The sequence below is a fragment of the Atractosteus spatula genome, chromosome 1 (genome assembly GCF_055471065.1).
Source record: "Atractosteus spatula isolate fAtrSpa1 chromosome 1, fAtrSpa1.hap1, whole genome shotgun sequence".
NCBI lineage: Eukaryota > Metazoa > Chordata > Actinopteri > Semionotiformes > Lepisosteidae > Atractosteus > Atractosteus spatula.
This window is the reverse complement of record NC_142706.1, coordinates 69,295,813-69,439,991: the sequence shown is the minus strand read 5'-3', so window position 1 is coordinate 69,439,991 and position 144,179 is coordinate 69,295,813. Positions and strand designations below refer to the sequence as shown.

General features: G+C 35.9%; 6 protein-coding genes across 9 annotated transcripts; 2 read left to right on the top strand and 4 right to left on the bottom strand.

Annotated features, from left to right (window-relative positions):
* Positions 1-33,165: 33,165 nt before the first annotated feature.
* suclg1 (succinate-CoA ligase GDP/ADP-forming subunit alph) lies at positions 33,166-64,233 on the bottom strand. The gene is made up of 9 exons (XM_088918020.1): positions 64,153-64,233; positions 59,379-59,479; positions 53,710-53,826; positions 49,203-49,415; positions 45,874-45,931; positions 42,527-42,610; positions 39,693-39,844; positions 35,645-35,833; positions 33,166-33,353 (listed from the first exon to the last, which is right to left on the bottom strand). The coding sequence occupies exons 1-9, from the start codon at positions 64,184-64,186 to the stop codon at positions 33,327-33,329; spliced, it is 975 nt and encodes a 324-aa protein (XP_088774146.1). The 5' UTR covers positions 64,187-64,233; the 3' UTR covers positions 33,166-33,326.
* Positions 64,234-68,215: 3,982 nt separating this feature from the next.
* Positions 68,216-73,985, bottom strand: arl9 (ARF like GTPase 9). The gene is made up of 4 exons (XM_088918019.1): positions 73,519-73,985; positions 69,839-70,007; positions 69,137-69,312; positions 68,216-68,768 (listed from the first exon to the last, which is right to left on the bottom strand). The coding sequence occupies exons 1-4, from the start codon at positions 73,666-73,668 to the stop codon at positions 68,589-68,591; spliced, it is 675 nt and encodes a 224-aa protein (XP_088774145.1). The 5' UTR covers positions 73,669-73,985; the 3' UTR covers positions 68,216-68,588.
* An 832-nt stretch (positions 73,986-74,817) lies between these two features.
* On the bottom strand, positions 74,818-92,450 carry srp72 (signal recognition particle 72). Of its 2 annotated transcripts, none has more exons than XM_088918017.1 (19): positions 92,309-92,450; positions 90,866-90,986; positions 90,503-90,629; positions 89,645-89,788; positions 89,073-89,184; positions 88,303-88,334; positions 87,178-87,302; positions 86,923-86,980; positions 86,675-86,806; positions 86,136-86,264; positions 85,563-85,635; positions 84,196-84,260; positions 82,579-82,674; positions 82,189-82,292; positions 81,045-81,122; positions 77,841-77,978; positions 77,657-77,694; positions 76,971-77,130; positions 74,818-75,872 (listed from the first exon to the last, which is right to left on the bottom strand). In XM_088918017.1, exons 1-19 carry the CDS (start codon positions 92,427-92,429, stop codon positions 75,704-75,706), a joined length of 2,022 nt encoding a protein of 673 aa, XP_088774143.1. In that variant the 5' UTR covers positions 92,430-92,450; the 3' UTR covers positions 74,818-75,703. The 2 variants fall into 2 exon arrangements, with proteins under 2 accessions (XP_088774143.1, XP_088774144.1); XM_088918018.1 differs by having other exon boundaries at positions 90,503-90,626; positions 92,309-92,447.
* A 1,710-nt stretch (positions 92,451-94,160) lies between these two features.
* leprotl1 (leptin receptor overlapping transcript like 1) lies at positions 94,161-103,907 on the bottom strand. Of its 2 annotated transcripts, XM_088918016.1 has the most exons (5): positions 103,806-103,907; positions 100,898-100,973; positions 99,511-99,697; positions 98,931-99,043; positions 94,161-95,882 (listed from the first exon to the last, which is right to left on the bottom strand). In XM_088918016.1, coding segments are annotated over exons 1-5 (393 nt in total). In that variant the 5' UTR covers positions 103,822-103,907; the 3' UTR covers positions 94,161-95,881. The 2 variants fall into 2 exon arrangements, with proteins under 2 accessions (XP_088774142.1, XP_088774141.1); XM_088918015.1 differs by lacking the exon at positions 94,161-95,882 and having other exon boundaries at positions 98,802-99,043.
* Positions 103,908-104,546: 639 nt separating this feature from the next.
* On the top strand, positions 104,547-110,792 carry saraf (store-operated calcium entry-associated regulatory factor). The gene is made up of 6 exons (XM_088918011.1): positions 104,547-104,928; positions 105,503-105,681; positions 106,843-107,272; positions 107,778-107,925; positions 108,784-108,869; positions 109,233-110,792. Exons 1-6 carry the CDS (start codon positions 104,859-104,861, stop codon positions 109,256-109,258), a joined length of 939 nt encoding a protein of 312 aa, XP_088774137.1. The 5' UTR covers positions 104,547-104,858; the 3' UTR covers positions 109,259-110,792.
* Positions 110,793-112,518: 1,726 nt separating this feature from the next.
* LOC148841647 (uncharacterized) lies at positions 112,519-128,610 on the top strand. 2 transcript variants are annotated; one of them, XM_088918012.1, is made up of 7 exons: positions 112,519-114,225; positions 115,647-115,804; positions 117,799-118,013; positions 120,729-120,887; positions 123,284-123,442; positions 126,068-126,167; positions 127,005-128,610. In XM_088918012.1, exons 1-7 carry the CDS (start codon positions 114,132-114,134, stop codon positions 127,041-127,043), a joined length of 924 nt encoding a protein of 307 aa, XP_088774138.1. In that variant the 5' UTR covers positions 112,519-114,131; the 3' UTR covers positions 127,044-128,610. The 2 variants fall into 2 exon arrangements, with proteins under 2 accessions (XP_088774138.1, XP_088774139.1); XM_088918013.1 differs by having other exon boundaries at positions 112,520-114,225; positions 126,068-126,196; positions 127,005-127,049.
* The last annotated feature ends 15,569 nt before the right edge of the window (positions 128,611-144,179 follow it).

Below are 144,179 nucleotides of genomic sequence, written 5' to 3'. Positions count from 1 at the left end.
TAAAACAATCATGTTATAATATTCCGTCTACATTATACTTATAGTGAATATGTACTGTATGAACTTCATTCATAGACATTGGGATTTTATCAAGTGATACCCGTACATTTCATGAATTTTAAATCTGCAAATTGGACAAAAAAAGTCAGATTATCAATTTTTTAAAACATTCAAAACATTTGCATTATTTTCTTAAATAATAAACCTATTGTGTTCGTGGTCAAAATGTCTTTTTATTTTTAAGCACCCACCTTTTACAAATTTTAGATAATGAATCAAACAGAATAGTAGGATATAGCATGATATATACAAGTAGTTAAAAGTGTAAAATTTATATCAAGAAATGGTCCTGTAAAATTGTACAATGCATTAATAAGACCTCGTTTAGAATATCATGTATAATGTATTCTACCATGTATTCTGTATTCATTTGGTCACTATATAACAAAAAAGGTAAGGGACCTGATCGAAGAAATAAATATTTTCAAAGACATTGACAAAGTAAGTCCAGTGTACTTTTTCAATATCAACCGTGAAACAAGAGGTCACTGAGAGGAAATTTTGTGGAAGTGTATTTAAATCTGAGAACAAGAAGTAGTTCTTTACAAAAAAGTTTATGAGAGTGTGAAACAATCTACCCAACCAAACTGTTGAATATATTGATGAGGTCCTTGGATCAATTAGCTACTAGCTACCAATTGAGCTAAAGGGGCTGACTGTATCTGCTTAACTTATTCTAATTTCTTGCTGGTACATCTGTGCATAATAAATTAAATTGCTTTTCAAAAATTGCTGTAATCCTAAAGTACTTATAAGATCTATACCTGCTGCATGTGATTGTAAATAGGGAAAAAATAAACTTTATCTTTAATTATATACAGAAATGTTTGTCTTGAAGCAGGTAAGAGTGCCAAAAATAGCTAAACAAATTATTTTTTATATTAAATTATTGTTACTGTGCTGTTAATCATGTTACCTCACTTTAATTTTTTAAATAAAATGACATTTAAAATGAAGCATTTGTCATTGTTTTTAAGTCCAAATGTAGAGCCACTGTCTTAGTCTGTTTCTTTGCCTTACAGATCCATTTTCCTTGTCTCTGTAAGTAAATAGTAGATTTAACATTTCAGGATCAGATTTAAGGACCTTTAGAAAAAGATAAAGTCACAGTTAACTTGCTCTAAATGAATACCTCAAATATAGTTTTAAGTATTTTTATTATTAAACAGTTTGCCTCATTTTTCTAACACTGTGAAAATGGATTTTTAAGATAGCCATGAAAAGTGATAGCACTTTTTAATTCATGTCTCCTAATTTACAATCAATTTTCTTTGCAGTTTTTGTAACTATAGCAAGACATACAACTTGTCTCCCTAGGTCTGTCAAGTGATAAATCATACATTTTAAATACAAATCTTGAAGATTACAGTTTGAAAATAAGCAATATAACCTAGATTAAAATGTAAATTCATTAACATAAATTGATTAATGGTCCAAGTTTCTTCTCTTGAGGTTCGTAGTGAAATATTGCAGTGAAGCTGTATGCACCTGCCCATGGTATAACCCATTAGCATAGTGCATGAAAGCTAATAATGACAGATGGCCTGTAAAGTTCTGTTGCAAATTGGTCTTGATAAGCATGAGATTAATTCGGTTTCAGAAGTGACTAAGCATAAATATATCACAGAAAATACTGGAATAATGAAGCCATATAAAAACTATATTTAGGTGTTACAAATTATACATTTTGACTTTCCTAAGTGAATATTTCAAAATCACTCCATCTGTTGCATCAACTGTTATAAAACATTTTTAAAAGTTTTAAAAAGCTGCATTAAACCTTTTCTTGCAGTATAAATTGTAAGAGAATCATGTCTCCTGAATACTGCTGCCAAAGCCAGGGAGAATAGAATATACCCCTACTTCAATTAAAATGGGATTTGTAGGTCTTTATTGGAATTCTCTCTTTATTGGAACAAAATTAAGCAGTAATAATGTGTTTGTCTTTCAAACAGTTTTATATAAAATTGAATATATCATTACAATCTTTAATTTTGGTGAGCAAACCATGCATCAGGCTAGAAAGAGTAACACTGTTTGACTGGCATTTTAAAATTAAGTTTTGATTCCACATTCCAAACAATAGTAACGATTGGATGTGATTTCTGATGAACCACCATAGCAGATCTTGAGGTAAGATTCTTTATCTTAGTATACATCTTAAAAAAAAGGGGGCAGAGCGGTGGCACTGTGGCTAAGGATCTGTGTCTGTGGCCGGAAGGTTGCTGGTTCAAATCCCGTGGCCAGCAGAGGAATCCTATTCCATTGGGCCCCTAAGCAAGGCCCTTAACCCCAACTGCTCCAGGGGCACTGTACAATGGCTGACCCTGTGCTCTGACCCCAAACTTCTCTCCCTGTCTGTGTCTCATAGAGAGCAAGTTGGGGTACGCAAAAAGACAAATTCCTAATGCAAGAAATTGTATATGGCTAAGTAATCTTGTCTTATCTTTATAAGTATGGGTATTCATAAAATAACACCTCATCTATTTTATATTTCCCACTATTCAGTAACTTACCCATACTACTTGATGTTGATTTTCAATGCACTGGACTACACTGCATAAGGATCTCTAAAACTGACTAACATCTCTAAACGGAAATTAAACCAGACTTCATAATTTCTGTAGATAATTAATGCACAAATGAGCTACTATGTAAAAGAATTAAAGTATCCTTTGCTACGCTGTAGCACCACTGAGAGCAGATTCTATATGCTCCCTACATGCACAACAATGAAGTTGAATAGGAAAGCACTGCAGTATGTTACTGTCTCCCAGTTCTGTGTTTCCTAACAACCTTGGGCTTCAATCTGTGTGGATGTTCTTGTCTGTTTCTATGGGTTTTCACCATGTGTTCCATTTTTCTCCTGGGTCCCAAAAACATTCTGACCACATTTGATAGGCCATCTTAGATTATTCCTTTCTTAGTGGCCTTGTAACGAACTGCCCCTGAGGAGAATGGCTATTTCACTCAGTCCTACTCATGCCTTAAAGCAGGGGGTCTCAAACACATGGCCCCCGGCCTGTGAAGTATTTAATGAAAATAGTAGTTAATTGTTTACTCCTGTTTTGTCCCTTGTCTTGTAACTACCCTAAACCTGCGTACATATCATATTTACTGCCCTTGTGAGTGTGTTTAACCTGAGGAGTTGGTGTATATGTCTCTGTTGCCTGATTGCCGGTTGATGGAGTGCTGTCAACAAAGAAATTAGATAGACAGAAAGGTTTCCGTGGTTAGTCTCTACGTCTGCTAGAATCATAGCAATGTTTGGCAATGCGTACGTATGCGAACAGTTTTTCTCATTAATGAAGATCAACAAATCTGTTTTACGGTCAACACTCACAGATGAACATTTACGAGCAACATTGGAATTGGCTTCTTCACGTGATATCAAGCCTAATGTTGACGTTTGGTCTCTGCAAAAAGCTATCAATGAAGCAGCCAGAATGAGGAACTTCCGAAATAACCTCACATGACATTGAGTACATGAGTAAAGTTAACAAACATGTTTCAAATAAAAATTTCAGTTTCAATTAATTTTTTAAATATTTGATGTATTTTGTATGTGTATGAATGCGGCCTGCCGATTAGCACATTTTATCTAATGCAGCCCCCATATTCATTTGAGTTTCAGACCCCTGCCCTAAAGGTTCACTGATGATGGATTAGGTCATAGTGTGTAGTAACATGTACCTTAAATATCCTGCTACTGTATATAAGATTACACTATTTTTTATTATTGAATACTGGTACATAAGCCTACTACAGTCTAGTACAGTATATACAGTATATAATACTGTTGAAAGAGAAAAATACAGGAATTAATACACATACTTCTACTACAGGTTAAAATGGGTTCTGCGTGAAAGCCCAATAAACAGATGTTAACTATATGTTGAAAAGAAAAAGATAATAAAAATACTATGTTTCTTCAGGGCAGTGGAGGAGGGGTGGAGAAACAGGAAATATGAGGGATGGATTTGTTTCTGTTTCTCCTAAAACACACCTGCAAAAAAGCTCAAAAGTGAAAATGTTGTTTTTTTATTTTTGGAATCAACTTCTTCCATAGAATGGAAGAAACATTTTCTACATCAATGTCTTCAACTTGCTGTGGTTATTAACCACTTGCTGTGGTTATTTTGGGCATGTGTTGATGTTCTCCTTTAACTACATCTGTTGTAATGGAATATGAAAAGTGAAACAGAGTGATGCATTGGTGGATCAGTGGTAGAATTCTGTGCTGTCACATAATAGGGTCAAGTTTCAGTCCCATCTAAATCTCAAGTTATCCTTTTAACAAATTGTCCCTTGAGTATAATAAAGTTTTGCTCTAATAATCAAATAATATGCAAACTATATTTCACATTTCTGTTATTTTCATTTATCACAGTATGTCAAATATTAAAATAATATTAATGATAAAGTAATAACATGAATGAACCTACAGACCAACAATCTCCCAGATCTTTAGGAAGAGCAGGATGTCCTTAAACAGAAATTGAGTGATAAAGAGTTTTTACATGTATACTGTATTTACCACGTATTTAAAACCACTGCATATTTTAATTTTTAAATTAGAAAATTTAAATACAATTTTTAGTCTTTTATATATAATCTAATTTTTAGTTTTATAAATGTTTTTGCTGACTTTTTTCTTCTTAGTGGTTGGTTTTTACAATCTTTTAGTTTCATCAAAGTTGTTAAAAATACACAAGAACAAAGTTGCACTGGTGGTGCATAGCACCTATTTTAGCTTAACTTTTCTGATATAGCACTGAAGGGAGTGTTTTGTGCCTTGGTGGTACATTGTGTTAGATACGCCACATTAATCATTCACTGCACCACCTGGAGGTTTTACAAAGTAGTGCAGTCCTGCATCTGATTATTTGAAAAAAAGAGGGGGAAGGGCATTATAACGCGATGTAAAGACGCATGTTATTTGCAGTACGACACATTTATGATTTGAACATTTTAAATGTTCAGTATCTGTACACCGGCACGTCACAAGGAACCTCATGTTACTGGTAACATGAGATAACATTTTATGAACCTTAAATATCAAATAATATTGTATAATGACAATAAAGGAAAACCATATCTTATCAGAGTTTTAACAGAGGAAAAAAATAATGGTTTTCGTAGTATTTTTTTTATTAGAGAAAACTTCAAAATCTGAAAGTTTTACATGGTCGACAGCATGTGCCATTTCCTATCATTTTTGTCAATCTAAAAAATGACCAGTCTTCCCAGTCTCAATCTAAAATGTTAGAAAGTATTTTGTTAAATACTTCAATCAGTCATTGTAAAACATGATAACCAATTTTCAGAACTGAAAAATACACTTAATGCTTCTGATCAAAAAGTATATTTCTCTGCTGGTTCAAGTATAAATTATGCAAGGATGACTGAACATAAAAAGGAAGTGTACTGCCTTTCAAATATGTACAATTCAGCATATTGTAAAAAAATCAGTATTAATGTTACCTTAAAATCAAAGCACACACTAGAGCTTAATACCATGTGTAAGCAAGAACAAAATTCCTTTCATGGGAGATCGGGTTATGGCACGGAGCTGAGCAGACGTTAGTCAGAGCCACGCTATAATATTTTGAGTTAATTCTCTGAATAAAACCACTTCATGACATTCAAACTTATATATCAGTTTATATCATGGACTTAAGACCACATGGCACCGAAAATTATCAAACAAGTTTAAAAACAGCTGAAACTGGACTCACAGAGAGAGGCTAAAGGGAATGCCAACTAGGAGGGAGTAATGGTGAAGAGTCCAAAGCAAGAGCAAGAATCAAATGAAATTCTGAACACCATTCGCTCTATGAAAGAGGACTTCACTGCAAGGTTTGATGGCATCCTAAATGCTATCCAAGGAATCCAAGGAGAGCTGAAAATTCGCACTACATGGATAACAGAAGCAGAGGAACAAATTAGCACCAACGAGGATGACATCAATGCTTTGCAGAGCCAGGCAGCACAGCTGGACAAGACTGTTAAGGCAGTTACTATAAAGATGGATGATTTGGAAAATCGTTGTCGCCCATCGAACCTGCAAATTGTAGGCCTACCAGAAAAGAAAAAGGATAAAAACATGTGTGCCTTTCTACAAAAGTGGCTTCCTGAGGTGCTGAGCGACAGTGTCTTTTCTGACCCCCTGGTCATTGAGAGGGCACATAGAATTGGCCGAATCAACTAAGACCCGCCAAGGCCCTTTCCAAGGGCTGTTATAAAAAATTGTTTTAACTACAGAGACAAGGTTGGGGTCATGAAAGCAGCAAGAGACAAGGGGACAATAATGGTTGAAAATAATGTTCTTCCAGGACATTTCAGCAGAGCTTCACCAAAAACGTATGAGGTTTGACACAGTGAAGAAGGAACTTTGGGCTCTTAATATCCCTGGTCTCTGCAATAGTTTGTGTGACATACAAGAAAAAGCGCAGCACCTTTGATAGCCCGTTGGATGCACAGAAATTCATTCAGAAGTTAAAAAAGGAAAATCGGGAAATGACAGATGAGGGATGAGTATGGCTTTGTAGTTTCTTTTATAGCCTTTTAATGTACAGTGCTTAGCTACTGTAAAGAAAGGTTATTTGTTGATCTCAGTTCAGTCAGACTGACGAAAGTATTTGCTTTCTTGTTAAATTTATTTATTATTAAGCTGTATATTTTAAAATTCTTTTTATTTCTGTGTGATGTTCAAGATAACTGGTGTTGAACTGGTTTTCATTAAGATATTGCACCGAATTATTGATCTGTTTCATTTAGTGTTTTTTTACTAAATGTGATTTATAGGGGCTCGGCCTGGACTGTTTAAACAGGCTAGGGCTGTTCCTTAAGAACAAGGACCAGACAGGACCAGACAGGCTCCATAGCCAGGTCTTGCTGAAAAGGGAATGGGCAGGGGAGAAGCATTGCTTAGCTCGATTGGGGATGTTTTTTTTTCGATTGATCCAATGTTTTTTCTGTTTGGTTGTGTTTTTCTTTCTAAGGGTATTTGCATGGTTTATCTTGTTCTTCGTTCTGAATGTGAATACAACTTAAAATGTGGGATTACTATTATCAACAGTGAGCATAACCCGGATGGTACAATTCTAATAATAAATTATTTATGTTGCTGCAATGGCAGTACCTTTTTAAATACAGTTTACATCTAGGAATGTTAGAGGCTTAAATAAACTTATTTATTTAAAGCAAGTTATGAATAGAATAAGACAATTAAAATCTAAAATAGTTTTTCTCCAGGAAACCCATTTTATGTCTGAGGATATAGATAAAGTACGCAAGAGATGGTCCGGACAGTTGTATTTTGCCTAGTGTAATTCTCGAGAAAGAGGCTATTAGCACTGCTCAGCCCTTTTTCCTTATTTATACCCTTTCACTCCTCTCAGTCCTCGCTCACTGTTGAGATCGACTTTAGCTTTTCTCTTGTGCGTGTACCTTACTGACCTGACTTCTGGATTCCGACCCTGTTTTGTCTTCAGCTTCGTCTTCGTTTCTGTCTAGCAGCTATTGGATTTGGATACCTTTCTGACCTGACTTCTGGATACCCGACCCAGCTCTGTCTCCAGCTTCGACTTCGTCTCTGCCTAGCATCTTTTGGATTTGTTTACTCTCGACCAGACTCTCCAGAAACCCAACCAAGCCTGCCTACCCCGACCTCGTATACTGTCTTTCGCTCCTAGGATTTTGGACACCTACTCTCACAGCACCGCATAGGGTCTGACCCCCTTTTCTCACAAGTCCCTAGTGACTTTACTGACAGAACAGTGAGCCTTAAGATGGACCCGCGGGCTCTAATTTTCCTTTGGCGCTGCTGGTGCAGCACTCTCAGGCACTGGATTAGCTTAACTCTACCATTCAGCAACTGGTTAACTTTGTCTCCAGATCTGCTCCCCAGCCTCTCATTTCCAACCCACCTCAGAACCCCATGCAGCCTCCTGTTTCAGCTGCCTCCTACAGTCCCCTGCCTCCTCCCACCCTGGATTGATTAGATAGCAGTCAGAATATGTGTCGGGTTTACCTGACACAGTGCTGGATGGCCTATAATCTCCATCCAGACTGCTTTCCCATGGATCTAGAATGGATCGCTTTTATGGTAGCCTACCTCTCTGGCCGGGTCCTGGAATGGGCTGTGGGTCTCCTCGCCAGGAATGCTCCGGAAGCCTCGGACACAGTTCCAAGCACTGTTGACTGCCACCTTCGGACAGTCCCAGGACAGTCCTCCTACTTCACCACCTTTCGCCTTTTGGTCCTATCACAAGGTGCAAGGCCTCTCCAGGAATATGTCATGGACTTTCGGGTTCTGGCCTCCCAGCTTGCTTGGAACCAGGAAGCCCTCATTCATCAATTTTGCAGGGGCCTGTCCGAAGAGCTGAAAGATCACCTGGCTCACCTCCACACACCTTCCACACACCTACGCTGCAGAGTTTTGTTTCGTTGGTCATGGAGATAGACGTCCGCCTGCAGCCCGCTCCGCCCTGCCTCTAGCTGAACTCCTCCCATTCCCACTCTGGCTACTCCCCCATCCCCCTTCCCCTCTGGTCTTACTCCAGAAGAATGGAGCTGCCGACTCTCTCAGGGATGCTGTCTTTATTGTGGGGCTCCCGATCACCTCAGAGCCTCCTTTCCAGTCTGACCCCCTCACACAGCCCATCCCCCTGCTAAGGTCAGTATCCTTTCTCTCAATCCTTCTGAGTCCAGGCTCTCCCTCCCTGCTACTCTTTCCTGGAGGGGTTCTCAGGAATCTCTCCTAGCTTTCGTTGATTCAGGTGCCGCGGGCAACTTTCTAGACTCCGGACTCACTACCTCTCTGAGGATTCCCGTGCTGCCAGTCTCCCCTCCCATCCGCATGTCCATCGACGGCTCCTCCCTCTCTCCAGGATTGGTGGAATGGCAGACGATCCCCCTCTCTCTGCATATTGGTATTACTCACCAAGAACAGATCCAGCTCCTCCTCATCCAGTCCCCGTCATTTTCGCTTATCCTTGGTTCCTCTGGTTACAAGTACACAATCCTCGTATATCCTGGTCTGGCCATGATATTACTGCCTGGAGCCCTTGCTGCATTACCTGTTGTTGTCAACTTCCCCAGAAACTTTCTATCGCCCTCATCTCTCAAGATATCTCATCCACTATACCCCCTGCTTACTCAGATCTTCACTTGGCATTTTGTAAACAGAAAGCACTGTCTCTCCCCCCGCATCGCCCTTACGACTGCCTATCAAGTTAATTCCGGGTACTTTACCTCTCAGGGGACGCATCTACCCTCTCTCTGTACAGGAATCCAAAGCCTTAGAAACCTACATCCAGGACTCTCTGAAATCTGGATTTATTCGCCCCCCTCCTCCCCTGCCTGAGTTTTTTTTCATTGGTAAGAAAGATGGCTCCATAAAATCATGCGTGGATTACCGTGGTCTTAATGCTATTACTATGAAAAACTGCTACCCTCTGCCCCTTATTCCCGCAGCCATAGAATTTGTCTGAGGCGCCACTATCTTCTCAAAATTTGATCTACATGGTGCCTACAATCTCAGAGTGGAGACACTAGCTGGAGGGGGCCCTGCATCCCTTCACCGTCCTCACCGATCACAAGAATCTAGCCTACCTCCAGTCGGCAAGGGGACTCAATTCCCGACAAGCAAGGTGGTCCCTATTCTTCGCCCGATTCAATTTTTTCATCACTTACACCCCTGGCTCTAAGAATGTCAAGGCTGATGCCCTTTCCTGCCTGCATGATCCTCCTGACTCTGAGAAACCCTTTGAACCCATTATCCCTCCCCATAAGATTATCGCCATTCGCTGCGACATTGAGGACCTTGTGAGAAGTTCACCGTCCAACCGGCCCGTACCCCCCCAGTGTCCTCCGGATAAGCTTTTCATTGCTGACCACGTCCACTCCGACGTTCTCCGCTGGGGCCATGACTCCCGCTTCGCCGGACATCCCGGGGTTAGACGCACCAGCGAGTTCATTTCCTCTCACTTCTGGTGGCCCTCCCTCAAGACCGACGTCACCGACAATGTTAAGACTTGTTCAACTTGTGCCAGGATCAAGACACCTTGTCTCAAAAGAGTTGGTCTCCTTAAACCTCTCCCTGTACCCAAGTGTTCCAGGTCTCACATCACCGTGGATTTCCTTACTGATCTCCCATTAAGTCAAGGCAAGTCTGTCATTCTGGTTGTTGTTGATAGATTTTCCAAGGCCACCCATTTTGTTCCCCTTACCTCGTTACCCACTGCCCAGGAAATGGCTGACGTTTTCGTTCATCAGGTCTTCAGACTCCACGGCATACCGGAGTCTTTTTGGAAGAAGTATTACAAATAGTTTCACAGATTATTGGTAAGAAATTGCCTCATTACCCTAAATTATGCATTCTTAATATATACCCAGAAGAGTTTAGGATGACTAAAAAGGAGTGTTCATTGGTAACCATCTGTCTGTATTTGGAGACAGGAAGAAAGTCCTTGTGTGTCACAATAGTTGAAGGGGATAACTTCATGTATTGCATTGGAAAAGATTACATATCTTCTAAAATAAAAAATGGAGGAATTCAGAGAGAGATGGGATTCATTTCTAAATTTTCTAGAGAATTATATGGGTAACATCTAGAGATAAGGGGAGTAAAGGCTTACATTAGGGGAACTACTTTATAAAAGGTAATACATTAAAAAATAAACACCTACTGTATGTGACTTGTGTTTTAAATCACTGCCATTGTATGAGCTATTTGTAAATATGCAAACTGTCTGGATGTTTTATCACATTCTTCCTTTTTATTGTTGTTTTCTTTTTTGTTGTTGTTTGTACATAGTTCATATTTCTCATTTCATATTTAATATGGAAAAACCAATAAAGATATTGTTTAAATATTCTTTATTATTTAATTCAATCAAAAGATTATGATTGTGATTACATATTAAACCATGTAGAAGTAAATAAATCAAGAGTCATTATCTAACCTTGTAATTTTTACGCCTAGTGTGTGCATATAGCATTTAAAAAAGTAATGCATGCTGTAATGCATGTCTTATTTTTCACACCACATTAAAAGAACTCCCAGAAAAAGCCATTTCAGCAGCAGATGGTGTCAAATGCCTTGCTTTTTCAATGACAATAACAATCTAATCGGTTGTCTCATGGTTGCATGTCTGACATCTAGAAGCTAAGATGCTTATCTAGTAGATACTTCAAAAATCCTTTGAAATATCAGCAAAGTGTAGCAAAATCTTCTGATCCATGTGCTTTCTGGAAAACAGGTGTTGTATTTTTATATATCAAATCAGAATGAGTTCACATTTTGACTAAAACAATAGTTCTGTTTGAGGAAGATGAAAGCTGAATGAATTGCCTAAAATAGTTAAGTTTCTACAAAGATTAAACTGCATTTGGGTACCAATACTACAATGTTGCAAGAGATTTGTTGGTATTCTGAGCCGTAAAACAAATAGAGTTTAAATTCCATTGGCAATCTGACTATTGCAATTCTCTAACACAGATTATAGCTAATTGCTTGCAGTGTTTTTTTTTAGAAAATCTGCCTTGGCAGACTACCATGAAAACAAAGATAAGACTGAAGTCCAGCAAAGGAAGGTGTTAGCAGTTAATTACCATATTCAACCCTAAGCTTTTTTTAAATTACTTTTTTGTTTGTTTATTTTTTGAGGTGGAGCTGTAGATGTAGTTTGCTTTACACTGGTGAAACAAATGACTTTTCTGTCATAGAAGAATAACTTAAATCATATTTTGCTCTTACAGTCACATCCCATATTATGAGGTCCCTTGATAAAATTAAGCAAAAAAGGCTGTATAAAATAATCAACACAGCTAACAACCTATATTTTATGCTCCAAAATATGGAAAAACTATACAAATGTGTTCTCAGAAAACAGTTTTTTTAAGAAGTAATAGTATTATTTGTCAAAAAGATAACTGTAAAATTATCGACACCCCTTAATTTTCTTATAAGTAAAATAAAACAAAATAAAATATGCATTAACATTCTACTTTATTATGTTCATCTCAGCTTTAAGAACTGTGGTTGTGGCCTTTGGTTGCTTCCTGTTTCATTGGGGTATAAAAATGAGGCAACAAGCTTGTAATATTTTTGCCATATAAAATTCTTTGTCATCTATCACCATTGGAAAGGCAAAAAACTCACAAATGAAAAGAAAAATGTCTGTTGACTTTCAAAACTCAGGCAAACAGTACAAAAAAAAAATAAAAAACATTTACTACTTACAACAGTTAGGGAAATATTCAAGAAGTTTAAACCTCTGAAACAGTGATAAAACTACCTGGTAGAGGACACAACACTTGCCCCCACACACACTGAGGAAGATAATTCAGAAGGCAAAGAATAATCCAAAGGTCATGAATGGAGAATTACATAACTTGGTTACATTTTGGGTCACTGGGTTTCCAAAACTACAGTTAGTAGTTAATAGGCTACAATAGGCTAGTACAATAGGCTATTTGGAAGGGCTGCCAGTAAAAAAAAATTAAACAACAAAAGTAAACCCCTGACGTTTGCTAAATGGCATTGGCACTTGGATTGCAATTGGGTGCTTTGGTCAGTTAGGATGAAAATAGAGGTTTTTGGCCACACAATTCAACCAGCAGTGGTTTGAATTGAAGAAGGCGGTCCATAAATGCAGAACAAAGGGTATCAAGGATCTGGATATTCTGTATGGAGGAATGCTAGAAGAGTCATCCTCGTGTGTTCTCCAAAGTTACAAAACATTATAGAAATGTTTCTACTGTTATCCTTGCAAGAGAATTGCAAAAGTACTCTTGCACAAAGTACTGAAAGAAGCTGTGCCAATAATTGTCGCACTCAATTTAAAAAATATATATATAATTTGAGAAATGTCTTTATTTTTATTCCACTGAATAATTGATAAAGTAAAACAAATATATGCCATATATTATAAAATTACAATGTAGCCCATTACCTCTGTTGTTTATTTTCTACTGTACAGCCTTTTCTGTCCCCCTTTATCAAGTGTTTCAAAACTTTTGAAAGACTTCACAGAACAATTAGAATTGACTCCATAAAAAAAACCTAACAAGTAGACCTTCCAAACAGACCTGTCATTTTACAACAATTGGCTATAAACAAATAGTGCTATAATAGTAACACAAACTAACATAATCCTGAAATGTTCTTTTCAGCTGAGATTTTGTTTATCCGATATGATAGACTAATAGGATAATTTCAAAACTCAAAGTGCAGCTTCTCTGCATGTCTCCACAATTACTAAATATACAGATTCATTTGTGCAGAAATATGCAGAAAGTGGATAATAGTTGTAATTGAAATAAAATCTACTTAATCAAAACTCAGGGTGGCATATGTCTAGAATTAGTATGAATATGGCTAATTTTTAGTTAAATTAATTAGATGTTCAAGTCCTAAACGTCCATCTGTTCATATTGGAACCATACCTTGCACAAAGCAGCAAAGATTTTACACTTTGTGTTGACAAGAAAGGTTTTCTAGGTGTATGCAATTACACTTTACCTTATACAGAATACTATACTTAATGAAGGAGTAATACACTTCCTTAAAACTTCTTAAAACATATGTCTTTGAATATGTTTGAAGGAAAGTGGATTTACATTTACAAAGTTTTCTGACCACAGAATAACCTATTTATGGGATTTTAAACAGAATTTCATTAGGTCAAAACCTAATCTCACCTAATTTCTGTATCCTACATATAAATATCCTGCCACCTGAGTCCCCAAATCACATGTTGTTCACCACCCCCTCCAGTTGACATCCAACTCACTACAGAGCCCACTTTCCTCACCCTTGCTGTTCCATCTTCAGCCTCAGTGATCCAGGAACTTGAGGCTCAGAAGAATCAAAGAATGTGGACCACACTTGTACTCCAACTTGCTGAATTTGGTCTTCTATCCTACATGTAATTAATTTTCAGCTGGACTGAAAGGAGGATGACCTCCTTTGCAAACAGCACCTCCTGAGTTTCTTTCTCCTTCTGTCCACGCATTATGGAAAAATATGGTTCCCCAGAGTCACCATGTTCTGTGTCCTTCTGTTCTGACTTCTCCAGTGATGTGATGTCATCCCTTCTCCAAGCTCCAGTACAACAGTGCCCACAGTGCAGTATTCCTTCCTCTGTGACCATTTGATAACCCCATCTGATCCACTCTCTTTCTTCTACTTTACTGTAGAAGACATAATACTGTAAAAAGGCTCTGTCCTTTGGATGAGACGTAAAACCAAAGTCCTGATTCTCTCTGTGGTCATTAAAAATCCCTGGGTGCTTCTCCAAAAGAGTAGGGGTGTTACCCTGGCATCCTGGCCAAACTTTCCATTGGCCAATACCAATCATGGCCTCCTAATAATCCCCATTACTTGTAAAGCACTTTGAGTGGAGTGTCCAGAAGTTCATTAACCTGAGTAAATACAGTAAAACCTTTGTTTCAAACCATCTGAATCAGGCAAGCAGGCAATTGGGCTGAGAAGTGCAAACACTGTTAATCTTGCTGAAGCTGAGCTGCCCCCCCAGTCACAACATTATTAAAAGACGGAATATGCTGTAGCTTTTCAGGCTGCTACATCAGTAGCTCTTGTGTATTTCAAAAATTGCAAAAGATTCCTCTGTACAGCTCCCTGTTCCTATATGGGGTTTGTCTAAGTGACCTGCTTCCCTCCCATCTCATAAACACATGCTGGCTAGATTAATTGGTATTTCTAGACTGTGTGTGCTCAGAAATCCACCGCCGACTTGAACAGGGGTATAGTTCCACCTTGTGCCCTATGCTCCTTGGGAAGCCTCTGGGTTTCATTAAATTTTACTAGGGCTAAGGAGCTTTCTGTTAATGGATGTTATCTAAGGGAATTTATTCTTTTTAAAGATTGAGAAGTTTAAGATTGAAATAGCAGTCCAATTCATTACTGTAATTTATTATAAACTGCTCTCTTTACATTGTTGGCTCACATTTCAGTTCTGTGGAAGTTGGAATCCATTAACAGTGTCCACAGCTATTTAAAGGAATTTTTAGAAATGCATACATTTTATTATAACAGTTATGTAACAAAATACCTTTTGGGAAAAAGTCATCTCAAATTGCTATATAATTAAATCTAAGATGGTGAATACATATTTTATAACATGTTTAAAATATCTGCTTTAAAGACAGGGGACACATTTTAGGTTATACTGTATAATAGGTAAAAGAGTTTCACAAGTTTCAGTGTTGCTGCCCAAGTGCTTATGAATATGTACTGTAAATGGATGTTGTCTGGTTGGCTTCCAGGATTGGCAGCAAAGATATTATACACAAATAACAAACAAGAATGGTACACATTCAAAAATATAAGGTTTTCAATTATGCATGATTCATGAAAATAATTTATAATTACATAATGACCTACAGAAAATGTTTCACTGTAAGAAATTACACTCAATTTTGTATTAGTCTTATAACTGTTAGCATTTAGTCAAGAAATAGAAGTAAAAGCCAGAGACATAGATGAGGTGATAATGAAAGTCCACTTTGCTGGAACATGAAATTGACAGATTCACCCTCTTTCTCAAAAGCATTATGAGAACAGAGTTATGAGAACACACTAAAGAAATGTGAGTTTTAGTTAACAATTACTTACAGGAAATGTGACTGAAGCTTTTACAGTTAGAAGGTAATAAATAAATCTAACCCCATTACTGTGGTCTGGAAGAAAGATATAACAAAAAGTATTACGCACAGATGCTCAAAAAGATTCTACACAAAAAATTATTAATGTGTTGAGTAAATTGCTAAGCTCCTGGCAAATGTATATTCCATAATCTTAATAAATGAAAATGTTATTAGAGATCTCTCTGAGGGAAAACATTGTCTGTGACAAGCACAAAATACATAATGTTCCTATTACCAATCTTTTTATATATTCGTAAAAGACCAAAATCATCTGTTGTCATACTTTAGGCAAAAACAATATTAATTAATGTCAGAGATTATTTATTAACTTCTAATAAGAGCAAGTCAATAACTCTACTTCTTGTTAAATGACAGAGTTGCATAGAAGATGTGAAAATGACTACAGACAACTAAACAAAAAAGATGAGCTAAACAGACTATTTAATGTTGCTTTTTTACTTTTTACTTAAATTGTGTAACCACCACACGATTTCTAACACCTGAAAATGACAGATTTCAGAAATCACCTGTTTTTTATTTAAAAACCTTTTATTTTTTTATTTAAAAACTTTTATTTACCTTTTTTCACCTTTTTATTTAAAACTATAGTATCCATCTATTTTGCTCTAATTCATTTAGACACAGATTTCTGATGTCTCTGTACTGAAGAAACCCCAAATGAGTAAATATAAAGGGTTAAGAAAGGAGTCACATAAAAGCAGAAAGGTATAGTAGATCAGGTGCGTGGATAAATGGAATTATAACAAAGGGAAGAAGAAATTTTCGAGGAAAGTTAGATCTTAATCTTAAACTTCTGCTCACCTTCATATACTGTATACTATACGTTTTACACTCAAGACTTTCTGTAGCACATCTCTCTTGTATGAGAATTCTGTCTTACTCCATTGCAGAAGGTGTGTCTCGTATTCAGCTTTGCAGAGACCTTGCCTTCATCATGTTCATCAAGGACCAGATTCACTTTCACATCTTCAGCCTTCATGCTTTACTTTAAAGACAGTGGTTCTGTGCCCTCCATACCTCCTGCATTTTTCCTTCTGATGTCAGCAAACCTCCATTCAGATGCAGCAGCTTCCCCTGCAGCAGTTTTCCTCACCACTCTCTCTCTGCTCTAGTACTAGCCAGTAGTATTGCCACCCGACACGCATTCTGGCACCACATTCATACAAGCCTGCATCTCACTCATTCTGTTGTATATATTTTGGCTAAAATCCACTCAGTTCCACCAAAAAACATATCCGGATTGATTTGCTCTTGGTTCAGTATTTTGAAATCTGTATCAGTGTTTTGGGGGATTCTTTTTGGAGGAGGTCTAGAGTACCAATGCCATACTCTGCTGTATATCTCTTAGGATCTGACCAAACTAATAATAGTGTTGTGTGTGTCCAGTATAATTCCTCTATATTCCACAGTTCTCTTTTCAGTTTTACCAGCCTATAACGTGTACTTATCATATCTCAGAAGCTGGTCAAGATTGGGCTTGATGAGGAATGCAAAACCTCTAAGGAAATCCAGGTTGCTGCTGAAAGTGATGTTATTGGACCAGTGGGTATCACTCTTCTGTCTGGACTTAAATGTTCAAATTTGCCTGAGATCCTTACTTGGGTCTTAATGAAACCCTGGCTTTTTTGAAAGAGTAGGTCTGTTAGCCTTAACAATTAACATGGTGTTACTACCATGAGTTTATATAATCCTGCCTTCCTAATGTTCATCTTTAATTCAATAAATGAAGCAATTTCTCTCTTCTTCACTGGATCTGTTTTGCAGTCAGCTGTGGGCACATGGTAGCTGCTGCACTTTAAAGTGGGTTCCCTCTTATGAGTAAAGCACTTTGGAATCCTTTGGGATGTAAAGTGCTATATAAATTCAAAATAGTATCATAAGAATGATTATATTTTCTTAATTTTTAAAAAGTATATTTTAACTCAAGAATAATGAAGCAGATCAATGCTCTAGTTTCAATTGTCTGCAACCATTTGAACTGGTTAGAAAAATATCTGCTCAATATTTTTTTTAAATTATAATATGAGTGGACATTTACACTGCTACAATTTTAGAGCATATGTTTGAAATGCCATATCATTTGATGTGAAGTCCTAATTGTTTCCATTAAAAAATTCACATTAACACTACTGTGCCAAAGAAGGCCTCAGCTATGTTGGGCATCCTTAAATGACAAAGACATTCAGTGCGGTATAAATAAGATGGACTACACGTGAACAAGACATCCACCAGTCAGACAGGGGTAATGTTCCACAGACAAATTAAAAAAATACTTAAACTAGAATGGGAGGGCTGGAGAGTCCATATAAAATTTGTAAGAGTGGACACAAAAAGTGGACCTCAGGAAAAACATAACATCAAAGGACCAGCTAACTAAATGCTTATACTTAATGCTAAGAGTATAAGGACTACAATTCTATACTGTAGGTTCTAGGAGTAACAACATTAGCATGCTATTATGACAAAATTAAAAAAGGCTGACACTGAGCTGTGGTGGAAATTACAATATCAGTGTATACACAGCATTCCAAAGAGTCAGAAATGATGGAAGATTTGGAGGTGCAGTACTATTCATCAAAAAGAGCACACAGGCACAAAAACCTGCATAAATTGAGGTTGTAAGAATATGGATCAGACATAAAAAACATTAAAGACTACAGACTTAAATTCAGATATCAATTATAATGCAGTTTTATATGATGAATTAGGGGTGTAGTGTACAATATATGTAAAGGAAGAAGTGGTTTTCATAGGACATTTTAACTTTCCTCACATAAACTAGAAAAACCAATAGGAAGCTTAGGAGCTGAAACTCTCCTGGTATGGTATTATGGTATTATTGTATTAAATGATCATTTAACAAGGTGTTTTTGTTTTCCAAGGATGAAAAAGACAGTATGCCAAAACAAACTTGTTAAGAAAAATAAAGGACATAAAGCCCTACATTAAATAACGTAAGCATTGAAGAGGCAAAAGTGTTCCAAATATTAGAAGCACTTTAGATGGGATTTTACCAATTGTGCTTCTGGAAATAAGAAATGTTATTCATAAGCCAGTAAATATCTCTTGCAGTCTTCCAAGACTGGAGTAAGCCCTAGTTTGGAATATTGGGTACAGATCAGAGGTAAATGCTCTACCTGGGTGATACCACAGGTCTCTGTAATAGAACCACTTCTCTTCCTGTGAAGTGTATTAAACAAACTACTCAGCCATGCTGTTGAAGATGATAAGATGGCTTCTTCCAAGAAACATCTGCATGAGAGCCTTGAATCAATAAATTTACTTCACGAGGAATGACAACGCCCAAAAATCAAACCGTGGCGAACTATTGTGGAGTGAATATTTGGCTTAACCCATTTGGCTGAGGGCCGACATCCTGGCCATAGGACGAGGAGGCCTGGACCCCCCAGCAAGGTAACCAAGGTGCAGCAGCAGAGGTGGAGTTGGGGTGGAGGTGGGATGCAAAAGTCGCACACGAGGGAGAGGGAGATATCACATTTGGTATTTATAGCATTCGGTGTAGGAAGGACGAAGGGAGTGATTGCTAATCGCTGACGGCTGGGGATGATTAAGCGTGGTTGTTGTCATCCCTCCCGAACTTTAGTTAAATAAACTCCATTAAAAACTGTTCAAGCTAAATGAGCCAAAAGGCCCTCTTTGATTAATACATATTCTTATGTTCTCATAAATAGAGGTGTACGATGGACAAAACTGAAGTATGTTATGCATAATTTTGAAATAATGCCCAACAAGCAGAAATCTGCCCAGAAATGAGGGATATTAAAATATTTTCTATATATATATTATACCATTGGTGTTCTGACAGTTCTTGTACAAAAACCACCTTCTCATTTTCTATAATATGGAGATTCATATATTGATGATGATAATGATATTACTACAGTATTACAATATTTTAAGTTAGTACTTAAGTTGTCAAATAGTACTAGATGAAAACTATTTTGAGAATGTATTGTGATGGAGTTCTTTCGCTGCTGTCAAATAGTTCAAGATGAGCAGATCTGATCTGTCTGCAGCCTTTCTTGCCTGTATGCCTTGACAAATAGATAGTCCAAATAAAGTGTTTGTTTTATTTTTAGAATGACAAAACATATCATCTTGTAGAAAATTACATTATAGATAAAAGGAAAATATAAACCAATGTCTCTTTCTCCCTTCCATTTGACATTAGTTGATGATTGCCAGAGATAAATACAATTTAATTTTTCAGATAACATTACAATACTGAAATAAAAGGACACTTAATAAACTATACTTGCACTTCCAATAATATACGTTATTTCATAAAACAATGCAGTTTTCTGAAAACAGTTTGAACAGTTGTAACAGTTTTAAATTGTCTTTTTTTGTTTTCAAACACAATAGTCAGTGATGCAAGATGCTGAAGTTCATGCAGAGTATGCAATGGTGCACAATCCATTGCGTTCGGGCCTAGAAGCACATGTAGTCACACAAAGCAGTCTCATATTCCTGGAAGCTATGCTCTTTTATGCAGAGCAATGGCATGAATTTAAGTCAGTACAGACAGCTTGCTGACCAGTTGCTGGATTCCAGTACAATACAAAATAATCCCTTAGGATCCTTCAGAAAATAGGACATGGCTAATGGCATACCATTTCTAGTGAGAAATAAACAAAAACATGAGTCATCAGAAAGGGATGCAAATTTCATTTGCAACAAAATAAATATGTAGTCTTTTTTCCATTATAATAGAGACAGAACCAGTAAACAAGTTCTGTTACAATTTTGAAAATGCTGAACTTTGTATGTGTGAAGCCAGTTTAGCATCTGTGGTATGGTATATATTAAATACACAGTAAATGAATAGTAAGTTTTTAGTCATACTACCAAAAATCTTTTTTTTCAACTTTAACATAGACATAAATTATGAGTAGAGTTTAGAAAATAGTTGAATCTGAAGCTAAAATAAGATACAAATACACTCTACAAATTTATTCAAATATTCAAATCGGAACAAAAACCATCAAGAATGTTATACAGTAATCATAATAGCATTGTACAGAGCAAAGTCATCTATCCATCCATTTTCTAACTGCTTTATCCAATACAAGGTCACAGGGGAGAAGGAGCCTATTCCAGCAGCAACAGACACAAAGGAGGATACATCCTGGACAGGATTCCAGTCCATCGCATAGTGCACAGAAATAGAAACAAGCACACACTCACAGCAAGGTCAATTTTCCTGGAATTACCAAGTAGGTCTGGGATGAAGTCAGAGCACGCAAGAAACCAACACAGGAAACACAGGAAGAATGCAATCAATTAATCAATCAATCAAGGTTTATTTATCAATGCACAAACAATACAGCATACTGCGGTGTTGCCGGCAATGAAATGCTTTGTCTGCGAGCTCGCTAAGAGGTATAGAAGAGTACAAGGACAGGAATTTATTGTCACGGACGTCCAAAGGGACTAACCGTGGGGAGCAGGAGAGCGGAAAAAGACCCATATGCGTAGCGGCGGAACGGGAAAAAGGCCCGGGCTCGTTCGTGCAAAGAGTTCCTGAATGCCGTATAGAAACCAATGCCCTCAGGGAGCGGACGTGGGGCGCCCTGGTGCTAGGCGGGTCTCAGGACATCCGAACGTCAATGCTGAGCCAGGGCAGAGTGCAAGACCCGGAAATATATAGCCCAAGGGAAAGAGAGGGACAGGAAGGACAACAGACCGGAAACTAGAGACAGGACAGAGAAAGAGTGCCCTCTGGCTGCAGAGGGCGTGACATTTATAAGGATTAGATTAACATTAGGATACAATAAATTACACAAATGCAATTTACAATACAATTTACAGATTGTGCGAAAGTAACACAAGAATAGGAGGTATTTAGCGCTCTTCGTATGTGTCCTGAGAGTGCAAGTGACAGGAGAGGGCCGATGCAACCTATCAGTTTAAGGAGGTAATTGCAGGCGTCTGCTGTGGTTGGCTGTTTAGCAGTCTTACTGCCTGGGGGAAGAAGCTGTTACGAAACCTGCAGGTCTTGGTCTGAGGAGTACCCCATGTTCAGAATTGAACGCAGGACCCCAATGCTGTGCCTAATGCAAGGCAGCAATGCAACCCACTTCACCACTGTGCTGCCAAGAGCAGAGTCATATTTGTCATGTGTAATTAATGTATATACCAAAAAACGAAATTATCACATTTATTCACACTCCTGTAGTTAGTGTTTTGCAAAACATTCTCTGGCAGGGTATATTGACTAGATGGCCTTTTGTAATGTCCTATGTATTTTTCACACTTCAAAGGAGTCCATGTAGAATTGCTCTAAGTTCTTCAGAGCATTTGGTTTCCATTAGTGAACTGTCAGTTACATTAGCAAATGTTCAATTTAATTGAGGTCTGCAGATTGAGATGGACAAAGAAGACAATTTATTTTACATGCAGTTAACCAGTCATTTGTCTACTTGGATGTATGTTTTGGATCATTGCCATAATGGAATACACATTTTTGGGCAAACTTGAGCTTCTTGACATAAAGAGCCAGGTGTCTGACTAAAATGTTCTGTTATGTGTTGACAAGGAACCATAGTTCCAAAACAACTCCAGAACATAATAGATCCCCAATATTTCACAGTGCGCATGAGCATTTTCTGAACATGATCTTCATCAATGTGAATCATAAGGCTCATGAGCATGTTCAAAAAACTTTTTATTTCATCTGACTGTTCTATGATTCGATCTCAGAAGAGGCTTATTCCTTGTAACCCATCTGTAAATGTCACATTCATGTAGGCAACTGTAGTTTTGAACACTTTGTATCTTTAGGATGCCGTTGTATATTGTTACCTTCAGATTTACATTTGCCACCCAAACTACTTAAGACTATGGTGACAAGATACACTCATTCCCCTGTATCCAAACCTAATTCATTCCTGAAAATCTATTCTGAAGATGGGAGATCGTAAATCAAAAATAAAATTCCATTCTTTCTTATGGGAAATTCCACTCAAAGTTCACTCAAAAAACACCCTAAACATGTAATACCATACAGACCATTATAGCAAGCTTAGTGAACAATGCAGTTCAACTCAAATAAGCCAGCTATATCTGTAAAATAATTAATGATATCATATTTGCATTTTTCATTCTTCAGTAATAGATCACTATCCTCGCGATCCAAGCACTAAAATGATTGTCATACTGTTGTTGACTATTACGCTAAATAATCTTTTTCTCTACTTTAAGACCTCATTATGAACAGCAACTGCAAAACAAACACAAAAAAATACTTTGAAAATGAGAGCACAAGCTTTCACTGTGATCATAAACAAAGCACTGCTGCTGTGATAGTCACGGTTTTGCACGGGGTCGTGCCCCCTGCTGCCCATTCCGTCCCCCACACCTGGGGCGCGAACCCGGGTCTCCGGCATAACACAACAGGACACCAACCACATGAACTAAAGGAGACCTCCCTCAGCCCAGGCAGCTGAGGACCCTGCTACGCGCAGTAAGGGCGCTGACGTCACCACACTAGCTCCACTACACTGCTTCATGGCGTCCTTAACCATAATGCCTTGCGCCCATGCTGAAACAAATAGCTGTTTGGTGTTGCTGAATTCAAATGTTCGCAGAAGGTTCTCGGCCAAAGTCGGTCACTTTCGAACTTCAAAGTTCAGATGAGCGAAATTTCATTCTTATAACAAATTACAAGATATAAATTCTTCATGTTTGGATTAGCAAAAATTCGTATACTGAATGTTCTTACACCGGGGTATGAGTGTATACTAAACCAGTAGCCTTAAAAACCATAATAATGGAAACTACAGTGGAAAGTGGTGGATGCAACTGTTTGAGGATTCTATTATAACAATCTCCCAGCTTGTGGAGTTCAATGACCATTTGCCTACAGTCTTTGACAATCTCTCTAACATTAACCATGATGATGTGTGCAATTACAGATTTTTTTCTCCATATCAGCTTCTTTCACACCCCAGAGAAAACTGGAAACCTTTATATAGTTCCAGAGGCTTCAATTACAGCTAAATATTACATTTAATTTGTTTTTATTTAAAAATACTTAAAGGTCTGAATAAATGTGACCCTCTTGATTAATTCCTGGAATTCAGATATTTATGACAAATATTGCTTTGCTCTGTATAGTGCTATGATGATTATAGTATAACTATTGAACTTTTTTTTTAGGTGAGACATTATCTGATCTGTTACTCATTCAGCTATGAATGATTTTTTCATATTTCATTGGGAGTATGAATAAATTTGTATGACTAGAAAATGTTAAACACTTTTGGAACAGCATTAGATGTTGGAAAGAAAGATGATCTTTCCTCAATGAACTAAAGGTAGAGCATAGTTAAAAGAAAAAAGATAAGGAGAAAAGAAAAAGAAAATCACAATAGATTTGATGAAAACATATGTCATCTGTAAATCATTTTAGCCTAATATAAGCAAAGTGATGTTATTTAAAGCTTTGTATGAGATCAGAAGAAACATAGTTGGACTCCACTCCATATAGTCAGAAAAAAACCTTACAATTGTTTTCCATTCTTGCTTAAATTTGATAATTGCACGTTCTCATATTTTAATGATTTTGAATTTTGAAAAAAATATAAAATATGCTGTCACAGCCTCCATGTAAACAAGGATTCAGTCTCAGAGGGTGCCTCCCTGGATAAATATATTACACATTTCATACATCAGCAAACAGCAACCAGTACTGAGCCCCACCAAGGACTTGGTAATTCTCCAACAATTCCTGCCAAAAAGCTGAGACTAAACTCTATTTATTATTATATTTTTTTTTCTACACTGTATTATGGCTACAGACTGTTGTCCAAAATGGAAAATGAAATTATGCTATTTAATGTGTATACTGCATATGGGAGATTTTTATAATTGTATATTACGGCAAGACACACACTTTTCCCTACATTTGTTTTCCTACGATTACGGGGACGTTTTAGTTGCAGAGTAAAATTTACTCTCATTTTTCTGAACATTTAAAGATACTGATTTGACAAGACATACAGAAGTGTAGTCTGAAATACTACAAATACTATAATTTTCTTTCATTCAAAAATGTTCAGATGTTTGGGAGAAAAACAGTTTTGATAATTGCTTTGAGAGTAGCCTACAAAACAGTTACAAAGCATTGAAAGGACATTGGAATACATGACTCAAAGCTCATATATTGTTTTCTAATATGGTGTTACAATTTCCCCTTTTTATATTAGTTTTACAATATGTTATTAAAATTTAAAAACTTTTAACAATTATAAAAACAACTGAGGTTCAAAATATAACCAACAACTATGAATAATATAATAATGTTCTCCTGCATTTCAAATGTTTGTTTTTTCCACATCCTTTTTTTATAAAACAGCACCAAAAGCAAAGTAAAGAATTACAGAAAGAAACATGTGGCTTGCTGACCTCCCAGTTTTGACATTATCTTTAAAAATGTTCTGTGTTTACTGAGGTAAACTTGAAAACAAAACTAAAATTATTTTAATTTAAACCAGAAAGGCCATAGTGGTGTACAACAGAATGGGCAAAAGATGCCTTGGATAGAGTTGTACAAACTGTTTCTGAAATCCACAATCATACTCTCAACTGTAAGCTCCAGAAAAAGGTACTTCGCTCTAGTTAATAACACAAACTGCAGCACCAAGCAAAAGGAGAGTAAAACGTGAAAATACCAGAGACATAATTTAAAATATTATTTAAAAATAATTCAGTAGTCAGAACTAAAATGAGAGATTCACAATGACATTGTTTTGGAATTTGCATGCATCACTCTTGTAAAGAGGAGTTTTTCTTTAAATAAAACAGCCTTTGTCTGAATGTTGATAATAATGGTCGGGAAATTGTTTAGCATTAGAGGATAAATTGAATGTTTACTGCATGATATCACATTTAAAGGAAGAAAAAATAATTTTGGAGCTCAGGATAAACTAATACCAAGATTTTGAGCAGTGTTTCTGTCATGAGCAATAAGGGAGGTGAAGTGAACTGCATAAAAGAAAAAATATAGTTGTAGATATTTAACATGTTCATTTTCTTTGGTGATATATTCTGGACTAACTCATGTCACAGAGCTCCATTTATCAGGATTCCCTCATGTTATTCATTACATGGTCAATGATAAGATCGGATAAGGCTATTTCTGCTGAGGGACACAATTAAATCCACCACCACAAGACCAGTATCAAGCTAGTAGATTCATCTATTTACTCTGGTAAAGCAGTGTGAATCAATAATGATGTGACAATAAAATATGCATCTTGTGGATACATTAATAGGCAACTTTCATATCTTTTCACCTTACACCAACATAATGAAATAACAGAAATCAAACCTCTAATCTTCATGCTATATTAGGGGTTGTCAACCTGACATCTTGATGCCATTGTCTTTCCTCTAGCTAAGTCTTTATTACTGAAGTGATCTGTAGCACCTGGGTTAATGAAGAACGTAAAGATCAATTCAGTACATAACTCATCAGAAGTTTCAAAGTCCTCTATTGGCATTGAATGGTATCCAGTTAACGGCTAGTATTACTGCCTCGCAGTGGTGGGGCTCTGGGTTCAATTAGGAACCTGAGGTGCCATCTGGGTGGAGTTTGCATGTTCTCCCCGTATTTGCTTAAGTTTCCTCCCACAGTCCAAAAACCTATGGGTAAGTTAATTGGCTTCTGTAAAATTGGCCTTTTTATGAGTGTGTGTGCGTTTCTGTCTATATGAGTCTTGTGATGTATTGGCATCTGCCTAGAGTGTGTCCTACCTTGTGCCCATTGCTTGCCAGAATAGGCTCTGACTCTTCTGTGACCCTGAATTGGATAAAGTGGTTAGAAAATGAATGGATTAATAGATTTTTCACCTCATTGCTATTAAAAGTATGTAGTTGGAGTGGAGGTCAACAGTAAGGGCAATACATGTTTGCAGTAATTCAAAATCAACCCAATATTTTGGAAAGTACATAGATTCAATGCCAAGTGGTAATAATTGTTCAGCTTCATTTACTAACTTTAAGCACCTGTCTAAATACCACATTATTGATTTAAGACAGGTCCCCAATCCTGGAGATCCAAACACATGCTGATTTCCATTCTAGCTGAACTTTGATCTTAATTGAAGCCTTAGTTGAACTAATAAGTTGTTTGATTGAAACATGGCAATAATGTGTGTAAAACAGAATTTTGAAAAGTTAATATAATTTAGTATAATTAATATATATGTATATATATCATGTGTATCACTATTTATTTCTGACAATTAAGCCCCAATAACCTCCATGGACATATTTTGGAACGGAACATTCCGAGTTTGCAGCAAGATATTTTCAGGTACAGTATGTGGTCAACTGGCCACTATTTGCCCAGTTGTCATGCACACTAAGTGCATTATTCTTTTCCACTTTCCTGTCAAGTCCTTGCATTTGTCAAGTGTTGCATTTCAAGAGGTTTGAAGTCAGGTGAATTGTGACACCAGTGTATCGCTTTCAAAACCATTTGTTCTTTTTTAGGATTTGTTTAGATTTAGCCTGACTGTGTATTTAGGGTCCTTATCAAGTTGAAAAATGTACAGTTCGCTCACTTGTCATCTTTTTGATATGATGATACAGAATCACAATGGAGTCTGACTGACAGCATACAGTAGTTCAGGAAACCATCAGATGAATCCCATCAATGAAGAGACCTTCCGACCCAGGTTGATGGTTATTGAGTTCTTCTGAGAAATCAGCTTCTTGACTTAACAGTGCTTTGTATTAGTTTGTGTAGAAAAATGAAATTATGTTATTGCTTTTTGAATTTATCTTCTTTTTGTACTGCTGGTCTTTTGTGTACATTAACAAAAGAAACTCAGGCCTTCATGTTAGTCTATGTTTCTACAGGCAATGTCATGTTTTTCAACATTTTATCACATACAGTACTGCTTCCTCAAAGAGCTGAAAAGTTTGATCCATTATAGACCGATATTTGATTCTATTCCAGGTAGTATTTATGATTACCTTGCCTCAACTGACATTTCCTAGCTATACTTTTCCATAATATTTTACTCACTTTTATTTATTGAGATTTAGAATTCTAATCAACAGTAAATATAATGCTTGTTAGGAAATACTTAAAACTGGACTTTTGACTTAATTGACAAAAGTAATGTTTTTTTATTATTTCTACAACTACCTGAATATAGTTATCATTTTTTTTCGCAAAAACTGTCGGTTGCTGTCTGCACTCCGTTATGCAAAACATTGATTCAACACACAGTTTACCCAATTAGAATACTGCACTTCATGAAGGATAATTATGGATATGTTTAAATTTTATCTACTTACTCGGAACCAGTGTAATTAATTTACCCTACTCCTTCTCTACACTTTCAAGCTACTGTATGAAAGGACCATATGCTGACTGACCACCAAAATCAGATGCTTCTCTTAGATTTTCACATTATTTTTTCACCTCATTTAGTTTAAGCTGTGTGTTTTAAGAGAGAGGTAGCAGTTTTCATGTAACAGGTAGAAAAAACAGAATGAAATTCTGTTATATATTGTTTTGAAGTGGATCATAAATATTGCATAAACAAGTCATTTATACGTTGTTTTTCTTTCTCTGTAGAATATCAGTGTTAGTCCCCATGCGTGTCCGTGTTTTGTTTTGGTTTTTTTCACTTCCTGTATTCAGGTACCCCCCCCATTGGTCAATCACTACACCATTGCTGCAGTTGTGACATCATTATCATCTCTACTCCCAGCCAATCAGAACCCACGACCTACAGTTTAAATATTGAAGAAGTTCCAACCTCGAGAGCTCCGGTTCAACTTAGAATGCTCATTGCTCGACCTTTTGCTTGTTTTGCTAGCTTTGGCTTTGTTTTTGCTTATTTAGTTTTTGTTTGTTGTTTGTGCTTGTATTACCTGGATCTGTTACTCCTTATCTGTTCTCATTATACCCCATTCCTGGCTTGTGTATTGTGTATTTCCCTATTACCTGTTTTCTACCATTGTGCAACTTGCTTACTCGTGTTTGTGTTTAACTGTGAATTTGTTGTACACTCGGGGAAAAGGTAAAAGGTAAGATCGTCGGATATATATTTCACTCATAGGGTTGTTTTCTGTCCAGACACACTAGGTTAGGGGTGTGTGCCACTCATGTATTTTGGTTCTGGTTAGTTCAGTGTAGGGAAGTTAGGGCGCATGAAGACGCCGAAGACCCTTTTGATTTTTGTTTGTTTGGGTTAGCTAGGTTAGACCTCACTGTATCAGCTAGATCCGTTTGGTTTTGTTATTTTCATACCTTTGGCACCACTCAAGTTCCTTTTCCCTGTGTGTTATCGTGTCCTGTATACATACCAGTCACTTATTCACTTTTTTAAAATAAATCACCTTTGCACCAAACCTTTGTTGTCACGCTTCCTAAGTCCCTCAACAGAAACTCACCTGCATCCAAACCCATCCTAAATGTTACACCCCTTTACCCCTAGACACCTGGGGTCGTAACAGTCAGTAATATTTACTAATGTCCCAATAACTTTAAACAACATTGTATATGATAAATTAAAAAGAAGTCTGTGGGAACATTTCTCTAAAGAAAATGGTTTCATGTTCAAGACCCATGTTAAGATTTCTTAACTTAGGTATTGGAAAAAAATGATGTTGGTATACTCTCTATATATGGGGTAAAATATTAAAAAAGAGCAACAATGGAACTGCTGTATTCCCAACCTGAGTGAAGTAGCAAGGAATTGAAACGTGTGGCTTTGCAGAACCTAACTCCACTGACAGTGGTGATAAAGTCAGCAAATCGTTGGCCTTCAAAGAAGGTGGAAGGGTTGAAAAACGCAAATGGAGAGAGAGAATTCATTCAGTATTCTTCGTATTAGTATTCATTCACTTAGTATTCTTTTAAAAGTGTTACTGTTCAGTAGTTAACAGAAGATTCACGTCTGTCAATGTATTATTGAATGCTGTTAATGTAATTCAAAACCCTAATGTATATCACCACAAGATAACAACCCAAGATAGCTTGAAAAGTTTTTTTCTCTCTGCTGTGGCAATCATCTTTCTTCTTCAGAGAGGAGCCTGAGTGAGGAATTTTCCCCAGCAGAGATGATTTTTTTTGTTTTGATTCTCGTTCGTAACCATATACCATCTTGGTTATTGAAAGTTTGGAAATATATTCAATATGTCCTTTTTCTCTGCAACCAAGTCATGATCATTTAAAAGCTCTGTTATTGTTTTTTCCCATTCTAATTGTTTAATTGTCTGATGTTTTAGACAGCCTACAATTATATTTGAGGTAAAGTAAAGTAAGAGTAAAGTAAGAGTAAAGCAAGTATTTGGACAATAAAAAGAAATTTGTCATTTGTGATGTGTACTAATGAAATTTGTATTTCAGATCAAAGGCTTATTGAATTTCAGGTTTTGTTTCTGGGTATTACTTTGCATACATGCTTAACCATGTAAGAACAATGTCATTTGGTTTGTTCAATCTCCCTAATTTAGGTGAACATAAATATTTGGAAAAATGGCCGAAAGGCGTTTCTAATTGTACACGTCTTCCGTGTTGCTTTGTGAAAACATAATAGGGCTATGAATGCATACTCATTATTCCAGCCTTTAGAGTTTTTTTTTGTGAAAAGGCAAGTATTTTGCATTAGTGGTTATAAACCAAGATGAAGGCTAGAGAATTATGACAGAAGAGGGAGCATTTGTGAAGATGAGCCCAAAGAAAATTCCAATTAGAACCATTGCAGAGAAATTGGACAATACAAAATTAACAATATGGAATGTCTTGAAAAAGAAATTATTGGAGAGGTATGCAATTGCCAAGGATTATGAGAGCAGTTAAGTTACAGAAAATCCATTAGAGCTGTGAAGAAAAACCTTTAAATAACAGCCAAAGAGGTTGAAGACTATCTTCGGTTTGCAGGGGTGAAATTATTTCAATTCACTGTGCGCAGAAGACCTTAATATGAGTATTACAAGGGACACACTGCAAGATGCAAACTTTTCATCAGCACTAAAAACAGAAAGGCCAGATTAGACTTTGCAAAGAAATACAAAAATGAATTCTGAAATAAAGTTTTACAGACTCTCTTTGTAATGATCCATGTCTGTGAAGTGTGCTGGAGGTCATACCTTGGGCATGCTTGGCTGTCTATTGAACTGGATCATTGTTTATTGATGATGCAAGTGATGATGGCAGCTGCAGAATAAAGTCTGAAGTGTACAGACACATCTTGTAGCCCATGTCCAAAAAATCCCTCCAATTCATTGAGCTGCAATCCACCCTGCAACAAGACAATGACCCAAACATACTGCACACTTAACCAAGGATTTTATCAGGAATAAGGAGTGTAAACCTTTGCACTGGTCAGGTAAATTTCCTGATTTGACTTCTGTTGAGGTTGCATTTAACATGTTGTTGAGGAAGAAACCAAAGTCAGTAAACCCTACAAACAAGCAACAACTGAAAGTGGCAGCAGTTAAAGCTTGGAAAAGCATCATAAAAGAACATATCAAAAATCTTGTGATGTTGATGGGTCGTAGAATTTAAGCAGATATTGCATGTAAGGGGTATGTGACCAATACTATCTTTACAGTATTTTACTTTGTCTCAATACTTATGGTGACCTGAAATGATGGAGAAGGAACATAAAACATTTTTAATATATGTGCACAAAAATGTTCAGAAATAAAAGCTAATATTCTGAACTTCTGCCTTATATGCATCTTTTAATCTGAAATACAATTTCATTGTCTATAGCAAAAATGACAAATTGTACTTGACTTTTCAAATACTTATGCATTTCACAGTAAATTTTCATTTTACCTTTATGTCCACAAAAAGATTAAAAGGAGATTCCACTTGTTTATGCTGCACTTTAGTATGTACTATGCCTTTATCTTTTTACTAAGTTTCCAATTATACCTTATATGGCGGCACCAAAATAAAATACTACTACTAGATTTTGTCAATTACACAGAAAGCTGGATGGTACTTCCGCTGTTACCATGTCAGACCCACCAATTAAGTTGAACTCTCATCCCACAGTCCAAATGTTGTGTATAGGTCAAACAGCATCTCTAAATTAATGTACAGTATGACTGTGTGTGTGGCTTACAATGGGTCATCTTGTCTGGGATGTATCCTGCATTGTATCCACTGTCTGCTTGGGAAAGCTATGGCTCACTGCAACACTATATTGTCACCATACAGAATATTTCCAATGTAAATGGTGAGCAAATGCCCTTTTTTATCTTGGAATTTCCCATATTACAGCTACTGTACTTTCAAAAAAGATTAAGCAGATAAATTAGAACGGTGTAATGTTTCTAGAATGGTGTTGTGATTTTCAGTCTTCTAATACACGGTTTGTCCCTCAGAGATTGTTCCCAGTTTCTCTGTAGGTTTATGGTTGATGCAGACTATCGTATTCTTTAGGCAACTTCTTTTCACACTTTCAAACATGCATCACTTATACAGAATAAGTCATTTTGGCCATTTTAACTCTACCTGTTATATAATGGCATTAATTCTCAGCTCAATACATTATTATAAGCTAAAAAAACACTCCAAAACACTTAATAAATCTCTTAATCTGTTGACTGATATTTTAATGTATTAATTTAAATACATTTGAATTGTTTGTATGCAGTGAGAAATTGATGTTTAATTCAAACATGCTTTTTCATTGTGCATCAGTATAAACAGGTAATTGTACTGATTATAACCGTGGGTTAGTATTTAATATGTTGAAATGTTACTACAATTACAAAAGTGAGTTTTTCCCCTCACAGCTCACAGATATATGATCATCCAAACAAGCCATATGAATGGCTCCTTCTTTTTGTAAACTTTCTGGATTCCAGTATGGGATAATTTAGCAGAGTAAGTACTATCCAATCAGAAAACATTCGGCTAACACTTAAAGTTACATTCTCATATACTGTAGGATGAATAAAGGTTTTAAAAGGTCCCAAACCAATCATCCATTAGTTGCTGTGGTTTGAAGCTAAACAGATTTAGCACAATCTGTTGTCAAAACACATGCTCTTCAGCCTTGGAATCAATCCAACTGCCCTATATGATGCAGAGGAAAAAAGTGAATACTATTTCAGAAACAGCCTCAACAAATCACCCAGAATCACAAACTCTTTTTAAAGATATTGTAAATTCTGAGTATCTGTGTGCCTTGTTTGTGAATGTTGACCAAGTGCTAAAAAGCAAAAACACTATACAACTTGGTGTACTCATATTCTAGCACACATTTATAGTTGTGCACTGTGCATTCACTACTATTTGCCTTGAAACCACCTCTTTCTAAACAGAAGCACAAACATAAGCATGGTTCTTCAAATGTTTGAAATCAAGAGACACATACAAAAAAGCACACAACAAAAAATGTTCAATGACAAATTTATTTTTTCTTCTGTTGTACATTTATGTGTACAGACTGAAATAAAATATAATCTGTAAGTATATGCATTGGAGTTGATTATAGGAAAATCTGAGTCTCTTCACAATGGATACAGAGACAGATTGCTGCATTTGTGTTTTCTTACATTTATAACATCTTCCTCTTCTCAAATTCCTGTGGAAAAGACAACAATTATTAACTTTACTGAAGGAGACAAAACAGGGCTAGTCAATTCCTTTACATCTTTAAGGACAGGTAATGGTAAAAAGCAGTTTCAAAGCAGATTTTCTTACTTTAAAAAAAGTACTCCTACTTCAGAAAATATTTTTTCTGGGGGGAGAGGTTCTCAGGAGTGAACAGATTAATCACAAGCATGGTTCATATTAAAAAAAAATCACACCCTTCAAACTGTTTAATGACCATTAAGCTGATGATATATTACTTACAATACAAGACATTTGTTAAGGGGAGTACTGGAGGTCTTCTACAAGGTGTTTAAAACACTCCATTACATTCTTTCAGGTTTAATGTTTCCAGACATTTTGAGAAAAAAAAATCATAGAGGCTTATCAAGTGATGTTATGCCACCATGTGGTAAGAGAAAGATAGTGTTTACAAAGGCAGCACATAATTTCAGAGATTTTTGTAGAAAATAGAAAATCACATTAATAGTTTTTAGCATTAAGAATTAAGAATCAATACTCCTATTATATACACAAAAGGCAATGAACCACACTGCTGGTTTGTTATAGTGAAAATTGGTTTTTGTAGTAATGTTAAAAACCCTAAAACTGATTTTGTAGACATGGCAATTGAAGGCGTTTAATCTTTAAAAAGACTTCTTAAACAAGTAAGTTAAAATCTATACTAAAAACAACCAAATAACAGCCATCTAAATTCATTAAATAAAATTTGAATGATGAGGTAAATAAAGCACATCAGAGACAGACATTTTCTCAGTACAGCATCAGTTAAGCATAGACGTGAGAGTACAGGTCGATGTTTGAAAAGGAGAAAAACCCAGCTTTCCTAATAAGCAACCACAGACAACTGTAACCATATTACTATGAATACAATGACACCATAGTATGCTTTTTATATAACTCTGACCTTGAATTTTTACAGACAGCTCTGGCAGTATTGTGAAATTGCACATTGAAAAATTGCCATACATTAATAACAGAAAAAGAGAAGAATAAAATATTGTATCAATAAAGCACTGAAAATGAAAGCGCTGTACAATTGAACCTAAAAATATAGTAGCTTCACTGCTTATTTGTTCCAAGGATTTTTTTTGCTACCACTGTTACACCAAAGACATTTTGCATTAGCTCTATAGTTTTAACACATAACTGAATGTGAATAATTGTTGAATGTTGAATAATTAGTTAGGTTACACATAACAAATAAGTGGCAGACAACAGCATTTGATCATTTTCAAATTCACTATAAAAAAATGCAGTTTACAGTATGTAGCAACCCATAATCATTTTTTTTCACATTATTTTTTATATGAAAGACTTACTGAATACAAATCACCTAGACAACAGGGTGATGCTAATGATTCATAAGGCTCGACCACATCTGATCATTTACTGCCATCTGCTGATAAAAAAGGTCAAGAGTAATGCTTACATGGAATCTTTTTAACAAGAATTCCATATTTAATTTGGATTTAGAATTAGTAAATATCAAAGATTTGCTATTGGTTTATATGAAATGGCGTATATGTGGGTAGAAGTTACTACAGCAGCTGTCTTATTAAATCTAAACTTCATCACACTGTTAAACCTTAGGAGAGTCCCTTGTTGCTTACTGGATGTTTGGCATTTCTCAGTGGCTCTCTAGAGCACTCTCACAAATGCGAAGTTTAAAGTGCCCATGGTCCACTGCTGTGAGGATCTGAATTTATAATGAAGTGCTTGAACCCAAAGGATTTACAGCTCCTGGATAGCAGGCAGCCTGCCAGCCTGGTAGTGACTAACTTTGGAGTTTCACTAATGAGAAGGGCTGACCGAACAGCCAGAAAACAGCCACTTTGGAAGGCAAATGAGAAGAGCAAATGAGAGTTTATAAGGGAAAGAAAAGACAAGACAGTGCCTTGAACATAACTGCTGCCATGATAGGAAATTATATTTAAATGAGCTCCAAAAGGAAATATAATCATTAAAGAAGGGAAGAGAAATGCAATCTGAAAGGGCAATATACAAACACATGCAAGTTCATGCATCCTATGGACATATAAACACTTAAAAATACTTAAAACATTAATAATATATTATCTTAATATGAATCCTTTTCTTTTAATTTTATAAATCACTTAGGTTAGCTTAAATAAACCTGCTGCTTAGCATCCTTATCTAAGACACTTAAAAACAAAACATTGTCAGTGATGATTTCTACATACATTTGCATAGTAAATGAAAATGTGGTTTTCTCCTCAGACCAAACTTATGCATTCTCACCTTGAACATGGTGCTGCCTAACTGTGCAGGGGACATACTGACCACCACCCCAGCCTGCTGCAGGGCAGCGATCTTCTCCTTCGCACCTCCTTTTCCTCCAGCAATAATGGCCCCAGCATGGCCCATTCGCCTGCCTGGTGGAGCGGTCAGGCCAGCGATGAATGACACAACAGGTTTGGCATCAGGACCCTGAAAAACATAAAACACCAAGATATTCAAATCCTTACTCAAAGCACTTCCCTGAACCTTTCTCAAACCAGAAATGCACATAATACAGTGCTGCAAATTACTTATGGAAACAAAAAGCAAATACAATACAATTGGGTATACATACTGTGTTTGTTCTAGGGGGCAATAAGCATAAAGCCATCTTCATTTAAAATTTCTAGAATCAATATAATGTTTTGTAATTCCATTTTAAATGTTTTATTCTGGGATGGATGTTCCATTCTGTCACTCAAACCCAGGACCCAAGAGCTGTGAAGCAGCCACGTGAACAACCACAGCTGCATACAAGCATGTTACATTAACATTAAATAATAAACAACTTTAAGCAGGCAGCTTCTCAGTTAACTGCATTGTTTTTTATTTAATTATTAATTCCCAAGGCAGCATGATGCAGCGCAGTGGTGAGCATTGCTGCCTTGTAGTGCTGCAGCCCTGGGTTAAATTCTAGACCAATTCTTCCCATGTTTGCATGAGTTTTTACTTGGTGCTCCTGGTGACCCTGAGTTAAAGTCGCGAGGTGATGGATCGATTATTAATTCCAGCATTCTATATTTTGATTAAAAACAAATAAGCCTTGATACTAGTACCTACATCTGCCAAGTTAAAAAACAACTATAACAATAACAGAAACAGAAGTATACCAAAGACACTAAAGATACATTTTTAACAGTTTTCATAATAAAGTTGTTGGGGTTATTATCATTTACTCAGGCACACTTATTCCTTTTTTGTGTTATATTTTACTACCTTTTTGTTCTTATGATTACACCACCTACACTTTCAGCCTTTTTTCTTTGTCACCTCTGTGTAACAAATGACTTCTTTACACAATCAAAATAAAACTTGTCTGAGGCTCAAGCTAAATTTTGTGAGATTAAGTTACATGGTAGTGAATCGATTATAGTGTCTTGAAGGATACTGTCCTTGGTGATGCTGCATTGAAACTGAAAAGATTAATTTCTGAAATGCTGCTATTGTCTAAATCAAAAATCCTATTAATATGTATAGATTTTATAGCAAATAATTCCTTCTATTGCAATGGCCTTGTTTTAAATCTATTTTATTGTCTTTCTACCAAGAATAATCACCTATGCGAGACAGCTGTAATACTGCACTAGGTCAAATGTTAAATGAAAGGATTAAGGGTAGACATGAATCTTATTAGCTTTTAATAACTCTTTAATTTTTCAATATAAATGCATTGCATGAAATGCAAAAGCACTTTATATATGCATAAGCAAGATTAATACCTCTTACTAATATCAGACACTCACCCGAAGAACAAGATTAATAAGTAACACTAAAGCAACAAAAAAGTATTGTATTTTGACAACAAACACAAATGTCATGTTTTGCACAGCTTTCAACTGAGCCAGTAATATTTGCAAGAGGCACAAAATCATTTTACAATGGATATTGTCTTTGAGCTAGAATTGTTATTAATATATCTTCATTGATTAGGCCCTCCTGAGGAGTTCTTTTTCCTTGCATGAGGTATTCATACATAATGGATTTATTTGCTCATCATCTGCATTACCTTTATAAATTAATCAAATAATTTATACTGTCATACAATATCCTTTTTATCAACAAAACGGAATGTTCTGAAATTAAATGTATAGCTGACACCAAATCTATCAAGGGTATGCAGTTAGAAAAAAATGCAAGCAAACATTCAGTATCCATTGCATAAATAAATGAAAAGGTGACAACTGTTTTACTATTGTTATTGTTTATAATTGTTAAACTAAACAATCCATCTAAAATAACTGCTGATTTTCCTAATTATACAATGTTCAAAATAATTTACACTCCAGCATTCAGTAGTCTGTTGATCTTTCTTTGAATTTCCTTAACATAGAGAAAGTGCTACATGAAGGAGTTCTCCAAGTCCTTCAGATTAAACAACACTTGCTCTTGTGAACTGCTTTTGTTACTTTATAGCACAGATGTTTTACTGGATTGCAGACTGGTGATTGGCCATCACGATCGCAGTAAATCACAGTACATTTGGTGTTTTTCAGGTCATACTGCCCAAGAGAGCCGACTACCGGAGAGCCCACATGGGTGCAAACTTGAGTTTCTTTGCAATCAAGTTTGGGAATTAGGTTTATGGATAAACAAAATTTATGTACTAGCCACACTCTTGGAGAATATCCAAACATTCAATCTGTGTTCGTTCTGAACACATCACATGGTCCCATTTGACTTTTGAGTCAATTAGTTGCTAATTGGAAAATTCATTTTTCTTTTTGCATTTCCATGGAATTGTACCTCAGACCCCAGATTCATGAGGAGAATCACAAATGATAGTCTTAGAGACACTGTATCCCAACAATATATAGCTTTGCTGAATGTTCCCAATTTCTGCCCTTGGGCATGAGATATCCCCCAAAACTCTTTTTTTCTGACGTACATTTCAATAACTTGCCTTTGTTCTACCTATCCTTTCAGAGTTGGGTTTCTTAGTGATGGATGTTTTATTATATTGATCAGTACAGTTGTTGAGGTCTTAGGTCTTTGAACTATTCTAGTTTTCCCATGCTGAATTAGTACTGTGTATTTTACTTGTGTTCAGCACCCTTGAAAAGCAATTAAGTTGACTTTCAGGCTTTTATAAACTTTCTGAGGCTTTGTGAAACTACATGATCACTGAAAAACAGATGATTACACTGACTTTATTGACATTTATTTCACTGTGTGAATTTGTTATGTTTTTGTTTCATCCAATACTGACAGTATTGGAAATATTAAAGTTACATTTTATCTATGCAACATACTGAGTGTTTCTTTTGCTGAAACTAATTTTCAGATATCAAGGTGGGCAGAACAATGCACAGTGGTTAGCATTGCTGCTTTGCAGTGTTTGGTTCCTGGGACCTGGGGTGCTATCTCCGTGGAGTTTGTATGTTTTACCAGTTTTAGCGTAGGTTTCCTCCAGGTACTCCAGGTTCCTCCCGTAGTCCAAAGACCTAACGGTAGGATAAATGGCTTCAGGGAAAATTAGCCCTGGTGTAAGTCTGGTGTGCATGCCTTTATGTCTGTGTCTGAGTGTGTCCTGGGATGGTATATCCTGAGTGTGTCCATTTAGGGTATATCCTGCCTTGAGCCCATTGCTTGCCAGGATAAGTGCTGAAAACACCCTCCCAAATCCTGTATTGGATAAAGCTGTTAGAATGGATAGATGGATCAAGGTTATGAGTTAACTGGAAACCAAGTATATGTCTCATATATTAAAGTATTTTTAAATATATACATTTGCAGTGTTAAATTTCAAGTAATAATTTTATGAAGACAGGTAAAAATCCTGAAGGGCTGCTAAAGTCATTCAAATTTGATATAGTCTGCTTGAGTGTTACCCTATCCTAACGATTCCCAACAGCAGGTAGTAGCTGCTAGTATATGCTTCAAATGCAAAAGCTATTAAATGTTTATTGTTAAATAAAATAGCATGTGTTAGCTTTCAATCTTAGAGTGCTTGAGACAGCCACATTTTTGTTTAATTGCTTGATATAAATCATTTAGGTTTCTAGCTCATCAAATCCCTCAGACAATTTCTTCATAACCTCAAAATATTTTAAACATTCCAAGGATATGACAGCACATTCATATTAAACAAGGAACACTAAGTGTCAGTAAGTAAAATCAAAAGTTACATTTGTACAGTTTAGAACATATAAATTGTTACAAAATTCCTTGAAACTTACTCATGCATTCTAACTTTAGAAGACCACAAATGTTAAAAGAACCTTTTAAGCACAGAAACCAACAAGCCCCAAGAGTGTGTATATAAATGTCAAAGACAAATACACATCCTTACAGAATTATGTTGTTTTAGATATTCTGCAGCATCTTCCTCTGCATTTCCTCCAATCTCTCCAATCAGGATAATTCCCTCTGTTTTGGGGTCCTTCAGGAAAACTTCGAGGCAGTCAATGAAGTTTGTTCCATTGAAAGGATCTCCACCAATTCCTAACAAAGATGTAGAGTTTAAAAACAGTGATAAGGTGTTTTGAAAACTGTATTACGGTTAATCCAATGGAGGAATTATTTCTTGATTACTCCACTGTTGTATTATAGTATGTCAAAGATAACAATTAGAGCATAATAGCTCAAGTGATAAAACGGTCATTGTTGGACTTTGCTATTTGCAAGACAAAATGCTTTATGGGTCTTAAGGCGATTTAGTTGTAGAAGTGTTAATCTTCTAGGAAAAAACAGTTCACATACTCACCTATACAAACTAGCTAATGACTTTAGATGACCTAACATGCATGCATGTGTTCATCTATTTCTATATATATTCATTCTTGGCCCTTTTATTTTATTTTAGACATTTTATTTTAGGAACAAAATCTGAAACTATAAAAGCCAAATGAAACATCCCTATCAGGAAAAGCTTTAGACCTCTTAGCACTTTTAAATGCCAGCTAAAAAGAGAAGTCCAGCAAATGTTCCAATACCCTTACTACATGGAAGGTATGTGTGCACATGGCTATAACAGCATAGAAAGAAGATAAAACATAGGAAGAAAGAACCCAAGGTTGATTTTTCAAAGGTTTGCAATTTTCACTGTTGACCCCACCCTGGGCTCAGAGGAAACCTGGGCTCTAGGTTCAAACCAGAAGAAGCTTAAGCTACAGAAAAGCTGCATTAAATTGTGGAAGAAAAAGTCTAAATCAGCAACATCACAAAAACTCAGTGTTAACAAGGGTTAATGTTAACATAACAAGAGTCATTTGATTAATTTTGGAAACAGAATAATTTTTGTTCTTGCTATTTAATTTGTAAAGTATATATAAACATAGGCATTATCACTGACTGTTACAAATACACTTTATTTGAAGTCATTCTTCAAATTCCATATACATGTTGACCACATTAAACACACTTCTCCTTTTCAATTTTATATAGATGGTCTACAATTATTTGTGAATACAGTATATAAAACAAGTATTCTCTTGTCTGAATATCAAAATTGTTTTTTTGAATCTGCTGATCATTTAAGCATTTCACCTTGAGACCAAGGACAAGTACGTTTAGAGGCAGAGATATCTATATAAATGTGTTATAATAACCTCAGTGACATAATAGCATTCTGTACCATGAATAAACAGTTATGACAGTTAAGAATACATCATTGTTAGAAAAAGTTCCTTGCAAATCAATTGAACACACTGATTTATTTTTATATCTTATTTAAAAAAAAACAGTTGAAAAAAATGATTCCAATCGGTAAAATAACCAATGAAGCACACAAAAACATTTTCCTTTTGTAAAGATTTGAAAATGTTGAGTGCATTAAAAATACAGAAGAAATACAGTAACATAAGAACTGAAAACCATTACTTGATTCAATACTAGTGTAAATAAAATTCTTAAACCAAAAAATGTGCTCTTTTGTACCAACAAAAAAGTGACATTTCCATCATTTGTTACCTTAAGTGCCTCCACTCATAATTAACAGATTTAAGAATCGCAAAGGTATTGTGTCAAGGTCGACAGAAATCTAGGGCCACATTTAAAGAATAATGCGGATAGTTCAACAAGTAATTTGCTGTTTTAAATATATTTTAAATATTCAATAGGAAACTTTGCTCATGACCATTTCAGAGGTAACAAAAAAATGGAAATTTGACTTTTTTGTTCACAAATGCATTCAACTTGCTTGTTTGTGAAAAAGCAGTAATTGCAATTATTGTGATCAAATTATAAATCAGGAAAGGAAAATGTTCTAAAAATCAACATCAAAGATTAAACCCAAGAGAATCTAGTGCAGTTTCCCAGGTCTATAATGTCCCGTTTCTATCCTTATGAAAAAATACAATGGATAATTGCATGTTGCATGTAGACAATATCAAGAAAAACAAGGGACTATTAGTACCAGGGCATGGAAAGCAGAGGTCAGCACAAGGCAGTCCTTCTCTTAGTGGGATTATTGGAAAGAAAGGAATCCTCTTCTTAAAAACCATATAAAAAGATCTAAAACAAACTACTCCCAAAGTAATCACAACCGGAGAGTCCAACACCATAAAAAAAAAGCCCGGACCTCCTTCGGAGGAATAATTCACACAACTCTACATGGTACCAGTGAGACCAATTAAAAAACATCTCTTAGGTCTTAAGCAAATTTTGTGAGTGAAACTGAAGTGACTCATCTGGTGGTCAGGGCTTCTTGAAGTACAAAACAAGTTACAGCTATCACAAGAAAAGTATTCACTTGCATGAGGAGTATCCCTATCCAAACACCATTAATCATTAGTGGTTTATTTAATTTTAATTGTGCTTTCAATTTTAATTTTAATATGTATGTATAGCCTGCAGACACCGGTTCTGTTTATTCCACTACCTGCATTTGGCATATTGTGCTGAAGAACAGACAGAACTTCTGTGCCTTTGAGAATACCTTTAGCACACATTGAAGAACAAAGGCAAAAACAGAAAAATAGGTATTTGATACAATATAACTTTAATAGAGACCTTGGAATGTACCAAGGTGTTTGTCTTTCAAAGCGTCTGCAAGTGCACAGATTCACATTTTAGACCACTGAGGGAGATCAACTGAGCCAAACAGTGCAGCTAACCCCATCCATGTAATTTTCATGTCTGCATGCAAGCACATTAGCAGATATACTTCAAAGAGGCATTACTTACCAACACAAAGAGATTGTCCCAACCCAACCTGTGTGGTCTGATGGACTGCTTCATATGTGAGGGTCCCTGACCTAGAGACAATTCCTGATAAAGAAGTAGGAAGTTTTTCTTAATATTCATCTGTGTTTAGATTTTATCATTACCATCATCATAACCTTTACCGGGTAAAGAAATCCTTAATGTGTTTGTTTCTAATGTTTTCATTGTACTGTGGCTATCAAAAATATTAATACCCCTTGAGTTAACATGTAATGGAAGTTACTTTGGCGGTGACTTTTGTCCTGCTCTAAGATGAATCTTCTCCGAAGTCACAAGTCTCTTGCAGACTGCAACAGGTTTTCTCCAGAATTTCTCTGTACCTTTCTGCATTTATTTTGCCTTCTATCTTCACAGTTCTTTTGGGCCCTGACACAGCGAAGAATCCCAAAAGCATGATGCTGCCACCACCACACATCATGGTAGGGAAGGTGAAGAATGATGTACATTGTTATGCTGGCTCCAAACATAGTGCTTATAACAAAACAGCGATTGGAGTGTGGCAACATTCTCTCTTTCAATAAATTTTCTTCAGATACAGTGCTCTTGCTACTGGCTCGTTAGTCTTTAAATACTTTATATACAGCAACAGCCTGTTTCTGCCGTCTAAGATGCTGGTATTCTCTTGCATCTATCATGGTGCGGGATAAAGTATCTAAAAACTACCCTTGGAAACTACTGTCCCTCTAAGACAGCTCCCCTGGCAGCATTACAATTTATAATTAATCTAGGAGGATCTAAATATTTTTTTATCTTGATATTATAGAGTTTTTTGTGTCAATCAATGGTATAAATTTCAATTAAATACATTCTGATTCCCATACTCTTAACAATAAAATGTGAAAAAAATCCAAGTGGGGTGAATACGTTTGATAGCCACTATACGGTTCATAATGAACAACTAGAACATTCTTTTCTGGTCAAGCCTTCTGCACAAAGCTTGAATTCAAATATGAATGTATTTAACATTTTTCAGAGGAATAGGAAGAAGATATCCTTACTGAATTTACCATGATGGTAAAGTTTGAAAGAGAGCTAACAAATACCCAGTGTATTTTCTTCTCCTTTGAAAACAATACCTCGTTAAAGATTTATTTTTAAATATAGTACTTCAAACTCTTAACATCTATCTTTTTTTAAAACATTATTATCAAGTATGAATGGAAACGGTATTAACACTGAATGAGTGTAGATATAAATACAAACACTATACCAGATTCATTTAATCATTTTATCTTATCTATATATATGGGCACATACTGTGTGCCATAATACACAAGTATGGACAATAATGGACAACAGATACATTTATATACTCCAATCCAACAATGTTTCTTAAAGAACAATGCAACCTTCACCCTGGATGACAATTAATTACTTCACAGAGCATTTTTATGGATTTTTGCAGCACCCACCTACACACAACATGTTATCACTTTGACTTCAAGTACAAGACAGAAATTTATGATTTTGGTCCAATTAAGTTATTTTCATTTTATTTGTTTACACTAAATAAAATAAACATACACCATAACCTGAGAAAAGAATTTTGCTGCTGAATAAATATAAAAATATTAATAAAAGTACAAGGATGTACTATAGACTTGTTTGTATAGACAAATGTGGATTTAGATCAGTAGGGATAAAGGCAAGGCAATTTTGAGACAATTTTAAATTTCTTTTACAGCATTGCATTTAGAAATCTAACTTAACAGATTTAACCTTTTAGATAATGGTCATTAAAACTGTTTTTGTTAAGCCAAGACTTAAGATCTGTATTGGAAGTTTCACTTTACATTGTATAAATGTATATTTCAGTGTTTTGCTTTACTATAGCATACAAAACAGGTATTTCAGCTTGCAAAAAAATATCAAAAAAGTTTGATGAAAACATTGTTTGTTACTACTGGGACCTAAGTGAAAGACCAAAATACAGTACTGCCTTGCTTAGTGCTGAGGATGCTTTCCAGAAGAAAGAGCAGTGGGAATCAGTGCTAATGTCAATTACAGCATGGGCACAAAGTGGATGTGTTCCCAGGAGCTTTTTTCCCCCATACATGTGAACAATGTATGAGGGTTTCACTGTCAGTATCAGTAAAGGCATTCTGATATTAATTCCAATTTTAACTTACAGTTACAGAAGAAATACATATAACTTGGCTATGTGTCAATACACTCAGTCAGAGCTAGCATAGATTAAAAGATGTCTACCTTCAGTCTTCCAACTTAGTAGATTTGGATACTGATGGGAAGAGCTATATATATTTACCAGCAGCTACATCACCCTGCAACTCACAACTGGCAACCCACTGAAGTTAAGCAGGTGTGAGCCTGGCCAGTACCTGGATGGGAGACTTCCTGGGAAAGCTAAGGTTGCTGCTGGAAGAGGTGTTAGTGGAGCCAGTAGGGGGTGCTAACCCTGTGGTCTGTGTGGGTCCTAATGGCAAATATAGTGATGTTGATACTATACTGTAATGGCTTGTTTCAGAGAGACGTAAAACCGGGGTCCTGTCTCTCTCTGGTCATTAAAAATCCCAGGGGATTTCTGAAAAAGAGTAGGGGTATTACCCCGGCATCATGGCCAAATTTCCCCCCCGGCCTTTACCAGTCATGATTTCCTAGTAATCCCCATCTACGATTTGGCTTCATCATTCCATTCTCCTCCCCGCTGTGGTGAGTGTACTGTGCACACTATGGCTGCCATCGCATCCATTGTTTGCTAATGTTCTTTTTTTAAGGCTAAACCCACAACTTTTCCGTTTAGGGTATGATATTAGAGCCAAATTTGATTCTCCCGTTCACAAAAAAGCACTGAAGGTACTGATATTAAATGCAAAATCAACCACTACCCCTGGACAAACACAGTAACAAAACTGCAGATATTGTTACTCTCGCACCAGTAATAGAGTGCTTGAACTTAACAGTGCCGATTACTGGAGGTCAAAGCCACTATACATGGTCACGTGATCACCTGAAAAAGACAGCGCGATATCTCAGGAATTAAAGCAAATGATAAGCTGCAAATAAATGAGACTGGTTTGGTTCTCCTACAACACTGTAGTGGGGTTGAGTGAGGTAAGACCCTTAAAAAGACGGTGTTATATCTCAGAAACAAAAGCAGCTGGGAAGCTACTTTCAATGGCAAAAACCAGCACCAATGCAGTGCTAACGAATGAAAGTGGTTCAGTTCTCCTACAACATTGTAGGGAGGCTAAGTATGGTTGAATATTATTTCAACATTACCTCAAAGCATTACTTCCAATCAGTCAGCATCATAATTGTAAGCCATTATTATCATTAATCTCACTTACCAATTCTTCCCTTCTTATGAATATGACCAGGCATAATTCCAATCTTACATTCCCCTGGCTGTAAAAATGAAATGATCTTCATTAACAAGGTATGAACCATTAACCTTTTTTTTTAACAATAATACATAAAAATGGTTACAAAGCAGAGAAGCCATGCAGTCCTGTTAATTTGGTTGCTAGTAGCTAACTGATCTAAGGAACTTTCATGAGGAAACACTTCTAAAAATCTAAATATACAGTTGCAAGAAAAGGTTTGTGAACCCTCTGGAATTACCTTGATTTCTGCATTAATTACTTATAAAAATGTGGTCTGATCTTCAACTAAGTCACAATAATAGACAAACACAATCTGCTTAAACTAATAACACACAAACAAGTGTACTTCTTGATTTCAGTACTGAACACATCGTCACAGTCTAGGTTGGAAAAAGTATGTGAACCTCTAGGGTAATGACTTCTCCAAAAGCTAATTGGAGTCAGGTGTTCCAATAATGAGATGAGATTGGAGGTGTGGGTTGGAGGTGTCCTGCCCTATAAAAAAGGCAAACAAAGGTTGGTTACTGACAGAGTCTGCTCTTCTCAAGAAAGAGTTCTTCCTCACGTGAACCATGCTCCAATCAAAAGAAATATCAGAGCAACTTAGATGAAGAATTGTAAAGATGCATAAAGCTGGAAAAGCCTACAAAAGCATTTCTAAAGGCCTGGGTGTTCATCAATACACAGTTAGACAAATTGTCTACAAATGGAGGAAATTCAGTACTGTTGCTCCTCTCCCTAGGATGGGCTTCCTGCAAAGATCACGGCAAGAGTGCAGCGTGCAATGCTGAGGGAGGTGAAAAAGAACCCTAGGGTAACAGCAAAGGACCTGCAGAAATCTCTTGAACTTGCCAAAGTCTCATGTGTCATGTGTCCACTATCAGAAAAACACTAAACAAGAATGGTGCTAATGTAAGGACACCACAGAGAAAACTACTGCTCTCCAAAAAAAACATTGCTGCACCTCTCAAGTTTGCAAAAGACCACCTGGGTGTTCCACAATGCTTCTGGGACAATGTTCTGTGGATGGATGAGACAAAAGTTTAACTCTTTGGCAGAAACGCACAATGCTATGTTCAGAGGAAAAAAAAGCACTGCACACCAACACCAAAACCTCATCCCAGCTGTGAAGCATGGTGGAGGGAGTATCATGGTTTGAGGCTGCTTTGCTGCCTCAGGGTCTGGACAGCTTGCTATCATAGAGGGTGATGTAACAAGACAATGACCGAAACACAGTGATAAATCAGCAACAGAATGGCTTAAACAGGAGAAAATGTGTGTTCTGGAATGGCCATGAGAGTCCAGACCATAACCCAATTGAGATACTGTGGCATTACCTGAAGAGAACTGTTCGCACAAGGAATCCCAGAAATATCAATGAACTGAAATAGTTTTGAAAGGAGGAATGGTCTAAAATTCCTCCTAACCATTGTGCAACTCTCCTCAGCAGCTACAGGAAACATTTAGTGGAGGTTATTGCTGCTAAAGGAGGTTCTACCAGTTACTAAATACAAGGGTTCACATACTTTTTCCAGCTGGACTGTGAATGTTTAAATGATGTGTTCAATATTGACAAGAACAAGTACAATTGTTTGTGTAATATTAGTTTAAGCAGATTGTGTTTGTCTATGTGTTGAGAATCAGACCATATTTTTATGAGTAATTAATGCAGAAATCCAGATAATTCCAAAGGGTTCACAAACGTTTTCTTGTAACTGTACCAGAAGATGTGCTCAGTTTGTGCTCCTTGTTGTTTCTTGTTCAAAGAAATATAACAAGTTTGTTGAGACCTACTATATGACCATCCCATAGATATTACAATACATATTATCATCTCATTTAGGTCTAATTATTATTAGTTTTATCATATTTAATACAAAAAATCATTTTCAGAAGCATTTCCATTTTAAACATGTCTTATTTGTTCCAGACATTTTGCTTCTACCTTTACAGTTTTCTTTGGTGTTATAATACTAAAAAAATAGTATTGGGATTTCAGTAATGGGATTTTAGGTTCCATTGACATATTATCTTGCTTTCCCTTCTCTCTTTTCACTGGTGCATACAGTTATCTGTTAATCTGTTTTCCTAAATACTGGATAATTATCTTTTTTTAATAAGTTTTCTTTCTTTTTACTATTATTCTTAATTGATGTATTATGCCACGTGGTCTACTGTTTTCTAGCTTTTAATTACTCCTAGGATTAACCTGTTCTCTGCTTCATACAGAATCTATTTAAATTGTCATCCATTGCCTACTACTGTGTATCATATTCTGTTTTTTTTTAATCCCGCCTCTCTTTCATAGCTTTCTCTCCCAAAATTCTACACCTTTGTTTTTGAGTATATAAAGCCTCAGACATACTTCAGGCCACAATTAGATCACATGGTTCTTTCACTTCTGCTGTCTTTTATCTGTTATCATTAATCATCTGTTATCATTAAAGAAAACTAGATACAGTTTCTCCCTTTAGTAGGAGTTCTGACAAACTGATTAAGAAACCAGTTGTTAGCCATGTCTACCATTTCATTTTTCAACTGCTGACATCCTGCATGGTTTTCTCCATATCTGTGTGAGAAACATTATGATGTCTCACGATAACAACTTTTTCCTTACACATATGAAGCTGATTTCATTTAATTGCAATACAATTTATGTCTGCATCTGGTAGTTTTTACCATATTCCTAACACTGGATTTTAAATAATATTTTATATAACATTATTCAATAATATAATTTATATAATATTATATAATTCTGACCCATATAGATTCTAAGATGCTTGATTCCCCATGCTTTTGTGCTTGAATGCTATATTTGATTTACAGTACTACACCTCTTTATGTCTCTATGGTAGGTATTCCTATGTAACTATTGAATATGCTTAAATAGAGAGCGTACAGATTGTGAGACTATCAGCAGGACACACAATTGTATTTTAAAGGCAGTTGTATGTGTTAATAAGAATGTACAACAAGATATTTACATTTTAGAATTATATTTAAACAGTGAGTGATACAGTATTGTTCTTCTGTTACCTATATACACAAAAAAATATTGTAAATGAATAAAATATTTTTCTCCCCAATGTTTTAATATTCTGAAATGTGAATTAAACATTAGACAACATATAATTAATGCTGCAAATTGTAATTCTATTTTGATAGAAATACCAACTAATCTTTATTTTTAATTTAAGTCACCAATTTATTATAATACAATTTATAAAACATAACCGACTTAAATCTCAAATATAGTTACTCACAAAGTAAAAATGTTTTTAGGTACTTACATTAATGACTCCTGGACAGTTTGGGCCAATGAGACGGGTTTTGTTTTGGCGGATCAACTTGTGTTTAACTCGTACCATGTCCTGCTGGGGGATGCCTTCTGTAATACACACGGCCAGTGGAATTTCAGCATCAATGGCCTCTATGATAGCAGCACCAGCAAAGGGAGGAGGCACATAGATAACTGTGGCATCAGCCCCAGTTCCATCCTTGGCCTAAGGAAGATCATATGTATTATTTCAGTGAATGACGAGTGCACTTTGCAGGACAGTAAAAAGAAATACTCCCACATAGCTCAGCAAGTAAATGTGCTTGTTCAAATCAAGTCTATAGCCCAAAGTTAATAGTCCACGTTTGTGCTAGCTGAACAAAACTGGTCCACGAGTTGAGAGCTACATTAGCACTCCAACTGATGCATAATCAGCTATAATGGCTGCGAGATTCAGATTACAAAGAACTGTGTATGATTCAATAGCTTGTAGGTTCGAAAATTGCACCCATTTATAGAGGTGGTTATTTTAATGGAGCAATATTGATTAAGTACTTTGCTCAAAGGCACAACAACAGGATCTCACCTGGAATCTGAACCTACAACCCTCCAGTTAAAATCCCAGAATCCTAATCACAGCTCCAAACTGCTGCCACACTTCTTCACCTGGCTCATGCTGGAATTAGGGTTGCACAGTGAGCTGAGGTGACAATGTCACATTATCATAAACCAAGACTACTTCCATAATTATAATTACACAGTCAACTACAAATTACATAGTATAATGTAGATACATAAGGGTACCTATAAAACAACCTATTGAAATAGGAACCAAAAAGGTAAAGAATGAATAATACAACAAACTAAAACCTTAATAATACAGCTAAAAAGAAAAACAAGTCATAATTATGACTTAAGAATTCAAAGTTGAAACAAAGAAATGCTTCTGAAGTCAGATTAGTTCATATAATAAAATGACAAACTAAGAAACAATCTGAGTTTTGAGCAGTGTTTTATAGTCTTATCGAGTCCCCGTACGAAATGTCAAGAGGATGCTACTGCAACACAGCTTCAGTTTCTCAGATAAAGAAATGCAATAGAAACACTGGTATAACAAATAAAAGGCCAAAACCAGTTAAGGAGTACCACAAACATACTTTATGTTTAAACTAATGCTTGCATCCTGGTAATGAAATCAAACATACTTTGACAACACTTTAAATCAATCAGGATAATCTGGACGTTCCAAAAGCCAACGTGCAACCATCTCTATTGTTACCATGTGATTTTATTCACAGCTGAATAACGATGACAGAAAATTCATTTGGAGGTGCTATGGACATAAACACACTAACATAAATGTCCTTTAGAAAGAAAGATAAATATGGTAATAAGTGCAACCATACAGTCAGGTATTTTCTGGTATTTTTTGTGCTAGGCACAATCATATGGCAGTGCCATAGCCACAGTCTTACCAGCACTTCATACCCTTTCATAAAAAAAAGGAAAGGTTAAGCATGAAAGAAGAACATTTAACACATCTTGCTTATTTGCTCGTAGCCAACTGATTTGAGTGTCTTGTCTTACTTTTTCTTAAAAGCTTTGATAACATGGCTGGGTTGCTTGTTCAAGACTCTTCAGTTTGTCTTTTTATAGATTTCTCATATTGTGAAGATAAAAATAAGGCTGCAACATAAACACCTAAATTCACAGGTAGCTTATTTTCATGACAATAAGAGGACTTCCCTACCTAAGTATCTCTGCTACATTGACATGTCAAGAACAACAAACATAAATCCTAAATGATCCAATCCCAAAGTGATCAGATAGAAAACTAGTTGTCATAATCTACCAATCCAACAAATGACTTGACTGAGACAGGAGACCGTGTTGTAGAAATATAGAAGTGATCATGTGACACAAAGACACCACAAAGCCTACAGTCTCAATGCTGTCATTTCACTAAAGATGGTGTCATGGTACTATGTATTTTGTAGAGTTCATTTGTTTAATGCTTAGTATATACTATACAGTGTGTCAGCTGTGCTGTTGGTGGAAACTACTATTATAAGCAGTATGTTTACAAATTTGAGTTTTACAATAATATAAAACAAGCTTAAACAGATACCTATTCAAATCAAGATTAGTAAAATCCACTTCAGGTGGAAATAAAAAAAAGCCTGCTGCATGACTAATCAGTGCTTTCCCCCCAATATAAGGCGGCAGGGTAACACAGGTGTCATGAGTACATTTTCAAATGTGAAAATGATTAGATGTAATTCATCCAAGTCACATGTTAATTTTGTATCGACTTATTACTGTATAGAAATATCAAATGAAAGGTAGCTTCCACTATACATAGATGGCATTCTATAATCTAACTCTTCAGAACTGGTTTGATTGCCATATCTGCTGATTGTAATTAAAATACTATGACGTAGTAACAGAAAACAATATGACAATTTACAATATGTATTAAGAAACTCCTGGCATCTCAATCTCAGATAACTCTTTGGTATTGTTCTTAATATGCACATTCAAGCAATATTAACATCTGCACTTAGACCTATTTTCTAATGATACAAAACATTCATTCTTTTTCATGAGTTATGGTTACCATCTAATTGTGCACCTGTGAATAACTTACTGGTCCGTATATCTGACCACCTTTTAATTAGAATGGAGGATTATTTGTAATGTTACATGCAAGGTAATCAGTAGTGTCAGTGTTAATATAATTCTGTTCCTCATCTCAGTTTTTAAGTAGTTTAGGTGAGAGTACTCCGATACGCACAGCTGTTTGTGCACAGTAATATGCACATACAATTACAGTGCAAAATTTCTCCTGACTTTTCAGAATGAAATCATAAAACTTAAAAAATATATTTTATACTCATGTACATCTCTTGTCTTTGCAATTATTTTAGATGATTAATGTGCTTCTGGTACCTTACTATGTGTTCTCTGAACAGGTCCAATACTGTAATTGTAAATCTTTATAGTGCACTTTTATTTCTTTCTACAGAAATTCTTATGTAAATGTAAATAACTGTTAGAAAATGTATGATTTTAATGCCCAATGAAATTACATTATATAAAAGTATGTAAATAAGTACATAAAACTATTTGATATAAATATGAAAATACTTTAAAAGATTGCCCGTGGGCTTCAACAAAGTTGTATTATCCAAAATTGTTTTATGTACACCCACATTTTTAAATTTGTTTTTATTTTTATAGTTTACATATTGAAAGCACTATATTACCTAGAACACAGTTATGTTACAGTTGCATAAAATGATTAAGTTTGATTGGTTTCAGGAGTTACTATATTCTGAGCCTTGCAGCCACAGGAGTAATGACTTTGAATTTTGCATGCTGATTGCTTCATAATGAAAATAATGAGGAAGATTAACAGATCTCATTTAAAGGGATTACTAGTCTTCATATCATGTGCTAACACAAGAGCATCTATAATGTGAATAGTATGAATAAAAGGGTCTCATGAAAGTTGCATAAACACAGGTCTAAATTCAATTTATCTCAGCTAATGCATGTCTTAAAAGGTAGTAATTAAATACATGCAGCGAGTCAATACCTCCAAGTTGTATGGATATACACTACAAAGCATTACTGAGTCAACCTGTCAGAAAGTACTATGGATATATGAAAGCTCAAATACGTGCCTGTTGATATTTTACCTGTCAAAAGAGATTTTAATTCCAGGCACAGCAACTCAAATACTTATTTTAACAGAATATTTTTTATGTCTGCTTAGTTTAGGCAAAAGGTAGAAAGACATCAAGTCTACACTTGCTTGGTCAGTTGGAGACATGAAGGTCAAAGCTCCAGATAAACACATCTTTTACTTACATTTAAGTCAAAGATTTCAATAAGTAGTATGCAAAATAAACATTAAATGTATTTTATTCATAACACTCAGAAAAATATATTGTACCTGAAGTATTGTAATTATAATAATCCCTGTAGTTGTCCTTTAAAATATACTAACATATGAGCCACTGTGTACTGCACTGCAATAATGAATTTAAAAAATGGTCATCTATAAACCTAAAAATCATAACACTAAATAGTAGCACAGCTTTGAAATAGCTGAGACTGTGCATCCACTTGGAATTTCCCTTCTATGTTGCCAATGACGGCAAAATAATACTTACTAGATCAGTCAGTTCCCATTTTAAATCTGCTTCATGTGCATCTTTGATTTTTCATTTTTTAATCAGAAAGAAATTCTGTATTCTAGACTAAATGAGATTTACAGCTTCTAAAAAAACAAACCACCACCATCAAATTAAGATCTTAATAGAAGGTCTTCTTTAGTACCATCTCTTAACTGAGGAAACATTCTCTACTGCATTAAGTTCATTCCAAAACCATTTAAAATTACAAATCATTTTTAACCATACATATTTATTCAATTCATTCTTACTTTTCCACAGTTCCACATTATGTATTTAAAAAAGGTCAAAGAAAGGTTAAGAAAAAAAGATAATTGTTACCTCTTTCACAGAGTTGAAGACTGGCAGACCTAAGTGGGCTTTACCCCCTTTTCCAGGGGAAACTCCTCCAACTAGTTGTGAGCCATATTCCAGAGCCTGCTGACTGTGAAAGGTTCCCTAGAAAACACAGAATACCTGTCACATTGTGCACAACGCTGAGGTACTAACAGAATTCAATTTTACAATTCAATGCATCTTTCGGTCTACACACTGAAGTTCAAAAAGAATTATGTAGCACATTTACCTTAATCAGTTTGTAGACATGCCTAGTTGATCTCACAAAGAATTACAAATGGTCTCAGAAATTCACAGAAAAAAGGAGTCAATCTAAATGCTTTAAATGGTACAATTAGCAGATGCGTCTAACATTTTATTGAGTCCCTTTTCACCTAGAAAATTTCCATCTTTACAAGAGTTGTATTTCTTTTATTCACACCACTTTTTTCCTCTGTTATAAACTTTCCTGTGATACAACAAAAATGAATGGAGGCATGGCAATTTTTACCCACCTCCTAATCCCTCAGTTGTCACCTGGCAGCTTTTAGAGGGGGCGTACCAAAAGTGTGTACATTTTCAAACCAATAAAACCAGCATTTTAGCAGATTCATTAATAAATGAACAAACAAGAGATTATTTCAGTGTGGACCCCTTGCCTTTGTTGAGTCCTCGAACAGTTTGCTGCTTTAAGTAGCACATAAACCATTGTGAGTTCTGTCAATAACATGTTCAGGAAGATATACTTTCCATCTCTCAAAAAATACTCATAACAGCTTGTCCTGAACCTTACAGATGGATCTTTAGCTAATCTAAATAAATATAGTGAGGTCAGTTTGGGGCAGTTCAAACCATTTTCAAGGCAGATCAAGCAACAAGATCAAGAAAAGTTCACTATCTTCATCACTGTAGTCATCACTTATTTTAATTCTTAATTATTAAATTAAGAATTCCAAATTTGGGCACAAAGATTTTTTTATTGAACAAAACAACGAAAAATTACCATTGGGTGACCAATTTGTTCCCCAATCATCTCTACAACGCCCTTCTATTTTATGACCATAGCAGAGGCACAGCCTTTCTGTTGAACAAATCCATAAATGTCTTTGAAATGTGTGCTGAAATGAACTATCTTTGCTTTCTTTAGAACCACATTTTGTCCAAAACATCAGACCTTCCTCTTAAGTGTAAAAAACTTGGTCAATGACATGCATTGTAAGGTCTCCTGAAAATCAAGAGAGGCTGGCACTGCTAAATATTGTAAATGAACCAACTGAATTGTATTTCCAAGTCAAAGAGGTTTCACTAGGTAATAATTAACAGACTGACAGAGCAGTCAAGTATAGTTATTGTATTTTTAAAACCGTTTCTTCACAGTTACTTAGACTTCCATTGGATATGTAGCCAATGCCTGCTTCAGGTAATTTTTCAAAAATGACAATTAAAAAACACTTTCAGGAGACTGTTCTGACCTTGAAAAATTAACAATAAGCCAGGATAAGAGGAAAATGTTATCAAAAGTAAATCATCAGCTCAACTAGGATGCTAAACTCAACTATACAAACAAACCTTAAATCTCAAGGTGGGACTAGAATAGTTGTTGTTAGATTGTTAGATCTCAACACAATCATTCCACTGCCATCCCAGAGGTTCACAAAGCTAATTTACCTGAGGCCTTTTCCTGTGTTTTTGGACATATTTTTCTTTCAACAAAATTAGGAATCACCAATACTTTTAGAACTGCACTTACTGAGTCCCCTGTGCTCACAGCAGAAATGACATGAATTGAGAGCCCAGTCCAGCTGTTACCGACTAAACTGTAAAGTGCCTGGTACCCCGCAGATCAAGCAGGCAATGTGACAAACCTACAAAATCCCACTGACATTGAGCCAATTGTACTCTAGCACCTGTATAATTTTGGTCACAGATTCACAGATTGCCAATGACATAGCCCACACTCAAGTTTCTTGACTACAGGACTCAGTCAGCAACTGAGAGTGATTTTATGTAAAATATGTAAAATTGGAGCTTGACTGATTGGACCAGTGGTTCACAATTTACAGAGGGTCAAGGTAATGAACAGACCTGCTGACATTCAAACTGCTGTATCTCAGGATCTATTTGAGCTAGACAAATGTTTTTTTGCAATTTATATTGAAAATTGCTTAGTCAGTAGTTTTATCTAAATTACAATAAAAGGAAAGTTGTGTTACCTTTCTTATTGTCCCTTGATCAAACAATTTTTAAAAATGAGAAAAACAATATATTAACCTGAGTTTCTTTACTGCTCTGGCAGAAAACTATATAGCTGTGACCACCTTAGATGCTCTAAGAATATTAAGAAGCCTTTTCAGGGTTTATTTTGTCATTATAATATGTTTATAATTGCAAATGTATTCAATATTGTATGTTTAAAAATGATTATGGATAATTATTTAATATTTTATCACTATCTGCCCAAAAATACTGGGATGATTTTCCATTGAATGCTACTGTCCAACATCTCAGTCAGCCTAAGTATTTAGTGGTACAGGATAACATCTTTAACATATAAATTCTTTGTAACTAGCCACAGGAACAGAAAAGTGACAGAAAATTACATTTTACCAAAACAATTTGATGGAATTAATCACAATTTATTGTTTTGATGAATATATTTGTAATGAACAAAAGGTTGTTCAACTCAGAAGAAAGAGAACTAAATCAGGATTTTAAACATGTGCTAAGCCTATGAGGTAAAAAATCTAGATAATTTTCTGACATTAAAATTGCAACAAATGTCTCAATTATACTATAAAATATCCAGTATTGAAGATTACTTTGGGATTTTTTAGAGAATTATAGGGATTATGGGAGAAAAAGGCTAAAGGCCATTGATTTTTTAAGCTTCAAGCTTTTAAAGGGGCAACTTAACAGATAAAACAATTGCTAACAATTGAAATATACATCTAATTAAAACTAGTTATCAAATGGATCATTTGGTACAGCAATTTAAGTGAGTCTACTAAATTCCTTCAAAACCCCGCAAGTCTCTTTCACTACTGTTTCAATAAAGTTGCACTTTAAATGTGGAGCATTCTTACAAACCCAGAAATAAAACAGCTTTGTGGGCAATGAGTTTCTGTAAAGCAAAAAACTGAAAGGGTACATGGTGTCCTTATTCCCCCATGGGCTTTACTCAAAATAAAACCACATATTGGCAAACATTAACTTTTATGACATTGGGACATACCACAGGATATTCACCATTGGAACTTAAAGGCACAATCTTTATGGGTCTGTTTCATGTTTTGTTTGCAGCACTTTTCATTTTATATTCTGCAGGATTCTCTGGTTTTGTTTTTATTTGGATTGTTATTCAGCCAAAGCAACTTTTCAGCTGAATGGCGAGACAGTGACTTGGAAAAATTCAGTAAATCACTATTGCTTTGTCACCCTGCATTTTCTATAATGTTTTACTATAGAGCAGGTTTGACAATTCTTTCAAAATGTATTACCAAATATCTGCAATAGCAAACAACAATCTATGAGCAAAGGAATAGCAGAGATCTGTTAAAAAGTACAAAAAAACAGAAACTGCATATTTAAAACATTCTGAATATTTAAGTTGGATAACAAAAAACGTAGAAGTATTAGTGGGAGTCGTGACATGCACATACCATTAAAAAAAACAAACATTTAACAGTAGAAACAGCAATGCCATTCTTTAGTTATAACCTAAAGGTATTTCATTTAAAGAGAAGAAATTCTCAAAAATCTAGTTTTTTTGCAGTTCACAGCTCACAGGAGTCACTTGGCATCTCTAGTAATGAAGCAGATGTATGCTAAGCAAATACTGATAATATAGTGATGATTCATTGCTTATTCCATTTTATTTTTTAATAATGCATAAAAATAAAAATAAAAGGCACCCCTTCAAAACTATATACTAGATCATTTTCTGTAATATTAACTCTGAAAAAATGGTTTCATTGTTATTTGTTGATGGCCTCTAAATAGCAAAATAGTAACTCACTTAGTTAACAACATGACAGCAGTTTCCTGTGATTTATTCAGTACGTGCTTTCTAAGATAACTCTGAAATTATCTTAATGCAAAAGAAGTACTCACCTAAAACAAACATCTGTACTTATTTTAACAGTATACAAGTACTCGCAATATACACACCCGGAGTGAAAGAAAATGTAAAATAGTTTTTTTCTACCTGAATGTAATATTCTGCACTTGTCTACATTAAATATAATTTTCTGGGTGTTGAATTTGTATCTAAATCTTATTCATCTGCTTCAATGTATGTTAATCTTCCTCCTTTGGTATCATATGCAAACTTAACTACTTTTGAAACAAAACCAGAATCTAGATTAATAATACAACCCTGTGGTACTCCACTAATTACATCACCCCAATTAAGGCATTCATTCCCCTTGCCATGTGGTTTTGTTCTATCAATATGTATATTCAGATTTAATTGGAAATGTAACAATGTAAAAATATCTGAAAGTATCTGAAAAAGTCATGAAGTCATGAAGAAACTGCAATTATATAAACAACATAACACTTATGTAACTGCTATAAAAGATGTGTACAGTACATACTATACTAGTTATACCACTATGGCTTGTTGAATTTTATACATTTCTTTCTTACATTTTATACAATAAAGGTCAAGAAACAATGGGGGTACACCTGTTTAGTGGATACGCAATGTTTAGAGATTTCAGTAGAAGTAAAGGGTTAACAATAATGCCAGTTAATTTGCATTCTCTGCTACACAAAGAAGCAAGACACTGTGTGCGAGTTCCACCTGCCTGAAGACTCAAGCATTATTGTGCTCTTTGTGCACTAGAATATAAGAAGTATTGCTGATCACAGAACACATGGGAAGTAAATTTAGGAGCAAATGGCTGTTTTTAATTTACAATGACATTTTTATTTCCTTTATTACCTACAAGAGAGAGCTTATTTCTCTAGGATCCAATAACTTGTTTAGATTAACAGTTATCAAAGAAGTGCAACATGTTTTGGGAGCAGACTGTGCTCCAACAGGTATTTTGTTGTTTAGAAACCAACGTTTCATCCCTAAGTCACTTAATGTGTAAGTAATGTGTGGTCTATATCTGAGAGGACAAGTGAGGGTAGCCTCAAACTGTAGAAGGCCTGGGCTCAGGCTCATATACGTCAATGAAAGCTTATCTCACAAGGGCCCACCTCAAAAACCTGAAAACAGTTTTATGTACACCAGAAAACACGGAAGGAACTTACTCACTTTTGTGCTGTAATAGTTTGTTTAAAAAGTGTTGAAAAAAACGTTACTATAAACAGCATTTTGTAAGTTGCTTTTGTTTTACTTTTTTGTTTTACCATTTGCTTACAAATAAGTGCTTTAGAACAGAATTTTAACATTAACAATGAACATGTATATCACACCCATCAAACAATATAGAGAAAAAAATGTTTTTATAGTGCAACATACTGTACAATAGTAACAAATTAACATAATTCGGTGCTTGTATAGAAAATTTTGTACTGAATGTTATACTTCTGAATAAGACATTCATTCAAAATATTAAATTAGTTTATTTCATGGTCTGTAAATAGTACATAAAGATGCCCACAATATTCATGTCATTCCTCACCTGACAAAACATACAAATATGCAATGAAAAGATACAAACCTGCTTCCCAGTAAAGCCCTGGCAAATGACCTTTGTGTCCTTGTTGATGTAGAGATTTTTCCTAGATGCAGTATAGCAATGTCTCACTCCATTTTGCTGCACTGTAAACAAGAAAAAAAGTAAATGGTATGTAAACACAGTCTTCAATAACACCAAGGCACCAAGCAACAAAGGCCGTCAAGAACTGCTGAGTGATTTGATATTTTAAAATTATTAGATCTACAGTATTTATGCTGTGAATTTGTTTACAAAATAAAGATTTGTTTTAGTTAAAGAGGATATTATAGCACTTTCTGTCTCAAATGTAATTATACAGTACTACATAGCCAATTTCTTTTCCAAGGACTTATTAATGTTTTCTTACAAGGGACTTCACCAGCCCAAAGCTACAAGCATTTAAGTCCTTTCATCAAAGAGGATAAAGCAGAATAAAAGCTTTATTTTTTTCCCCCAGAATGGGAATTCATTTTGTGACATAAGAGAAAGCGCAAGACATTTTTATCTGGATTAATTTTAATTTTTCCTTTAAATCCTTTAGGTCTATACTTCTTTTCTTTCAATTATTTTTCTCAATCATCTTTCCTACAATATTCTTATTTTGGGGTATTCTTATTATCAACATGGTATTTTCTCTAGCACACCTTGTAATTTTCCCCCATATATATGTTCTTTTACAATTACTGAATTTTTTACAATAAATACATAATCCACATTAATAAATTCAGTACTTTGATTTACTGCAAACTGCATTCTTCTTTATACGTATAACGTTTTGCAAAAGTAGTCATACTCTTCCAGTTCTCACATTTTCGAGCAGGTAGCTGTGTCAACATGAGTAGGCTGCAATGAAACAGATAAAGGTTTAATCCATGCTGAAAGAGAAAAAAAGAAAAAGTTTCGGCTGTGGAGCCTTCTTCAGGCATTAGACACCCAAAGAAGATGGCTCCACATTAGACACCTGAAAATGGCTCCACAGCCAAAACTAGTTTCTTTTCTTTTCCTTCCAACACGGAATAAACCTTTACGTGTTTGTTTTTACATTTTGTTGCACTCAAGCTTGCAGATGTGACAGTCTGAACCAGCACTTAATATATATTATATACACAACCTACTCCACATATGCAAAACAAAATACCGATTATGAAAACAAAAATGTATGAAAGAAAAATATGAAAATATGAAAGAAAAATGTAAAAGACAGTATTGCATAAGCTGTTGCAAACCTAAATTAATTCAGATTCAAGATTATCCTAATGAGCCACACAACTAATTGATTAGCCTCTGTGAGTGTACAATAATAGTGGATCTCATGAGAATAAAAACACCTGTCTCTGCGAGGTTTCCCTGTGAATTTCAAGTACATTACAGACACCGAGTCTAAGGAGCTTTCAAAGCAAGTCAAGATAAAGCCATTGAAAAACACAGGTCAGGTGAACGGTACAAAAATATCATAGTTTCTGAATATCCCTATGAGCACAGTGTACTCATCAAGAGAGCAATGGTTGTGATGGGAGAAAATGTGCAGCAGTCAACAATATCCTGGTCACTCTGCAAATCTTGCCTGTGCGGCGGAGTGAAAATCATCTTGCATCCCTCGCAGAGTTTGCAACCAAAACTGTTGCAAAAGGTGTTGTGGTCAGATGAGATCTAATTGAAACAAAGTACATCTTCCAGTCAACACCATCCCTATAGTGAAGAGTGGTGGTGGCAGCATCATGCTATGGGGATGCCTCTGCTTAGCAGGCACTGGAATGCTTATTTGGTTTGAAGGAAAAAAGGGACAGAGCTTTGGGTGACAGAGCGGAAAACCTGTTTCAGTGAGATAAAGACTTACGACTGGGGCAAAAATTCTATCTACATTCGGTTCAAATATTATCCGAAGCATGAGGCCAAAGCTACATTCAAGTGGCTTTACAATAAGAAAATTAAAATCTTTGAGTGGCCCAATTAATGTCGTGCCTTGAATCCTATTGGGAATCTGTAGAAAAAACGGAATAGTTCTGTGCGTAACTAAGCCCCAGGCAACTTAAGAGATTCTCAACAAATCTGATAAAGAAATAGGCAAAAATTGTACCAAGCTGGTGTGCAAAGTTGGTGGAGACATAACCAAAAAAATCTGCAGCTGTAATTACTGTCAAATGTGTTTCCACCAAATTAGAGGTCATACTCTCAATACTTATGAAATATAAAGATATTAAGTTTATCAAATGTGAAGGCATCATTCTGGAATTTCATCAAATGGGACACCACAGGGTATGAATACTTTTGTGATGCACTGTAAGTGGCACTGTGATAGCAATCTAACTTGACACTTACAGGAAATGAAGCCCAAAAAACACTGACAGTGTAAATTATTAATTTAATTATTTTCTAATATTGAAAACACTCTATTGCTATGTCATGAATCCTTTGTGATGCCATACTAGGACATATTTTATACTGTGGGAAAAATAGATTGAACCTTTACATCAATCAGAAAGAGATTTGTGACAAATTCCTTCAAGACTGTAAAGCTGTGTGACAGCAGAAATGGATTGCTCTTTTTTGGCATCATTACAGACATGATTTATTATTTGTGCTGAATTGTGAATAGGTAATGAAATGAATTTGTGAATACATAATGAAAGGCAATGCATAAATGTGTATTTGTGAGAGTAAATGAAGTGGTTTTAACATTAACTTAAAAACTAGATACTAGATCTAAAAACTGCAGACCAGTTACTTGATGTGTCCTGAGCAGCAGAGTGAAATGTCAGGATAAAAGACTAATTTAAAATGTTTTCTATAGAAACCACAGAGGATAGAGCATCTCTGTATTCTACCATAGTTATGTGTTACTCTAGGGAAAACAGAAGATACAGGAGAGTGATATTTATAGAGGAAAGGTAACACTTAAAAGAACAGCGCAACTTAATTATATGATAAGAAATAGCAATTTTAACCATTTTAAACTAAACAGTTAAAAGCTAAAAGCAACCCATTAAGCATTTCCTCTCAATGATTACTTTAGCGACTGTGGTGAATGAGCTAGTGACAATAGTTTCATGTGGGCTGTAAAAAAGATATTAAATTATGACATTACAATAACTTTCACGTTGACACACGGACACATTATGACATTACACCTGTTGGTTTTGTTCCAGCCGAGACCTCACCTACAGAATAAAACCCCTCATTGACATAATAATAATAAAATTAATTTGAACTGTTTGTTCCCAGCTCTTAAACATGTTGGAGCTTTAACTGTTGCAAGTGACTAGACACAAAAAACAATATTAAATTGAAGCAACTTCTTAGATCAAGCAAGGCTTTAATGATCTAATGAAGGCTGGATGGAATGAAAACCAGCAGGCGTGTGGGTCATGAGGACCAGGACTGGGAACCAGTGCTCTAGACCCACCAGTCAATGTCTCATAGGGGGAGCACGGGGGCCTGTAGTTATGCAACATTGATCAAGCAGGCCCATAATTTCTTCCAGCTTTAACAATAATAAACACTACATATTCAGACGTTTCAGAAACCCTACACTATATGCCTGTGTAGATAAATCCAGTTCATTTTGTGGCATGATAAGCGAGAATTGTCTATTAATGCATGCTATATTTCATTCACCTAATAGCCTAAAGGTCAGCTTTAATTCTGACATTTAATCAACAGAGAAAAGAAACCACTCTTTCCTCTTACAAGTCAAGCAATATCAATAAATGTTGATAACTTAAAAACAAAATACTGTGCATCTACGTTAGCACCAAGGGGTATACCATACAACTTGAAAACTTTTTTAGATGGTGTAACAATAGCACTCCAATCCATTAAGAGACAAATAAATATCTGAATGAATTTGAAATATAAAAATTCCTAGATTACTGCATATCAAATCAACAATCACAGGAATGAACTGATTAGTAATGTAACAGTCCATTATTCAGAATGCTATCAGTAAAATGCTATCAGTCATATTAGAATGCTATCAGTGTTTTAAGAACACTGAACGTTTCAAGAAAGGCGTTTTCTGCTCGCATGTGTTAGTATTTAAAAAAACGGATTGAAATCGATTTTAACGTTACTATTATATGCATGTACAAAGTATGTAGTACACTCACACACTTTTCACTGTTCCGTTTTCTCTGTTTCGAAACAACTTAAATTAAGTCCAAAGTCCAGGAACACAAGTCAACTGTTGAATCAGCACACTACTGCAAGTATTGAGTAACAGTTCCACAGCTGTACCTGATTGCTTTTCTGCGATAAGAATGAGGACCTATATAATCGATTGCAAACCATAAACCGCAGGTACTGTGCTGTAATAGTCAGATTTGCAAAACACATTCAACATAACTAAAACTTGAGAAACTGAAACATGCAGAAATACACTGCAAATGCATTAGGGGAAGGATCCTTTTTGGTGAGGATATTTTCTAACCTCAGCCATACACTGAATGAATGATACTGTGCGCCCATAACTGCATAAAAAAAGCAATTTGCCACTAGAATCCCTCATTTATTTCTAACAATACGACGGCAGACTTTGCAGAGAAAATTAAAAATACATTTTGTCCAGAAAGGAAACAAATTGACAAGACACTGACCAGGTCAGAGTTCAATGTGGCCTAAATCAGTAATTAAGGGCAGGGGTACACACAAGGCTTTAACGATATGCTACAGTTGCATGTACAAAATTAACACCTTTCGTACATTAGCTACTTTACAATACAGAAGCATAATGTGATACCAGAATAAAATTTAAAAAGTCTGAAAAAGTTGAAATACTTACAGAGCAATCGTGCAAACAGCCTGCTATGAGACATCTTCGGTCATTTACCAATGACACAGGCGAGCAGCGGCCCTAAACGTCACAGGTATAGTCGGCTAATTATGTGCCTGACTACAAAATAATTCTTCAATTGAGCCTTCGACATTTCGCTGTGATATTACAGTTTTTGTTTTATATAAATATGTTTAATATATATTTTACAATATTATGAATTAACATGAAATAAAAAACTTTATTTGTTAAGGCACACGTATGAATGTCCAGCTTCCGCGGGACCTGCCGTAAATGATTCTGCAACTAAAACGTATATATAGTTATATATAAAATATAGTTTTTAAAACAAACTTACTTCGAGAAACGACCGAGTTCATCTAATAAAACCTTAGCTAGAACAAGGGTCATTGTAATAAAATTCAGTAAACGTTCTTAGTTTCATGCGTTTTAAGGTTCAACTATGAATTCTGCAAAGTAGGCATCATAAACGCAGTAGTTGAAGTTGTCCACCAGAGGGAAGAGGAATGCTGTGCTGTATTGAGGTAATCTAGTACAATATTAAAGCAGAATAATTTAACACACGTTGAATGGGTTTCACATTATGTGCAATGGAAAACTTCACAGTTAATGTTCAATAACTTAATAAAGCAACACTGTAAAGTGTTTAACTTAGGGGGAAAAGATGTGAATATAAATATGAGATATTTACGAAGAAATAAGAAATCATGTCTATTTGCATGTGTTTTCAACCTTTGCACTCAGACGCACTATGAAAGCTGTTAGTTAAATGCACTCTTTTTTATTCTAAATGCTTCACAATTTGATGGATGAAACGTTGTCTCCTATGCTCTTCTGGTACTTAGAGCACACCCTTTGACTTTTAACTTGTTTATCTGCCTAGACCTACATCTATTTTTTCTTCCTTACCTGTTATAATAGTGTGTTGTCTCACATTTCTTAGTCCCATGCCAACTCTTTCTGATGTCACTTTTTCTTCTGTTTGTTTCCCACTTATTCCAACTATAGCTATATTCTCGGCTGTAAGTCTTCTTTTTGTGGGAGAATTTCCTGGTAGATTAATAAAACCAATTTTTTTTATCATTATGCCTGCATGGTCATGAAAAACCCAGTTTTAACTATAGAAAGAAAATGTTTTTTTTGTAGTTTACACACTTAGAACTACTGGCAATACATGGAGGAGAAATGTGTTTAAACTGTAAACAAATTGGACAGTGAACCCGATTGTAATAAGGATATTGTTAAGCCAGTCAGCAAAGTGAATCTATTGCTTGGCTTGAATCACTTGCTAAATGCATATTTAAAGTTTCTTTGATTTGAATTTTGAGCATAGGAGCATTTAGTTATTGTGGCTAAGTGTTCTTATTGCCAGTGGACACATGAATATATATAGCACTTTAAAATATTAAGTACACGGGACTTTTGTTCAGGAGGAATTAGTGACCCTCAATTGCCACAAGAGTAAGTAATATCCTGTTTGCTGTAGAGTACATCAGTACCAGGAGGACTGAAATTCCATGCATCATTGATGTGAGCAATAAACATAACATAAACACAATTATTAATTTCAAGTTCTCTGTGTATATTATACAGGTTCAAATAACTGGCAATTCTCTCTCTATATATATACACTGAGACTTAAAATAAACTTATTAGTGTCGTGACTGCTGTCCTGTAGCATCCCTTGGCCCCAGGTTGCTCTGGGAAACCGACAGATTCTAACAAGGGCTTACGGTTTTCCAGGGCTTGACCCTCTGACCAGACCCCCTTTTGATGAGCCATCCTAATAAGCAATTAAGTTTTCAATTATTCAATTGCTGTTTTCTCTATTTAATCCAAAGGCACTGCTTTAGTGGCAGTTCATTATTATTAATTTTCTCCCCATTCTTCATCCTGGTTGCACTCTTCTTGATGCTCCAGTGTGGTACACTGAAGCTTCAGCAGTTTCCCTGAGTAGTCCTGTTGCCCTGGAATGCTAGACTTTTTTTCTAGAAACTTTGCAGCAGGAATCCAGTCACCATGGCTGAGTAAGCAACACCCATACAGCCAAGGCTTCCTAATCCCCGTCGATGGGCTGACTGTCCAGGTTTCTTTTCTTCAGGGCTCTTTATAAACTACCCTCACCCTTCTCTGCTGAAACAGCGTGCATTTTTAAAGTCCATTCCAATACTCTGCCTGTGCCGCAGCTTCAGTGTTCGTCTGCACTTTGCCCTGCACTGCAGCTCCAGCTCCAGTGCCAGTCTGCACTTTGCCCTGTACTGCTGCTCCAGCTCCAGTGCCAATCTGCACTTTGCCCTGTACTGCTGCTCCAGCTCCAGTGCCAATCTGCACTTTGCCCTGTACTGCAGCTCCAGTGCCAGTCTGCTCTTTGCCCTGTACTGCAGCTCCAGTGCCAGTCTGCACTTTGCCCTGTACTGCAGCTCCAGTGCCAGTCTGCTCTTTGCCCTGTACTGCAGCTCCAGCGCCAGTCTGCACTTTGCCCTGTACTGCAGCTCCAGTGCCAGTCTGCTCTTTGCCCTGTACTGCAGCTCCAGTGCCAGTCTGCACTTTGCCCTGTACTGCAGCTCCAGTGCCAGTCTGCTCTTTGCCCTGTACTGCAGCTCCAGCGCTAGTCTGCACTTTGCCCTGTACTGCAGCTCCAGTGCCAGTCTGCTCTTTGCCCTGTACTGCAGCTCCAGCGCCAGTCTGCACTTTGCCCTGTACTGCAGCTCCAGTGCCAGTCTGCTCTTTGCCCTGTACTGCAGCTCCAGCGCCAGTCTGCACTTTGCCCTGTACTGCAGCTCCAGTGCCAGTCTGCTCTTTGCCCTGTACTGCAGCTCCAGCTCCAGTGCCAGTCTGTATTTCACCCTGGAACCCTTTCCTCCTTTCCACTTCTCCGTTTCTTCCTAGGGAGCCAGGTATCCTCTTCCAATTCCGATGCCTGGTGAGCATCACTCCATTAGCATGAGTACCCTGAGGATTCCTTTCTTCTCGGGCTCTGGCTCACTGGGAACATTTCCTCCGGCGGTGCTGACCCAGGGACAAATCATGATCTGCGCGGCTATACTGTATCTAGTCATGTTGTAACAATTAGACAAAGTATATGGATATTAGGTGGGACAGGATTATTAAGGTACGGCTTAAATGGTCTTGGAATTACTTTGATTAATTGATCTTTTATAGTTGGGTAAGATAGTGACATATGATAAACTCAATTGACTTCAACAAAGAGAGCAACTACAGTACCCACCACTACAACGGGATAACACAAAAAAGACATTCAATAGTGGTATCCATCATCATGGTTATTGTCGGAAAAGCCATGTAAATCTCCAGATCATCCAATCACACAAAAGGATTTACAACAGTAAACCTGACTAAATGTATCAGTTTAGACACCTTAGGGGTTTGCAGTCAGTATCTGACAGACAACCCTGTTGTCAGGCTGTTAAAAGCTACTAAAAATGCTTCACACATCTCATGCAGAGCTGTCAAGTACTTTTGGATGAATGGTCATAGATGTCCACATCTGTGAAAATTGAATGAATAAATCGATGCTGCACTTTGTCAGTAATTCTCCAATTCTGTAACAGGGCAATACATATAATCTAATTAATGTGGTTTATACTGTACATAATCTATGTGATATTTCTTTATAAAAGGCCTTTGTGATTACCATGATTCAGCCTCAGAGACATCTGTGTGCAATCTCAAAATCTATGTTTGTGATACAATATGGAGTTTAAGACAAGTCGCCCACACTCTGATGATATGATGTGCTCCTCTCGAGTACCATTGCCAACGTCCACAACAAAGATTAGTTAAGCAGAATATTTTATGCGTCCTGTATGTCCCTCATATAGGTAGTGATATTAACATTGTTTTATCTCTTCAGGTGACAGGTTTTAAATAATGAATTACATTTGGAAATAAACTGTGGTGAATTTTAAAAATATTACAGATCTTTACCTGTATGAATTTAATATTTGATTATTTTCACGTGAGTGCTATACCAACCAGTTAGATTGTAATATAATTTTTTAAGCACTTACATGAACTGAAACATCAAAATCTTTTCAAAAACTTTATTTTTCCCAGATGTTCTTAGAATTATATTCATACAGTTTTGCAACAACTTTTGTGTTATTGTAATGACACTTTTCATAAGAATAAGTCAATTTAAAAACAACCTGTCCTTAAGCAGAAAAAAGAAAACATAACTTCTAAAAATGGTGAAGTAACCTAACATAATTTTTGTAAAGACAATATAAAAGCAGATGTAGATCCCCAGCACAAAAAGTGTATATTTTGCAAGTTCTTTTCATACTGTAACTTTTAAAGCTCAAATACAGCCGACTGTTAACCAGCTCTTAAAGAGTGTTGATAAATACACCTCATAAAAATATCAAACATTCTTTCCTCATGGCACAGTGTTAAAAAATGTCTTATCTTCTTTCTGTCACTAGCTGAGTTATTAGCTCTCGTGCATCCTGGACACTGGATGGGACCTCAGAGTCACTCTTTCTCACATGTGTGCCAATGATATACAGCTTTCGTTCATCCCCCACTTCATCCAATGATAAAGCGTCGTGCAGCTCCATAATGCTGCAGGCCCCCTGTAGATCCTACAAAGCACAAAACAAGAATTACATGACATTATATAACAGACTCGACTCTGCGACTTCCAAGCCATTTTCCTTCAATGTTTTCTTCACCAAGCTGCACCGGTTGGGTAAGTATAATTACATTTTCTCCAACTGACAGAATAACACTCTTCATATAGTTAAAATTCTGTTGTATGTGTATGTACTTTTTAATTCTGTTTATTTGCTTATCTTCTCTTATGCAGGGAAACTGGCAATGTGGATTTAATCTAGCATGTTGAGGGGCTACCCAAGTCAGACTGGAAATCATTTTAAAACCGTTTTCAATTTATCTGTTAATGGCCACTGCTCAAGATGGCAACTTTCACTCATTCTAGACTGTCACCCACCTGTTTATTGCCCAACACCACCAAAGGGAGGTAGGAGTCCTTTCTGATCAGCTCATGGAGGTGCTTTTTGGCCAAAGGGAAACGATCAGGGTCAGCAGCATCAACTACATAGACTAGCACTTGGGCCTTACAGAGGTACATGTTCCAGTACGTCCTCAGTGACTCACTGCCTCCAACTTCAGGAAGAGACATTCAAGAGACATTACATGAAACCTAGTTAACATTTTATCCTTCAAAACTTTACTTAATATAAAAACAGATTTACAAGATAATACAGATTTAGAAATGCATGTTTTTTAACAAAATGGGATTGTTGATTTTTTTAGAAAACCACATGAAGATGTGACATTAATGAGAGTAATTCTGGAATCAGAATTCTTTAAAAAACATGCACCTATCTTGTTGTGCACTGGAAAGAGGGACATTATTCACAAAACAAAAGAAAGGTTTGTATGAAATTATTTAAAAAAAACAAGACAAAACTGGGACAAAAGGTAAATCAGCTAATTACAAACTAATCAGCCTAAGTTTGAGGCTTAGGTCCATTTAAGTTATGAAATTTCTTTGTAGTTGTGATGTTGTAGAATGGGTGTATATTCATGCTGCTCACATTCACACAAACAACATTTCATGTTACGTTAACTTTGTGTTACTGTAATTTGTATAAAATACAAAAATCCTAAGCCCCGTTGGTTATCTTACTTTCTATAAATTCAATCCGGGTGTCTTCTTTATTGATACAAACAGCATTGAAGCCTTCTGTGGGAGAAGCACTATTCTTCACAGTTCCAGTGGCCAGGCAGTGGAGAACACTGGTCTTCCCAGCCCCGTCCAAACCCAGTACTAGCACCTGTTTGCTTGCAGATTTAACCTACAAAACACATTAACTTCAATCAAATGAAACTGTATGGTCAATGAACATGCACTAAATAACCTTCTGCTATGATACATAAAATTAATTTCTTCAAGAGTATCTGCTCAGTATACCAATAGGTAGACCTATGTATACATTTAAAGAAAAATAGTCAAACAAGTACAGCACACATAAAAATGAACTAGTTACTGATATCAACAAATCCACATCTCGGTACACATTAGTCATTTTCAGATATCTTAAGCTGCTCCTTTGTGCAGCTGCTAGGACCGCAGCAGGAATTTGAATTATTTTAACTACTACACGCATTAACAGAAGTCATTAAGAATGTAGCTCACATATTTAAGGTATTATCAAACTGTATGTATGCACACACAACTAGTCATGTCTGACTGCAGCTTCCGCTGGCTTTTAAAGTATCCCTAACCATTACATTTGAATTCTACTGATGACTGGTCATTCCTTTATCTTCCTCCCACAAAGCCTACATGGTAGACAGTTGGCACCATTTAAATTAATTTCAAGTGCCAAAAAAAATAAAAAATATAAAACAGTGAATAGGCTGTCCTAGCCTCACAAGAGCAGATTAAATTTTCCAAAAAGACAAACAGCCATTTAGAATTAGTGTCCAAGTCATAAACGCAAGCAGTAAATCCTATATACAAGGTTGTTTCAATAATTAATGCTACTTTACTGATTATTTCTAAAGCTCAATGTTCAATTTCTTTTATATGAAATGAGACTGTCACCTACATATTTTAAAGCATGAAGAGATTTATCCCACATAGGCAGTGTCAGCTAAAGTTCAGATGTAGTGGCATTTCTGGAGAACTGTACAATGGAAGAATAATGCCAAAGGGTCTCACAAAAGCTCAACAAGGACCATAAAACACACAGACAGAGAGGCACCACTTTGTCAACCTATTTTAAATATAGAGCAATACATTTCTTGCATGCACAGTGACATGACAAAAGATGGGTCTATTGATATGAATCAGAAGGCACAAAGGAAAGCATGAAATATAACTAAATGTTACCAAATTCCTGATAACGTTCATGTCTCAGGGCTTGGATAGAGAAGGCATAAAAGTTAAATTTTGATTTCAAGAAGTTGATACAGTATGGTCAAGGCTACAAACAAAAATAATATATGAATGACTTGAAACACCAACGTAAAATCACTTAATGGCAACCATGCGCAACCGGTTCAGCCTTTATGCATCGTGGCACAGAGTGTACCAGTCTCTGGAATTCTGAAGGAGGGATGCAGCCTCTAAGAGGAAGTCAATCAAATCACACCCTGACAAAGTGGAAAAGCTGCCACAGGCATTGTACCAGAATATCTCAGAATCGATATCGATATAAGTGTGCCAGTATGCTCACAGCTCATCAGCTATCAGTGGGGAGGAGAACAGAGTAATGAAGCCAATTCATAGATGGGGATTATTATGAGGCCATGATTGGTAAAGGCCAGTGGGAAATTTGACCAGGACACCAGGGTAACATATCTATTCTTTTTGAAAAATGCTCTGGGATTTTTAATGACCACTGAGATTTAGGACCTCGGTTTTATCTCATCCAAAGGACGGCACCTTTTTTACAGTATAGACTCTATACTATACTAGAATTTTTATATCCATAATATCAGAAGCTCCATACTTCTTCTGTTGTGACAACCTACAATGGTATTGTAAGCGAAGACAAATCTTCACAGTTTGTTCTGATGCTAATAGAAATTTAATTACTGTCCTGTAGTGTAACTGTTGCATTTCTCAAGGATAAGGACATTATTATGCAGTTCAAATAAATGTCAGCTGAAACTTATAAAATACTGAATATGTAAAAAAAAATATCGTTTACATTTCTAGAAATATATACAATAGTAAGAATAAACTTGAAACTGCAGCAAACCCATAAAGGTACCATCAGAAATGTAGTAATTTTTTGAAGCAAGTGCACTAATTTTATTGAAGAGAAAAAAAAACAGATTAATGCTAATCAACATTTGTCATCACAGGGGAACTACTGTGAAAAAAATAGGCTACTACCATGTGTACCCACCCTTGGAGGGAGTACAAATTACATATACAAGATTGGGACCAGATGCTGTCTTATGGGATAAATAAATGTGTTTGCTGATATCTGAGCCCCAGATTTCACACATTTGTCCCAGCTCATCCTACAGGTTCCATGGGGCTCAAGTCATAAGGCACATACATGCATAGCTGTGGCATTCACACCTGTCAAAAAAGCCACTGTTACACAAGCAGCATTAGGAGGTTGTTTAACGGGAATGTGGCCATGTCCCCTCAGAACCTGAAGTCCCAGGACTTGATCGATGTCACTCCAATGAGGTTGACATTAGTCAATACAAGTGATGTAGCAACTTGACAGATAATTGGATAATCTGGCTCTCCTGCTGGCAAATGTATCTGAGTTCTTGATCTCATTCTGTTGCTCCAATGAACATTGGCAAACCCTGGGCCCCTCTGGTAGAATGATTTTTATACAACAGCTGAGTGATGTACAAGATTTTTGCAACCTAGCATTTCAGATCCAGTGGAATTGTGTGACGATGGAAAAGATTATGAAGAGAGAACATGTTTGTGTATCAAGTTTAGTGTGGTGTCCTTATTCTTGGCCAGAGGGTGATGGACTGTATTTGGCTAGCATCTTGACAGGTTACAAATGGCCTCAGAAAACAAAACAGGGTGCTGAGTTAGTCCACCCCACAACATATCAATGGTACAAAGACATTGTTCTCATGATAAGCAAGACAAATGGGCCCTTTTCTGGGAAGGGATGATGCAAACTATATGCCTAACATATATACTGTATATAATGCCTCTAGAAAACTTTAAGGTTTAAACAAAAAACAGCAACATTTCAGTAGCTACAACGGTTTGACGAGGTAGAACTACAACACCCACAATGCGTTGTTACACTGAAACACATCATGAAACATTCTGTCGGCGAGAACTCTGTTTGCACTATCTGTTGATTTATAATTACTTTTATAATGATTGAAAAACACTATATTGACCCGAAAACAAATCCACGGTATTACATTATAAACTGACCGATAAGGATAGATTTTAGCGGAAGTTGAAATCAAAAGGGGACCCGCTTTCAACGTCTTTCAATGCTACATACACGGATACACAATGCATCGGAAAATTAGTTAAACAGAAGCAAACTTCCACAGTAATTTCAATTGACATACCACTAAAAGCATTACACATTTAATATTAATCGACGCTGAATAAATGCAGACGATAGCTAAATCAAATTTAGCCACAATAAATTAGGATTTCTTTAATAACCTATGCACTATCACAATTACATTTTATCTACATAAGCGTTATTTTGCGATTTAAAAAGTAACTATCCACGGCTCTGTCTCCTCTAACATCATCTAAAAACAACAGGTTTATGTCTTCAGGCAGACCCAAGGGGATTTTAAGGGGGTGGAGTGTATTAAATTAACAAACAAAAACATACGTGTTACCTCTGTGAATAGCGGTTGCTCACCCACAGTTCCAGCCTTCACTTTTTCTTCTTTTTCTCTCGAAGACAAGTACCTCCAGAAGACGTAAGCAACTCCCCCAGTAGCTGCAAATGCAGCACCCAACAGACCAGCCTCTCTGAAACCAGGCATATTACTGTACTAGACCGCCTGAATTTTTTTTTTTTATAAATCGTGATAAAAGCGTTACTATCAGTAATCAGTAATGCTGTGCATAGTTTGTTAGTATAAACGTGCTTGTAAATATCGACAACCGCATCAAACCGTGATATCCGACTACCATCTAGCAAAACCGGAGGTGCAGCGTTAACAGTGGAGAACAAACTTCTGTGCCTTAGCAGGTCTGCGCGTTTAAAAGTTAAAAGCGTGTTGATTCAGTTCCTGAAACGTATCGCGTTCGAACTACGTACAACGTAACAGGACAGAGTAAATCCTCCACAGAAAGTCTCTCAAGCTGAATGACCAGCACAGCTCAAACCAACCATCTGACCTTCCTGACGTCACACGAGGATTACAACGTGTTGCCCAGCCTAATTCTTGAAGCTTTGTTCGGGAAATACTGTGAGGTGCTTTCCTCGCTCTGGCCTTAACATTTAGCAAGGAAAAAAATGAACGATTAAGACGTGGTTCCTTTCTAAAAAAAAAACTATCGCAGTTCAATCTATACTTATATTTCAGCCTATATTCAAAACATTTAAATCATAAATAAACTAGAAGTCTGAACGAGTTTAAACGATCCAAGCTACAGTTTAATATCGATTGCATCTACAGTGCAATCTTCACCAAATTTCTTACAGATCCATCAGCTGTCCAGGGGCGTTAACTCAATTTTATGAGGTGAGGATCTCAACTTTCAACAACCTAGACCCTGCCCTGGAAACACGGAGTGGCAAAGTAGGTGTTGAAGGTGCCTAACTGCTCATGCCTTGGACAAGATGCCAATCCATCACACAGAGAGAAAGGGGCAATTTCACCTAGCCAGCATGCCTTTAGGAGATGGGATGAAAAGCCATGCATGCATGAAGAGAAGAAAACATACAAACTCTGCACAGAAGGTGCTCCCCAGACAGAATCCAACACAGGCAAAAAAGCCATCGTTCTCAGAAAAAACAAGCCAGTCAAAGTTACATCAGGATAGTGTAAAAACAAAGGATTTGAATGTTCCTTAAATGTTACTCTGGGATTTGTGGTCTTTTTTGACAAATATTACATAATCGTTATAATCAAGAAGATTTACTGTATACATGGAATCACCACCATTTAAGAAGACTGAAAGCTTACCCAGTATTTTATATTCCTTTATTTTGCCTGGTAAGTCAATTGTGAACAAACTCATTTACAGCAACACCCTGGAGAACCCTCTATACAACAGGGTATTTACTGGAGCAATGGGAGTGAAGTTCATTCTTCAGGAGTACAACTTTTGACCCTGTAGTCCAGACCCCAAAACCACTACTCCACACTGCTTCCTAATAAATAATAGGACAGTAACAGACAGAATTTTACATCGTCCAGAATTTAATACATTTACCATGGATATCCAGAGTGTATAACAAAAACCTTAATAAGGTCTGTAAGGAATCAAACAAGGACTTGGTGGTTAAAATGAACCACGCTATAACAATGATTTTAGCAAACACACAATTCGTGCCATGTGTTAAATTACAGAAACTTGTATTGGAAGTTTAAAGTTGCTGAAAATGTGTTCTACATTACCGTTCAACTTTTTCATTTTGGTTTTATAGCAGCCAGCAGCAGTGAATTTGGTAGCTACCTTTCCCAATAAAAGCAAACAACCTAGTAATTTCCATGTGAATTAGATCTTTAAAAAAAATCTGCTTATAGGATGTTGAAGAACACATGAGCTTTGCTCAGAAAAAAATTCCTTGTTGGTCATTCTTAATGCACAGGCTGGTTCTGAAAACATGTTCCTTCAGACTTACCCAACTTAAAAATAGAGGTGAGAGATGGGGTGGGGGCAAAACTAAGGGTCTTGCATTATTATTTTTAAAAATTAACCCTGATCCATCTTCTCTATCAAAACCCCAAGTTACATCATGGTTAAATTAAAAAATATATACGGACAGCTCGTGATTGACAGTTAATCAGATCCTTGACTGAAATTTATTGTGGTGCATCTGCTGGCACCGTACAGCACATCCAGGCACTACCAGTTCTTCCCTTTCTTCTTCTTCTGCTGCGGTTTCTTCCTAGTGGCTCCAGACGCGGCTGGCTTCTGCTGTCTGGGGGGAACCATGTTGGTCGAAGAGCCTGAAGTAGCACCAGAACCAGGCCTTGGTGAGGTGGGGGGGCTGCTTGCAGATTTACTAGCATCCCTGAGGAAAACAGGATCATTATTTTATGTTAATAACCATTTTTTCCAACTTTGATTTAACTACATGTACAAAAGTGCACTTGCTTTACATAAACTACCAAATGCTCACAACTAAAACAAATAGTAGCTAATTACTATTTTGGGTGGGATGTCATATCCCCTATGCTCAGAGCATTCTCCTATATTTTCCTAAGCCTGAAGTCAGCAGCCATGCACTTACAGTCACACACCTTTGACAAGTCGAAAGGTCAGATTTTCTCATTTCTCAGTCATTTCCTGATTTTAATTATATGCAGAAAACAATGCCTTAGAAAATACCTTGACATTCAAACTGACCTAATCTGTGCTATAGTGCACATGTTTTTTTCCCCACATGAAACAATATATTTTATTGTTGAGAGCAAACCAAACTTTGTCTTATGCCTAAAGCACCAAAAGTAACATTCGTATATGGGAACGATGGGTTCCTCTGATTATATCACCATCTGAATGATTGAACATATTGGGTTTCAGCTATCAGGGGTAACCTCGATCTCTTTTCTCTTCTAGTTATATTTTTACTGATATGAATATAAAAGTGCACTTTGCACTACTTCTGTTATGCTCTCCTTCAAATAGTGCCATTATGAGATGAGACTTATAGACTTTTTTAAAGCTTTTGAAAATTCTGCTGAAGACAAATGTTTATATTTACACAATATAATTTAAACTAATTTTCACTGTTTTGATACTGAAAGCTATGTATTTTACAAAACACAGCAGTAACGGAGAGCTGCAGGTATTCTTCTTCAAAAACTATCAAGTTTGGCTTCACTGTTTGCCACTTATGGGATCTTGTACATCCTAGACTGGTGCCTCCAACACCAGTTCAACCTGAAACAAGTCCGCAACTTTAATCCTTAGCTGAAGTTTGAAAATTCCATGCAAATTATATCTGAGCAGTAATGCAGATCATGTTTATGGATCTAAAGATGCACATTGTATGATAAATACATCCTGTATTTTTTATCTGAAATATGACCACCTATGGATATTTATGCTGAAAAAAAAATTACTAAAGGAAACAGCAGGTTTTTAAAGAGGGTATTTGAATACTCACAGTTCAGCCAGGCCTCCAGATGTTGCCCCCTGTGTTCCTTTGCCCACTTGCTCCTTCTTCTTGCCCTTCTTCCTGCCACGGTAGTAGGAGCGTTCTCTCATTGGCAGCCAACGCTCTGGGTCAGGAGCAACTTTGGGGTCATAGTTCTTTGGCATTTTACCTGAAGATGTTAAAAGTAAACACGATGTTATGTTTCAAACAGTGATCTAAATAAATCAGAGGTTATAAATGTCTGAATCTGGCCCGCTAGGAGTTCTTTAATAACTAATAAGGTTTTATCCATTAGACAGTCATAGCAGCCTTCAAGAAATCCCTGTAACTGCTCACAAAACAATGTACTCTGCATCGTCTTTTTGTTACATTCCGCTAAAGCACCCCATACAACAAGGAAGCCTTCTGCTACATTCTTTCGCAAGTAAACCTCTCTGCTCTACTTGGACAGTGCTCAGTCCAGACGTTACTGCTGTCTGCCTATAGCTATTAGCTCTGCTGAAAAACTGTGTGATTAAATACAGTATATATTGTTCTTTACAATATTAAATCCATTTAGAGATGTTAGTGAACTCCCAGTTAAGATTTTTTAATCAATGAGCAACATGTGGACCCTAATGGAACATTTTGTAACTTTTTAAGCTTCATATAATGATGTATATTGACAGAGACTGGGTGCTTATAAAATCACTTACCCTTCTTTTTCTTCTTTTTTTTCTTCATATCCCCTTGCCTGTGGAACAAATATTTAATTGTAAGTCTCATATTAATTATTTTGTATTCTTATGACATAAAATGCACTTCAAAAACTGCAATGTAATCAAATTGCTAGTTTAATTGCAGTTGCATATGCTGTAGGGGAGATAAATTCAATCTTACCCTTGTTCTTTGGGCAGATTATCCCCAGTCACCTTTGCAGCCTTCTTTCTAATATAAGTGGCTCCATGCGAGTTCTCCAGCTCATCCACGTCCACATTAAAAGACATGGTGTCTGGGGATGGGAGGTGTTTACTGAGGCTGAGGAATGCTGTTAAGGGAGGATCACACAAGAAATGTGCCATCTAGTTTAACTCACGGCAAACTGGAGTGTTTCATGAGCACAAACATCAAAGCTGTGAGCAGCTTGAGGGTGTGCTAAACGTTTTAAATAGTTCCATGTTCAAATGTATCTAAAAAACTTTACCGAAAAGTGTGACATACTGTAAACCTAGTTTAATTTAATTTGTAAGAGCTTAACACTTATTCTTTCACATCACATACGTTTGCTATGAACTAGCTATGTAAATTCAATTAATACTGTTACGTTTGCATGGAAGTTACAATTATCACATATTGGGCTTCCGGCATATTTGTTTTTTTCATTGCAGTATTTCCCTTATAGCACATTTAGGCTGAATATTACAACACCACTGAATACCACATTAAGATAAATAATTACTTAAATGAGGATTATGTTATCTGAGAATCTAAATTAAAATCCACAGGAAATATTAAAAGTAGACACATTAGTTGTTGAGCCCATTTGTTACATATCGTGGATGTTTGCAGGGTTCAGGGCAGCCAGATAAGTTCAAATATTACCAAAGTACACTCATGTTATTTTACTGAATAATCATGACTGTTACAGTAGTTGATTATGTAGCAAAATAGTATTATGACAGACTTTTTTTAGAAAATTCAACAAAACTAATGTGAAAATATTAATACACAATTTCAAATTCTTTTTTTAAACAAAGATATATGTGAAATTAACAGTGGAATAATAAAACAGCAGCATGGCATCAAATTGTATTTACCTACTGTAGCGGCGAGGCTTAATAATAAGGCAGAATTAAGTGTTTCTGAGCTTCCCAAATGAGGCCCCATTTCTCTGTTCATCTCTGTGGTGCAGCCACAGAGAAACTATTCATGCAAGATGATTTAAGGTTTCCTAGGACAGCTCCCAAAGGGGGATGCACTTAGCTAAGTCTGGCTATCATGATCAATGGTCATCCACTGGCGCCTATCAGTCTAGGGAGTGCCGGATGGACATCTGGACTGCATTACTAAGTGTCAGGACTAAGTGACTCATATCTCACCTTGATCAACCAATCAGGGACTGGTAGGGCTGAGTAACCCACGTGGGACTCTGATGCCCATGGAACTTTCAGCAAATCAACAAGCTGAAGTTCCTCCAGGTAAAAACAGGCAACACAGGCCTGGAGATTCAACAAGATTCAGATTCAACAAGATTCAGATTCGGGAGATTCAGTAAGATTCTGGAGAGGATTCTGTGGACTGTTCTAAAGGGAATTCAAAGGAGAATTCCAGGGCAGGACGGCCCAGGAGCAGAAGGCTCCCAAGGGCAGGACATTCTCGCAGCGCGCCTCCTGACCATCCCGAGACTCAGCCCGGACAACCACGGAACGGCCAGTGTGTCCGAGTGCCAGAACTTTCCTTTGTTCTAAGAGTCTAGAGTGGAGGTTGCCAGAGAGTAACCAGCAGCAGGCCTCGTGGACAGGTCAGAACTGTGGACAGCTGAATCACTATTCAGAACTAGCTCTTCATCAGGAACGAACCGGTCCTCTTCCTGACTTGCTGGGATCCACAGTCATCTTTTCTCCTGTGCACAAACTTTGCTAGTTAAAGCCAACACTAACTAGCCGGTCAGTGAGCATCAGCAGCGCACCGTCGCAAGCCGCACAGCACAGCCTGGCACGGAGCCAGAGAGCGCGGATTGGACAGCAACAGCCTGCAACTGTTTCTTTGTGCCCGCAGGAGATCTGAATCCCCAGAAATTGGATGAGTATTCAACTTCAATGCATTACAGCTCGAGAATTCAATTGTTATCCCAACCAGTTGATATCAATTTAATTCCTAAGAGTTATGTACTTGTTTTGAGTATCTAATGTAGAAGTTATAACCAAGTTCATTTACGAAACGGTCTTAATGAATGATATACTGAACGTATGTCCTCTTGATGTGTAACACTTCGTAACTGATTGAATATATACCTTTTGTATTCTGATAACCCTCTCGATAAGATCTGTTAGGTTTATATGCATATTCTATGTATTAATAAATTTATCCTCGTGTATTAGTACCTGTGTGTGCGCGTTGTTTGAGTTATGTCGCGTGGTTGGATTCTAAAGCCATCAAAAGAATCAACTTTGTGATTTACTGCTACAATTGATAATTGTCTCAGTAAATGCCCAAACCCTACAGAACTGGTGCCTTCAGAGAGCCACTATGATTACATATTTGGCGTCCCTGAACGGCTATGAAACACTACACTACTCTGGGGCATATCTATCAACAGCTGAAGAAAATTATGCATTTATCTTTAAGTAGGTACACCCATCTTAAAAATGTTTTATTACAAATTCGATATAATCTGGAAATTAATACAGCCATCTGAAATAACCAGCAAAATACATTCTGCACAAGTAGCCCTTAAACCCATGCACAACATTAATATGAAGGCTCTATACATTTAGTTTTAAAGATGTTCATTTTGCCTCACTGAGCTTAAAGGTATAGGGAATTAAATTACCAAATCTCCTGGGGAATCTTGAATCGATTAATTTCACTGAAATTATTAGTTCAAAACAATCATTTGTGAAGCTGTTACTTCCTTAATACTCTGCATAGCCTAGTATGTTTTGTGACAAGAACCTTCAAAGTTACTGAGCAGCCTTGCATGTGCGCAGTTTAGAGAGAACACAGCGGTAAAGAAGGTGTCATTTCAAAAGAAATGGTTTGGGGGTCTTATGCTTTAATACCGTACAAATGCCTTTCCTGCATTTAAAGTTGCAGCCGCAAGAAAAACTAAATCAAATCTGTCCTTTCTGCAGACCTCTACAAATGTTCATGTACAGTAAATGAAACTTTGCATTACCTATGTCAGTTATTCTGAAAGATTTACATTAATTCAGTTTACATCTGAATGATCTGCCACCACAATAGCAGCAGTTCCCTATGGGGTGGAACGGCCATAAGAACAGTTACAAATGAGGGGAAGCCATTAGGCCATGTAGCCTGTCTAATCGCAAGATGTAATCCAACCATTTCTTAAGGACACCAATATTTTGGAATAAAGGATACGATTTTGCTTTTTCTTGATCCACCAATGAATAAGCAGAGATAAGCTGTGCCAATGTATGTATATCATTCTTGTTCTGCCTGGAAAAAAATAGTTTACAGGTTAAAGAAGGACTTTGCAAACAACATCAAAAAAGGACTACTGTTTATTGCTTCACCTTTGGGGGAAATTGGAGAACAACCTTCATTAAACTTGGAAGCCACATATTCCTCAGGTCAGATTGCAGGGTTCGGTATGAGCAAGAAAAAATCTTAGACAGGGGGAATTCTTGTAAAATGGCTGCTCTTATGAAAAGTACTGTGTAATACTGAACATCTCATCTGAAACATTAAACATCCCACTGCATAGTGGCCCCTGTGACCACACAAGGGCATTCATTTGGAATTTTCAGGTCCTGAGGAAGAGTGGTCTCTTCATTTACTAGCACCTGCTCCAACTTGATTTTTGATATCTACGATCCAAGTACAAACAAGATCCGACCTTACTTAGCTTCTGAAATTTCTTTAGTTTAAGCTCCACATGGCTAGACCTGCTGGCAACTTTATAGGAGACCCAAGCAACCCATGTATATAACAGTGGATGCAATACTCTTTCCTACTATGATTAGTTGAATATATCCCTATATAAAATGTAATACTTATGATTAAAAACTGTGGGGTTGATTTGTTAAACATTAAACAAAACAGACAAAACAACTGCCACTTTGAGCAGAATTTGATAAAACAAAAAATGCAGCATAACACCCTTAAATTTAGGATTTATGTCACCTAATCTACGCATTACCAGACCTACTCCTGGAAAGCCCCAAAACAGCAGTTTTTATATTTAATCATTCAATCATGGAATAATCTGTGATCAATTGCTAGTCATTTGTTTAACAATGTAATCTAAAAGTCATTTGGAACAGAAATTTCATGCATCAGGAACCAGAATTTCCTTAATTGGACAAATTACCTGCATAATAAACCAATATCTTTCAAGTGTTCTCAATCTTTAAAAACAGGTGAATTCGAGTGGCCTATAAACCCATATGGTGAACCCTGAGCTAAACTAGAAAGAATGTTTTTTAAGGCTTACTGAAATAAAATACAGAAAACAAACGGCATTCACACACCAAAAGAAGCAAAATGACTAAAGTACACATACTTCCACAGCTGTTCCAGATCACTTATAGCCTCTTTCTTCCTTCCATATTTCAACTTAAAGTTTGCTGCTTCTCGTACAAGTGCTAAATGAGCAGATGAACCAGGCTGAAAAGGATGATAAAGAAAAAATATTGTTTCATCTTCTTGGCAGATTCTGCAGAAACCAGTATTAAATACTTACTGGGACAGATATTGTAATAAGGCATTTAATTTTAACCAATGAAATCTAACAAAAGCATTACATCTATGCTTCAGTAAAATATGGAAGATTATCTTTTTTGATACTTTAGTGCTAATTTGAAAATTGAATATGCATCTAATTTATCCTCATAAAATGATGTTTGTATCTACAACATAATTACTATATACCATTTATAATGAGGCAACATACCTGTTGCTTCTGGTAGTACTGAATAGCTTGGCCAAAGACATCAATGGCGCTATCTAGGTCTTCTTCGTGAGTGTACATGGTAACCAATGCTGAAATCTATAAAAGAAAAGTTATCAAACAATAGTTGATATGGAACTCAACACAAAGCAATTCCCACAATGTAGAGTGGAAAATTTAATATTTTACACTAGAAAACACTTTACTGTTATCTATATACTACATCACAAAAATATTTGTTTCCACCTCTAATGGACAATAGTATAGCCTTACACAACACAACATGCCCCAGCAAACAATTTGTCATTTTCAAATCAATAACAAGAGAACATAATAAACGTTTGAAGGAGACTTAAGAATCACCAAAGACGTTCAGGTACAATTAAATTTTTTGTTAACCCAGCCAGTTTAGAAATCATCATTATTTGGAAATAATTCCAAATAATAATGATTTTGAAATTATCAGTTGTTTATCTGCTCAGATTTTCAAGTACCACCACTACTTTGCTGCACAAAGAGAACAATGGCCTGTGAATGTGTTCCTAGGATTTGCCCACCTCTCAGAGGTGTAATTCGACACTGCAAACTCCGGACTGCCACCGATGTCGCTGTTAGGCACTGGTGCAATGGGAATTTTTCCCCTTTATTGTACCACATTAGCAACATAAAATTGTTATATTATAGATATTGACATCTGTATTGTTTAATAACATAACTGTGTAAGCCAGACAAATACCTACGCGGCTGTCTTTAATATGCAGTACAGCAACAAGGCTATAATTATGTTAATATTAAGTATAAGCATCTTTCTGTTGCAATGAACTGAAAAAAACCTAGTACTGTTGAACTCCTTTGATTTAGATTCATAGGAATTCTGCAGAGAAAGGACTGTAAGCAGAGTGTCTGTGCTCTCTAACACTAACTAGGCCACCATAAACTGGGCTCATCCTGACACCTCCAGATGTGGAGAACCTCTCAGTCTTTATCTCCATGGTATCTCCTCTTGAGGTAAAGAGGTAGGCACCCTCTTTACCTCAAGGTGGGGATTCAGAATCAAGCTGGAGGTCACCTGTCATTAATCCACTGATAGGGCTAGAGTAACTCTCCAATAAGGAACACATCCTATACCAGATGACTTCCAATCATCACCCTAAAAAGGTGCAACCTTAAAAGCAGTTTGCAATGCTATCTGGAACCCTGGCAACTGAAAGCGATCATGTGATTGTGACCACCATTGCCCGAATCACAATTTCGAAATAAATTGTTATTTTTTACAAACTAGTATATTTTAAATCTTAAATCAGAAATGTATATAAAAATATGTACTTACAAGGTATAATACTCAACTTGTTTATGAACTATAATGACCAGTGACCTCTTTAAGATTAAATGGATGAAATTTGGCTATGCCCTCCAAATCCAAGGCAACAAATCAATCAACGCATCAATGGGCAAAAAAAAACTATATAAAAATTTGAAACAATTGTCTTAAGTATCCCTCTTTACTGCAATGTACATCTTTTAATGTGACATTTTGACATCACTGCTGAAATGTTCTCGTATTCTTGATTAATATATAAAAAAATAAGAATTTCATAGTTATATAATCAAAATACTTACCATGCCTTGCTTGTATTTAATTTCCTCTATTGATCGCAAAATATCACAGGCTTTAGTAACATGACCTTTAGGGTGACAAAAGTAAAATAGTTAAGAAAACCCCTGATGTGATGCGAGTTAATAGCAATTACAGTAACTTCTTGAGATAAGGGACTAATAGGTGGGAAGAGTTGTCCATTAAATAACCATTGATGGTTTTTCAGCCCCCAAACACGCTGTTACATGAAATGTGTACTATATACATATGCTTTCTTGTTATGTAAATACATGACAGCACTGTGAATTAATATATTACTGTCCTATACTGTTTATATTAACACACCATTGTATTGAAGTACACTTTATTTTTATTTTACTAAACTAATAGATGAAAAGGGTGTTAGTTATTGCCAGCTTTCCATTAAATTACTAAGGAGAATTTTTAGCTAAAATAATTTCAGAAGTAAACCAAGCTTTTTTTGGAATGGCAATAGACTACTGGATGCTAGTTCATTATAGCCTTGAGGATCCTTGGTGTCCACAATTTGCCGACAGCTAAGGGTGTCAATCTGTATAAGCCATCAGTATTTGCACACAGTAATTCTGAGGTCCTTTCCTTGCTAATTTTATGTCCTGAGAGCAAACGGCCAAGTCTTACTGGCATTGTACAGTTGGGATAATATGACGTCTTAATCATGAATTTATTAAATTTTTATTGGACCTGCTCCATCTCTTCAGTAGGTGCACTCAAAGCTTCGTCATAGGATCTTTTATTCACAGTACAGTTACATTTACAAAATGACTAAAGCCATCCATCAGTGCATTTAAAATTAAATGTCATGTGTTTGACCACCATAATGGATGCTGTTTGCAATTCAATACCACAGATGTTTCTTTTGCAGACAACAGTCCATCCATTTAATCCAGTCTGTTAAAGCAAGGGTCTACTGTACTTGATTTAAAGAATATTTACCACAATCAGTAGTAGCTTCTGTTTATTGGTAATCAGGTGTGTTTTAACAGGAGTAAAGCTAAGTGAAACAATAACCTCTTTTACGTAGTTTTTCAAGTTGATTTGGAAGACAAGCATTCCAGTTAATGGACAATTAAAAATAATTCCACGGTAATAATACAGTTGAATCAATGGAATTTTTTCACAAGTGTCTAATTTATAAACTGGTCATGGGTCATTTCTTCACTGCTAAATTATCTCAAATTAGCAAACTTATTCCCAGGGAAACTGATTCATGCAAATATAGTCAGCACATTGCTTCAAAAGTATAATTATGTAAGTATAATTAGTATGATTTGTGTACTCTTCAAACAACTAATGTGCACTGATAGAAATAAAACTGGGTTTCTTAGTGACTTTCAAGCAGACGGGCTACCTTGAATCAGATACAGCTGCGCCATTGTTAGTTTGATTTCTGAAGCACTTTCAGGGTACTGTTCTGAGAAACGCTAAATGAGAAAAATAAATATATAATCAATATATACCGAAAGGAATTAAAAATGCAATTACTACTGGGTTTACCACTGATTTGTTGAGTTATAATGCCTCCTGGTACATTAATAAAACAGCAATGCTCACAGAAATCTTATATGCCTTTATTTACACCTGCATTTATAGATAAGCAGATGACAGGATCACAACATTTTTATCCTGTGAAGCATTACGCTTTGACTGTGCTATAATTGAGGAAAAAGACAATGCAAATGAACAGGTCAAGGTCCCAGTAATATAGTTCGATAACACGTGTCCTTGTGTTTAATAGAATAAAAACTACATCTAACTGACACATGATTCACAGCAAATCACACATATTCCCTTTTACACAGCTGCACATTTTACTGATTTCAACCACCTTGGTTCAAGGATACTTGGGGCACCACCCAACCTTCTACTTTTAATTGCACTAACCATTACTTCGCACTGGTGCTCTAATAAAACCAAAATGTACCTGTAGCAGTTCTATTGCTTTTGAATGCTGTTTCTCTCTGCAGAGCTGAGCCACTTGAATTAGCACCGGCCGTGGGTGCCCTGGGTTCTGGGCCTGTAAACTTGAAGAAAGTTTACGGCATTGATCTGCCTACATTAAGAAAATCAAAATTAAAAATGTTAATGCTAAATATGTTGTCAAAATTATCAAAATTACCATCAGCATATTCGTCAGTAGAATATTCCATTGTAACACCACTGAAGTGAATAAGACTTTACCTATACCTGAACAGTCATAACATGAGAGTGATAACATGCCAAAACATTTAAACCACAGTATTATAGACATCCGCCGTTAATACTGAAACTATTAATGCGATAAATTAAAAAGAACCTCCTGAGAGATTATGTGAAAAAGAGAACAGGATCTAGAGCAGTATGCTACAGATGTAAGTTAAAGAAGTTTTTTTTAAAAAAATTAGAACATGTATAATACTGGTTTTCAATCTCTTAATTTCAGTTTTGGCAATGTCAGTCAGCAAGATGTGCATTGCAAAATACCTGATTGGTGTACATGGCTAGTAAAGCCTTATTGAGTTCAATAGCCTGCAGCTGTTTTGTTGCCAGCTTGTGCTCAACTCCTTCTGCATTCGTCAGTTTCACTTTCTTCTTGGAGTCAAACACATTTTGGTCCTGCATAAAAAAAAAAAATGTAAGTTACATGCAGTAATTCTGATTTGAGTAATTTTACTGCCGTCACTAATAGATCAGAAATACGAATGTCATCATTGAAATGAAAAAACATTTACCTTATTAATTGTAATGATGTTGTTGGCAGTTACAGCCAGCAATCCCACATCTGCTGGCCTATAAAAACAACAAGCTTGGAATGAAATAAGTGTCTTTGACAAACAAAATGTATTGTATTTTAAATTAAACTACTCATTAATACAGATTTTATTATAATTCCCAACATTGAAACTGAAATCTCATTAAGGTCATCTCAGAATGTGAATCCTTTTTATATAGGTTTGCATGTAGCTGTGGATTTCACAAAGACTTACTTTAATTTGATGACTTGATTGTACAGCTGCAATGCATCTTCAGTTCGCCCCTGTAACTGCATGATGTAAGCCATTTGTGAATGGATCACAGCCAACTCAGAATTAATGTCTTCTTCTGTCATGTCCTGTTGATGAACATCAAAGTGGAAAAGATAGCATCAAACTGCTTAAGAATCAACATATCAAAACAGTATATTTAGCAAAAAAGCACATTGTGTTTACTAAATAAAAACTATTCTGCAGACAGACCTCTTTGCTTTTCAAGTTGCAGAACATATGCATAACACAATGACTACATATTTAGCTTTAACATTTTATTAAAACAGAACAAGTAACAGAACAGAAGATTTTTATATACTTCTGTTTTGAAGATAAAATACTTCTACAACACTGTACCAGTGAGAAGAGAGGGCTCATTCGCACATAACATTTGGATACTGTGAATGTTTGGTCCACCTGGAGAGGTAGTCTTAGTCAGTATGGTGAACAAATTAGATACACGATAGCGTTAAAAACAGCTGGATACTTACCCTTAGTACAGCTAGAATACTTAAAAAGTAGAAGGTTTTATTTAGTTTGTTGAGACTGGGTTAATGAGTTTAGAACTGGGTTTCAAAGACGAATACTATCATAGAATGGTTTAGCAGTACAAGATATAATATTTTCCTCTAGAAATGCAAATAAATATGCATACTAGTATACAAATCTATGCAATTACCACTACTGTAAGTGATATAAATTTTAATTTTCAGATGCTGTATCTGTCTTAATTCTGAATTTTCTGTTACGAGTCAAACATTTAAATATACACAGTGATATATTTAAGACTTGGCTGATAAAGGTATTCTCTCTAAGAGCATGCTGAACTTTACAGTTCACACATATGATACTGAAAGACAAGGCTTCCTAGCCAATCCTAATATCCACTAGAGTCTGCAAGCCACAGTGAGTAAACAGCAACTTGGGCCTGAACATCCAATCGTCAGGGTGTAGTTCCGACTTTTTCCAGGTAAATCACTCATTGCCAAAATGATTTATTCTGGCAATAAAAGTGCAACTTGTTTAAAAGCCCCCAAAGTAAGAAAAATAGACAAAACAGAAAGAACCAGTTAAAAATATACTTACAGAATCCTCAGACAAAGACTGTCGACACAATTCTAGAAAACACAAAAAACAAGCCGTTTTAGATTTCAGTGATGCTCACAATTTAAAAAGAAAAGCGAACTGCATGAATACTCAGATCTTCCCCTCTCAAACCTGTACTATAGCATTCCAAAACAGTGAATTTATTATAAGCACATAAAGAAATAGACAATGAAGCTACAAGTGTCTTAATTGATGGACACAAATGACTAATTTTTAATCAGTAAAACAGTTTTTGTTTAATTTTTTAATCCATGTTATAGCGCACCTATAAGAGTGCAGTATATAATATGGTTGAAGCACTGTAATTGTGATTGACAAATTCAGAATTTGTGATGGATAAAGTTGCAACCTAGACAGCATATAAGAATTCATAAACATTTTGTATTATCATAATGTTTGAAGCAAGCAAGTGTGAAATGCTAATTTATGCAACACTTAAGCTTACAGTGAAACATCTGTATTGTGATATAAATTGTGATATAAAAAGCATTCACTTTCACAGCAACTCAGTGACATTACGAAATGTATGTAACATTTGCCATCTCAGCTTGCTACCCATTTTTCATTTAAAATAAAGAATGCAGAAAGAATTACTACAGAAATGTATTTTATGTGCATCTACCTAACAATATAGTAATCCTGCAGCGATATTCTTATGGTCACTTTGGTTTTATATACTGTATTGTATATCCTGTATTGCTATCCACTGGATAAAGTAGATCCATGCACATCGCTTCCTCTCATCTTACCTTCAGCTGCTCTGAGCTTGTTCATTGCTTCTGTGAGATCCCCTTGACCAATGAGAGTACAAGCAGAATTGTAACAGAGTTCGTAGGTGGTTTCTGGAAGGCCAAGGTCCTCCTGACAAAACAAGTTGTTTGAAACGCATGGTAACAGCTTTTTTAAATTAAAATGTGCAATAGTTTTAGCCAAAACTATTCTGTAGACTAGCCTTGTCTTAGTGAAGGAAACTTGGGCTTATGTAGCATAGGATGTACTTGGCTTGTTTTTCCATCAGTGACCTCTAGGACCTACTGCAATATTGTAAGCTTGAAGTTTTTGAAGAAAGAGAGGAATCATTTTTCCACACCATGCTAACACTACTGCAAAGCATTTTAGAGGTGGCAACATGTGAAACAGACAGCAAACACCTTGGAGGAGTGCCTAGACAGGTGCTCATTTCCCACCATACAGGTTCAAGAATTAAGAGCAGTGAGCTAATTTTACTACAGTTCCAAATTCACAGGAATTCCATTCTATAGAAAATACAAAAAATACATAACTGAAAGGGTATCTTCACATATTTAAAAATTGAACTTACAGGTGGGGATTTCTCCCAGCTGCTGAGAGCTGCGACCACAGCAGACAGGTTGGTTTTCCTCTCCTCCTCATACTCATCCTGAGAGTTTCTGATCAGGTCCTTGTAGACAGCTACGCATTCGCTATAGCGCTCTAATCTGTATAACTGAGCAAATCCATACCATTTCAACATCTGAAAGATTTTAGGAGCTACATTTGACTTTCAAGGGTACATGGTCACCTTCGAGAACTATTTTGCAACAGAAAAATGTTCATCTTAAAGTTACCCAAATACACCCAGTAAGGCAGGTGCATCAACAATAAAGGTTCTCTGACAATGTTGATTAATACACACTTGCTCTGTATGGACAGCAGAACTAACACTAGATTACAGATATATGGTATATTTCTTAAGTGATAACATCTATATAAGAAAACTCTGGTGAAGAGAGAATGAAGAATTTCTGATTGATTATAATTGCCATATAACATCTATTCTGTAATGCAAAAAAGTAGAAAAGTATTCATCTAGAGTGCCACCTACTGATCTAAAAACTTAGTGTTGTAATTACCAACTACTCACAAATTATACTGTATGTGCATCCACATATTTATGTTACCCTGTGCAGTTTCATCTTAACCAGATTTTAACAAAGCAAGCTCAAGTGTAGTCTCTGTTGCAGTATATGACTGATCTGCCTCAGCATAAGAATTAAAGACTATCATCTGAGATTTTATTGACAAGTATGAACCATACTAATACAGAACAAACTAGGAGGCATGTTCCCTTGCTAATAGCATAGCAGTTCTGAACATCATGACTAGTATCAGCAGCTCAGTGAATTCTGAGCTTTGCGCTTATAAAGATTAGAACAGTTACCACTTGGCCATAGAGTTCCTTCAGTTTATCACTCTGCTGGGTCGCACTTTCAATTGTCTTCAAGGCATTCTCTACCCTGTTCAGCCTGTACTCACAGTAAGCTTTTTCAAAAGCAATCACATCACTGCTGAAAAAAAAACACGAACAACAAAGACACTATGAAATATTAAGATATTTGGAAGTTTGATGGCTATGAAATATTATTTTCAAGAGTTTGGTGTCAGTTTCTAGAATTTGAAGTCATTCAACGTATAATGCAATATAATGTACAGTACATTAGAAAGAAGGGCATGAAATGTTCATTAGTACAGAATGCTAATCGAGCTGCAATGAGGATCTGTAATGATATTAAGGTTACATCACCTGCCAAGCACTTTTGTGTGAGTATGAATAACATTCAGGGCTTCCTTAAAGCTCCCATTCTGAATAAGGCATACAACTTTACAATGCAGAGCAGTGATGTCATCTTTACATTCCTGAAGAACTATTCAGAGAAAGAAAGGAATATTAGAATTTAAGCATAGGAAGATTCACTGTAGACACAGATTATTTTAACTTAACAAATACTGTAAAAACACACACACACACACAGATCAAATCTGCTGAAATTAATGTATCCCCAACCTTACAATTCTACGTAATTGTAATAGTGCCTACACAAATTGCACACACAAAAAATTGTATTTCTCTTTTGCTTAATAATTTAATACAAGGTCAAACAGAAAACGTTCTCTTGGTAATTACAAGTGACATGCTAACAAGTACTTTACTTAGCGTAGAATAATAATGAATGTGGTAATGGTCAAGTCAATCGAAACAGACACCCTTAGTCTTGGTTCACTACAGGCACATTGCCCAGGCATTACCGTATGTTGCTAACGGTGAAATTTAGACCACATGGTTTGTTTAGTTCCAGGTGTTATTTACCATTATTACTAACTTCCCAAATTGGCTCACATTTCTTGAGATACAGTTAATAGAAATATTCTTTGTTTTACATTTTTCTTGATGTATACCCTAGTCTGGTTATTATTAGAACATTTATTAGGCCAAAGAGCTCTGTACAAAAACAAATAGAAGCAATCTTGCAATTACAAATATCAATACAATTTCGATGACAAATGCAGCATCAGTCTCAACAAAATACTCTTCATTATATTGCACCCTGTTATTGTCACGTTTCTTCTTCAGGAACATTTTTTCCCTGAGCGAATTTTTCTAATTAACAACACTCTCACGTTTTCTAACGTTTAAAATGTTCGATTTCTATTACTTATTTCTATTAATATTACTTCTATTATTATAGGCTGTTATCTCCAGATATTCTGGGATACACCTAATTCATAACGTTTTAACAATACAAACCCTTACGTGAACATAAAACTACGTCAACATTAACGGACACACAAAAAACGTGGTGACAACACAGAGCAATTAAAGGAACAAAAAGTCTATAATGCATTAATATTCCATATAGAAAACAAAATACCCTAATGTGAGAATTCGACAAACTGGGACACGTAACCATTACTACCACAGCCACAAGACACCTAAACTTAGAATATTAAAATTAAAGTATACTTCCATGTACAACATTATTACTATACATTATGCATTATACATTATAATGGTGTATCCTATTATCTTACATATATTAAACTTTTTTTTATTTTCACATTCCACGTTTACTATAAAAAGGAAACACATTGCCACTGAACGCGTTTCGCATTCATTAGCGGGTCTAGTAACCCTGTCTATTCTGTAATCGCGTAAGCAATATTTAATAAAACATAATAAATCCATTACTTTTATTGACGGACTTCAGAGCTCGAGTATAATCCCCATTCTGTCCATAGCGATTAACTTCTGTCCAAAGCGTAGCTACAGAAACTCCACCACTCGCCATCTTCCCTTGCAAACTGCACATTCAGCAGAACGATCACGGAACAAACGGCACTATCGTTTCCGGGTTAAATGTTACGTGTAGAATCAATCTCGTTGGATACTGTAGTTCTCACTGCCACATTTGCTGAAAGGTTTATAATAATAGCAAATGTTATTTTTCCCTTTTATATAACATGGAATAAACTTGTTGTACTCAAACAAAAACGACGACGCGTGTGAAATATAAGGTATATCCTTTGAAATGGGTCTGTCAGTTCATATAACGATATCATGCTGGGTCCATCCAGAAAGGTGCAGTAAAAAGCCACTGATGATTAACAACGCTTAAAATGTAAATTGCTCGAGTCGTGAATCATGCCTGGAATAAAGCGTTTTATTAAAACTGTGCAAATGAGGAAATAATTCTCTTGTTGAAAGTCTTAATCTGAAAGTTCTGAATACCCCCTATCTATTGTCAGTTAAAAAGTAATTTTGTACCTATTAAACCACTGAACCGCATACATTGTGTAAACATGAAGTTCAGGTGGGTAGCTGCGTCAGCATGCGTAGGCTGCAAAGGAACAAGTAATTGGTTTATTCCATGCTGAAAAGAGAAGAAAGAAAACACAACGTTTCGGCTGTGGAGCCTTCTTCAGGTGTCACCTGAGTCATACCAACACATTATCTTTCTTCCAAGACTTGTGAAGAACACAGTAGATATTCCAGCAAAGGGCTGCAAGGTGTGATATTGTTCATGTTGTCCATTTTATTTAGCTACTTAAATTTGCAAGAAAAAGTTTGTGAACCCTTTGGAATTACTTGGATCTTCAACTAAGTCACAATCTGCTTAAAACTAATAACACACAAACAATTGTACTTCTTGTCAGTACTGAACACATCGTTTAAACATTCATGGTCCAGGCTGGAAAAAGTATGTGAACCCTTGTATTTAGTAACTGGTAGAACCTTCTTTAGCAGCATTGTATTATGCTGCTCTATACCATTCTGTTTCTTGTGGAGATGAACACACATTATGCACATTGCTTAACCATCCAGATCTACAGTACGAAGCATCTCTTCAGTGGACTAACACTTAACACGATAACTTTGTTTCAATTTGACAGCACAATAGCTAGATTTTATGAGGCATTATTTTGCCTGATCATACATCGCTGCCCAAATGTGTGCCCCCTTTCAAGTCTGGTCTGCATTATACCTACCATAATTATGGGAATAGCCCAATTATGCTACTGTAGGTATATAACACCACCTAATTTCAGGTGGTGTTTATTTACTTGTGTTTAACACATGCATTCACATGTATGTATCTAGAAGAGGTTTGAGGGCAGCATGGTTGTGCAGTGATTAGCGCTGCTGCCTTTTAATTTCTGGGATGCTACAGTATATGCATGGAGTTTGTATGTTCCCCAAGTATTTATGTGGGTTTCCTCCAGGTGCTCTGGTTTCCTCCCATAGTCCAAAGACATACCTCTAGTCTAACTGGCCCTGATATTAGTTTGTGTATGCCTTGCAATGGACTGGCAACCCATCCAGGATGTATCCTGCCTTAAACCTGTTGCTTGCCAGGATAGGCTCTGGCTCCCCAATGACCCTGTATTGCATAGATAGAGCATTTAGAAAATAAATGGATATATAGAAGATTGAGTGAGAAGCTGTGTCTGTATGCAACTGCAAAGGAACAAGCGGAATAAAAAAAAAACATTGTGCATTTCAAGCACTGAATTAACTCTACTTGTTCCTTAAATTAAAACAGTATCTTGAATGCAGGTATTCAAAAATTTATTTTTTTCAAAAAGATTCCAGGTTCACCACAATGACATTATAGTTCAGCGTACATAAAACAAAAATGTATCTCTTGAAAAGAATATTAATGAAACTTGTAGCAAAATGCAAAAATATACAGACAAAAGACTAAAATGAGCAATATATGTAAAACAATTCAACCACTATAACATACCCACAAGTACAGTTAGGTTTTCTGAGGAAACAGTTCACCTTGACAGATATTTTTCAGTGTATATAATGGACTTACAAAAAAAATAAAAAAATAAATACAATGTTAAAAGTAACAGACTTGCTATTTTTTTCCAGGTTGAGGTGGAACTATACAGACCCAAGTGCCAGTTATCTTCACTTATTCATAGCAAAGCACAGTACTATACATCAGATCTTAAAATAAACTGCTTCCAAGCATTAAGATAACCTCAGTTTTATACATTTATAAAAGCAAATTCATTAGTTTGTTCTAAAGAACATTTAAATCACGTACTAAATAAACATTACACTTTGATCAGTAGCTTTAACAAAAATCTAGTTATTTAAAATAAAAAAAATAAAAATGAACAGCAGCATACAAATTAAAACTGTTTTATTTCTGCTAGAATAAAAGAAAAGTGTTCACTCTGACCCCCCAGGGTTCATGTCTAAATTATTAATCAAAAATACTATCAATGCAAAATTACAAGTTATACATAACTTTAAAATGAAAAATACCTCTTGATTAAAACCAAGGTAAGAAAAGTATTAAAATGTTAAAGACAATTCTGTAAGAATGTTTTGAAGACAACATTTAATTCCTGGGGCCTCTAAAAGTGATATAACTTTGTGGTAACTCATTTGTATAGTTTCCAGCAATATTTCTTTCAAAAACCAACAAACATCTTACATAAAGGTTTTTAAGAGAACAAATGGCTTCACAGAAAAATACCAATAAGAGCAGAGAAATACAAATGGGCTCATTCTTTTAGTTAATGTTAAAAAATTAAATAGCTGAAGCTGAAGCAACTGCAATTGTACTGTAGACAGTCAGATATACCCATTTGATCCAAAATTTTATTATAGGGTCTATACATTTATTAGCTTTGATATCTCTTCTCTCTCTCAAACACTGTCTTAGACTTCAGAGTACTACTTACTTTCTTAGTTATCCATGTAAGTATATTTAGAATTGTACTACTGTAAGAACATATGATAGATGTGCATATGTTCATGTGTGCATATTTTTCTTACAGAACTACCATTGTTGTTTTCCTCATATGTTCAAATTTCTTTTACACTATCCACTGATGAATTTCAAGAGTGACATACAGTATAAGCAGAAAACAAATGTTTAAACAAGTTCTAAGAATATGTAATCTACTATGTAGCTTTCAGAAAGCTCCCTTGATTAATTTACAGGATCACAGCAAGGAAATGGCATAGGGTGTGAAGGTGCACATTAGAGATCAACAGCCCCTGGAAACCAGCCCCATAACAGCAACAAATAAATAGTATTTGTTTTAATTAATGTGGCAAATGTACTGTAAAATATATGCTTTAAAAGTGCCACAATGCGCAGTTCTGCACAGTATCGACAATACCAGATTGCTGCAGAAGTGACACTAAATTCTGAAAATACTGAGGTCACCATCATCACTTGTTCTTACTTTGCAAGATTCCTTCCTTAGGTGAAAGCCCCCTTTTTACATGGATGGTTCTACAATCACAGAAACAGAGTTAAAAAACAGTTGGATACTATTCCAGTCTGAGTCTCAAATAATATTATAAAATCTCAATGAAAATGAATTTTACTCTCAACAGTACAGTAGTTGTTACTTGTGTACTTTATACTTTTCTGAAATGAAATTGTGATTACTAGCATAATCGTACCTCAATTTTTTTTTGAATTTAAGTTGTTTTAATTTTACAGTGATTTTGTAGCAGTACTGTTCACAATAGAATTAATTTTAATAAATTTAATGCTTTAAATGTGGTTAGCCTGTACAGTGCAAATGCCTTTAAAATTGTGCTGGGAAAGAGGTGGAATCTTAAGTGATAAATATTGGTTAAACTGAAAAATCAGAAGCCCTACAGTACATATGTTACTGCTCGTATTTTTTTAAAGCAAAACAAAAACCTACTAAAAGAACAGTGGTGTAGGATAAAGGAAGAACAATTGTTTATGCAAACAGCCTATAATAATGAAAAACAATAAAAATGACTTTTATAGATTAATTCATATTATCTGCATCTTACATAAATTATTTTAAGATATACTTTTATACGAGTTCTCTCAGTCTGCTTCTACTCAGATTATTTTATACACTATTGTGTAAGGACTCCCAGCGCTGAAAAACAGAAATAAGTTTAAAAAAAACCCGCCTAGATTGTTTGCTTGCTTTATCCTGTTTGCATCTTAGCTACTGGTCTACAGAATCTATCTTTCAATGAGAACAGCCTAAAACAGAAAATCAACAAAGACAGCAGAAAATAGAAATGCAATAGAAAAAGACATGCAAACTGATTCCTATCACAAGTCACAGAATCTTGTTTTATCGTCTAATGGAATATCTTGGAATTTCTATCTTATAATTTGTAAATCCTACCAATAACTTATGTTACTCCCATGGTTACCACTACAGTACTTTACCTGGAAGTACACATCTGAAACAGATAAACTCTACACATATTTAAATAAGCTAAATTATTTGCCATTTATTTTTATGTGATTTAGACGATAAAAGGTTTTAATTTGAGGGTCAGATCTTTAAACACGGCATACAATGGCATATTTGCAACAGATATCAGTTTCTTCTCTGTAGAATGCATGCAGTTACTTATAATTTGAATAGGTAGAAGTAACAGCATTTTGTTTGACCAAAAACAACATACTATTTACACTACTCCTTGTTATACTGTGTAACATAAGACATATACTGACTGTCTAATACATAACACACAATAGGTATGATTAGCAATGACATTAGCCTACTCAAAATGTGCAGAGTACTATAGTTCAGATTCTTGGGAAAGGTTCATTCTGTCATTAAATCATATAAGGAAAATATGTAGATGAAAAAAAGAGAAAAAGGTAATGAATCTCCCTTTGCAAATAAACAGCTTTAAGCAAGTTTTTCTTCATTTGAAATGATAATTCCAGTTTTAAATATGGAAACACGGGAAACAGCATAATGCATCATTTTCAAGGCTGAATGAAAGAATACATCCAAATAAAGCCAGGAATACTATCCTGATTCTCCTCAGTTCTTTAATGGGCTTTCAGAATATGTTACAATATAGTAAAACCTAATACGATGAGAAAGAGTTGCTCTGGGAGTGTTAATGTCATTTTCTAGAGGAGTCTTCTGAATTTTGTTCCACTATAGCTACCGGTATTATTAATCAGTAAATTAACAAATGTTGCACAAAACTACAACTGAATATATTAAAGCGGATTCTGAGATGAATCATACATCAGAAGACCTAGTAATTCTTGAAGACTGCAGTATGGCACCTCTCTTCTAAGCAATACAGCTTGTCTCATAAATCCTGTATAGAAGATGCTTTAACATTTTAAACACTTTTTGCTGACTAATAAATTTGTGAATAATATAGGTTTGACCATGAAGTATACAGCACATGCAGCTTTAGGAACCTAACAAAGCACGGTCAAAGTTAACATTGGGTGATGTAAATGCAGTATAAAACATAAACAGAACAGCTCTCCCTAAATTGATATTTGTAACTAAGAGCTTTTCAGCTCTTGTCCTGAAGTACCCATTTCACCTAGTTTTCAGTCCAAAAAAGGTATTGGTTACATAAATGATAGATGAACTGAATTAACAATGTGCTTAAAGAGACCTTTACAGTTTTCACCTGGTACACAATTCTAAAATCACACTTACCACACTGACATACCATAGTTGGTTCAAAATCTGATAGACAGAGCTTAAAATGGGTCTGAGGTAAAAATGACTGCCCTGCCGCAGAGGTAACTGATCAGGATGTGTCATGACTCTACAAATAAGGATTCATTTGGACTAGTCTGAAGAGCCTAGACCTAGGTCTGTCACATAACCTTAAATACAAAACCTATATAAATTGCAATTCAAACCCAGTGTTATCAGAATAGTTTTCTTTTAGTTTGCTATACATTCCACAATAGTTTAAACTTGATGCATTTGTTTCTCCAGCTAAAGTATATAAAACACTTTTTAGCATTACTTCATCTTCAGACATCTTTTATACAGGAAGTGAAAGACAACTGAGAAATATACAGTAGACAAAAGCTGAGAATTCTACATATATCAAGGTTATTTCATTAACCATGATTCTTTAAACTATACAGTTTTCCCAAGCACTGTTCCTTAGGTTTAGGTTAACATGAGTCTAGGCAGATATATAGTAGCAATTTTTCTTCAAGTAGCCACTTGTGCTATTATTAGAGACCAACTCTATGCCCTATGTCTCCCTTATTTGTTCTTTACATTCTAAGGAAGTACATATACAAAAAAGGAGAAAGACAATTAAAAATAACAAGGACTTGTAAATAAAAATTCCCCAACTGTCAGTCTATAGTCTGTCTATTTTAACAATCTGAATGACAGTTATGCTACTTTAGTTTATTGCACAGTTTTCTTCTGTTTGTCTATGGATGGCTGGTCATTTAAAAAATGCAAAAAACAGACACTTTTTAAAGCAGAATCACTGCCCCACCCCAACCTCTTTCCCAAATCCCAGCACTTTTACTTAGCTTAAAATTTACCATTGCTGCCAACTAAAATCATCATTTGATCCAAAGACCAAGAAAAACCCCAGAATGGTTGTAAAGATGACAGCATTCCCAGTCAATACAAGTGCACATGCCCCCCATTCGATCTGAAAAGAAGAAAGATATAAAATGACAACATTAGCTTTATTTCTCTGTATAAAAAAAATATTTTTGACTGAAAAAACAGTCAATCTAATTTGAAAATAAAAAAACATGATAAGCTGCCTTTATCTTATGACAGACTATATGACAGACTATTTATCATAAATATTCAGTATATTTTTAAAGCAAAAATACAGGAAGTAACAGTTCAAGTAGTGATAACTTCATATGTTACAACTGGAAATGACACATCAAAAAGTGGATCACGAAGTTCATTTTCACCACGATAAATGCTTGTATTTAATATTCCACACCTGAGAGTAATGTGTGATACACTTATACAGTATGTCTGGTGCCAGCTTCATCTATTGCACAAATAAAAATCTAATGTTTATAAAATGTATAAAGATATTATACTGCTCACAAATTAATGTTGCATCTCAGTAGATGTTAATAAAAACTAAAAAATTACCACATTAGCTCTTGCAAAGACTATGGGCAATCCAAAAGCTGAGACAACTATTCCCGTTGTGAGAAAAATGGCGAGTTCTTTGCAGGCATTGCTTGCAGCATCTGTGTCATCCACCACTCTCCGTGCAATGCAGTAGGGAATTGGAGAGAGGATATAGAAGAAAAGAACAAACAATGGCCAGTATTTGCTGTAACGACAAGACAGAAAACATTCAGAAACAAACTGGAGATGCAAAAGGATCAAGAGCTAAGCATTTCCAAATAATAAAGCAGATTAGGTGTTGGGTAAATACATTTTTAAGTTTATCTGTTCCTGAAACACCTCACTGATGATTCTATACCCACGCTTTGCAAGTATTTTAAGGGTCTTCTACAAAACTAAATATAAAAAGATGCTCACAAGAAAAATCCAAGGTATTTACCTTCTCATTAATACAACATTGAAATAAATGTGATTAGGAAATTATAAATATTTGCATTACTAACCTTTTTTTGTTATTATTCCCACTGAGACATAGAATTCCCCTCATATAAACAAAACAATAAACTGATCACATTCAAGTACAATTGGTTTTACACATCGTATATGCTAGGAAGTAATAAAAACAGTCAAATGAATATGCAAGACTTATCCAAAGTTGCACAGTGTGGTCACTAATTAATAATAATTTCTTCTGGATGTATAAGTATTTTTCATCCCAAGGATCTCCAAGCATCTTTCAAATATAAGAGGGGATTCACCACTAAAATGCAGCATCAAACTGAGTGATAAACAACAGTAATTATGCACCTGCATTACCACTAAAGATAAAGTGGAGAAATGAGAAATGAATTCACTAATTGAACTTGAGGGAAAATTGAGGGAGGCTAAATTGTGTAAGCCCAAAAGCAGATTAATCAGGACATGAGGGTTAACACCCATATTCTTCTGAACGGGGCAACAGGATCTTTAAAGATCTGGTAGTCAGCAGCTCTTACCAAATAGTGTCCCCATCACCTACCTATGTATCCACACACACCACTTACAGCCACAGCCTGGTTTAACTCTGTGGTATCCTATCCTAGTACTGCCCAGGCCCAACCTTACTTTGCTTTTAAGATTTCAGGTTACAAGGTGGAAACACTGCTCTACTTTGAATGCCTTTATCAGAAGCCATACTTAAAATTATTCAGAAGTCATATTTATAAAAAGGAGGAGTTTTTAAAGCTTTATAGTAAACTATTCCATTATACTAAGAAAAACAAAGGTATGTGCTCCCTGAATCACTCATTACAATTAAGGAAAGAGAGATGTGGTGTGTGCCTTATGCTGTTTTGATATAACCTCTGTGTGCTGTTGTGTCAGTCTTTGTCAAGCAGAAAATTCGGTGTAAGGGAACAACACTCACTTGTACACAGGAAGAGCACATCCAAGCATAAGAAACATAAGTCCAATGGCTCCTCCAAAGGACAGGCTAATAAGAGCTGTGAAAGCAAAAAAAAAACATGACAAAAATATCGACCAAATCACCATAACCTGATTCACTGGCACTTGTCAGATATTTTGTATTCTGCAAAATCTCCTTATGACTCAGAACACTATTTTAGATCCAGTTGTGCAAATCATACCTTGCTATTTATCCTACATGAGCTACTGTGTAGTATGACTTACAGCTTGCTAAATTACAAAATTAATAAGAACTTGATTCTACTCTCTTCATAGGTCAAAACTTTCCAAATATATTTAGCTCTTGTATCATTTTAAAGAACCTACAGAACATCAGCTGACTGGAACAAAATTAAGTTAGTACTAGAAAAGATAAAGAAAGATCTTTTTCCACAATCACAAAATAATACATAAGGTTCAAATGAGTCAGTGTGATTTTTCTGGCAGGAGTAAGTAAAATAAAGCTATAAAGTACAGTACCAGTCAAAAGTTTGACTACACCTCCTTGAAACCAGGTTTTTCATGATTATCTGTGCTTTAAATTGTATAAACTTGTCTATAAACACTTAATATTTCATTACTTGATATGTGTACTTATAATCTTAAGTGAACTGCATTGAAAATGTTAATTTTTCATTTTCAGTAAATGCAACTAGAAGTACAGATGGTTCAACATCAACTGTTCAGAGGAGGTTGCGTGAAGTTGGCCTCAAAGGTCCAGTTTCTGTGTTTTCTGGCCCAGACTGGTCTCTTCCTCTTATTCTGCACTCTTAACAATGGTTTCTTTGCAGCAATTCTCCCTGGTAGGCCAGCTTCACGCAATTAGTCGCCAGTTTCACAGACTTGTGACTCTAAGGAATGTATTCTGTGATTCTGAGGTCACCTTTGGCCTACCTGAACCTTTTCATTTCTCATGAGTGCCAGTTTCTTCATATCGTTTGACAGTCTTGGCCACAGCAGTTACTGACACTTGCAAAGTTCTTGCAATTTGTCTTAAAGATTGACCTTCATTTCTTAATTATAGACTGTCTTTATTCCTTGCTTGCTGAGCAAATTTTGCCATGTTCATTCAGGAATTACAAACTTTTGCCCATGCCCCCTATATTTATAGTAACCGTGGACCCTCATGTGTTTACCAATAATTGGTGACAAAAGGTAAATGAGGTAACATGCTAATTAAGTGTGAGAACATCTAACAAAGACAAAGACAATTTTAAACTTCTTTTAGTGTTCTAACACCATGTTATACACATTTCTGACTTTAAACTAACCTGGGCTTCGGACTGAAATCTGCTTGCTTTGGGTGCTCATTTTATTGAAAATGAAAAATTAACATTTTCTTTGCAGGTCACTTAAGATTTTAAGTACACATATCATGTAATTAAATATTAGGGGTCTATAGACACGTTTATCCAGTTTAAAGCACAGATAATCATGAAAAACCTGGTTTCAACAAGTGTACTTACAATTTTGACTGGTACTGTACATTCTAAAAATTCTTAGAAAGAATCTGTGATAGAAACTAAGCAAAACAACTTGAAAGGTGTGACAACAGTGTATAAATAACTTGATTAAGGACAAAATGCAATACACGCAATACAAAATGTGTGGACAATAATAAGGATACCAGGGAAAATCATTCCTGACATATAAGGCTTCTTTGAATATCCAAGCAATTCCATGTATTGGAGTACATTAAATAAATGATTATAACAGCAAACTTCTACAAAATAAAAAGTTCAGGTGTTGCAGCGGATGCTTTATCATTTGTCATCATGGTGAAGGAGCAATCTAACATTTTCTTCGAGATTACAGAATGTAAGAACAGAGAAAATATTACTAAATTGCACAAAATTATAAACTGATCACTTACCTCATAATAATACTTTAAGCAGGCAAGTTAAATTATGATTTACAATGACAATCTAACCAAGACTTAACAACTGGTGTGAAAATAGTGCATTCGGTCATTAGCACTGTCCCATACTCCATCCACAGTGAGGATCGTTTTGAGGGTTAGATTAATACCTCATCTCATTAATTCAATAAACCCACATTATACTACAAAATGTATTAAACAGCTAGTTCACATCTACAAAGTACTCAGTTCCATGATCTCCATGTGATCAATCACACAAAGATCCCTTGTACTGTCGAAGGGTGGCCTCTTGAGTAGCTTGTTTCTATAGTTTTCAAACGATTAAAAACATCATCGAATTTTCTCTTCTTAAGTATTATTTTAGTACCGTGTTCCTCTTGTTGCAGCAAATTTGATTGCTAAAAATAAAAATGCGATAAACTGGAATTAAAGCAGTTTACAATTCTAAGTGTATTATAATGATACAGTAACGAAAATATCTAATTCCGTAAACCTAACGAGTTTTTTTTATTAACCGGAAGAGGCTTAAATGATAAATATACAATCCACCAAAGTTATTAGCGGTTTTAAATCCTTTACCCATGCGCTGTGTAAACTGTGAAAAACTACGGAGTTCAATATACTGATACGTTGTGCCTTTGTATGATAGCTGTATACATTGTTTTGTTGATCATGCAACGACAAACGGTTGTATCATTTTTTTCTGAAAAGCACACGGCTATTTTAATAACAAAAGAAAAAAGCATTAAAACATCCATTAATATAGACTGATATATCAATAAATTGTTGAGACTTCCAGGTATTATAAGCTATAAAGACTGAAATCACATTTAATAAGGTGTTGGCCTGTAGAAAAAACCATGAACGAACCGAAGAGGATATGTTGCCAAGCAAGCAGACAGCTATCATAATCTTTCTATCTATGCGCTGTTTTGTTGGGACTGCTTATATTACTGTATCAGAAGATAAAATTCAACGAGTCACTGCTCACCTTTAATCCCAGCCATTTCAGCTCAACATGAAATCTTCTTTCGACAACAGCTGATCCTCAACCTTACACACTTTCAATTCCCAGCAATCTCACCCGGCGCGCATGCTCGACGCCAGACAGACAAACAGATGGTTCCTTGCGCCTAACGGTGCAGGACTCCTTGCGTAGTTAAGATTATTTTCGAAAGACTTTGCAATCATCTAACGAAATGTAGAAAATCAGGTATTTAAAAAGAAGCAATTCTTTCTGAAATGTTTTTTTGTGTGTGCAATGTTGCAAGACCTGGCTTTCTGTATCATCTGCACAGATACAAATCACGTCAAAAGTAACGTGAAAAGTATTATTTTTCCATAGGACATATTTGCTAAGACACTTGAAGTATAAAGACCCACTCGAAACGACAGCGCATGTACTTACTGCGATTATTACAGTAATAGTAAAACATCTAGAGACAGTTTTTTTATCCATTGTTTTAGGGGTCGCAATACTTCCCATTAGTGTTGTGTCCATCCCGGTTTTCGGAATAAGAAGCCTAATAAAAGAGTGGGGGATATAACTAGTGTTTGTTTACAATGAGTGATAGGAACATCATTGGTTATTATGGTTATTATTTCGAATAACCAAGAACTACAATCTTTAATAATAGCCTGCTAGTATAATATACTTTGACCTCAACAAAATGGTCGTCTTGAAAAGCTCTCACGTCATCTTATTTATTCCGCGTGAATGGAACAAGCCAATAGAAAAGCCTTAAATTGAAAGACATTGTATTGCATGATGAAAACAATCGCAATAATGATCACAGTATTGAAATCATAGCAGTTTTTCTTCTCTTAACAGGTGTTAGTCATACCTTAGTGGTATCGCAAGGGAGATTTGACATATACGTATACATATACTTGAGACGTGATATAGTCTCTATATAAAACAACTTGGTCTACTTTTTAAAATAGTTGTAATATTGCTTTCGATAGGTGAAATACCCCGGAAACTACATAGTTCGATATTTTAGGTTCTCATTTTGTGTTGTTTTTTTTTGTACAGAAAGCAATTATGAAGATATTCCTCGCCATTTTTGTGTTATTTATGTTTACGGGGCGAACTGAGAGTTGGAACGATGGAGGTAAGTTGAAATCTGTGGCTGTGTTATTTGCAGATCTTTTGCAGGCCTGCTACGTCACATTGTTTTGAAACGGAAACTGTAACTGTTTTATATTGTTTTAATTCCATACATCTACCTCAGTGCGTTTAATCTGTAACAAGTGATAGATTTATCACTTGTTAATCAGCACTTAAATTGACAAGTTTGATAGTTATTAGAGTTTTGTATGATTCTGTTAACAAGTATTATAGCATCAGATCCTTACATTTTACAACAATTCCTGGTTGTGCTTAATTGATCCGAGGATCTGATCCAGATATTTCTTGAACGAAGCCAGGATATCAGCTTCAAAACAACAACATGGCTGGATAGGTTGTCCATACACTCAAAACCCTTTCGGTTACAAAGTGCCTCCTATTGTCTGTTCCTTTGAGGATTTTGACTACGTTTCCAAAGGGTAGAGAATCAGGATTATGGGGGGGGGTCTTATAATGGATGATTTTTTTTTCAAAATTTGTCAGTAAAATGTATTAATGTGTTCTTGACAAGCGTGTGTTTCAAAGCCATACTGTAAGTGTATCTGGTATGTTTGCAGGGAGTGTTTTGCTTCGAGAGCTTCAGGTGATTACTCTGTATAAAGGACAGTACACCAATTCTCGCAGGACCAGCCCTGTTCCACAGTTACAGTGCATTGGAGGAACTGCTGGCTGTGGCTCTTTCATTCCTGAAGTAGTTCAGTGTCATAACAAAGGATGGGATGGCTTTGATGTTCAGGTATGTGTAACTTTTAGACTTGGGTACTTACGTATCAAGATAATTCAAAGATGATCATCATCTTTGTAGGAATGTAGAGCTAGACTACACTCATGCAATAAGTCTTTAGACTTTTCAGAACCTTTGGTGTGAGTAGGAGTCATTATATTCTTATGTAAATGAGGATAATTCTGGATATACTGAAGCCTGTTTTGTACGTTACTAGATGCCATACTATTTAATATTATCATGATGAAATTATGGTATCTGTCTTTCAGCATCATACAGATTAAGGGTCTTAACTGCTTTTTGTCATGGGATTCATTTCAACACCATCAACATTCTAGTGTCCAACTTTGTGATGCTGATTTTGTGATATGAGCATAACCTCTGTCTTGGCAGCTTAAGATAGTTACATTGTTCTGTGTATATATATCTAAAATATAGAAACCACAACAATAGTACTGTATGTGATTTCGTCTGCAAGTAAATCTGAGTGTCTTCAGCACAACAGTGAAACCCTAGTTCATGATGGCTGATTATTTGACCACGTGGGAAGGTGCAACTACAAAACAGTAAAGTTCTCAACACAGATCCCTTAGTACCTGGAACAACATCAGATTTAAAATGATCAAGATTGACAAATTGGTTCCTGATCATTAAATATCATGTCATAAATAAATAAATCATAAATAAAAAGTCAAACCAATAAAGGAAAGTACCTGTAACCCCAGGATAATCTCCATGTAATCCATTAGGATGCCTAGTGTGCAGTATCAAAGACAACTCTCAACAAGTCTGAGACAGAAGGAGGACCTTGCTACCTTAAGAGCATCCCTGTAGGTCTTTTCATTTTGCTCATAAGCCTTTGGTTGAACAGGTGTATGATCTTCTACAAGCACATTTTTGTACCAGCAGAATAATAATAATAATAATTGCTTACACTTATAGCATATAGCACTTACGTGCGTATAGCACTTTTCTGGACACTCCACTCAATGCGCTTTACAGGTAATGGGGATCCCCTCCACCACCACCAATGTGCAGCATCCACTAGAAGAATGTACAAAACAAATGTTATATGTTTTCATTGGAGCTAGACTATCAAGATGATTTTGTGTTCTGTTTTTTTTTACTGTTACGCCTGAATTATTTCTCTTTGTGTCACTTTTTTTTCTACAGTGGGAGTGTAAAACCGATATGGATTACTCTTATAGATTTGGAAAAATAGAAGTGAGCTGTGAGGGATATAATTATCCAGATGACCCTTATGTGCTGAAGGGTTCCTGTGGGCTGGAGTACACTCTGGAACTGACTGAAGAAGGAAAGCAGAAGGGAAGGAACAGTAGGAGCTTTGGATCTGGGTTTTTTCAGGACTCCTCAAGCAATGTGAATTATCAGGGCTCTGGAGGTGATGTCAGTGGATTAATGGTGGTTGCTGTTTTGTTGCTCTTGGCCTATGGTGTATATAAGATGTTCTTGTGTGGGCCACACGGACAAGGACACCAGCGTTTCCCTGATGCAGACTTTTCCAACGCCAACACCGATGGCCACTTCACTGATGGTAACACAATGGGCCCACCTCCTCCGGGATTTAAGTCATACTACACAGGTACCTGAGGAGTCCACTTCTCCTGGTTAACAAATATTTTCCTTTGTAACTTGTGAGGAATCTTGCATGTGGAAATTTTCCAAGGCTTATGTTTAATATTATTTTTCCCACTAGAGGTTTCCTGGTTATTCTCAACAAGGTCAAAGCAGTACTGAGGTATAGTGTAAATTTGGAAAAGGAAGGAAATGTTCAGAGTTGTATAAAATGTAGATGGATCTCAATGCAGGAAACGTATATGGGTTAGGATTTAAAGTTTAATTTATAAAATGTTTTTTCTGAATTCTCTGCTTGTTAAGTATTTGTTTGATATATATGTTCATTTAAATATTAAGCATTGTATGATAAACATTAATTGGAGCAATATATTGGTCAGTAAAATCTAATTGGAATGTTACTTAATGAAATCTTCAGTTCATTGTACTTTTCTTGTATGTTGCTTTTATAAAAATGTTGGTTTATTTTACATCTCTCCAATAACAAGCCTGATTTTTTCTCCTTTTTTTAGGAGAGTCACCAGGTTATGGGAGTGCCAGTGATAGTTACGGTTTTAAAAACACTTTCACAAGACCTCACCAAAAGCCTGCTTCGGGGCCTGGATTTTGGACTGGAATGGGCACAGGAGGTGTATTAGGATATTTATTTGGAAGTCAGAGGTGAGTTTTTAATGTTTTAATGGAACTGTGTTCAAGAAGCCTAGTTCTTATACTGTAGATGTATCAGTGTTTTAGTCATTTAATTTTAGTCATCATAGGGAGCAACATGGTATAAATCTAGGACTAAATATGAGCCATTTACAGTAGGTGCTATGTTCTATACTCAATTACAGAACGTAGTTGTATATGAGTCTTTAGAATAAATGACAGGTTGTTCCAATTCTGTCTATATGTACAATATACAGTGTAGGCCAAAGTTGTATAGATTAAACCTTCAGTGGATGTATCTATGATTGTACTCAATTCACAGGCATGACCAATATTCTGTAGCACTACAGTAGTTGTATTTTACAGCTTAAGCTGCATAAGAGATTCAGTTTTTCATGTGACCACTTAAATTGAGCAAGACCAGTCTATACCGAAGAAAAGTAGTTGTAGGAAAACAGTTGTCCTTCTGGAAAACCTAAGAGGCTTTTTTTGGCCGAAGAAAGAATTTACTTAAGTACAATAATATCAGGATATCTTAATTTGTGATGTGAATCAGACTTTGTCAGGGTTAATTGGATTAGCACCTGTAAAGCTCACTTCTGAGAGTTACACCTATTGTCTAAGATACATCTCCTAAAGTTTGTATAATCATTCTTATAGCAGTGATTTTAGCAATGTTTAACAGTAACTTAAAAATGACAGAAGACTCATAGTGATTAGCCATACACTTCTGTTTGAAGGAGTCAGTCAAAATTAATGTCTTTGTATTGTGTGCCAGTGAGCAACACTGTCTCCTGGCATACATTGAAGAGAAACAGGTCATTTCATGTCTTAAACCTTTTACCAGCTTATTTCTTTCCACTTTTCTAGATCTCAGCCCAGATATTTTACAAGAAATACAGGGAATTCAAACATTGGTCCTACACCAGTAAATAGTGGAACCCGAACAGTTTCAGGTAACAGTCCAGGCTTCTCAAAAAAATCTGTGCATCCTTTTCTTAAATAATTTGATAACTAAGCATTTCTTAGTATTGCGGCCTTATTTTATTCTGAAATTCTATAAAACCCAGGATATGCTGACTGAGGGCTTTATTAGATAATAATGGCACCCATGTTTCAGTGTTATTTTCACTATTTTCAGTTATTTTCACATTAAGTTGTATTGTCACTCCTGTGAAAATGTGAAATCATAAAAGTACACAGAAATTGGAGCAGACTAAAAAGAAAACAACCCAATGTACTGTATCTGTTGAGTTTCTATCTTGTTTGCTAGTTATGTGGTATTAAGGCAGACTTGTTCTTTTTTTGCTTTTTTGTAGGTTTTGGAGGAACCAAAAGAAGGTAGACAAGAGGAAGGTGAAAGTATAGCAAACGTCGTCTGCATGAAGAATAATTTCAGTGTCAGATATGAAGCAGGCTTTTTATACGATTGCTCATTGTCTGCTTTGTAACTAACAGCTCACATGAACATGTTGTATATTCCAGGACTTAATATTAACTTTTTATTTGGGTAGCAGCACAGGCAGGGATACTAAGAACTTTTTTCTTTCAGGACTTTTTTTAATTAACCTTCTATCATATCTTGCAATCTGGAAGGCCCTTCAGAGTGTATTCCATGATATTGCCTTTTTAGTATCTGAATAATCCAAGGGTCTCACCCAGCCATTTGGTGAAGTATGCTGGCAAGTCTGCTCCAATAACATGGGTATGCAGTTTGTTTCTATATTCTCACAACCTTTTGTGTAAAGACATAACTCCTGTTTCCTTAAATCTGTTCCACTTTAGTTTCACTTATAGCCTCAGGTCCTTGTTTCACTGTTGTAATCTTTAGGGCTGGCAGCCAGTGTCTTTCAAAATTTTAATCTTCTCTGCTTATATCTTAAGAGGCAACATTCCTGATTCCATAATTAGAAGATGTAAAACCTTTTTTTTTCTGTGAGTTATCACCACAGTCTCTTCCCAGAGCTAGTAGTATTGAGGTCCCTGTAAAGAAACTGAAATAAAAATAAATTTTAGGTTTGAATACAAAAATAGATTAATTAAAAAAACTATAGACTCATTAGTCTAAGCTGTGAAAAATACCTTCTTTACACAAAGAGTTGTGAATTTGGTTTGAATATATTTTTGAGATGAATGTGAATATATTTGAATGAGATGTTCCACATGTTTTCAATAGGCACTTAAGTCATTACTTTTCTTTCAATTATTGCTTTGAGTGAATTTGATATTTTGTACATATATACTCTTTTGTTGAAAATGACAAATATAAGATTTTGAGGGAAAAAGTGAGATGGTTTAGACATTATGTCTGATTTTATTGCTGTGATTGTAAAAAAAACACTCCTTATGTAAGGTTGAAATGAAAGCTTTACGAAAATGTGCTGGGAGAAAATTGTTTTGTAAGCTGAATGCTACTTTTTAATGTTTGAAACAATTATATTACTTAGTATATCTTAGAATGTCTTGCCATAATAATAATGGGTATTTTTGAAACTATAGTAAAAATTAAACTTTTAAGTACAGGTGTTCTATTTAATTTTGCTTAAATTTAGATGAGCTTTACAAATCTGTATGTGTGCCTAAATGTAACAAGTTTTTAAAGGAAAACTAAAGATTTTCCAAGTACAACAAACTGAAACGAGTTATAAAATATTACACATTTTTTGTGAATCTGTGTAAAAGTGTATCAATTTAATGAGTAACAGCATTTGGTCATTTTCACACCCGGTTATAAAATAATAAGAACCTACTATATAGTAAGTTATTTTTTATAGTACTCATGAATTTGACCATTTTCTAGTTTAGTTGTATTGAACATAGAACAGAACTGGACTTTCTTTTTCTGATTGTTTCTAATAAATTAGAGAATTTCAAATGTCTACATTCTTTGTGATTATTTGAAGCAAAAATATTTATTTAACTCTTGGTTTGGAAATTTAAATACAACATATTACCTTTAAAGGTGGTACAGCTGAGAACTGAGAATACGTCTTGGTTTTTGATTTCTTGAATATGTTGAGAATGAAAATTAAGTCTATTCAGTTTAATAATTTTCTATTCACTTTGTAGCTCTTTTTGAGGGAAACTTGCACATACATATGAAATTTACAATTGGTAAGTAACAGTCATGCAACCAACAGCATAGCATATTAATAAAACTGAAAAATAACTTGTAAATCATGTGTTGTGCTGGGTAAAATAGGTGGCCTTGGAACAGTATGCATTTCATATTTACAGTGAATAAAAGCCATTTGTGAATCACGTTGACTGTTACATTAGAATATATTATGGAATGTCATTGAGAGACAAAAGGTCACAGGTGCTTTCTGGACAGATGAGTCTTGGGTAGATCTCTGATTTCTGTGGGTCGTCCATTCCACAACTGACACGTGTGAGAATGAACAGGCTCAGGAACAGGCAGAAAAAGGAAGAAGGCAGAACCCAATATCTGACTGTAGAGGAGGAGTGGAGAGAACAGGAAGGAGGTTAGGGAGAAACAACGGACTGAAGATAGGTCAGAGCAGAGTGATTCAGATAATGGCTGGCAAGGATTAGGGTTTTGAATTAGATGCATGTGGCAATAGGGAGTGCTGTAGCATGTGAAAAGAAGAAAATATAAGAAGAGTAGAATTCTGGATTAGTTGGATTGATGGTTGAGTATATGGATAGCTGTAGCTACAATAGTCTAGGTGGGACATTGGGCTGTCGGGAACAGGAGAAGGTTTGGCCAAGAGTGATACTGAGGTTCTTGGCAAAAGTGGAAGTAGAGAGCCAAGGGAAATAAGAATGGTTTACAGAGAACAGAGATGAATGTACAGGATGGGAAGAGGACAATTTTCTTCAGCTGAATAATGATGCAAAAAATAATGGAATGTAGATGAAAAGAGCTGTGGAACAAGTGTAAAAGGAGAACAGTAGTGGGCCCATAGGGGGACCATAGGAGATACAAGTGAAGAGATTAAGGATCAGAAAGTGGGCCTATGGCCAGCAAGGAAAAAAGACAACCGGTTGAGAATAGTGACAGAAATTCCTTTTTCACTGTGTTGACAACAGAGTAGAGTGATTTACAGTGTCAAAGACAGTAGTGATTAAGAGCAATTAAAATGGAAAAGAATGGAGGCAACACAAGTTGAGTGATAAATTGTATGGATAACCCTGCTGAAAGCAGAGAGATGTTAAGGTGAGGTGAAAGGAAAAGGGAAGGAAGATCAGGACTATCCATTTGTAAAAGGTGAGTGGGGACAGAAGACCTACATGCAACTGGTCCCCTCCTGCAATTTACCTCTTCATGGGTTCATTGCCCTGAAGTAAAGATCTGTCAGAGGGATGTGAAGACATAGAAGAATATGAAGATTTGGTTTTGAAGAGCTTGCAAAGGTCAGAGATTCTGGGGGTACAATAAGGAGACAAACTCACAAGATTTTATAGAGACATATGTGAAGTGTTTAGTGAAGTGTTGAAGAGAAGAATGAAAGAAGAGAACAAGCTTACTTGCTTACTAAAGCTTACTTGCAATTCCTTAAAATAAATGGCTGAAGTGTGGTTCACCTATCTTCTAATAAGGAATAACATGTACTGCTTTGCTAGCTCTAACTTGCTCTACACTGGAGAAGGCATTCACCAGTTAGCCCCTTGTTATTATTAGGATAGCCTGAAGGTTCAAAGATTCTTGTACTTTACTGCTATGCTTATTTTTACACATTCCACCCAAGAGACCCTCTGTGAGATTCTGTACTTTTAAAATGGTCAATAGCTTTTTTAGCAAATTACATATAGAAGTCAATATAACTTTTTTTGCAAATGACAAAGTTAGCAAAACATGTAAATACATAAAATGCAAAACGTATTTCATTTTTCGTCCAATACAACAAAACTGGGTAGTTCATTTAAATAATGTATTTAATGTTTAGAAACAAATATTTTAAATATACAAACATACAGTAAGTGGTATTTGCAAATACATTATTGAAGGTATACAGTCATAAGTATATATACATCCTAGCTAGTCTTCCTTTGTGTGTGCATATACAGTGTAAAGTATCCTGATGTACAAAGAAAGCAACAATTTAAGCTTTACATCACTAGCTGATTACAAACATACATAATTTGAACAATACTGATCCTGATCTGAAACAGATTCTGTTCTTATGACATGATTTATTAAAATGCCAGGTGCTCAGTGTCTGGCTTCTTAGTTAATACTGCAATAATACACATTTAAAGAGACATGATTTTAATAAATGCAAAAGAAAACAAAACATATCTCCATGTCCCACCTGAGTAAAGAAAATCACCTGATTGCTATCAGCATGATTTAAGGTGGCCTATCTGTGAGAGATGTTGCCTAGTGAATGAGATCACATCATTCTGAATCATTTTCAGATTACAGTGGCTGTAGCACATAAAGTCTTCTGTGGGCCAGAAGATGTCTGAAGTTGAAGAAGAGGGTTGTGCAGTGTTTTATTTAATGATGTGTGTTGTTTTGCACTTGATGGACATTGTACATTGAGACATTTTAATGAGCATTGTGTTGATTTCTGCATTGCTCAACTCAATAGGTAGGGTTAGTGGATTTCTGACAATGTAGGAAGCAACCACTTTTAACACAACAAAGCCTTTAGTGTGGATTGATTTATGCTCAGTGGTACATTGCCAAAATCTTCGATCCAACAGTTTTTCAGTTTCTGAAAACCAGTGTTGAAGTGACAATTGTTCACTGGGACACTGAGAGACCACACAATATTTGTATTATTTCGTTCACACCATTTGGGATTTTGATCACAAGATAGATAGATATTTAGATTTAGATATTTATGTTCAAAATATTTGATTACATCCATTAGATCTGAGTGTCACATTTCTTTTGTGAATAAATTCATATTTGTTTTATAATATTCTCTTGATTAATTGTTATGGTAAGGTTATATTTATCTCTTACAACATTTCTGTGTAGGAGTACCTTACCACTATTGTAACAGGAAAACTTTTTTTATTTAAATAAACATTTTTATAACTGTATATAAACAATAAATGATTACATACTGAAAACCTTTTAATGTGTGACTATACACTGTTCTAAAAGAATGAAGGTGTGGATTTCAGGGGGTGGGTGGCAATGTACCTTTGGGCAAGTAATGAAAGCATTAAATTCTTTTCATTTTTACAGATGCAAGCTTAACGTAAATGGGGCACAACACAGGTTAAGGACAGAGTAAAGAATGAAGAGATTTCTGATGCCACGAGAGGATTTTGAACTTCGTGATCAAATTCAGCTTCTTACAGAAAAATGTAATGCTCTTGAAGGAGAGAAAGGTGAGTCTTTCCTTAAGAGTAAAAGCTTAGGTTGAGAAAGTTGTGGTATTATGGTGTTTCCAGATACACTGTGTCTATGTGGTTAACATTATGAAAAATAAACTAAAAAAAATTATTTGTGGACTATCTAAAATTAGTTTGATCAATTTATGTAACTTCTAATGCTACGTGCACAGGTATTTTGGTAGCAAGTGATAGTGTGTAGTTTGAAATGTGCTTTAAAAATAATCTGGGAAACATTACTTTTTTTATTTTTAATATTACATAATACTGAAAAGAACTGTGAAGCACATATTCATATACAGTATATTACCCAAACACCTAATTAATAATAATTCAGGTGGGTAGCTGCGTCAGCATGCGTAGGCTGCAAAGGAACAAGTAATAGGTTTATTCCATGCTGAAAAAAAGAAGAAAGAGAACACAACGTTTCGGCCGTGGAGCCTTCTTCAGGTGCTCACACCTGAAGAAGGCTCCACGGCCGAAACGTTGTGTTCTCTTTCTTCTTTTTTTCAGCATGGAATAAACCTATTACTTGTTCCTAATTAATAATAATACAGTTTACTGTTTGTGATGGTTTACAATCTGTCATGAAAGGTTCTGTTATGCATTTGATAATGCTTTAGGGATACACAGATAATTGTGTTATTGTGAATAATGAATAAAGCTCGAATGAATAAGTAAATGCACACCCACGGAGAGCTACACTTAGTCAAATGTTGTTGCCATAATGTGTTCAGTTTTAGTTAGATATTTATACTGTATAATTAGATCTTATATAATATCACTAAACAACATTAAAAAAGTGCTATGATGAAAGTAGTACTAAATAATTATCAAATTACCTTTATTGACTATCTTACTGTAAATGATAGATTATTCACTACTTTATTCATCCCCAAGGGGGCAATTTATGGAGCAAGTGGTGCAGTGCACAACACATTTGAAACAAAACATTACTATGAACAAATGTATATAAATAATTGCAAAGGGACCATAAAAATGAGTAGAAGGGGCTCTACCTAATAGATAGTGATAAAACTATCTATAAATAAAACTATTTATACTTGTCACAATAAAAAGTTGCCACAATACTTTTTTGACTCCAAATGTTATATTTGGAAATTATATATTTCTCAAAATATATAAGCATTACTGGCTTTTCTTGACAGTGGCATCGGTATTCTAAATGAATTTAAGTTTATTGTCAAACACAGTGCACAGATATATGAGGTACAGTATATACAGTATGAGCTAGATATAGAAACTTATATTTTGATATCTCAATTCAGGGTACAGGTCCTTTTAAGACAGCTATTGAATACTGGCTTGAAATACAGATAAGCCCAATACTGCTTAATAACTAAGTAGTTTGTTCTATTATCATTCTGAAATGATTAATTGGGGTTGCTTTGGTGTAGCAATCCTTAAGAGGGAATGTTTGGTGGCCAGAGAACAGGCAAGGAGCCTGAGAATGGATGTCAACGCACTCTCCATGCAGCTCTTTCTACAGGAACAAATCAATATGGCACTACAGCTGAAACATGACCAGCTTCTTAGAGAAACCCAGCATGAAAAGGTACTTGTATTCAAAGCTTGATAATTGCATGTAATGATGATGATGATGATAATAATAATAATAATAATAATAATAATAATAATAATTCCTTATACTTAAGTACTTATGCACTCACCAGGATGATGTGACAGCAGCCAGAGTGCGCCAGTATGCTCACCACACATCAGCTAATAGTAGGGAAGAGAACAGAGAGAGGAAGCCAAATCATAGATGGGAATTATTAGGAGACCATGAATTGGAAAAGGTCAATGGGAAATTTGGCCAAGATGCCGGGGTAACACCCCTACTCTTTTTGAGAAATACACTGAGATTTTTAATGACCACAGAGAGCCAGGTCTGCAACTCTTCTTCCCAAAATGGCCTCATTCTCACTAAAAGAATCTACAACAGAATCAGTCTTTGAAGATGCATCATGGATTTGAGCACATAAAAATAACATTAGAACAACACTTGACAGTGCAGGAGAATTTGTGCTGATTTAATAGCGGGTCATATACTCAAAAGATGTGCTCTTCAAACGTTTGTAGCAGTTTGCCCACCCTAAGGTTCCTAAAACACAATACTCACTAATACTCTTAAAGCACTTTATATAACCAAACATATCAGTATTCAAGGAAAAGGTAAAGGTTTGTTTCATGCCAAAAAGAGAAGAAAAGAATCACAATTTTTTGGCTGTGGAGCCTTCTTCGGGTGAAGACTACACGTGACGCAACTACCTTTGGCGGCCTCTAGTGAAAGATTAGTGGCCATTACAGTCCTTGCAATGCAGAAAGCGTGGGACCATTTTCGACATCTAGTAAATGAGTAGTTTTCCTTTTACCAAAAATCCACTGGCCTGGTACTTGGGTTTCTCATTCACTTACTGGAACTTACATCTGCACATCATGTACATTCTGTTAAAGCCTCATTACATTTCCTAGTTTCTCTTTGACGTCCTTGTGTCTCATCTTTATAGTTAAAAATGACCTGATATCAATTCACAGGGAGAAGAAAAATTCTATGTAAAACATTTTGATAAAGTAATCTTGTCTTAGAAACAATAGAAACTAGTAATAGGTTTATTCCATGCTGAAAAGAGAAGATGGAAAACACAACGTTTGTCCATGGAGCCTTTTCTAGCCATATTTCTCAAAGTGGCTAAATGTAGACCTCTGGTTCTCCCCACCATGTACTTCTTTCCTGTATGGTAGGGTCTTGACATCTGTGAGGGTTTAGTGCAGAGAACCATCGTGAATAATTAAATTTGCAAATAACCATGTCCACCCCTGTATCGATGCATAATGTACTAAAGTAACCCTCTCTTACATGATAATTAAAGTACTAATGAATTGGCTTTATGTTAATTAAAACAGCATTGATCATTAAAGACAAACAATGGAAAAAACAAACAAACCTATAGTAATCAGACAAAATGATAACAATATGAATTCCTCATCGGCTTCCAACAACTGTTTGTGCTTTCTCCCTCTGCCTCCATGATTAGCACTCACCACTAAATAAAACTGTTAGGGAGTCTGTAAACTCATATCCAGTCTCTCATTCCCTATCCCGCCGACATGGAACTGTGAGTGTTGCCTACAATACAAAAACAAGACCACGATGAGTTGTGGTTGCTGGGTAGTGGGTAATTGGGCAGGGGACAGGGACAGGCTCGCTGTCTAGCTAGATTTGTCTCACAATCCTAGTCTTTTGGGAGGTTAATTTGAGAGTTGAGTTTAAACATTTTTGGCGCATTTTCATCCCGCTCTTCTGTTTTTCCATCCAAGACCCTGTCGGCCAGACAGAATTGTGTATAAGCGAATTTTGAGACCCTTCTGTATTTGGCTGAGAAAATAAACAGTAGATTTATGTTTTTCAATTCTGACTTTGCAGTGGCTCTAAAAATAGATTCAGGACACTGTAAAATACAGTCTATTTGGCACATGGGCCCCATTGGCCTGTGCCCAGTGGTTATTACTCTGTCAGTTAATGCTGTCTGTTGTATATATGCCTAGGGGTTGGCTGATTTTCTGCAGCAGCAACTGCAGACATTGGCAAAAGAGAGTGCCAAGAACTCCCATGAGCTTGGGCAGGAGCTGGAGAAGGTGTTCACTGACCTGCATCAGCTCCAGGGCTCTGAGACCCAACTTCAGAACCTGTTGGAGGAGATGCAACAGCAAAATCAGGAAAGAACCAGACAAGCAGAGCAACTGCAGGCAGAGCTCAACAGGTACGTCATGACACCACAGGTCTACAAGCAGGCTGAAATCCATATCCAGTGTAATAGTGTAGGTTCGAAAGGGTACTGCCTGAACACCGGCAGAGTACCTCTTATTCTTGGTCAGGGAGTGAGCGGTGTGCCGGTGTGTAGTTGTCTGGAAGGGCGATCGTTCTTCTTTATACAAGAGGAATGTATATGAAAGAAAAAAATAATCCTTTTGTAGCTGTCTCGTAAATGCTCTGGTTCTAAGCTTGAACAACATCCGCGAACGTGTGGGGATCTTAAATAGCAGACCTGATTAGCAGATGTGCCGCGGAGTAGGGAGTGCAGTGGGAGGTGTGCTTCAAAGTTGAAAGAATTCTGTAGCATGTAGATTAAGAAGATCACTTTTTTAGCCATATACAATTTCTTGCATTAGGAATTTGTCTTTTCACATACCCCAGCTTTCCCTCTATGAGACACACAGATGGGGAGAGAGAAGCTTAGGGTCAGAGCACAGGGTCAGCCATTTATACAGCACCCCTGGAGCAGTTGGGGTTAAGGGCCTTGCACAGGGGCCCAACAGAGTAGGATTCCTCTACCAGCCATGGGATTTGAACCAGCAACCTTCCAGCTTCAGGCACAGATCCTTAGCCATAGTGCCACCGCTCCGCCCAAGGTCCATTAAGGACCTAAAATAAGAGATACTGTAGGATGTACTGGCTTCTTGTACAGGGGAAAAGCTGGCATGTTCTTTCAGTTTCACTTTGTATCTCATCCTTTGGGAACAGATTTCGCCAACCCACCGACTTCATCAGGACAAAAAGATTTCTGGTAATGGACTCATAGAAATAACAGATATCTTTTTTACACAAAGAGTTGTCACATCTGAATAAACCACCTTGAAATGTTGTGAAATCAGATCCTTTATAAACATTCAATATAATATATGGCCTAGTGATGCTCTTGCAATAATCAGATGGTAGCCATCTACAAGCATAGCGGGTTTAACAATATAATTTCTTGTTCACATTTCTTGTTAACATGTCTTGTTCTTTTTTATGTTCCTTTGGCTTATGTCCTCTTTGATTTACAACATTCAGTGGATATACTATAATGTAATAGATCCAACATTTCTGTTGATTAAGAAACATCTGTCTTTCAGAAACAAGGATTGACTAAAACAATGGAGTTTGTTGTTCAGTTACAGAAACTGCTGGTCCTGGAGATCATTGCAGAGCTTTGTTCTTTCCAGGAATCTTACATTGTAGAGACAACACAAAGTTTAATTTTTAAAACTTTGCTGAAAGAGTGATTAATGATGAATTCTCTAGGTGAAAGGCATTTTTTTATATTATATTTTTAAATATAATTATACTTTACCACTTCATCCAAGAGGGGAATTCGACTTTCAGTAAATAAATTTAACAGCAACTTTTCCTTGGTAATATTCAATATCTGTTAGAATATTATTTTTACAAAACATTGCAGATTATGAGAAAGTGTGAAAGGACAGGAAACACTACCACTAGCCTTCTCCCAGGTTAATTTTGACAGTTCTAAAACCGATGAAAATATTCAGAGGATATCTGATCACTGCTCTTTCTTTCACAGCATAGTCATATTCTGTTAGACATAGAAACCAATGTGAAAACAATACTACATAAAATTAAAACGACCGAAGTTCGTTTGTTTTACTTTTTAGGTTCTTGAATTCTGGTGCCATTCTACAGTAACATGGCAAGAATTTAAATAATCCTGCATTTACAGGGATGTCACACTTCAATTTACTGTGAGATACACAGAGGTTTCTGGGTATCATAAAACATAAGTCATGAAACTGAACAGAAATTTGAATGCAACCCTTCCCCTTTCGTTTGTTTCCCTGTTTGTAAAACCATCATGAATGTGTTGATAAACCTTTTGAACCCAGTGCTTGGTTAAGAATCGAACAAGCGAGTGCAGTGTTTTTGTAAACTGAGTATATCCCCCCTTGTGGGAAAAGTGACCCATTGCATCTTCTTGAGCGAAAGCTACCATTCATCCTAATTGACATCACAGCACTTACTGTAATACAGTACAGAAAAACTTATTAATCGTATCAGCTCCGATTTGCATCATGTGTGTAGATGTTATAAACTAGGTTTTGATACACAGCAAAAAGAGTTTTATGGCTTTAAAAACATTAGCATGGTGCTTCCTAAACATGAAAAAAAAAAATTATTGCACAAAATGAAGACTAAAAATTCTCTAGTACTCATTATAAATATAAGCTCCTTTCTATGTCCTTTCCATGCCTTAAGTTGATACCTTTCATATAGAAAATAAATTGTGTTAATCCCAAATTGATCAGATGAAACAAGGGTTTAAAGTGTTGAATTAGTGATTGCACAGTTGTTTTCCAATTTTTTTCTTAGTTTGTTAGAAACGTATGAAAGATTTCAAGATGCGGCCTAAACATCTGCTGGCATTTGTCTTTTTAGGAATGCAGGATTTGAGGAGTTCTAGCAATATTAGGTTCAACTGTTTTATACTATATACATACAAAAATAATGAGTCTTCCCAGTTATCAACTCAAAACAGAACAGCAAAACAGAAAGGCAGATCGATTAATCAGTACAATGGCAGTACAGTACTCTGAAATGACAACTGTGGAGTATTACGATATTTAATATGAGCAGTTTCAACAACTGGGTTTTCACCTCTCAGAAACACCTTGGACTTTCAACTTTTTTCTATTTACAGTAAAATCCAGGAGCTGGATGAGGAGAGAAGTCTTCATGCAGAAATTCTGAAGCAGATGAGAGAAAAGAACCAGGGGAGTCTGAAAAAACTGCAGGTGACAGTGATTCAGTTCGAGTCGTTCTGTGAGCAGCAGAAGACCTGGATGCACTGTGTGAAGAGGTACAGCTATAGAGAAAGAACTAATTCCTACATGGAGGTTTATCATTGTTTGTTCCTGAAGAGGTGGTCCCTTGTTTTATTATCGTTATCACTCATTTTCTTAATACCTTTGTCCAAGGCAACTTATATGTATGTGTGATTCAGAAAATATAATCACCAATGTTAAACTTACAGGTAAAGTAGAAAAGTTATGCAGTGCAATACCTGTATATTACATATGCCACCACAAAAACTTGCAATGATTTACACTGTGAATCCTAAAAGCAGTGCTGATATGGAAAAATGTGTGTAGGATTATGCTACTGAACTCTTCTGAACAAAGAGGGGGGAAAAAAGGTGCTCGAGATTGAAATCTCTGTAGAGGGCAGTATTGAATGGCACATTTGTGGCAATGACCAGTAGTTTCTAAGTAGCAAAACAAAGACAAAGATTTTGCTATTATTATTATTATTATTATACAAAGCTATTATTTACATTGTCATCTAAAGGCTATACTGTATTCGTCTGTGTTGTGTAATTCAGAAAGTGTCCTATAATGTTAGTGAATACTAAATAGAGATAACAGATGAATACTGACATTTTTATTATTAATATAAAAGGGTTTCATAAAAGAACAAAAAGGTTTTTTCTTATTATACAAACCATCCTTCATACTTTGAACTATTGTCTTATCTCCACTCTGCTCTTTCTCTATAAAAATCTTGTGTGGCTTACATGTCATTTTCTTCTTGAAGCACTTGCTGTTTCACTTTCTACACTGTGGCTTATGTTTGGCACTCTTGACAGAGACTGCTTTCCACTGTGTTACTATTTATTTTTCTCTCAGCTTGTGCTATCCCCCTCTCCATAAAGTTGTGGATCACTTCATTCTCCTTTCAGCACTGATCAACCTAAGAGTTCTGACTCTGCTCACACCTTGTGATCCTCCTGCTGTGTTACACAGCTGTGCTGTGTTATGCTTTCATTCTTCTCCTTATTCTTTCTCCCTAGGTGCTCTTATCTCCACTTATGAGCTTTCATATAATTTTTATGATGATAATGCTCAAATATTTATCTAGTTTCTTGTCACAAATTCTCATGTTTCCTTCCAAATTTTTACCTCTTAGCCATCTCCTTCTGGACACAATCTTATCATTTTAAACTCAGCCTCTCAAAGTCTGACCTTTCTTCCCCACATTGGGACCACTCCATCTCTTTTCCTCTTAACTCCACCACCTCCCTATTTCCCTCTTGGTGGTCTTAGTGTCACCCTTCTATGACACTCCAAAAATACATTTTGGGCCCTGGCTTTTTGCAGCTGTTCCAATTTTTTCCTGTGAACTTTTCTCAGAATCTGGTACTTCCTTACTCTACCATTACTCCACACAGCTCCTATTCTAGACCTTGGCTATTCTATTCTCCTGCATAAACTATTGTAATTCCTTTGTGTCAGGACTCTCTGTCAGTGGACTTTACCCACTCACCAACTCTGCAGCTTGTCTTGTCTTCCTCACTTTCTTCCATTACTTCTGTCCCTATACTGACTCCCTTTTGCTACTGATTCAAACCCTAGTTCTTGTCTACCACTATCTCAGCTACTCTGCTCCCGCCTAGTTTCAGTGTCATGTCAAGACCCACTCCCTCCTTCTCCACTTCTCCTCTTCCAGAATTTGTGTGCTCCCTGACAATTATCCCCTCAGTAGTGAAATGAGCTACCCACAGTAATCAAAACAGTTCATTCCCTTTTGGTGCCTATGAAAGAGTCATTTGTTTACACAGCACCTGTGATCTCTCAACTGTCAGCTACAGTCTTCAGCTACACTGTATTGCACTAATGTTTTTAATTCTCAAATTGGTTATGTAACTTGGTAATTGCATTTAGGGTAAACAAAGTATACATGCCTACAGGGTGTTTACATTACTACTGTGTATCCATGCAATCCACATACTGTTTTGATTTTAATTACTTCTTTTGATTGTGTGGTACGTGTTATTCATCCAATTTTTGCTAGGCTCTTTACCATTTTGTAAAATTTTTGAACCCTCATGATTGTTCCTTGTACATACACTCAATGACCATATAAATGACATTGGGTAAACAAATACAGTAATATAATGTTACATGACCTTATATAAAGTTACGAACAAAAGAAGGACATTTACCCTATTGAGCTTGGAAAAATTAAAGATGTTTCAGAATATCTTAGCTCTACAAACTTAAAATTCAGAGGAAAAGCAACTACATAACAATTTTTAGAATTTAGTTTTTACTTATTACTTGCATTTTGCCTATCTTTGACATTACGTTCTCTCACTCAAACCTGAAAAAGGCTCAACAGCTGGAATTTTGTGCTTTGTCTTTCTACTTTTCAGCATGAAAATTAACATTTATTTTGCCAATTATTAACTACATTAAGGTTTAAGGATTATATGTCAGAAGAGAAGGATGCCTTATGGGGAAAGATCAACACTATGGAAAAGCAGCTGCAGCAATTCAGAAGGATTATGCAAGAAAACACAAAATACAAAGCCTTTGCATCCACTGCAGCTGAGACAGCCAATCAACATTGTGACAGGTAAGAATAATACTCTTGAGTGGAGATTCTTAAATATCTGAAATGGGTCATGAACCTTTTATAAAATGAACCTCTCTAAGCCTGTATCTGGTATTTTTCTATGTATGCCAAGCATCAAGAGAAAAACATCACTTATAAATCAGCTGATTTCTAATTTAAGTTGTCATTAGGATCAACCCACAGGGAGGGCAACTAGTGAGGTTCCAAGACTTGGCTAGTTTGACTGATAGACCTTTAAAACCTTTGGGATCTTTTAAGATGAAAGAACTACACACAATTGGTATAAGAAATTAATATCATTGCAAACAGTCTAAGAAGACAGGACAACGATGTCAAGTCATGCAGAATACATATTACAAGATGCGTATAGTAAACAGGAGCTGTCTTAGTGGTTCTGGAGCTCTGGGCAGAAATCAAGGATGAAGCCCCTCAGACCACCTTTAAGAATAAAGTACCCACTTTTCACAATGCATGTCTTTTCACTAAAGTACAGCAGTTTGTTATGATTTCATTCTATTTACAGAAAATATAAATCTACTACTATAAAAAAGAAACTGAATGTTATGAAAACAATGTAATGACTCTAGATTCATTTGACATCTCAGTGTGAGGGATCTATATTGGGATTGAAAAATATCATACTCTAGCTATCACTTGGAAAGACCTAGGTAAGGTAGAAATGATGCTGTTTTTGTGACATTGTTGATCTCGTAAGAGTTTTGATTAGTTTTAAACAGGAACAGCTTCTCTATCCTTAGGAAAAAGTCACTGGGATGGTCAGGAGAAGTCTCAAGGCAATGTATAAGATGGCATAAAGGCCTAGCACATTTTCTATGTATGTGTAATTCTCTCTAATAAGTGCAGTGTTTTCTTTACACAAATAATTATCTGTAATGGTGTGTTTGTCTTTTTACTCACATGCTTGCACATGACTTGGCTATTAGTCTAATCTGCCTGAGGGTTTCCATTATGTGAGTCATGAACCTTTTCTGAATGTCATTGGAAGACATGAAAGACATCGGAGACTTGATTGCATTCAGCTAAATGACACATAAGGACAACAAGTCAAGATGGATTTCCAGTATCTCTGTTCAAGCATTAACATTTCCTGGCTTGTCTGTCAATTGCTGTGCCTGTGTTTAATCTAGTCTGTAGATGGCACCAGCTCTGTGTGTTTTTTATGTGAACTCTGGAACAAACGTATATAGTCATCAAACAGATGGCTGGAGAAGCATACTCTCTTTTCCACAAACGTCTACAGCAAATACAGAGCACTGAATCAGTAGACTGAGAATACACTGGCCTTGTCCAAGGGATTTTCTCACCATTTTTCATGGTAATAGTTTCTGGTAAATCTGGGTTGAACCAGGTCATCGCTGTGAGGGAAATCTACATGTGGAATCTGGACTGGCGCTCATCTAACAATGTCACAACATTGTTGGTCACTTTTGAGGTTTTGAGGCCAAAGTGCCTGGTGGTCTGAGAATATCTGAGTGCAATTTACAGCAAGTGGCTGAGGAGATCCAGATGTGCCCATTGCTGCAGCAGTGTCACCCACGGCAGGCATAAAACCATCTGTGAGCCTTGAATCTGTTGAATGATAGTCCCTCTCCCTCTTTAGTGACAGTTTTGCTGCTGATGGTTTCAGCAGATGCTTCTGCTGCAGAGTACCCTCAGTAGGAAGAGTGAGGCTGGGGTTTGTCGCTGATGGTCCTTCTTCCTCTGAGGGCCTCTGTAACTGCAGAGCTAATGTTACTGTAGCATTCTGCTTGCCACCAGTGGTTTCAGCTGACTGCTGTAATGCTGCTGGCACTGTTGCTTCATTCTAATTTTACTTTTGAAGAAAGGAATAACTAAACTTTCATGTACTTTCTTCTCCTCTTTTTATTTTTCTTGCATTTGTCTACCCCACTTGGATAATTTCATTTCATTGCTCTCAGCTAATATTGCCAGGTTTCACTATTATATAATGTTAGTGAGATTGAGGACGAGTGAGTCTCATTTTTGGAACATGGAGTAACAGCACGACCTAGATTAATCACATGTGGGAGTTAATAAAAAAATACCACCTATATGAGCACTTTGGAATAGCTCAATTGCGAAGGGTAGGTAGACATCTGGAAATAGTTGTTGTTGGAATATTTTGCTATCAAAGAAAATTGAAATAGGTGAAAACATCAGAATTGTCATATTATTGGATACTTCATTAGGACATATACTATATTATAATCAGTCCCATCCAGACAACACCCCTCTCTCCTCCACCCAGCTCAGGGTCCCGCCTAATTGCCCAGACTACCACATAGGTAAGTCTACCTCTGAAAATAAGATGTACAATAAGCAAGACATAAAATAACAGAAAAATGCTGATGATATTTGGTACATTGAAGGACCAATATAGATTTCCTTTGTAAAGCCTCTCCTCTTACCACAACATAAATTTAATGTCAGGTGCATCCATGTGTAAAAAGATTAAAAGAGAGGCCATTGGAGAGAAAACAAGAAAGCTTCTTTGTTTTCCTTTTTATCGTGGCCTAACCAAACATGTCTTAGCCAAGAAGGTACAAAAACAATTTTTTACAATCCTTGTGAACCATGTTGTGTGTTTTCATTTGCCTTCTACAGGCTCCCTGTGGTGGATCCAGTCCTACTGGCAGAAGGGCAAGCTGAAATAAACAAATGGAACAGGACAGGAGACCTTTGTAAAAATGTTACGCCTCTTCAAGTTAGTTGATAATTCTGTATGGATTTAAAGTAAGAAATGTTTGAACAACTAACATTACTGCAGAGCACAGTGCAGATAAAGAGCTACTTTACTGCAGTCATTGTTTGTTAAAGAGGTTTGTGTTGAAGGGGCACAAGGGTAAAATAGCATTCCCCTTCAGAGACTTTGAAGCCACAGTCTTCCAGTTACAAAGTTTGGTACACACGGGTGCTTAATTTGGAACCCTAAGTACTACTCCATACTGGTACTTCAAAACAATTCTATTAGAAGGTCTGAAAGATAATATTATTCAAGTGTCTCAGAGTTTAAGAGAGAGATATATAATTTCAAAAACGTACAAGCAAGATATCTTCCTCCTTAAACCTTCACTTCAGAGAACTGGGATTCCAATAACAGTCTAGTTAGAAACAAAAGAAATAAGCAACTAAGTACTAAGAAAAAAAGAACATATTAGAAAACTTACCAACTAAATTTCAGAACCAAAAAGAAATCAGAATTGTTTGTTAAATAATATAATATTGCATTTCCCTCAAGTCTGTTTTATAAACACAAAAGAGAATTTTCCAGCTGCAGTGGCAAAAATATGAAAATGTAGCCATCATTTCCAAGTGGAAGATTTTGTTTTTTTGTAATACCAATATATTATCTCCATATTTCATTTATTATTCTAACTTTCACTATAGTGAATATTAAGCTGGTAAAGTTCCATAATGGTTAATGATTGCATCAGGAACCACAACTGGTCCTGCCCTCTTATATTATAAATTACTTGTGGCTTTTCTGGATAATAGTCACACCTTGTGACCTAGAGTTTCCTTTTTTTATTTTTTCCACCAGGAGACAAATGCAATCGATGGACATCAAAAACCTCCCTGAAGACATTTTAGCTGAAGTTCCTTCTTTCTACTGGGAGATTTACACATACCTTTGGGCAATGTCTTAGGTCAGACTGACGACGAAATTCAAAACCTTTGCATCTTAGTTTGTGTTTGGTTGTTGTTTACCTGCTTTGAAATACATCTGTATCTAATTGTCTTTCTTTTCAGAGGTTTTTAAAATCAAAGCAACAAATGTGGTACTTTCTCAAGTGTGGGGATGATGTTTATTTTGACTAGCTGACCAAAACTATTTTTAACCACATTAATAAGGTGGAAAATGTTTAATGTGCAAGACAGACATTAGATCAGACTCTCAGACAAAGAAGTAACCACTTATTTTCTTTCCCTCAGTGTTAAAAAGAATTATGGGGAAAAGTCACTTAGAAAAATCTACATAAACATTACTTAATTCAATATGGACAGTACAAATGTTTTCATTGTTACATTAACATTTCAGGATTCAAGAAATTTGGCAGTGATTCCAAGTGAACTGTTAGATTAGAAAGTTGAACAAAATAAGTATTGAATTCCATTCTCTGTTTTACCTTGGAAGATTCACCCCAGTATAGTTGCATTTCTACCATGGGTTTAGTGATGATTTCCTGTGGTTTCAGCATTACTTCACTGGACCATGGGAATATTTTGTTAAAATATTTATCATGGCACATCATGGATTTCTTATAGTCTAGCTAGCATATTAAAACTGAACACATGATACTCACATAGTAATAACGTCACAACTATGATAAAAACACAACAAAAGCATGGTACAAATACAAAAGTTGATCATACTATTATCAAGGTTATCCTTTATAAGGGATACCCAAATTACACCTGGATTTAGTTTATCCACTTTCTTTTGCCTTCCCAGGTGGGGGACAGTGTGTGTCAGATGTTTTTTAATGCCAAATCTTCTCTGAAATGGGGTACAAATGTATTACTTTTATCCCGTTATGTAATTTAGATACTGTATCTTATCCTTAATTGTAGATGGGGTATGCATAGGTGGGTGAGAACACGATGTGTTGTTTCATAAGTGCCCAGGCTGAGAAAATGACAGCAGTTACTTCCTACATTTATACAGTGCATATCATCCTGAAAGATCTTGTAGAGCTGTATATGTATATAGAATGTGAACTACATTGTCCACTATTGAATTGCAATATCCTGGTAATTCTGATGAGACTGATTCACCAGATTTAGAGCAGTGCAGTTTCAGAGTGGGAAAACCAGGACAGTAGAGTTCACACTCCTTATCTTTTGAAAAATGCCATGTGATCTTTAATGACCATATAGTCAGGACTTCAATTTAATTATATCAGAGAATCACCTGCCCTAAACTCTTTCAAATCTAGACTCAAAACCTTCTGTAGAAGGGACTTTATTTAACTGGTTCTGTTTTATATCCTTTTGCTCCTACCGTATTCTCTACCCCCATCTATTTTTTTCTTTCATTGTGTATTTTCATAGTAAATATCTTGTGTATTTTTTGTTATTGTCATTCTGTAAATTGCTTTGATTAGCCACCTTTAAAGGCACTATATAAAATAAAGTTATAAATAAAGTTAACAATAATAATACTAATAATAATTTTTCATCTAGACTCTGGACCTTACAGTACAGTGTCCCTGTCACCAGATTGGATAATTACTGGGCCATGAGCTGGTGCAGAATCTTGTAATATGCTATGTGGTTTGGGTTGGTGATGTTTTTTAGTTAATAAATATTATGTAAGCAGTAATAGCTGAGGAGCAACAGGGAGTAACAGCAGCAGATTGATACCATGACTAAGAATGATATTGAGTAAATCAAATGGTCTTGGATTTAGACTGTAGTTATAGCCAATAAAAGAGAGCTAGCCTTTCTTTTTCATTATGAGTACATTCATTCACAGGCCATAAAATCTGTCATTTTCCATATGTCACAAAATAATTTTCAAAATAAATTAGGTTTATTTGGCAATAATATGTCTGCTAGATTTATTGAATATTCATTGATCCTGGCAAGTGGAATTGTATTTTATATTTCTAGTGAATGATAATTTAAAATACAGAGTTTGCCTACTCATTTCTACACTCCAGTAACATCTCTAAAAACTATTCATAACTTAGATATGTACACCCTGTATCATAAAATGTAGGTTCTAAGATTTGGCTCTCAGAAAAAGAGTGTTGTTGGTCAGATGGGTCAGGCAACAGCATTCTTGTGTTTGCCATTAACCTGGGGTCACTTTAAGGTGAGACTCATTACTTTGAGTGGAAGCAGGCTAAGTGTCAAAAGACAGACGAAAAGAGGTTTCCATCTTTAAAACACAACTTTATCGATTCTTGTCTTAGACCCTACACTCACAGCAACTTTTGTAGCATTTCTGTCTATTAGTTCTGTCTTCTAGGTCAGCTAAACTCAATAATATCAGGTCAAGCACTGGACATAAAACTAAACTGAAACTAAACTAAACAAGCATCTCATCTGTGACAGGTGTTGTAAATAGACTATACCTTTTGGAGGTAAGATATTTATATAATCACAACAGTTACAGATTCTTATACCACAGCTATGATATCATCTTGGCAAACTGACAACAATCCCAAGTAATGTACAGCAGTTTAAAGGTTTATATTTTTCTTTACAAATGGATAATACTTAGAAAGGTTACTTCATAATTATTTTATACAAGGAGACAAATTCTTATGAAAAATAATACCAGCAACGGTAAAGTAAAACTAAACAATTCTTCTAATTCTAATACAGAATTAGATACTTCTAATTCTTATAAATAACTATCTCCCAGTTATTCACAACAAAGCAGCATATAACTCAAAAGTAAGTAAAATGATTGTGCACCACGATAACCTGCAAAGTCAGTTGTGAAGATTACTTTATTTTCACCTCAAATCCACATTGATTCATTGTGACACCACTCTGTTCTGTGTTTTTTGCAAAGCAAGTCCAGAGCATGAATGAAGAGTACTTTTACATTTCTGCCAATATAATTATATGATTTTCCACTTTGGAGCACTTTGCAGTAAAATGAAAACAGAAGTTAATAGATCTAAACTCAAAAACTTTTTCCAAAAAAATACTTTTTAGATTTCCAAACACACAATTCATTATATCTACGGGCACTGGAGGAAATACTGGTGTCAGAAGTTAAAGAACAGTGGTGACTTTGTTGCCTCATGCAGGGAAAGTATTTTGAAGGGATAATTAGAGGTTGTGCATGGCAAAGGTGGTTACAGAGGCTCATTAAAGGAGCATTTTTGTGTTTATTTAAATAAATTCTTATATATTTCTGTAGCAAAGAAATGCAATGTGTATGACTGGTATGAATTCTGATAGCTGGGCCGATTTGCACACAATTAACCATCTGCTACCAATCATGTTCAACACAAGCTAAGGAAACTTTGGGGATTATTAATAACTCAGTATTTTCAGACCACACTGCACATAGTTTCACAGAAACAGAATGGTAATTTAGCCTTAACAATGACCAGTAGATGTTTTTTGCAGTATTTGAGGACTATGAATCTTAATTTGCAGTATCCTGAAGAAAAATGTCACTTTAATTTTATTTGTCTAGTATCAAGCAATGTTAATCACAACATTAATGAGCCTGCTGTATTCAAAAACCAGCAGTGTGATTAAAGAAGGTTCTGATTAGGTTTGCATGTTGACATTTTACAAGTCTTATAAGGATCCAGGGACAGTTTAAGCAGTTGTCCTAATATCCTCTAAACACACTGCAGTTTCCAACTTTTAATAGTGACAAGTCAGTGGACATAAAAAGCGATAAACTGGCTGCACTCTGCTTTATAAGAAAAGGTTCAGTTTACAGCTGAAGAAAAATGTTGTAATGCTGTTGTCAACCACTGAAATCCAGCTTGGTCAAATTTATTTGCAGATGGAAATGGGTTTATGAAAGAATTTAGTGGTGTTTATAAAAAGGCTTCCAATGGTTTCAGAAGACACGAGGGTAGGTGGGGAAATTAACTTGATTTTTCACGCAAAGCTTTCTAAGATGCTATGTAAAATGAGAGGTTAGAGGATTTTATAGTATTTGGTCCTTTACTTTTTTCTCAAACAATATTTTGTGATACTTTCACCACTGAATGCAATTATTTTGCATGGGAATTTATTAAATTATTTGTATGCATTTTATATCCATTTTCTTCAACATAGCAAACAAGAAAAGCTGTTTTTTGTTTCTAGCCAATTTTATAATCTGGGGTTAGTTAAACTCAGTAAGAATATTGACTGTATTCAAATATGTAGTTTAGTTTACTGACTACTGGTCTACAACTGGTTGTGTAGAATAGTTTCCAGACATCACACAAGCACAAGGCACTGACCTAATTCTAAACCATAAGGGGAGAGTTGTAAAGTCTGTTCAAGCACATTTTGTTTTTCCTTAGAGGTCAGTCAGTCAGTGACCACTAGATCTGTTAGACCTCAAGCTCAGGGGTGGACTGGCTGCAGGTCATAACTCCATGAGCTGGAGACGAAACAAATTTGTGTATTTATTTACAAATGAAGACTAGTGAAACCAAAGGCTATGTAAACAGAGACCCTTGAGACTGCAAAAAGAGTAACATTAACCTATTAGGGTTCAATTCTTGATTCTTAGAGCAATTGATTAAAAATTCTAATACTTTCTTAAAATTTGAAGATAATCTAAAAAATATTTCGAAGCTGTCAAATGTGGTAATAATTGTGCATATGGATACCTTTCTTCATTCAATAGTTTGACAAGATTAAATATTTTTTAAAGATAGGTACCATGCCACTTCTTTCTTTTTAATGAAGAACATCTCTTGAATATGTTTGGATGGGGAAATAGTATGCACACCCTTGAACTTAGAATTCATTCTCTTATCTAAGCTTTGCTAATATGGTTAAACAGACATAATAAAAACTCATGGTTTGAAACTATGAAACTGAACATTTTAACTAATAATTTTTAACTTCCACTAAACACTAAAAGTAATCTAAACTCTTCTACCAAGTGCTGTATTATGTAATTGTATTCAGTTTAAAATAGTAGCATTTATCACTTATGGGCCTTTTTATAAGGTATAAGTGTATAGCTAGTAACAGTCTAATTTTTTTAAAGTCCTGTCTCTTCAATATTTTTCTGCATGACAGAAACTAACATTATATCTGTAACAGCCATAAAAGTGAAATAATACTTGTTACCGAAAATTAAGATTTATTTAATTACAAGGTTCTGTTCGTTTCAATTTGATATACAATTTTACTGTTTTTTTAGAATGTATTGATCTCTGACCATCATTTCATCACATTGAGTTATTACCATCCTAAGAAAAAAATTATTTTCAATCAACTAACAGAAATAGGAGAAACGGTCTTACCACTAGAGTTTTTCAGAATCACATATTTAGAAAACCGAGAGCATACAATGTTTCCCTTTGGGAATAAGCTTCAATTATATGTATTCCATATATTGCATTCAGGAACTCAAGCCTTTTTTTCAAATCAGGGTTTTATCTGTAAGTTGATTTTCTGTACCCAACCTTAAAGTGACAAGCAACATGACTAAAGTGGACAATCCATTGCTTCTTTCTACATGAGAATATTTCAAGTTAAGTTGATATTATGTTAAAGCAATAATTTAAAGAAGGAAAATAAAACCCTTTACCGTGCATGGTTTTTCAGTGTGGCTGCTGTGTAAATGTATGTAAATATGAGTGTTTTAGTTTGAAAAAAAACCCAATAGCATAGGTCCTTTCACAAGACGATTAAATATTTTTTGGCATGTTGCAATTGTGCAGCAGCAATTGTTACTTTTAAGTAGATTTTGAACAATTCATGATTAGAATACCCCAGCAGAGGTCCCCCTTACACCAGAAGTAAAATGTGCTCCAAGCACTCTGGCACTGAAATAATGTCTTTCAAATCTGTATCCAATTAAAAGAATGTATACCCCACAGTTTTCCAGTAAATGGAAATGTCTGTTAGCATGTACTAAGGCAGGCAACCTTCTTGCTATTTACATTTCATGTTCAGAATATCTGCGCATAAATTCTTCTCGTGTATTTTTTCACTAATGTTAAGAGTGTAAAAGACTGTAACACTGTATACTGTTGGTATTCAAGAAAGCTACAAAACTTCAACCTTTATAAGAATTTCTCTTAAATTAATTATTGAACTTAAAACAAAGGACTGTACATATTAACTATGGACAAAACGTAATGATAGTCATATACTCATATACATAAAATCTACTTTGTGTTTATTTATTAGTTTCTTCCTTTATTTTTCTTCCTTTTATAGAGCATATCTAAATTAATCTATACTGTATCTGGAACCTTCAAGAAATTTACTGGTGCTTATATGGTATAAGGCTTGGGTAGGATTTTTTTTAGATGGAGATGTGAGAGCTTCTGACCTCATTTATTTGTAAGAGAAATGTAAATGCTTAGAACGTTTCAAAGTGGTACTGCTAAGGAACTGGTTTTGTCTGGTTCAAGTGAGACCCCTTTTAGCAGCAAACACAGTAGTCTTCCCCCCCCGAGACAAAAAACAACATCCTCCACTGTAGATGAGTCAGGCCGTCTTTCTATGAAATGTAGCCTTTTACTCATGGTTCAATTAACCATGTCAATAAACCAAACTTAAATGCATTTGTAAAAGGTCAGCTTTTTAATACTTTTGCATAATCTCTGCTTCCAACATTGAAAGAAAATGGAAGGGCAGGCACATTAAGTTTTCAATTAAAATTACTACTAAGAATGAACCATCTGGTTCTCACTGTCAGTGTGGATAACAGAGCTATTGGAGTCATAACACAAGCAAATTATACTGAAGCAAATGCTCAAAAAAGCACTCTAGCTGCCTAAACTGAAAGTGATGCAACAAACCTATCTTAAGTTAAGACAAGCCAAATATGCTCATACACATCTTGCAGTTAGAATTACTTGTTAGAATCTGAAATGTCTGACAAACAGACAAAGGATGGTCAGGCCATATGAGTTAAGAAGAGTTATTCTGGGAATGACAGAGACAAAAGGTACCAGAAAAAGACTGCTAGTGGGAGGGTAGAGGTGGTGGACCAAAAGGCAAGAATGTAATTGAAGCATTCTGAATGGCTGTCACATGGACAAATTATGGTGCACCGTGGCTGAGACCTAATAGACCATTTCAAGTCAAAACATGCTGAACTACAATGAATAAGACCCTAATTCAATTGTGGTACAAACAAATATGAAAAAAACAAACTTTTAACACATTTATTCACTCCTTAGGAAACATGGACTGGGTATGGCTATTTGCCTATAAAAGACTCAAGTGCTTCTTAATTTTCTGATCATTTAATCAATTTCACACAACATGAATTTTTATGAGCAAAACTGAATACTGTATGAGCCAATACTTTCTCTGTGTGTGCATATATGATCAGATTCCACATTCAGAGTATGAACGCAGACACAATTCCCAGGGCCTAAGCTGCACCATCTCACTCTCTTTAATAATACTAATAAATAATAATAATAATAATTCTTAAAACTTATATCACACTTATCTGGACACTCCTCTCAAAGTACTTTAATGGGGACTCCCCTCCACCACCACCAATGTGCAGCACCCACCTTGATGGTGCAACGGCAGCCATAGTGCGCCAGTACACTCACCATACATCAACTATCAGTGGGCAGAAGAACAGTGGGATAAAGACAATTCATAGATGGGGATTATTAGGAGGCCATGATTGGTAGAGGCCAATGGGAAATTTGGCCAGGACCCCTACTCTTTTCTAGAAATGCCCTGGTATTCTTAATGACCACACAGAGTGTGGAACACAGTTTTACGTCTGATCTGAAGGACGGCACATTTTTACAGTATAGTGTTCTCCTCATTATACTGGGGCATTAAGACTCACACAGGCAGCAGGCCCCACTAACACCACTTCCATCAGCAACCTTAGTTTTTCCCAGGAGGTCACCTCCATCCAGGTACTGGCCAGGCTCACACCTGCTTAGCTTCAATAGGTTGTCAGTTGTAAGTTGCATGGTGACATGGCTGCTTTAACACTCTCAAATAACCAGAGGAGTGAGATAACTGTAAGAGGCTTATTATACCATTAAAAAATAATTGATTGACAAACTAGGCCATGGAAAAAATGTTTATAGGTAAAATAAAGGCAATTATTAATGAATTTCAGTACAGATCGTGAAAAAATGTGGAAATACCAAAAATTAACCTTTCTTAATTATGTGCTGTGTTCTAAAAATGGAAAGAGTAGACACTTATCTATTCAGGGATAGAATGACATGAATAAAACAGGAACTCAAGTTAATTAAAGTGAACAATATTGTGCTCCCTTCTTTCTCTCTGTATTTTTTTTGCTATTTCCAGACTTTTGGTTCCACTGTGATTTGTTGCATATTTGCACGTAAATTTGTATGTCTAAGCAATTCCTTTCTCTGGAGCTTTATTAATAATAACCTTGTGTATAATGGTTGTGGAGCAAAGCCCTTTTAGATGAGATATCTGTGTTTTTGTATGGTATAGAACAGAAGACACTGCATGCATTGGTCATTAACCTCAGGTTATGCTCAATAAGTTCCAGGTTTACGGAAACAGATGCAAAGCAGCATGAAATAAGAGACTTGGGGCACTACCAAATACTGTACCATTTATATGTAGTCATATAGTTCTGACCCAGTAAACAAGAGCTATGCCAAGACTCAGAGTAAAATCTGACATGCAAACGTTATTTAAAGCAGGATTTCCACATTCAAGGTAAATCATTTCATGCTGTGTAATAGTGGGTCTTCATAGTTATAGCCAAGCTTCAACAAGGGAAATCCGCAAGTACCTTTATAGAAAACCACCATTTGACCAGGAAAAAAAAAAGTGTTCTGTTTAGATATGCATTTGATTCTGAATGTATTCATACACTCGAAACAATGTAACTGAAATGAAGTAAAAATAAATCAATAAAATAAGTGCAAATTCAATATCTGTTGCATAAATGAAAACGGAGAAAACATAAAAAGTAAGACTACCATCAGTAGTGTATAGTGCAGAAGCATGTCTGTCTATATTGCATATTTTTCTTTACGCATGATTTATTCACACTTTGTAAATATGTATAAAACACATGCTGAAAATGTTTTTTATTAATGTTTCTGTGACAGCCTTAGAATTTTTGTAGGAGTGTCTGGCCATCAACTTTAGGGACAATGAATACATAAATAAAATTATAGAAACCACATTATCAATAAAAGAGTGAGTTTTAGAAAAATCTAAATCTAAAAATGCCCTTTGCAACTCTAGTGACAGCCAAAAAAAATTTCAGACAATTTCAGCTGTTTTATCCAGAAGCTCATCCAGAAGCTGAGAGAATGGTGGCTACCTGACCAGGAATACATAGGAAGGTTTTACGCAAACGTTATAGTCAGAAAAATACTGTAGTTAATGAACCCAACTCACACCCAAGCGCAAAAAGTGGAAAACTTCAAAATACACTCTGGTGTCATCTGGATACCAGACCTACACTATCTCCAAGATTACAATTTTGGATTAGCCTTATTAATCTGATCTCTACAGCAGAGTTTCATGGCATCGTAAAGTCATACATTTGCCAAATAGCAACTAACTGACTCCATTTAATTGCTGAAATCCACTATGTATCCCAAAATCCTGTAAAGTTGAGCTGTTGTATAGATTGATGCCAAGTACATTTTAATGAAGTGGCTGGTTCATGCTGAGTGGATTAGGTGGACGTCCAATCTTTTTTAGCAACTTAAACAATCTGTGTCTGCTAACAAGGTCAAGGGTCTTTGTGAGGCCGATGAAAGGTATTTAGTGGTTTTGTCTGTTCCCTCATCTTGTAATGGCCTGTGTGAGAAAATCATGTCTCACAGCATGCTTATACAACCTTTCTATTCTGAAGCTACACGGTGACTCAAGACCCCTCTTTGGTATGCAGTAAGGTCTGGCTGCAATGGAAGAAAATACATCACATGAAAATAGTTCCTGCATTAGCATTAGAACAATTAGTGACTCAGAGAAGCTTTACAGAACGTTGCAGCCTTATAACATGCTCTCTACCCCAGAACACCTGGCATGAGTGCCCTCAAAAAAATGGCTGAAGAACACCATATTCAGCGCAGCTTTGTCAGTCTTTGACAAAAAATAATACAAAACCAAGAACCAAGATGGGCTCAAGACAAAGTGTAATGGTGTGCAAAAGACATAATTATATTAGAAAATATTTCAAACCCTACAATGTGCCAGAAAGCTGCAACAGACCACTCGAGTGCTGCACCATCACCTCTAGCTGCAGCTATGTTAAATGTAATTGAAGTAAAGCAGACAAAATGGTGGTAGAGCATTGCTCACAACTGTACAGCCAGGAAACTACATTGTCTTGGAGACAATTAATTCAAAAAAAGCTTGTATTTTTTGTCTCTTCTTGATAGTGAACCAGAGAGCTAGGTAAATGGAATATCTCCTGGTAAAGACCACAAACGATCAAAAAGTCATGATGAAGAAAAATGAGTCCGCTTTATTACCTTTGAAGCTCTTTGGCTTAACTGTGGAATTTGTAATGTTCAGCACAATATACAGTAAGACATGCCAACATCATTACACATTAGAAAAACAAGGGGGACAGGAGATGTTAAAACAGTTACTGTAATACTGTAGTTGGCATTATGATAATCCCATAGCTCTAATCATCTTGAACAGGTTCAAACTATGTACAGTATGTAAACTGTATGCACTATATATATATATTTATAATGTTGTACATGTTGTACAAATAATATGTTAAGAACTTAGAGATATTTTTTATTTGACCAAGTTTTATTTAGATTCGTTTAACAGTTTGTAAACAACAACATGCTTACGTTGACACTTAGACTGAAATGATTTAAAGATGTCTGTTGGAAGTTTTATTAAAGATAAGAAAAAAATGTCAAGTAGAGACTGAACAGAGGTGTGAAAATTAGGGTCTGGGGAGACAAATTCCATGTTTTCTCAGTCATTCATACATTTATGTAGAGAGCAATTTTTCTTTTAAAGGTCAAGCAAAGGTAGCTGGCAGTTAGTAACACTTGTATTCCTGTGTGGCACTGGAATATTTCAAAAGATCTGTCTTGCAAATAACTAGGTTTACTTCATAATATAAGTAATTAGCTTTAAGTAAATTAAAAGAAACATTTTGGTATTGTTCTGTCATGTTCTGTAAAATAATGTCTATTTTAAAATCACCACATTCTTAGACTGCTATGCTATTATGTCCAGCAGGGAATGTTAGCCTTGTAATACTTGGAGTGCTCTGAATACTGACATTGAAAAATGACATGCTGAAGACTCGCTAGGGAATTCCTGATATAACTGATAGACAGCCATGAATCAAGATGTAATTTAAATTATTTATCTATCCACATAGAAAACTCCTATACATAGCAGATATATATTGCAACACAATGGGATAACAGCAATACATGTATATATACTATATTTATATTAATATAAATAGTTTATATGTGGTATATTTTTACAGATTAGGTATTTTATTTTGTTGTTGCTCGTTGTAAATACTTTTTACAGACACAGAGGTATAAATGAAATGAGCTCATTCCTAACCTACCAAAGGAACCAAATGCATCTTTTTTTTATTTTTGTTTACAGAGTACTACAAAAATCAAAGGAAACCATGTATAGTTATGAGACTAGAGTCAGATTAAATTGAATGACATATACAGTATATGGACGGGCTGCCATAAATTATGTTTTAAGAAGAATAATTAACATTTTATGATATATTAAGATATTATCCAGTTTTACTGAGTTTACTTTTCTTCAGAGTTTACTTATTACTGATAAATATTGTTGGAAACGGTTGTCTTAACTGTATACTTTGTGTTCTATATATATTTTAAAGGTCTTCATTTCCATTGAAGTACCTGAAGGCAAGACAAATATTTGATGGACAGGCCCAGAATGAGCCACAAATTCCATCTTGAAGGAGGCTTACCCTCATTAATTAGGTATTATTATAAATGCCTAAGAATGTGGTCAAAATATTATTATTACGACAACTAGACACAGTTTTAGTAGTGAGTGCTGACATAGATCGTATTTTAGAGTACTAAAAAGCTGCAGGAATTTCAAAAGAGCAAAATATCTCAAATATATTTCTTTGGACCTTTTACAAATTCAATATTTTAAAACGCTTTTCATTTCACAAAACTGGCAGTAGCAAGACTAAAAAAAACTTCTAGTGTCCAACAAAACACTATATTAAAGAATAAAAATCTTTCAACTTAATAGAAACCATTTTATGCTGTAAATCCATGATGAATCACTAACATGACACTGAAATTAAGACACTTTATGTTTTATGCGAGGAAAAGTGGGGTCAAATGTCAGGAAAAATGACAAGAGTTCAGAAATCCCCTGAGTGGTTCTGTTCTCAAGGTTTCTACAATGGAAAATTCAGGCAACTAAAGGGAGGTTTCAGGTTATTTAAGTTCATAAAATCAATATGTAAATTAGCTTCAAGTTATATTTCTGTGTTACTTTCTAACACTTGATGTGATTTAAGCTATAAATTAAAGGATTGTATTGCAGCAGATCATTTAAAGAAAACTCCCTTTTTTCTGGATATTTATCTATAGCAGCACAACATTCTTTCTCCACATTAAATAAAATAAAAGGATTCCAGTTTAAAGGACCACAACCTGTATTCAAAACTGACGAAAGTTGTCTGTAACACTAAACTATTTCAGAAAGCTCTGGACCTACTTACAATCTTTATTCTTCTCCTCATCAGTTTCTTCTTAAATGCCTGAACTAGTTAATTCAAAAGGATCGGGTTTTTAAACTAACAGTCTCTGAGTCAAATTTAGTCAGACAATTTCTTGCATGCAGTTTGCCCAGGCCAACTGGCAGGGTCCTTAATTGGAGCAAGGCTGAACTGAAAGTGATGATGATGCAAAGACAACTGTGATTGGCTGTACCTCTGGAGTAGCCATGGAAGTTTTAGAAAAAAAGAAAAAAACTCTGCAATAATTAAAACGCATTGTCCCCAGACAACCTGGGTTTTCCTGATATAAACCTGAGCAATACCTAATAACCCTGAGCCATTTATGGCAAGAAAGCCTGAATTCTGACCAGCTGCTGCTGTTTTTATACTAGGAAAGATTTTTTGTTTCAAGAGCTATAAACAATACTGCTCAATAATAAGCAGAAGGGCCAAGAATATGGAAGCAATTATTTAAAAGAAAAAGAATACAATACATGACTATACTTACAGTGAAATGTTTAGTTTAGTACGCCATTAAGATTGAAATATATAAATATATACGTTTTTCATCACACTATAATAAATGAGATTGCTAAACTAGTCAGAGTTATTCAAAATAAACAAAAATTTGTTTCTCATAGAAAATTATGAGCATGGATAAGTTACAGAACCCTTTATGGATTAAAAGACTTCACTAGCCCAAACCTGACTAAACGGTCTAAATATTCATAGGTTATACTGAGGGAGAAAAAAACTGAATATCTCACAGTAAAATATAGCATAGATTCTAGAAATGAATCCATTATTTTAAGTGTTCATTCCAAAGGTTGAGATAAAAAATAGTCTAGAGTTGTCAAATTCAAGAAAAAAAAACCTGCAAGTCAAGAAATTGAAGAATTAAAGCCTATTTTTAGTTGTTCTTGTTTTACAGGTGGTCTGAATTAATTTAGCTTTTCTGAAAGCAGTTCCTAACTGACAGAATACCACCTGACATAATTTCAAGATTTAAAATGTTCATTAGCAGTACCATGAGTTTAAATAAATAAATAAAAAGGTGGGTAGCTGTGTCAGCTGCAAAGGAACAAGTAATAGGTTTATTCCATGCTGAAAAGAGAAGAAACAAAACACAATGTTTCGGCCATGGAGCCTTATCACACCTGAAGAAAGCTCCACGGCTGAAACATAATAATAATAGTAATAATAATAATAATAATAAAATATTAATTAAATGAATAATAAATAATCTCAGGACAATGTGTAGTAAAGCAAAGCAAAAAACAAATGTAAGCTTTAAATTGATTTCAAATGTAATTAACAAAATAAAAAAAACATTAAAATTTAGTGTATAAAGGAAGCTTAAGTAAGGATTTACATTTTTATTCCAAAATCAAAAGGAAGCCAGCGAAAGGAAACTAAATCAAGGACGAATCTGGTTATTCAATATAAGATCTTGTTACTGACTTTCAAGGCTCTAAACATTCTGGCTCTATTATACATCTCTGAACTATATGTAAACTATACTGTATGTTTCCACCCCATACCTACCACCCCCTACTGAGTTGCAGGTTGATATATGTCCGATATCCTAACATGTCCAAGGAAACCTGCTTTACATGTGGGCAATATGGCACAGAGAGGATGCAGGTTGAATCCTCCCACAGACTCAGATGTGAGAAAGTTTGCAAATAAGAGGAGGGCATTTTGGGCTACCTAGCTTGTTTGGCTTCTAGTTGCAAACCAGTCTAGTTCTGCCTCAGGTTTTATTTTTCAGTTTTAAATGCACTTCCCCTTATTTTCCACTTTTATCCGGTGGTTCATATGTCCCTCCTAATTCTGAAGAGGTCAATTGGGTCAAATTAGGGGCAGGTGGAAAAAAAAGAAGAGAGAACATGATGGGAATGGAAGTTGAAAATGGGTTCAAGGAGATGGAAGTGGATGATGAATTCCATGATGAATTCTGAATCATTTTTCATCACAACTAAAAACACAACACATGGCTTAGGGCATGGAGCACTGATGAATGCTTCATCTTCCTTGGGCACAGGAAACTTTTTATGGCAAAGGATGTACAGGTATGTTCAGATATGAACGATTACATTACATAAATATGGCTATCATACAATGAGCAGTGAAGTAAACAACATTAATTTGATTCACATTGCTCGGGAAAGATGGAGCAGGGGATGGTGTACATTAAAAAGAACACTCTCTGAAGGGTTGCATAATCCGTATAGGCAAGACAAAAAAATCAATTGATCATTTGCCATTTGATAATCAAATTTAGACATAAAACAAGTAATTGTGAAAATCAAGAGGTTTTCAAAGGAGAATTTTAAAGTTCGGCACATTCTGAACATCTAATAGGTATGTCGGCAGCAGAAATTGAAATGGCACTCATGGCTAATGACTACATTCTTACTTGAGGAAAGAGTGCCTGTATTCATGTAGTCTACTTTTACTAAGGTGACTGTCAAGCACAGGATCTGCTCTTTCAAATTTTAACATATTGTGGCACAGTGGAGCATCATTTTCTTATTTTTCTTCTCTAAAATCTCTGCTGTAAGCACAAAATCTCTGCTGTAAGCCCAGGTGCCTTACTCCGCTCCCCAAAGAGGATTATTCATTTCTCCACACTTACACCGTGCATTATTTTGATAGTTTTATCCTTGCTCTTTCTCACTCTTAGAGCACATTTTCTCGCTGTTTTGAAACCGTTTAAAGAGACACTCCTTCGCCTGCCACACAGATCTCATGCTGGTGCCTCTGTCTATTCCCCAAAGACATCAAGCATTACTGACGTTTTGCTGTGACTCCAAGAACTGCACTGTTATATTGTGGCGCCTAACGTGAGGCCGCAGTTAAGACATCAGCATGACAGACCTTCTTTATAATGAGGGCAAACCAAGCCTTCACTCAGTCCACTTTCCTGCAGCAGGAGGCAAACAACCTGCAGCAGAGGAACCAAGAAACGCTTCAGGCGCAAAACTCCATCGCTCTGGAGGCAGCTGAAGCACACACCCGCTACCTACAGAACCAGATTGGAGCAACACAAGATCTGTGCCAGCAGATGGTAGAATGGATGGCCTCATCCACCCCAGTGCCCGCAGTCTTGACCTAGATATCTGTCCAGCCACCACACATCCCACAGAAAATGACCCCTGAGAACAATGTGGATGCTTTTCTGTGGGCATTTGAGAGAACAGCTGAGCACCTAAACTGGGAACCTAACTTCTGGGCAAGCATTGTGCTTATTACAATCTGGATAGCGACGCTACTTCAAATTAGAAACAATGTAAAGCAGAAATCTTATAGGATGGGGGCTGGCAAACACATTGCAAGTGTGAGTGCAGTCCGAACCAGACCAGCACCGAGGATCACTATCTTACTCCCTAGATGGACCGGGGCACAGCGCCGACAACCCACTACCTACACAGGAAATTACTCAGACCCCTGTGAAAGGAATGAGGAGATGAATTGCAATATGGTCCCTCCACTTTCCACTTGTTCACAGACAGATCCCAGAAATCTACTGTCCATCCATTCGCTGAGACGGTCCTCCTGAATGCCATAAAATACAGGCTCTGGTTGACTTGGGAAGCGCATGTGCTTGGTGTCCCCCTCGGTGATGAAGCCAATACAGATAATTGCAGGGTGCACCATCCCAGTAACCTGTGAACACGATCACCAGGAATCCCAGCCAGGAGCCCTTCTTAAGATTTGACTCCAGGGCTAGAGCTACACAATCCAGCAGCTGTGATGTCTAGATTGCCTCACACCCTTATTATTGGCAGTTATTTTCCAGGGTTCCAGCAGCTTCTCTCTCTCCAGGGCCCTATTACAGACTGCACAAAGGAAGAGAGCAAGAACCATCCGAAATAGCACCACTGTGAATTCATCGAGGAGGGACATAGCATGTACTGTGCATAATCGTGAAACAGAAGGAAAAAGGGACCGCCACTCAAACTGACCCCATTTCTGAAAGCACCTCCTCCTCTTTGTCTCCCCACATGCCAAAACCATCGGAGCCAAGCTGTGCTGACCCCTGTGCTGACCCCCTGGATACATGGGAGAACAGACTCATCACCCAGTAATTTCGGAGAGACCAAGTGGAGGACCCCACATTAACTCACTTCCATGCCCAGGTCATTGAGTTAAGCAGAAAACCTGCAGAAGAAAGAAGCCAACTACCAGACTCATTTATTATCAGGGAGCACCTCCTTTATCAGATCAACAGCGACTGGAGAAAAAGAACCCAGGTATTAAAACTGGCCCACTCTCACCTACTTGGTGGACATCTGGGGATCAACAAGAACTGTAAACATGTGTTAAAAAGGTTCATCTGGCCAGACATCTATG

What these genes read in the sequence shown, in the direction of transcription:
- suclg1 (XM_088918020.1), bottom strand. Translation starts at nt 64,186, where the DNA reads ATGTCTCATAGCAGGCTGTTTGCACGATTGCTCT. An exon ending in AGGGCTTTACTGGGAAGCAG is followed by an intron (nt 53,827 to 59,378) that starts GTTTGTATCTTT and finishes TGTGTTTTCTAG; the next exon opens with GGAACCTTTCACAGTCAGCA. An exon ending in TCATAAGAAGGGAAGAATTG is followed by an intron (nt 42,611 to 45,873) that starts GTAAGTGAGATT and finishes CTTCTTTATCAG; the next exon opens with GAATTGTCTCTAGGTCAGGG.
- arl9 (XM_088918019.1), bottom strand. Translation starts at nt 73,668, where the DNA reads ATGCCTGGTTTCAGAGAGGCTGGTCTGTTGGGTGCTGCATTTGCAGCT. An exon ending in AGCAACCGCTATTCACAGAG is followed by an intron (nt 70,008 to 73,518) that starts GTAACACGTATG and finishes TGTGTTTTGTAG; the next exon opens with GTTAAATCTGCAAGCAAACA. An exon ending in TGGTGTTGGGCAATAAACAG is followed by an intron (nt 68,769 to 69,136) that starts GTGGGTGACAGT and finishes TGTGCTTTGTAG; the next exon opens with GATCTACAGGGGGCCTGCAG.
- srp72 (XM_088918017.1), bottom strand. Translation starts at nt 92,429, where the DNA reads ATGTGCAGTTTGCAAGGGAAGATGGCGAGTGGTGGAGTTTCTGTAGCT. An exon ending in ACATCATTACAATTAATAAG is followed by an intron (nt 86,807 to 86,922) that starts GTAAATGTTTTT and finishes TTTTTTATGCAG; the next exon opens with GACCAAAATGTGTTTGACTC. An exon ending in TTAAATACAAGCAAGGCATG is followed by an intron (nt 82,675 to 84,195) that starts GTAAGTATTTTG and finishes TTTCTTTTATAG; the next exon opens with ATTTCAGCATTGGTTACCAT.
- leprotl1 (XM_088918015.1), bottom strand. An exon ending in TGTGCTCTTCCTGTGTACAA is followed by an intron (nt 99,698 to 100,897) that starts GTGAGTGTTGTT and finishes TTGTCGTTACAG; the next exon opens with CAAATACTGGCCATTGTTTG. An exon ending in TCTTTGCAAGAGCTAATGTG is followed by an intron (nt 99,044 to 99,510) that starts GTAATTTTTTAG and finishes TCTTCTTTTCAG; the next exon opens with ATCGAATGGGGGGCATGTGC.
- saraf (XM_088918011.1), top strand. Translation starts at nt 104,859, where the DNA reads ATGAAGATATTCCTCGCCATTTTTGTGTTATTTATGTTTACGGGGCGA. An exon ending in ATTTAAGTCATACTACACAG is followed by an intron (nt 107,273 to 107,777) that starts GTACCTGAGGAG and finishes TCCTTTTTTTAG; the next exon opens with GAGAGTCACCAGGTTATGGG. An exon ending in TATTTATTTGGAAGTCAGAG is followed by an intron (nt 107,926 to 108,783) that starts GTGAGTTTTTAA and finishes CCACTTTTCTAG; the next exon opens with ATCTCAGCCCAGATATTTTA.
- LOC148841647 (XM_088918012.1), top strand. Translation starts at nt 114,132, where the DNA reads ATGAAGAGATTTCTGATGCCACGAGAGGATTTTGAACTTCGTGATCAA. An exon ending in TGGATGCACTGTGTGAAGAG is followed by an intron (nt 120,888 to 123,283) that starts GTACAGCTATAG and finishes AACTACATTAAG; the next exon opens with GTTTAAGGATTATATGTCAG. An exon ending in GCCAATCAACATTGTGACAG is followed by an intron (nt 123,443 to 126,067) that starts GTAAGAATAATA and finishes TGCCTTCTACAG; the next exon opens with GCTCCCTGTGGTGGATCCAG.